The 109,336-nt window shown below is 42.6% G+C and overlaps 4 protein-coding genes across 7 annotated transcripts; all 4 read right to left on the reverse strand.

The window, feature by feature from the left end:
* Positions 1–27,875: 27,875 nt before the first annotated feature.
* Positions 27,876–31,723, reverse strand: ecrg4b (ECRG4 augurin precursor b). Its single transcript, XM_048234517.1, has 4 exons — positions 31,506–31,723; positions 30,856–30,906; positions 30,243–30,406; positions 27,876–28,326 (listed from the first exon to the last, which is right to left on the reverse strand). Exons 1-4 carry the CDS (start codon positions 31,573–31,575, stop codon positions 28,177–28,179), a joined length of 435 nt encoding a protein of 144 aa, XP_048090474.1. The 5' UTR covers positions 31,576–31,723; the 3' UTR covers positions 27,876–28,176.
* Positions 31,724–34,854: 3,131 nt separating this feature from the next.
* Positions 34,855–38,034, reverse strand: otos2 (otospiralin 2). 3 transcript variants are annotated; one of them, XM_048234519.1, is made up of 4 exons: positions 37,739–38,034; positions 37,469–37,548; positions 36,655–36,678; positions 34,855–35,630 (listed from the first exon to the last, which is right to left on the reverse strand). In XM_048234519.1, the coding sequence occupies exons 1-4, from the start codon at positions 37,846–37,848 to the stop codon at positions 35,182–35,184; spliced, it is 663 nt and encodes a 220-aa protein (XP_048090476.1). In that variant the 5' UTR covers positions 37,849–38,034; the 3' UTR covers positions 34,855–35,181. The 3 variants fall into 3 exon arrangements, with proteins under 3 accessions (XP_048090476.1, XP_048090477.1, XP_048090475.1); XM_048234520.1 differs by having other exon boundaries at positions 37,735–38,034; XM_048234518.1 differs by having other exon boundaries at positions 37,706–38,034.
* Positions 38,035–40,460: 2,426 nt separating this feature from the next.
* Positions 40,461–97,181, reverse strand: nck2b (NCK adaptor protein 2b). 2 transcript variants are annotated; one of them, XM_048234521.1, is made up of 5 exons: positions 96,977–97,181; positions 79,110–79,244; positions 63,117–63,358; positions 44,158–44,975; positions 40,461–42,050 (listed from the first exon to the last, which is right to left on the reverse strand). In XM_048234521.1, exons 3-5 carry the CDS (start codon positions 63,340–63,342, stop codon positions 41,772–41,774), a joined length of 1,323 nt encoding a protein of 440 aa, XP_048090478.1. In that variant the 5' UTR covers positions 63,343–63,358; positions 79,110–79,244; positions 96,977–97,181; the 3' UTR covers positions 40,461–41,771. The 2 variants fall into 2 exon arrangements, with proteins under 2 accessions (XP_048090478.1, XP_048090479.1); XM_048234522.1 differs by lacking the exon at positions 79,110–79,244.
* Positions 97,182–97,940: 759 nt separating this feature from the next.
* On the reverse strand, positions 97,941–101,316 carry dph3 (diphthamide biosynthesis 3). Its single transcript, XM_048234527.1, has 3 exons — positions 101,150–101,316; positions 100,796–100,870; positions 97,941–100,650 (listed from the first exon to the last, which is right to left on the reverse strand). The coding sequence occupies exons 1-3, from the start codon at positions 101,255–101,257 to the stop codon at positions 100,579–100,581; spliced, it is 255 nt and encodes an 84-aa protein (XP_048090484.1). The 5' UTR covers positions 101,258–101,316; the 3' UTR covers positions 97,941–100,578.
* Between the last annotated feature and the right edge of the window lie 8,020 nt (positions 101,317–109,336).

The raw sequence follows: 109,336 nt of genomic DNA on the forward strand, positions 1-109,336 counted from the left end.
GCGTCTGAAAAATTATGCAGTCTTTAATTATAATTTGCATCAAGTAACAGCTGCAGTTCATTTTCAGGAGGAATGCAAATCTGTTATGAAAGGAAATTAGCTGCAGGGAGAGCCCTCTCTACATGACAAATCAAGCCCTTCGTCCATGCAGGGCAGCATTTGGACTTGGAAGGAATTGTGGGTGATATGGCACAGCATGCAGATTTGTTTATCTCCTGCAAGATGTGAATGCAAACTGGGATCCACCATGTGTGTTCAGAGGGTAGCCTACTGTACACGTAGCTTTCCTGCTTACTGGAAAATAATATATTTTTTCAATCCACCAGGGAGAGGACATGTACAGACATCACACAGGGTGGCCATTTTTAAATGTCATCAGTTTTACGCTTATTTTCTTTGTACAGGTAGTTGTTGCCACTTCAATTCCATAGCTCTCATTTTTTTATCTGCCTCCAAACCATTAAAACCTTCATTTTATTTTCCCTTTTGTTGCAGATTTCTTCAAATCTGAAAACCCTTTGTCATCATTATTCATGTTTGCCTAAAGTAGTTGCTTGCTCGGTAAGGGCAATCGGCCATGACCATGACTCCGAGCTGATTTAAAATGGAGCTTATTTCCAAGTTTGTGCATCTCCCTGGTCTTTAAATTTATTGTGATTTTATTGTCTCTCACTCCCCCCCATGAGACAATGTGCCTGCAGTGATGTCAGGTATTAAGTCATCCTATTGAATTTCTCTTCTAGTGCTGCTGGCCCTACAGTATATTAAATAACAAATATTGAGTTTCCACTGTGATGCCCCTTGCATTACAAAAACAGCTTACACTTATTGCTTGCTCATGAAGGATTTGTGGAAACATTCTCAATATACTTGAGAGGGATGCTACTCGTAATTTCCTCTGCCTGGGTGCAGCCTTAGGTTTTTACACTATAGGACTGTACAGTGTGAAATAGTGATATTGTGACACAGTCCATGTTCTGTTTGTGTTTGTGTGACATTCTGACATCTAAAAAAGATGGAGGTGATGATGTAATTGATGTTCAAGACGTTTAGAACAAGCCTCTTGTATTTGTTTGTTTAAATTGCCATTACACCAGAAGTGATAGCGACGCGCACATTAGCTTCCACTATAACCAATGGAACTGGCTACACCAGAAGTGATAGCGACGCTGTGTATATTGCGGACCCGATGTAGCCTAACTGCAACACAGGGCCAAAATCGCACAGTGTCTGCCTGGCTTAACACTATCTGATTTGATCTGGGACAGTCTTGGGGGTTTACTCAGCCATGACTAGTCAGGTCACTGCTCGCCAGCAGATGGCTACCATAACCAGTTATGGAGTTTCTGTTGTTTTTATTGCTTGATCATCAGTCCCCGTGTGGCTGCTGTGCCTTTCCTTTACCCCAGATACCTTACGTGACCTACCGGTACATTTGAATTCATTAGCCCTCTTCATTAGCTCTCTTAGCCCCCTGCTGGAGTATATCTTGTTTGGCTGTGAGTGGCTTTGACTAGTTCTTTTTATTCTGCCCTGGGTGATATACTTCAAAGAGATAGTGGTATGTTGAGCCTAAGGCCAGAGATGCATCAAATTCAGCACACAAAGATGAATGTTTGTAGTTATTGCTGTTGTTCACAATTTTTGTTACTATGTACCTTGTAATTAGCAGATTCAGTACTATGAGAGAGAGAAGATGTTGCAATGTGCCTTCTACATAGCAGATTCAGTACTATGCAGAGAGAGAGAGAGAGAGAGAGAGAGAGAGAGAGATGTTGCTATGTGCCTTTCTACATAGCAGATTCAGTAATTATGCAGAGAGAGAGAGAGAGAGAGAGAGAGAGATGTTGCTATGTGCCTTCTACATAGCATATTCAGTACTATGCAGAGAGAGAGAGAGAGAGAGAGAGAGAGAGATGTTGCTATATGCCTTCTACATAGCAGATTCAGTACTATGCAGAGAGAGAGAGAGAGAGAGAGAGAGAGAGAGAGAGATGTTGCTATGTGCCTTCTACATAGCAGATTCAGTACTATGCAGAGAGAGAGAGAGAGAGATGATGTTGCTATGTGCCTTCTACATAGCAGATTCAGTACTATGCAGAGAGAGAGAGAGAGAGAGAGAGAGAGAGAGAGAGAGAGAGAAGATGTTGCTATGTGCCTTCTACATAGCAGATTCAGTACTATGCAGAGAGAGAGAGAGAGAGAGAGAGAGAGAGAGAGAGAAGATGTTGCTATGTGCCTTCTACATAGCAGATTCAGTACTATGCAGAGAGAGAGAGAGAGAGAGAAGATGTTGCTATGTGCCTTCTACATAGCAGATTCAGTACTATGCAGAGAGAGAGAGAGAGAGAGAGAGAGAGAGAGAGAGAGAAGATGTTGCTATGTGCCTTCTACATAGCAGATTCAGTACTATGCAGAGAGAGAGAGAGAGAGAGAAGATGTTGTTGTGCCTTACATAGCAGATTCAGTACTATGCAGAGAGAGAGAGAGAGAGAGAGAGAGAGAGAGATGTTGCTATGTGCCTTCTACATAGCAGATTCAGTACTATGCAGAGAGAGAGAGAGAGAGAGAGAGAGAAGATGTTGCTATGTGCCTTCTACATAGCAGATTCAGTACTATGCAGAGAGAGAGAGAGAGAGAGAGATGTTGCTATGTGCCTTCTACATAGCAGATTCAGTACTATGCAGAGAGAGAGAGAGAGAGAGAGAGAGAGAGAGAAGATGTTGCTATGTGCCTTCTACATAGCAGATTCAGTACTATGCAGAGAGAGAGAGAGAGAGATGTTGCTATGTGCCTTCTACATAGCAGATTCAGTACCATCTGGAGAGAGAGAGAGAGAGAGAGAGAGAGAGAGAGAGATGTTGCCCTAATGCCTCTCTACATAGCAGATCCAGTACTATGCTGGAGAGAGAGAGAGAGAGAGATGTTGCTATGTGCCTTCTACATAGCAGATTCAGTTACCTATCTGGAGAGAGAGAGAGAGAGAGATGTTACTATGTGTGCCTTCTACATAGCAGATTCAGTACTATGCAGAGAGAGAGAGAGAGAGAGAGAAGATGTTGCTATGTGCCTTCTACATAGCAGATTCAGTACTATGCAGAGAGAGAGAGAGAGAGAGAGAGAGAGAGTTGCTATGTGCCTTCTACAACAGATTCAGTACTGTGCAGAGAGGAGAGAGAGAGAGAGGAGAGAGATGTTGTATGTGCCCTTCTACATAGCAGATTCAGTACTATCTGGAGAGAGAGAGAAAGAGAAGATGTTGTACTATGTGCCTTACATAGCAGATTACACTATACAGAGAGAGAGAGAGAGAGAGAAGAGAGAGAGATTGTTACTATGTGCCTTCTACATAGCAGATCCAGTCTACTGGATGCAGAAGAGAGAGTTGCTATGTGCCTTCTATGTTGAGAGAGAGAGAGAGAGAGAGAGAGAGATCTGCTATGTGCCTTCTACACCAGCAGGTCCAGTACTATGCAGAGAGAGAGAGAGAGGAGAGAGAGAGATGTTGCTATGTGCCTCTACAGCAGATTCAGTACTATGCAGGGGAGAGAGAGGAGAGAGAGAGAGAGAGAGAGATCTTGCTATGTGCCTTCTACATAGCAGATTCAGTCTATGCAGAGAGAGAGAGAAAAATAGAGAGAAGAGAGAGAGATGTTGCTATGTGTTACTTCTAAATAGCAGATTCAGTGCTATGCAGAGAGAGAGAGAGAAAGATGTTGCTATGAGATATGGGTCAGTCTATCTGGAGATGTTACTTATGTGCCAACCTATGTGCAGTCTATCTACATAGCAGATTCAGTTGCTATGTGCAGAGAGAGAGATTCAGTCTATCTGTAATAGAGAGAGAGAAAGATGTTGCCTATGTGCCTTCCTACATAGCAGATTCAGTAATCTATCTGAGATGAGAGAGATCATTGCTATGTGAGAGAGAGAGAGAAGATGTTGTTATGTGATTCTCTACATAGCAGATCCAGTACCATGCAGGAGAGAGAGAGAGAGAGAGAGGAGAGAAGATGTTGCTATGTGCAGCCTCTACATAGCAGATTCAGTACTATGCAGAGAGAGAGAGAGAGAGAGAGAGAGAGAGAGAGAGATGTTGCTATGTGCCTTCTACATAGCAGATTCAGTACTATCAGAGAGAGAGAGAGAGAGAGAAGATGATGTTTTATGTGCCACATACATAGCAGATTCAGTACTATGCAGAGAGAGAGAGAGAAGAGATGTTGCTAATAAACATAGCTACATAACAGTTCATGCAGAGCTATGCAGAGAGAGAGAGAGAGAGAGAGAGAGAGAGAGAAGATGTTGCATGTGCAGCCTCTACATAGCAGATCCAGTACTATGCAGAGAGAGAGAGAGAGAGAGAGAGAGAAGATGTTGCTATGTGCAGGATCAGTACTATGCAGAGAGAGAGAGAGAGTTGCTATGTGCCTTCTAGATGGTCCAGTCTATCATAGCAGAGATCCAGAGAGAGCAGAGAGAGAGAGAGAGAGAAGATGTTGCTATGTGCCCATTCTACATAGCAGATTCAGTATATGCAGAGAGAGAGAGAGAGAGAGAGAGAGAGAGAGATGTTGCTATGTGCCTTCTATATGGTCAATTCTAGATCTGAGAGAGAGAGAGAGAGAGAGATGTTGCTATGTGCCTCTATACAGCAGATCCAGTCATATCTGAGAGAGAGAGAGAGAGAGAGATGTTTGCTATGTGCCTTCCTACATATGGGTCACAGCAGAGAGAGAGAGAGCAGAGAGAGAGAGAGAGAAGGAAGAGAGAGAGATGTTGCTATGTGCCTTCATAGCAGTTAGATCTAGCTGGAGAGAGAGAGAGAGAGAGAGAGAGAAGATGTTGCTATGTGCCCCTACATAGTGATTCAGTCTATCTATGAGAGAGAGAGAGAGAGAGAAATGTTGCTATGTTTGCCTTCTACATAACAGATTCAGTGTCACATAGCAGGATCTGCTATGTGCCTTCTACATAAGCAGTTCAGTCTATCAGAGAGAGAGAGAGAGAGAAGATGTTGCTAATGTGCCTTCACTACCGCAGATTCAGTGCTCTGGAGAGAGGAGAGAGAGAGAGAGAGAGATGTTGCTATGTGCCTTCTACATAGCAGATTCAGGTATGCAGAGAGAGAGGAGAGAGAGAGAGAGAGAGAGAGAGAGAAGAGGTGTTGCTATGTGCCTTCTACACCTTGGATTCAATTACTAATACAGAGAGAGAGAGAGAGAGAGAGAGAGATGTTGCTATGTGCCTTCTACATGTAGATCTCAGTCACTAATACAGAGAGAGAGAGAGAAAGAGAGGAGAGATGTTGCTATGTGCCTTCTACATGGATTCAGTGTCATGCAGAGGAGAGAGAGAGAGAGAGAGAGAGATGTTGCTATGTTACTTCTACATAGATCCAGTTCAGTGCAGAGAGAGAGAGAGAGAGAAGATGTTGCTAATATTTAGCATTCTACATAGCAGATTCAATTGCATGAGAGAGAGAGAGAGAAAATAGAGAGAGAGGAAGAGATGTTGCTATGTTATTCTACATAGCAGATTCAGTCTTATGCAGAGAGAGAGAGAGAGAGAGAGAGAAGATGTTGCTATGTGCCTTCTACATAGCAGATTCAGTGTCTATCTCATGTTAGATAATACTGTCTAGAGGTCAATTAGATCTAGAGAGAAGATGAGAGAACAGGTCAGTCTATCTGAGACATAGCAAGATCCATATGTTGTAACCTCTATAGAGATTAGTCTAGGAGAGAGGAGTACTATGAGACCTTCTTAACAGGTCAATTACATAGAGGAAAGATGTTGCTATGTGCCTTCTACGAGCAGATTCAGTCTGTCTGAGAGAGAGAGAGAGATGTTGCTATGTGCCTTCATAGCAGATTCAGTCACTATCTGAAGAGAGAGAGAGAGAGAGAGAGAGATGTTGCTATGTGCTCTACATAGCAGATTCAACCATGTCTAGAGAGAGAGAGAGAGAGAGAGGAGAGATCGATGTTGCTATGTGCCTTCTACATAGCAGATTCAGTCTATGCAGAGAGAGAGAGAGGAGAGAGAGAGAGAGAGAGAGAGAGAGATGTTACTATGTGCCTTCTACATAGCAGATTCAGTACTATCAAGGAGTCAAAGTCAAAGTCAAAGTCAACTTTATTGTCGAATTTCTTCCACATGTTCCAGACATACAAAGAGATCAAATTACGTTTCTCTATCCCACCGGTGAAGACAAGGAACATATTTGACCAATTTTAAGTCTGACAAACATAACATTCAAGTAAACAAAAAGAGTAAGTAAATAAGTAAATAAGAGGGGCACATATAATAATAATGAAAAAAAATAAGAGCAGCAAAATTTTGTTTGAAATTGTGCATAGACAGTCAATAAAATACTAGTGCAAATACTGTAAAAATACTATAAAATACTGTTTGACCTAAGTAATAAAGAAAGTGGCATAGTGGTGCAAGGATTATGTAAGAGCAGCAGAAGTGTTGTGTTTTTTCCAGGACAACAACACCAAGTTGTAAAGTTATACAAGTGTGCAAGTGTTCAAGTGTGCAGGTGGAAGTGGTGCAGGCGGCCATTGTGGGTCCCAATGTCCAGGGGATGTTATGTAGCTGAGGGTGGAGGGGGGAGGGAGGGAGAGTTCAGCATCCCAGCTTGGTGTATGAAGCTGTTAGTGAGTCTGGTAGTCGCGAGGGGCGCCAGGCTTCTAATACCTCTTCCCAGAGTGGCAGTAGATCAAACAGATTGTGAGCGGGGTGACTTGCATCACTCACAATTTTGGTCGCCTTGGTGTGAGGAGTGGGTGGTGTAAATGTCCTTCAGGGGAGGAGGAAAACCAATGATCCTTCCAACTGTGTTCACTTCACTATCACGTGCAGAGAGAGAGAGAGAGAGAGAGAGAGAGAGACGAGAGAGAGAGATGTTACTATGTGCCTTCTACATAGTAGATTCAGTCCATGCAGAGAGAGAGAGAGAGAGAGAGATTTGCTATGTGCCTCTACATAGCAGATTCAGTCTATGCAGAGAGAGAGAGAGAGAGAGAGAAGATGTTCTACATGCCTTCTACAGAGAGAGAGAGAGAGAGAGAGAGAGAGAGAGAGAGAGAGAGAGAGAGAGAGAGAGAGAGAGAGAGAGAGATGTTGCTATGTGCCTTCTACATAGCAGATTCAGTACTATGCCGTGCAAATCTCTAAACCAGACTCAGATTTGTTGAAGATGTTCAATGTGCTGAAGTGGAAAGAGAAAGACATTTCTTTCCATAATCAGAAATAAATGTCAGCTTGGAGATAGGCCTGTGGTTTTGCAGTCACTGATATCTAGTCCAGGTTTTTTTTTTTAGATGTTTGAACAATTGCAAGCTTACAACAGCAAAGGATGACATCATTAATTGTAGCCAGAATAAGGGGTCAGACTGACACAAAAACTAAGCTCATTATACTCTGAAACTGAAGTTGTGAAAGCCAGTGAAAGCGCTAAAAATAAATCAGGGTTGAATCCCAAGAAGCCCAATGTGAGCGCTGCAGTACAGGCGCAGGAGGAGGGGGAGAGAAGAGGGACAAAAAGGCTTGAGGGGAGCGTGCAGGATGGCATGTTGAATCCAACAGGAGCTGTGGGGGGTAAAGGTGCCCACGGGCAAAGTGTGGGCTACAGTACATACATGGGGTGCCACAAACATGAACAGGAGTGTGGGTTGGAGAAGGGAAAGGTCATTTCAGGGAAACGTTTATATATTTATTTAGCTGTTATGAATAGACTTTAAGGGCATGTTGACAACGCATACAATAATACAACACTGTTAATACATACAGTAGAAAAGATATGTAGACATGCTGTAAGCTATTTTAGACGATGGACAGTGTCTATGTTCTGTCCTGTTAAAACCATTGAACAGCATAGAATTTACAAGGAATTGCTTGTTTTTCTGCTAAAAGTCTCCCCCAATCTAAATCATGAAATTCAGCACATCATATTAGTATCATATTATTCAACTCTCCTCCAATGTAGTAGTTACTGCCCTTGCTCATGTCTGACCCTACCATACATGTTTTATTTGAAGTGGCTGCTGTTGGATTAAGTTGTGTTCTATAGAGATTGTTGTCTCCTCATGAGAACTTACTTTTCTCTCTTGACTTCTTCCCTCCTCTGTTGTGGCTCCTACCTGCTCTCTACAGCCAGACAGCCTCCTCTACCTGCTCTCTACAGCCAGACAGCCTCCTCTACCTGCTCTCTACAGCCAGACAGCCTCCTCTACCTGCTCTCTACAGCCAGACAGCCTCCTCTACCTGCTCTCTACAGCCAGGTGAGGACGGCCTCCTCTGCCTGCTCTTAATATCTCTACAGTAGACGGCCTCCCCTGTGCCAATATGGCAGCCAGACACAGCCTCCTCTACCTGCTCTCTACAGCCTGGTAGCCTCCCCTACCTGCTCTGTTCGGTCTGGTAGCCTCCTCTACCTGCTCTCTACAGCCTGGTAGCCTCTACCTGCTCCCTACAGCCTGGTAGCCTCCTCTACCTGCTCCCTACAGCCTGGTAGCCTCCTCTACCTGCTCTCTACAGCCTGGTAGCCTCCTCTGCTCTTTTAGTGTTCTTGAGCTCATATCAGTATATTGCGGTGCTTTATCTTCTTGTCGTGTCATTTGGCTTGTTTGTGTGTGTGTTTGTGTGTGTGTGTGTGTGTGTGTGTGTGTGTGTGTGTGTGTGTGTGTGTGTGTGTGTGTGCAGAGGTGTAGTGGTAAAAAAAGAGGTGGGATCAGGTGGACCACGACTCAGTCACCGGTAAGGCGTGTGTATCCTGTGTGTATCCTGACACGTTGCTATAGGCTCCCATTTGATGGTACCAAGGGTATCACTGGGTATTCCCTCATAGGCCAAACAATCACTTTTCAATTCCTATGTCAATCTTAGTTCTTTGTTAACTCCAGAAAGAATAAATATGGTTTATGGTTCTATATAAGTCTATAAAGTTTATTAAATCACAACAAAGAGAAAACAAAAATGTCAGAATAGAGTCATGTCAGAATGTAGTCATGTCAGAATAGAGTCATGTCAGAATGTAGTCATGTCAGAATAGAGTCATGTCAGAATAGAGTCATGTCAGAATAGAGTCATGTCAGAATGGCCTAATCACCATAAAAAGTAAGAAATATGAAATCTTATAGACAGATACCTATAATGAAATAATACAGCAATTTATTTAGCATGCATTAAGTGTCTAGGAGCCCAGTGTCCAGTCATGCAATAGCCTACCTATACACCTTTAAGTTAATTGAGCTAATACTGTACACGTCTCTGTGCCAGTAGCATTTCTAAAAGGGGGGGGGGGACTCCCCCTCTATCATTTCACATGGTAGTCTGTCAGAGTAAATTTGCCCAGTTATTTCTCTAGGGACTTAATTATGTCTGGGATGTTAAGGCCATGCAGTATCATACTCAATTAGTTGTTGTACCCATGATTGTTTTATTGGTGAGCTACTGTAATCATAAGAAATTAAACTTTACTTCAGGCTACATCGCAAACACGGTTTCCAATGGTTGGTTAATATTATTAGGCTGTAGCCTAACATTAACTAGCTGACTAGCAAAGGGAGCTTGTCACTGGCTTCTAGTGGCTTAAATGCCAGAGAATGCATGAAATAACATCCAGTTATTCTTCTTACGGAACCCTGGAGGGGTCAGTGGAGGTATATTTATTTTGTGTGCTTCCAGAAAACATGCCCTCATTTTACTAAATTGTGTTCTCATTTTCTAAATTGTGCACACATTTTACTAAATAGTGCGCTCATTTCAGTAAATCGTGCTCTCATTTTAAATTTTGTAAAACGTGTGCATGAGTAATCTAGTTACTGCCAGCTTTCATCAGACATCTGCCGGGTCAAGCCACTACAAGACCTGGATTGCTGACGGGGGCCACGCCAAAGACCTAGACATAGTACTCACCAAAACTGTACATCCTATCTTATACCTGTAAACCTTTGAGCCACGTTTTGGCTCTCTGAGTCTTTCTTGTTGATGTAGCCAAGTATGCATTTAAATGCACATAATGCAGGTACATGCGCCTAAGGCTTTTCAGCTGGTGTCTTCGTGTTGACTGTGTCAGATGTGTCTTGCTGGATCGTTTGACTCAATAACACCTGATCAATGATTGTATCTGACATAACAGCTAATGACTTCTGCTTTGAGCATGTGTTGTGTGTTGTGTGTATGTGTGTGTGTGTGTGTGTGTGTGTGTGTGTGTGTGTGTGTGTGTGATGGTGCAAGCTGTCATAGTGAGCTTAATGTGTGCTGATGGTGTGATGCACCCCAGGCTCTGAAGCGACGTGCATCAATGCTTACATATAGAAAAACTGATCTAACGGCAGGATGACCACAGATGGCCACCCATAGCTAGAGTTCTCTGAGAGCATTTGTGTTGAAGTAAGTTAATCAGTTTGAAATATTAGAAATTCTGTGTATAACTGTTGTGTTGATATTAGCCTACTATAGCCATTAGCATTGATTCTTGATCCTTTTTTTTCTGTAAAGTAAGGACTTCTATCTCTCTCTCCTCCTCTCACTCTCTCTTACACAGACATGCAACCCCCCCCCCCCCACACACACACACACTCTCCCCATTCACATGGCAACTTTGTGATTACATGTTTTAACAAGACATTATTACACGGCTCTTCATAATGCTACAGAATGCTCCATTCACTTAAATGGGCCTTCCCAACGTTCGGTGGTCTGCTAATTTTCGATAACAGACCGTTGCTAAGTATAACAAACCACTGTCAAGGAAAATGGTTTTGTGCTTCTAATTCATGTTTTTCATATCACTACGCAAGGATTGGAACTTCATTCAAAAGTGAAAGCAGACGGTTGATCAGCTGTGTTCTAAAGAATGTTTGATTCAAGTTCAGTGTGTGTTGCTATTTGTTGCTAACTATTTGTTTCTCAGCAAAAGCCACGATGAAACGGTAACAAATAGGCTATAGCCTAGGCCAGGGGTCGGCAACCTTTTTTGCCTGGAGAGCCACTTTTACCAAATTTATTATTTTTTTAATCTCAGAGGAGCCACAAGACGGTTACAAGAAAAAGTTTGGATATTTAACTTTCAGTTAAGTACAGTTACTTTCATTCAACAGAGGAATTTTAAATAGGCTAGCCTACATTTTCTACTAGTTTTAATGTGCAAGTAACTTGAAATGTAAAGTGGAATGACAGAAGTATAGGCCTTAGGCTTCCCATGTAGGCTAAACACCACCCCCTATTTTTCCAGTGTCCTTTGGTATGCAAAGTACCATCATAGTTAACAACACAACTCTCAATTTTCGTTGACATGTCATTGGCGAAATTGAACATTAGGCCTACCAGAGGTAAGATTTGGGGATGGCCTTGGAGTCTGGCTGGCTCATATTCAGTGACATGAAGTTTCATGCAAGAATTGAGTCTGACACCATTTAAGGGCAACTTCACGCAAAACTGTCATACCATGGCATTGTGTTGGCTTTATGGATGTGACAGTTTTGCGCGGAATTGCCCTTAAACATGAGCGCAGGTTTGTCTTTATATTTTTCATATGTGAGAAAGATTTCTCACATGCAAGTGGAACCAAACAGGGTTTAACACAGCAATACTAACTCCTTGCAGTGTGCGATATATAACGGGCAGTTCATTTTGCGCACACATCAACAATAACAATTAAAGTGTTCTCGTTGACTGAAATGGAGGGAAATCGGTGATTTTGTTTGATATTGACATACAGTATGGCAATGAACCGCGAATGTAACAATATTGTGCAGCTATACGGTTACGGAGTCTAGTGAGGTGGAAAGTTATATAGGCTAAATTACTCAGATAGACTTACAATATTACATTTTGAAAATGAACTAACTAAAATACATTTTAATTAAATACTCATTAATTAATTTCAAAAGCTGAGCTGCATCAGAGGGATCAAAGAGCCGCATGTGGCTCCGGAGCCGCGGGTTGCCGACCCCTGGCCTAAGCTATGTAGGCTATGAGTCATATCGTGGGGAGTTTATTGTGTCGGTTTGGCAAGTAGCCGTGTAATAAGCGGGATAATGTATAGAACGCCGGTTCGCCCTGTCCCTTACATATATAATTATGCCTTATCATGGTCCCATTGGTAAGCTTTCCTGCGTAAGCTAAGGAAGGAAGCTAAGAAAATGGATGTTCATGAAGATTGTAACCATCCTCCTCCCCTCACTTGTCAACCGTTCATGCACACACACAGTCACACACACACACACACACACACACACACACACACACACACACACACACACACACACACACACACACACACACATATACATACACAGAATCTCTCTCCCTCACACACACACAAACACATACACACAGAACCTCTTTCTCTCTCTCTCTTTCTCTCTCACACACACACACACACACACACACACATATACACAGAATCTCTCTCTCTCTCACACACAAACACACATACACAAACTCTCTCACACCACCACCACCACACACACTTGGCCACAAAGCTGCTGGCGAAAAATATGCTCACACGTTTGATGACCCATCGAAAAGCAGCTGGCACCCCCTGAGCGTAAATCAGAGTGAGGCAGACCTCTGCAGTCTGCATGGGGGGTGGACAGAACGTCCAGACGTTTTCATTTAGCAGATGAGTTCCGAGCTCAGGTGTCTGTGTGTGTGTGTGTGTGTGTGTGTGTGTGTGTGTGTGTGTGTGTGTGCATGTATGTGTGTGTGTGTGTGTGTGTGTGTGCATGTATGTGTGTGTGTGTGTGTGTGTGTGTGTGCATGTATGTGTGTGTGTGTGCGTGTGTATCTGTATGTGTGTGTATGTGTGTGTGTGTGTGAGAGAGAGAGAGAGAGACTGAGCATATATATGGGTGGAAAAGGGAAAAGATGTCTCAAGCGTCGACTAACATACTGTATCATTCCCCCATCCTTATCTCTGTCTCTCTCTTATATGAATATATTACACACACAAATATGATCAATTTTTATGTGTACAAATGTTAAATGAAATGAAATATGAAAGAAGAAATATCAGACATTTTAAATAATCACCTTACTCCTATCATCATTTACCAAATGTCAGATGCTCGTATCCTCAATGTCTCGAATGTTTCTCACTTTGTGCAAAACAAACCTCTGACATTTCCTTCATGCTTTCTTTGTACCGACTAACCAGAAATGTCATTTAAAAAAAAGAATTGACTTTGCTTTCCTGCCATTTCACTTTCTAAAATGCTTTATTATCGTGCCAAAATCAACATCACTTGACACGCAACGTGACAAAGACAGATAAGCACAACATTGGTGGCCAACACGGATGCTCTTGTAGTTTGCATAGCAGTGCTGTGTTGTCCAAGTGCATGCATGACCAGGTGGGATGCCAGAGGACATGCTGGCCTTTATTAAGCTGGGGCCAGGGTCTCTATTCAGTCAAAAGGCCAAGTTAACGAGAGACATGTCACCTAATAAGAACTCCCCAGGCTGGGCTTGGGTAAAGGTCAGTGTCACATTAGAGCACAGGCCAGCTCTATGCTGTGGTCACCAACCATGGCGGTCCCTGCAAAGGTGACAAAGTGGAGGTCCTTGTGACCTCAATGCCTGCCTTCCTTGTAGTGTGATTCGCTCAATGCACGAAAGGCTCTCAGTGCGGTCGTTTGTTTCCAGTGGAGCGTTATCTGTTGTAATGGCCTCTGCTGTTATATTCTGCTCCTTACATGTTCACTCCGACACTGAATACCTTGTTTGCCCAACAGCAATTTTAACACACACATAAATTCTCCCATATCGTAAGATGCTAGTGCAACACCCAACTATGGTCCTTGTAGACACGAATTACATTAGCAATAGCAGTGGCTACAACATAAAACAACAACAACAACAAACAACAACAGTAACAAACAAGCGCACTGAGAGTCGTTCGTGCTTTGAGCGAATTTGACAGTAACAGACGAGAGCGTGTGTGAAAACCTGAAAAAGGGGGCAGTCGTGGCCTACTGGTTAGGGCTTCGAGCTTGCAACCGGAGGGTTCGATCCCCGACCAGTAGGAATGGCTGAAGTGCCCTTGAGCAAGGCACCTAACCCCTCACTGCTCCCCGAGCGCCGCTGTAGCAAGGCAGCTCACTGCTCCGGGTTAGTGTGCTTCATCTCACTGTGTGTTCACTGTGTGCTCACTGTGTGTTCACTAATTCACAGATAGGATAAATGCAGAAACCAAATTCTTTGTATACGCAAGTATACTTGGCCGAGAAACCTGATTTACATTTACAAAAGAATATTTTAGAGACGTGATACTTTGGTGGCCCTCTCTGTCTGGGATTGTCTCTTTGTCGGCCTGAAAAGAACAGGTCTTGTTTTGTTTTGTTTTGTGTTGCCCTTCTTCAAGCCTCTCCACCTCCACCTCCAGCCTGCAAATTACACACAGCCATTTTGTCAACCAAATGTGCTATTGGGCCTCTCATGACAGGCGTCAGACTCTACAGGGCGAGGGTTGGAGGAAGAGATGCTTATTCATATTGACATTTCCTCACAACTATGGAGGCATTTTGCCATTTTCTTCCCATGTGTCTATCATGCGTCCTGGCCCCCGGCACCTTTGACTGAGATTAGCAGTCCGAGATTAAGCATGGTTGTTTGTGTATGACCACCCCAAAATAGCTGTGGTCCCTTCAGATAAGCTCCCCTCTGTGTTGTAAGGACTATCAGCTGCAGGAGGCTCCTCTGGCCTCCAGAGACAGACGAAGAGGAGGAGGAGAAGGTGGAGGAGGGGAGGGGGAGGAAGAGGAGGGGGAGGAAGAAGAGGTGGAGGAAGAGGAGAGGGAGGAGGAGGAGGGGGGTCATCAGTGCTTTTACGCATGTATTTGGCTTTCTGGGATGTCTTCACTGCAAAAACACAGAAATAGCTAAATCCGTCGTTTGTTTATGGGCTGCCTAAGTCTGGAAACGTGACTCAGTGAGGCGTTGCACAATGTGATGTCAAGTCTTGCAGCTTGTTGAATAACACCACCTCAGTCTTACCTATAGTGCCAATAAAAAGTATTCACCCCCTTTGGATATTTCCACTTTTACTGCTTTTATAAATGGAATCTTGATCAATTTAACTTTTTTGCAATAATTAACAGCAATCCCCTCTTTAATATCAAAGTGAAAGCAGATTTTTACAAAAGTAATGTTAATTAATTAAACATATATAATACAAAATAAGTGACTGCATAAATATTCACCCCCTTAAAGTCAGAATTGAGTAGATGCACCTTTGGCCACGATTAAAACATGGAGTCTGCGTACAGTAGATAGGTCTCAATTAGGCTTGCACATCTGGATACTGCAATTCTACATTCACCTTGTTGTCTTTAAACCATTTCTGTGTAGTTTTTGCTGTATGCTTCAGCTCATTGTCTTGCTGGGGAGTAAATCTTCTCCCAAGTCGTAGTTCTCTTGCAGACTAAATCAGATTGTCCTCCAGGATTTCCATATATTTTGCTGAATTTATTTTACTTTTAACTTTACAAGCCTTCTAGGGCCTGCTGTCAAGAAGTATCCCCACAACATGATGTTACCACCATGCTTCAAATTAGGAATGGTGAGTTTTTGGTGATGTGCAGTGTTTGGTATCCGCCAATAGCATCTAGTCTAATTGCCAAAAACTTCAGTTTTGGTCTCATTACACCAACAAACCTTCTTCTGTTTGACCTAGCAGTCTCTCACATGTCTTAGGGCGAACTGTAGTTGAGATTTCATAAGAGCTTTGCCTCTCACCCATAGAGCTTTGACTGGTGAAGAACACAAGCAAAAGTGTCTCATGCAAAGTTTCTCCCATGCCTTGGTGGCCTTCCACACCATTATTCTTCTTGAATGGTCATTCAATTTGTGGTGACGGCCTGCTCTAGGCTGATTTGCCCATTTGCCATATTTCTTACATTCCTCAATGATGGATTTCACTGAACTCCAGGGCATGTACAGTGACTTGAACATTTTTTTGTATCAATATTCAGTCAATAACCTTTTCTTTGAGTTGTTTGGAGTGTTCTTTTGTCTTCATGGTGGAATTATAGCCAGGAATACTGATTGACCAGTGACTGGACCTTCCAGACACAGGTATTTATTACTATACTGTACACATTCACTGCACTCAGGCAATCTTAATTTCATTAATTGTGAGACTATTAGCACCAATTGGCTGGACCATTGTTGATTTAGATCAGTTACCTTAAAGGGGGAATATTCACAACACAACGAATAGTCACAAGGCATTTGTAAACTAGATGTACCGCATAGCGGTACAAAATATGACCGACGCTCAGTCCTGTACATCCGTTCCACGAAAATAAATCACACTTCAATTTGTCTCCATATTTTACTCCATCCCCCACTCTTGAAACTTTTGTGTATGCTTGTTTGGCATGCCTGAGTGTGTGTGTGCGGCTGCACAGAAAGTACCCTACTGGTGCTGAAAAGGTGAATAGATTGTAGAATAGCCAAAGAAGATGTAGAATTGTTATAAAACCTTTAAAATCTCTAAACAATCACAAGTAGGGCAGTTCATCACAGTTCATCCATTGCAACTGGATTGATGAAAGGTCACTTACACCTGTAGGCTACATTGTATTTGGGAAAAGCAAAAGGTATCAGCATAATGTTATTTATTTATTTATTTTTATGTATTTATAAACAAAAACATCTCTGTCAGTTCCATGCCGTTTTCAACAGCTATCAAAACAAAGGTCATTTTTGGATGGATGGATTTTTTTGTGAATGTTTCTTCTTCTACATAAGATTTTAGTCATCTTTAGTTCATGTAATACTTTTATTGTCAATGCACAAATTAAGTAACAGTAGTCTGAAACGTTATTGTTAATGCACAAATTAAGTAACAGTAGCCTAGTCTGAAACGAAATGCTGTTTTACATCTAACCAGTGGTGCAAATAACTGACATGTCCAAATGGGCCTTGATGAAATGCGTCATTAGACTGTTCATACACATTTTAACGGGCCAAAGTTGAAAGAGCTTTTGTCCGTTATTGTTAGTGCAAATATAGGCTGATTCATGTTCCCTTGCATTGTTTAACTGAGGTCCATGGCTAGTCTGGCTTTCATCAGACTTTTAAGAAATCAAAAAATAAATAGCGGGCAGATCAGGCTGGGTTCACCCAGCCTAGTCCATAGGCACCCGATATTGTTTAATTTTCCGATTGAGATATACACGCTCTGGCTATTCTAAATGCAAAAATGCATCAGGGAGTTATGACAAAACGGTAACTAACAAACTAGATCCTAATAGAAAGTTGTTAGCTTCCCTAAGCTACAGGTAGGATTATAAGGTAGGCTATGCTGGCTATGCTACACAAATAAAATCTCCTTTGAAACCAATGGCTTAATACGCCTTACAGTATCAAGCGGACTTAAACTGTCATATCGTGGGCGAAAAGTTGTAATAACATTCACGCAGCTCCATGAGTCAAGGAAAGCGCGAATGAAGTAGCCACTTCTAAATGGGACCCACTACACAGTAGCTTAAGGTGTTTTGCTAAAGCAGCCATAATGAAATGAAGGTGTCATTGTTTGGATACTTCACACACACGTGCTTTTTAATTTCACAGACTACAACTACCAAGCTGTAATCAAAGCACATCGATTCCCCTCTCACACCATGCACGCACTTAAAACAAAATAAACAGGCGTCTCAGTCTCACGCATGTATAGGCAAAACTGTATCAGACCGTGTAACGTTGGTAAATCTTCCATTGCACAGAATGATTTTGTAGCACGTGCAATAAATGAGTCGAAATTTACAAACAGTGCTGCTATACATTTGCTTGGTATAACCGCATTTATAGTTTTCTACAAATGCAATAAATCAAATGCCTCCATCACTCAACCAACGCTAACGGTAACATTACCTAGGTCCTTATTGATATTACAAGATTAACGCATTACCTGCAGTAAAAACCAAGCATGTCCGATAAACATCCTCAGATTTATTTCGGCTTCAAGAAGAAATGGGAATTACACTTCATGTGAACATCGTCCTATCCTTGTTAGATGTTAAGCTGCGGTAAATTACAGTCCTTGTATGAAGCGTCCATTGTTTTTCCAACCCACTTTTAACTTCCAACAAAATTACGTCTCACTGCAACGATCATGCATCTAGTGGACAAACGACTACTTCTACGCCAATACTGAAAAATGCAGCCATGATGATGATGATGAATATTTATTTTGGCTTTCTTTTAATCCTACTGATTTTCATTTTTACCGGGGCAAATCACAAATGAGTGATTATGAGCCAGGTTGATGTGGGCCCTTGAGACCAACATACCATAAAAGATTCACAGAGAACTGTGTCTGCCCTACCCTCCTTTCGGGGTCCAGTCCAGCTGGGGGCTGCAGATGAAAACGAAAAAATGACGGTTCCATGCTATCCATGTGGGGGTACATGCTCACCAAGTTTTGTGTACCCCGGTCTTTCAGTGTCCCTGAATCCTTGTTGGTGTATGCGTCACTAAATGTACACATAAATTATTTTATTGTAAGGCCCCCCATGAACGAAAGTACACAAAACTTGGCATGCATTCAGAGGGTGTCATAATGATCCTACTCTTTTAATTTCGTGCAGTTTTGACCTTGTCAGCCAGAGATATTGAGATGAAAACACCTCATTTTTTTGCTTTTTAATTTTTAACTAGGTGGCGCTATACATGAAATAAGTGGTAATGGGATGGGTTGACATGCCCCCTTAAGACCAACATACAAAAAAAGGTGGACCTCCTAGGCCCTACGGTTCTCGAGATATTCACAGAAAACTGTCTCCGGCCACCTACAGGCCAGTTGGTGTATAGTAACATAAATTAATTTATTGTGTGGCCCCCCATGAACGGAATTCCACAAAACTTGGCGTGCATACATAGGGTGTCATAATGATCCTACACTTCCAATTTTGTGCAGTTTTGACTATGTTAGGTCACAGATACCTTCAATTACACCACCTCATTTTTACTTTTTGTGTTTAACTAGGTGGCGCTATACATGAAATGAGTGGTTATGGAATGGGTTGACATGGCCCCCTTGAGATCAACATACAAAAAAAATGGTCCTCCTAAACCCTACGGTTTTCGAGATATTCACAGAAAACTGTGTCTGCCCTACCCTCCTTTCGGGGTCCAATTCAGCTGGGGGCTACAGATCAAAACGAAAAAAACGATGGTTCCATGCTATCCATGTGGGTTACATGTCCAATTAAGTTTCGTGTACCCCGGTCTTTCAGTGTCCCGGGAATCATTGACGGAAATTTGGGCATCGCGAGAAAAGAAAAAAAAAAAAAAAAAAAAAAAAAAATTAAAAAAAGAAAAAAAAAAAAAAAAAATCTGACTAAACCTATATGACCGCCGCTTAAGCTCTGCGGTCATAATTACATTCTCCCATCCTCCATGACTACATCTAAATACATACAGCGTGGATTTGTTGGGACCAGTTTAACAGACGTCTTATGTACCGCTGTGAGGTACATCTAGTTTTCTGTCATGTCAACTCATGTCTTATATGTTTGTTCATTTCCCAGTGTATATCAATGTACAAGTACACAGACACCCTGCTTCAATGAGCCAAATCAGGATATTGCAGACTGTCCAATCTGACTTAACCACTGTAGCATATTTGATAGAAGATAATAGCCATCATACATTATAATTATGTGATGATCTTAACCCTGCTAAACAGGGTTAGGTAGGCTACACAAATATATGTTTGACATGACAATTATGTATTATTTATATATGCTAATTTGCATAAATTAGCATAAAATGTGTGTATTCCGGGCACATTTTTTGAGTTTGTGAAGCTCTACAGCTTCAACACAGCATGTTATAAAAAAGTGAAATAGCAGAAAGTTGCATTCACCTGTTGGCTAAATAAATACCAAGTTTGGTAGCAATTGGGTGAAAGGAACTCTAAATAACTAATTTTGAAATGATGTATACAGACGAGCCTAAATAACCATTATATAGTTTTATTATCAAAATTAGTTGCAATATCAATACAATCACATTTGTATCAAAAAAATAACTTACAATTTCATCTCATACATATAATTTTGGTTAATAATCATGTTTTTTTTTTTTGGTCAATGTGTAATAATCATGTTAACACAGTTTAGACTGTTAAAACAGATGAACAGTTAAAATAACCCAACAGAGTCAGTGTTGCTGAAAATGACCCAACAGATTCAGATACCTCCCACACGGAGTTACACTACAGATTTTGCCCCTACCCTCTCACACCACACAGTTTCATATCACTAGACAACATTGGCATATGTACTGTTAAAAACAGATTAACAGTATGTCATTACTACCACTGAACCTCGGTCGATTGTCATTACTCGCCATGTGGAAATATCGCGATCGGCGCTTAACAACCAATCACAAAATATAAAATCTAACCAATAGCAAAAATTCAACACATCCAAGGAAAACCCATTTATTTGATTAGCTTAGACACTCATTGACATACAAACACGTTTTCGCGGGGTTTCAGTGAAGAAAAATGATACTTTTATTCATTTTCATCATCAGTACGTACGTACTGATTTCTCTATGGGCTGTCGGGAAGTCAAGAGTTAAGGACACCAATTTTCTTAGTGAATGAATAATGTATCATAAATAAATAAATAAATAAGTATTGCCACCCCTATGTTAAATTCCAATAGAGACAGGCAGATTTTTATTTTTAAAGGCCAGTTATTTCATGGATCCAGAATACTGTGCATCCTGATAAAGTTACCTTGGTCTTTGGAATTAAAATAGGCCCACATCATCACATACCCTTCACCATACCTAGAGATTGGCATGGTGTTATTTCAGTTAGCCTATTAGCTGGTTTGATTTGCATTGAGCTCAATGAGCATCCGGGATCCGGAAAGGACCACAGGGCAGGAATCGAACCCTGGTCGCCGGCGTACGGTGCAGGTGCCCCAGCCAGTTGCGCCACTACTGGGGCCAAAGACAGTTAAACTCTATTTTTAACAGAATGGGCTAAACTTAAGATAACAACCTGGGAAAAATTGACAAAACAATCAGACTCAACAAAAGAATGACCTTACATAAAGGCTTTTTTCCTGAGACAATGACAGACAGCGACATTCTAGCTGAGTGTAGCGAGATTTAAATGATAAAATTACAGTTTCAATCTCGTTATGCTGTCTCAACATGACTGTCTATTTTGTGAAAGGTCGCCTTGGTTGTGACAAGAGAGGAAGAAGCTCTGTCAATAAAACAGAACCATTAAATGCAGGGGGGGACCAAAAATCGGCCCTGGCATATTTGGCCCAAGCGGCCCTCAAATTGGTCGGGCACACCTAATTAAATACAGAATCTTTGCGTTACCCTTGAATATGTATATTTTCAACTGTCATGGAGCACTGAAAGTGATGTAGGCCTCACTCTGACTGATCAGAGGTAGGCATGGAGCACATGATCTCCATATTCAAATAGGAGCAATTATAATACTATAATATAATTACTATAAGCAATAGTTAAAGAAGAGTTTCTGCTTGAATTCAAAGTATCATTTCAAATTATTCAATAGGCTACATTTAAACTATACAATGCTCAATTGATAGCAGCACCAAAAAATACTGAAGCCTATGTGTAAAGAGTTAACTTACCCAGATTGTCGTAGACATTAATGTAATTTATACCAGTTATCACTGTAGGACAACTGAAACAACATGAAATAAACAGGGCTGGAAATATTTTATTCCTGTAGGCTATACTACCTACCTACATACATATAACTCCTGTGTTGGCTAAGCTGCACTGGTTACCTGTGGAGCACAGAGTTAAGTTTAAAATTTTACTTTTTGTCTTCAAAGCCCTCAGTGGTTTGGCACCTAGTTACATAGGTGACCTACTAATTCCTTACAGCACTCCAAGATCACTTAGGTCTTCATCTCAGAATCTTCTCTATTTCCCCAAAACACGCCTTAAAACGAAGGGTGATAGAGCCTTCTCTGTTGTTGCAACTCTGGAATAGTCTACCTGTACATATTAAGTCCTCTCCAACCATTGACTGCTTTAAGTCTAACTTAAAGACTTTCATTTTCTCCCAAGCTTTTAATCTACCTTAATACCCCCACACACACACACACACACACTCTTTATACTTTATTTTATTTTTGACCAATTTGTTTATTATTTCAATTATGTATTTATTTTTCCCCCATGTTATGTTATTATTGTTGTTGTACCATTGTCATTGTTTTATGTTTGTTTGTAAGCACTTTGGTTCAACTCAGTTGTTTTTAAATGTGCTATAGAAATAAAGTTGACTTGACTTGACTTGACATTGCTGGTACATTTTGGAACAGTATACTGTAGCTACATGAACTAATTATCTGTTCCAGTAGCCTATGGTATGGTTATAGCTTAGTTGGCTTGTGCATGACTTTACGTTTTGTCTACAGTCTTTTAGCCCATGGCATGATAACCCTTCCAAGATAGAAACCTTCTCTATTTTGAGAGACCAACCACTCATGCCATCGATGTTGAATTTTGGGTGTCTGACGGAAACTGATCAATCTGACCAACAATTAACGTCGATTTGACACTCTTTTGCTGTCCGGGTTTGCAAATCATTAATTTAGAAAATTTAAGTTGCGCTATTTGTTATTGTAATCACAGCACGGCCTTACTATGTTATCATTACCATATCATTACATTATCGCAATTAATAAGTCATCATAATCATCATCGTCAGCATGGCATGTCACACATAGCCTACCTGATCCACCACTGAGTGAGTTCTTATCATGACGTGTCAATAGAAATGTAACCAATGGGCCGCTGATTGTCCTTCCTTTGGGCCGATCGTTGGCCAAAATAATAATTAGATAGCCTATTCTATCGGCCCAAAAGGTGCGTCGGCCCACCGGGAAAATGCCCGGTATGCCAGATGGCCAGTCCGCCCATGATTAAAAGCCCTTACTGTTATTACTCTTTAATTCATCATCACCAAGTTATTTTTCTGTTCTCCCACTCTGATTGAACCTGTGACTGTGTGCATGTGTTACAAAAAATCTTCTTAAAAACCACAAGGTCCCAGAAGTCTTGTTAATGTCTGATTACTGTAATACCGACATCTATGGGGGTGGGGGGTGGGGGCAGTGTTCACATCAGAGAACAGGCTTGTGCAAAATTCAGAATTGAATTGAGAATGACTCCTAAATTCCAATTAAATTCTTGAATTTGAATTTAATTTGAATTGAGGTCAAAAACAGAATTTAGAATTGCAATTCAAACTTGAATTAAAGGAAGTGGACTTGATATTAAATGAAATTCAAAGAAATTCTTATGCATGATTTAACAATGAAGCTTCAGAGTATATGTCAGATATGTTTTCATCAAACACACAACTTATAACTTATAACAGTAACCAATTACATTTCCAAAGTAACTTTCCCAACACTGAATGTATGTGAGATTCAACACATTCTTTCTATTATGTGACTGTGGAATTTCTTTGAATTGCCATGAATTTAATTCCACTTCCGGTCATTCCAATTCAAATTCAAATTCAACTTCCTGTGGGGCAGGGCCAATTCAATTCAAATTTCAGTTCATGAATTGAATGGAGGCCAATTTAAAAATTCTGAATTTTGCACAAGCCTTTTTTGGAGTTACCAGAGCAAACCACCACATTCAGCACCTACTCCATGGCAGGAACCTCACTAAGGCTCTGTGGCCCACATAGCTATACACAGGCCTATATGATTGTGTATGCTTGTCACAGCTGCCTGACACCATCTAAGGTTGTATCCTCAAATGGCTTTTTGGCCAAATTTAGCAAATGGTTCAGATTCAGAAGGATACAAGCTGCAAAGTGAAATAGGGAATACATCTTATATCTATACTGTACACCTCTGTGCATCTTCATAGCACAAGAGAAATGGTTGATGTGCTCCTTTGACAGGTAAGAGTCATGTAAAGCATGCGCATCCACAATATCAACCTGGGCGCTGGACCATGAAACAGGCCTAACACAATAAGTAAATAAAGTCCGCCACACCAGTATTTGCTCCCAGTCATCTTTTTTTACTTGTGACGTTTCAGGCGTGAGCCCTTCATAAGACGTCTGATGTCAAGATGTTACTGTAACATAAACATTATATCCATAACAGGGTCATAAGATCATACGCCCCAAAAAATGTCCGTTTGGTGTAAATTGAATATATTATAAGAGATTAGTATTATAAGAGATTTAGCTTGAATTAGATGTCTGAAAGCACTTGTGAAATCTGTTAATACCTAGACACAGTTAAGACCCATGACATGTGTAATCCTGTTAAAGGTCAGGATCTTCAGCAGGATTTCACAAATGTCCAAAATTTTTCAAGTTTCTTTTTTTTTCTCACTCTTTTTCCCCCTCTCTTGCTCTCTCTCTCTCTCTCTTGCTCTCACTCTCTCTATCTCTCTCTCTCTCTCTCACACACACACACACACAAAACTCAATCACTCCTCCACAGACACACACACACACACACACATAGAGAGAGGGATAGGGAAGGAGAGAAAGTTCACAGCACCTAGAGTATCAGTTTTGACATCTGTTTCACACCCTCTGATTTAATTCCACTAATTGGAGGCAAAGGTTATGAATCCCAAACCAAACTGAACTGATTTACAGCTATTAAAATAACTTTCTATAAGCGCATTTACAAACTGGGGACTTGAGAACAAAGAACAGTAAGTCGATTCTTAGAAAGATGTGTTACTAAAAATCATCTTACAGGCTCTTCACTGTAACTAACTGATGCTTGTTCTCATTTTTTCTTTGCAGAAAAGAAGATTTTGACACCCATGAAGACCTTGAGACCTCTGCTACACTACATTGAATCAGTTTTGGGTTCCGGATCAAATCCGATCTGCGTCCACAAACACTGTAGCCTATCAGTTTGGGAAGCCTTAAAAATCCTTGAAAATCATGACAAACGCATAGTCAATAAGTATGGATACAAGGGAATAAATAACCATCAGATCAAATCTGAATACTGGGGGGAAATGGGAGGTTTGCCAAGTTTAGGCTACTACCTGGGTGCAAAAGACAGCATGCTACTTCACATTATAATGGCAGGTATTTGTCGACGAACGACAAACAAACACTAATAATTAGGCTTACAGTAGCTTCTAGATGAGGATGTTGCGACTTGGCAGTAGTTTAATGTACCCCAGTCAGCCGGGCTATTGCATAATATTATAATCTGTAATTTAGGTTGATTGCGAATTTCATGTGACCGCGCTACACGAACATATTAGGCCTACTGTCAGAAGTTATTGCTCCCACTCCGTCGTAGGTGCTTGTTTGCATGTCAACAGCCACGGTTTCGAGCAGGCTACATGAGTTCATTGTTTAAAGAACAACAACAAAATCAGCCTGAGTCAGTACAAGTTGTTCTATCTGTTTGTCTATGCTCCATAATGAAAATCTAACACTTCTCTGAAAGGCTTGTGCAAAATTCTGAATTTTAGAATTGGCCTCCATTCAATTCATGAATGTAAATTTGAACTGAATTGTTTTTGATCTGTTTCTGACCTCAATTCAAATTCAAGAATTTAATTGGAATTTAGGAGTCATTCAATCAATCAATCAATTCAAGGAGTCAATTCAATTCTGAATTTTCCACAAGCCTGCCCCAAAAGTCCCTGTATAGTCCCAGTGTAAATTGATGCCCAGGGCAGGCCTTGTCAAACATTTGGTACCGACATCTTGTGAAATGTTGTGAAAACAACAGCAGGGTTTTACTGTGTGCAATGAAGGCCTACACATGTCTAATGCACTTCAACACTGTGAGTTCGGAATTGGAATACTCCACGTCTTAATACAATTATCCGTTTGTCTGAGGATGACCTTATTCTGGTTAACGTAATCAGGAAAGTATATTGCCATAATCAGAGTATTGCCTTAATCAGATTAATACTGAAATAAGGCTGTCATTAAAAAAAAAAAAAACTGTCATTGGGTTTTATAGTCATTGAGCTCAACACAGGTGCCACGCCCATGCGGTGTCCTGACAACATGAGAATAGGCTGCAGTGATTCCTCATGGTTGTCATGGTCACTGTCAAATGGCTCCGCAGACCGCGCAGAATTGACTTGCAAAGCATCCCTTACCCCGAGACAGGGCTTGGCTGTTGCATCACATGACAGATGTGTGTGCAGTTTACTGGAGATCAACAGAAGTCACAGCAGAAGAGTGTTATTTGTCACTTCTTTCATAATGCAAAGTTACAATTCAAGGCACTTGGAATTTCCTTTTGTAGAAAGGAGATTAAATTATACGTTTTTGGGCCGAGCCTTACATTTCTCCACTTGGATGTTTATGGATAATCACAGCAGTCATGTGAGCTCCTTCATGTATTTGGGGTAAAGGTTCCTCAACAAAGCCTCACATCCCAGATTAACTCTCAGTGGCCTAGCTAAACTGTACATGGAGACAGACATTCTTACCAATGTCAGTAATTCCTGGAATTAATCCTATGGTTTATCCATGTTTCACTGTAATGGCAGGGAGTGTGTTATGAAGCGAAGCCACAGAGGCCAGAGGGGAGAGGCAGGATGTCTGGGCTGTCTGGTTGTAGTCTAGAGAGGGATGAATGTCTCATTAGGTCTTATCCATGGCATGCTCATTACCTCCTGAAAAACTAAAAAACATACCAGAACAAGACATACAAGAGTTTGTCCCTTGTAGTATAGTATAGTTTCAGTCTTCCTAAAGTCAGACTTTCTTAGTGAAAAGAGGACGATACTGTTGTACTGTAATGTTTCTTTTAACATAGTTCTTACTCCTTACCTTGTTTCACTTACGCAAGGAACTCCAGAAGTGTCCTCCACTCCCAGTGAGACTTTCACAGATGTTGAGAGGTGTGTATATTGCTTGAATATTCAAGATCCTCCTAATAATTGTCTTATGAGTTTGGAAAAGCAATAATTCACTTTGGGGAAAGTCTAGTAATTACATGAACTAGGCCTTAAATGAAAACTTACAACAGTCCAAACTCGAGTCCTATATTCCTTTTGTATCTGTACTAATTTTCATTCATGACATTCCACTTTTGACCTTCTGCTGAAAAGGTCTGCCATTAATTGTCCATTCAATGCCTCCTCGAAGTTCTCTGCATAGCATTCCATTTCTATATGTCACATATATTTGTAATATTAATGTATTATAATATTAAAACATTATATAAATGTTATGTATTTATACATCATGTTTATCATTTATGAAAACAGCAAATTACACATGAAGACAGGCTGTGCAATAGTATAAGTATATATACTCTTTTGATCCCGTGAGGGAAATTTGGTCTCTGTGCAATAGTATAAGTATATATACTCTTTTGATCCCGTGAGGGAAATTTGGTCTCTGCATTTATCCCAATCCGTAAATTAGTGAAACACACACAGCACACAGTGAACACACAGTGAGGTGAAGCACACACTAATCCCGGCACAGTGAGCTGCCTGCAAAGCAGTGAGGGGTTAGGTGCCTTGCTCAAGGGCACTTCAGCCGCACCTACTGGTCGGGGTTCAAACCGGCAACCCTCCGGTTACAAGTCCGAAGCGCAAACCAGTAGGCCACAGCTGCCCCAAGGCAGTCCCCCCACCCTGGGGCCCCCATGTTACTCAACCCAAGTAAAATAAAATATATTCCAGACTTTTTCATGGCCCTCTCTGCCCTTGCACCCCTATAATCCGTAGGGGTTTTACCCCCAGTTTGGCGCCCCTATAATCCGTAGGGGTTTTACCCCCAGTTTGGCGCCCCTGGGACTGTACACTGGATTTAACTATTGCATGTTTTAACTGCTCAAAAAGACTTCTACAGATTACAGTTTAGTGAATACACCACTTTAATACATTCAATTGTGTGTGTAGAATATAGTACATGTTTCCCATCATATATTTGCTCATACATACAGTCCAGTTGAAGAGGCACCGGTAAGCCTCAAGGCAGACTGAAATCCTGAGGATTGGATTATCTAGTAAATTATATGAGTCTAGCACAGTAGCAACAGGCTGAATAGATTAACTTGGACATCAGCAGTACAGCATTGGTCATATCACTTTGGTTCCCACTACTGTAGGGCACTAACGAGGAGTGGACTTCCCCTCTGGGCTGAAACCGAAGGAAGATTAATAGTAGTCATAATTGACGTTGGCGCCGTATCGGTACGAGCGAGGGTCATGGTGTCCCGTTGGGGAGTTCTCGTCGTAATGGTGCTGCTGGGTGTGGTCCCTGGACCTGGACTGGTCCATCCAGTAAGAGAGGTCCGTCTCCAGCCTCTGAAGAGGAAAAAAAAGGCAACAACTGAATACACACAGAGTTCAATTTAATTGTCTTATAAAAGAGATAAACAAAAACAATATTTCAAGCAGTAACAATGCAAATAGGGAAGTGTTGATACATGTCAAATGTGTTTATGTTTTATGCAAATAGCGAAGGGTTGATGTATTGGTGATGAATTGACAGGAGGTCATAGTCTGTCATTTGTGACCTCATACATGAACAGCATATCACCTCAAGCATTTGGTGGGCACATCATTATGAATTATGATTTATTAAGCATGATCATGATTATTTCTTTTTCTGCCAAAAATGTGGTCATCACTGCTCAAATTCTGATTTGAACACAACGTTGCAGTTCTCTGAACACATTTCATTATTCACCACTTTAGTTGAGGGGCCACAGACATGATGAACGCATGCGCAATTAACCTTAAATTCATGTAATCATGATGATCATGCTTAAGAAATCATGAATCATAATGATGTACCCATAGTACATAATGCTTTAGTTGATGTGTTGTCCATGCATGAGGTCATGAATGAAAGACTATGAACTCATGTCAATTCTGATGTTTCATCAGACAGAAAGGAATGAAGTAATGCATAAATCAGGAATTAATTCATGCATGAATTCATGATAATTCATGTACCCTTACCATAAAGTGTTACCCAAAAGTGTTTATAATTTATGCTCTTCTCATAGTGCAGTGCAGGGACTTGATGTCAGGTTGATTTCTTAATTGCACATTTAATTATTTTTTTCTTAATTAATTAATTAATTTTTAATTATTTCTGTAACTTTAATATGTAGCTAATATACTCACTTATACAGTACATTAAATAGTTTATTTTATTCACAGGGATCCATTATGTTAGTCAGAAGACACATTTCTACAAATCATTCCAAAAGAATGACACCATTTACAGTTCATGAATTGACAGGGTTTATAAGACTTTCATAAAAGGTATGTGTAGGCTATACTTTGCAGTCAGACTCAGTCAGCTCATAAGGTCAGTTTAAAAACGACTGGACAAAGAAGGAATGTGACGTGGGGTCACCATCATAGACAGGAAGTGAGGTACAAATGAACGTCTACTGTGATGTGGGCACATCTGTGGACCCAGAAGGACCTCAGCTATCCGGCCATTAAAATGATCACACACTCTCACCTATCCAAGCTGTCAGCTCAGCCATAATCACATCACTGTGGCAAAGCTGTCAGTTTAAGAATAACCATGGCATTAACATGACACAGGATTCAACCTCATCAACAGGGCATCAACACCACCTGGCCCTCTCCTTAATAAAGCAGTCATTAGGAGTGACCATGAGAGTTCATTTATTTAATTATATGAATACTGACTTGTTAACGAAATAAGAGAGGAGAAGATCAAATATGCTGTTTTCCCCCACAACAATGCTGGTGGTAATTGTTGTTACACAGAGAGGTAGCTCAACCCAGCAAGGGAGAAAAGAAGCAAATACAATCATTTCAAACAATCATGAAGTCATTTCTACGTGTGTGCTACAGTACAGAGTGAAATCATTTCTACGTGTGTGCTACAGTACAGAGTGAAATCATTTCTACGTGTGTGCTACAGTACAGAGTGAAATCATTTCTCTGTGTGTGCTACGGAGTGAAATCATTTCTACGTGTGTGCTACAGTACAGAGTGAAATCATTTCTATGTGTGTGCTACGGAGTGAAATCAGTTCTACGTGTGTGCTACAGAGTAAAATCATTTCTATGTGTGTGCTATGGAGTGATTCAAGCCAAATGACACGAGTTACAAAAAAACTCCTGGATAACTCTTTTTGCACATTTTCAGACTTGATTGTGAGAGAATTTGCGTAAATTTGTCACTTATAAAGATTAAGGCACAGAATGTGGAAAAAAAAACAGTATACTTACTGCCTCATCATAGCCCATGTACATAAACTGCATGATCCACTGCTGCACGTCTGGCCTGCTGCGGTCCCAAATGTTCCTCTTGGCTCTCCGTAACGATGCCAGGAACTCCTTGGCCTTGGCTGGTGCCACGGCGACGGATGATGGGGACTTTGGCGGCTCAGCAACTGAAGGTGAGAGTGAGGTTAGGTACACACAATGCACAAGACCTGCCCTCAGGCAGACAGACAGACATGTGGCGGTCAGACACGCAACACACCTCCCGGGGTATAGCTCACTGCTGAATTATCCTGCGCTGACAGCAAGACAAAGTGTCTGTGACATGTAGCGAAAGCCCAGGGCCACTGCCACACTCCTTTATCAATGATAATTCTCATTAATAATAATGATGGTCTCTCTATGACACGGCCACTGATCAATCAAACTGTCTAGGCCAGCCATCATCAAGGTCAGAATCTAAAATTAATCTAATCACTCTTGCACATATGTGGACAGCACAAAGGTAAGGGGGACATCAGTGAGAGGCCTTATTTCAAAGATTGAGAGGAATGTTAAGTTTATGACCTCAGTTGTGGTTTGTTTACATAAACAACACAAATGTTAACACATTGCCTACCATCTCTCTTCTTCAGGAGCCTTTTTAACAGGTTCTCATCGCTGGTACTGTCTGTGAAAGAAATGTGAAAAAACAGCTCATTTAATGGTGAAAGTTTAAACATCCAAAAACACAAAATACACAAAATGAATACTAAATTGATAAAAATTGGTTTGGCTTGAGGAAGGTCCTCACAAAGCTCTGATGAGGATGCAAGCACACACCTGAATTTCTGAGGTGCTTTATCGACTGGATAAGCACTCTTGACATTTTAATAGGTGTCCTCGCACAACAAGCTTCACCACACCACCCATTTGGTTTTGTGGACTGCAGATCAACTCCTGACTTGTTTTCTACTCTGAGCCGTCTCTTTCAGGAACCACACCTTCATTCTATTTGTCAACCCACTACACTTTCTTTAACATATAAACAAAATTATTAACACCAAAAACCCTATCCCAAAAGGTCAAACTGAGTGCGAGATCAAACAAAGAAGTCAAATCAATGGCATTAGGCTCGTTTTCCTTCTATTTGACAGAGAGTGAGAGAGAAGAACAGCAAGCATTTAATGTTTATCTTTAACATGCCCAGTAGAGAGAGGGTGAGAGATAGCGATGGTGGTCAGCCCTGCACGGACTCACCTGAAGGTCAGCACACAGACAGGGACTCACCTGCAGGACTACACACGGAGAAGAGTGTGATGAGCAGCAGGAGCTGCATCAGGCGCTGCTGCAGAGCCATGGCTGGAGTAGAGTGAAGTGTGTGTGTGTGTGTGTGTGTGTGTGTGTGTGTGGGGATGTAGAGGGGAATGTGCTACCACCGTACCGGGGCTTCTCCCGAGACTGCGGAGGAAGGGGCAGACCTGGGGCCATCAGACAAACATTCCTCCCCACAAACCCGCCTAGTCCTGCGAAGGAATGCGCTAAACTTCACGGCCACTCTCACAGAGACACCTCTGTGCTGCTCCCAAGCCAAACCTTGGCCAGTGTGTGACTTGGGTGTTTGTTTGCCACCACAAACCGCCACAGTACTTTTCCTCCATCGTGACTTGCTTCATCCTCAGAAACTGAGGTGGAAAAGCAACACCGCTTCGATTTTTAAAAAAGGTGGGACACAAAACACAGAGCATGTACACACTAATGAGCTGTTTGAATTTATTCAGACCAGAAACATTATTTTACACGTGCAAAGAGTCTGCAAAATGGTGGGTATAGACCCTTTCAACAAGGTAAACAAAAACAATGCTTGAACATTCTATTTGGGCCCCAATCTACTTCCTCTGCATTAAGATAACATATGGAATGTTAAAAAGGAAGTCTTGTGGGGCCAACTATGATGCTGATAATGGAACTCTCTTGAAAGGGTCTATTCTTTTTCATTTTTTCTCTGTAAAGAATATTACTGCGACATTCTGCATCAGCGTGACTGGAATCTGGAATCATAAAAGCATAAATATTTAGACGCTGGAGAAAATCCTGGTTGAATGACCCAAGGATGAATTAAATGAAATTTAAATAATAAAAATGTAATACCCTGCCTGTCTCCCCAACTGAACAAATATATGAAAACATTGAAAATCTCATTTAGAATACAAACATGTCTTACTAAATGTATGGTATGATATTACATGATGACATATATGACCAAAGCAATGCATTATTTCATTTAAAACGCATCTGACAAGCATAAATTTGACATTCAACAACTACAACTACTGTTCAAAAGGTCCAACACATATCTATCTAAAACACATGAACAATGACAATAAATCCAATTTCCTCTCCATAGTCAAAATTTAAAAGAAAAAAAAAAAAACTTTTTGAAAATGACTGTAAATGTACTTGTATAGCCCTTGGTAGTATTTATGGAACAGATCTCGGGGTTATTTTGTCAAGTTGTTTTTCTAGCATAACAGCAAGCATATTTCTAGACAGAAGGAGCAAACAACTTGGGGGGAAACAGATGTTTCTCAATATGCAATAAACATGCAACCCATCCAACTGCTTTCTCCTCTTTTAACTCAATTTCCTCCCTGTACTTTAAAGTGATGCTGGGTTCCATAAGGCATGCCCCCAGTATCCAGTAGCATCCTGTAGAAGGATTGTAATCCAGGAAAGTTGCCTCCTTCCTGTACTCCATTTCCTAGAGAACAGTGGATTTAGTATGCTGTGTTGCACCGTTAGACATGATGCAGGATGCCTGTATTGTCAAAGGACTGAACTGCAACAAGGATGCGTCTTTCAAGAGCATGTTTACTTTACTAGTGAACTATTGTGGGAAGAAAGGGTGCTGCTCTTCTAGAAGAGTGAGATAAAATACACTTCTTGTCACAAAGGACACTTCACTGTACCACAAATTAGATGTTACATTTTATAGATTATGGTTTCAACCTGTCCAGAATAATACAGTAAAATGTATCAATGATGTATCATTGTTTTACCAAATAGATAATTATTTGGAAGTAATAATGTGGAATATTTGACAAAAACTAAAAAAAAAAAAATCTTACCAAAGTAATTTCCCTGCCATGCAACTATTTCATGAGCATGTTTACCGTCTGCCTAATTAAAGTTTCTGATACTAACAGCCTAGTCCTTAGTCAGCAAAGACTCAGTCCTATTGAGTATATTGTGGTTTCTTCAGGGCAAAATAATGCACACCAGTTCCTGATTTCAAAATATTTGTTGGTTTTAATTTTGTGCTGTCCATCAGTCTGCAAAACATGGCATCTCTAAACCCATGGGCCTTAAGGCAAGATATTAGCTTTCACTCTCAGAGAGAGCACGATTACATTTATAACTTCAAACCATGAAAACCTCAGTTCTCATCCAAGGCACCATCTGTTTGTTATTGTGTGTAACTGTCAAGTACAGCATGCATTAGGATATTCATACATATTTATGTCCACGTTTTTTTTGTGGAATTATCATTTCCCTTTACCTTGTTAGCACATTAGATCTACCCCTCCACAAACATTTTTGCTTTGCAAATGTGATTAGATTGCACAGAGTAGCTCAGTGTGGCTGTTCAGGCTTTCCTCCAGGAACACAAAGCAAGATGGATAAAACTTCAAAAATATTCAAATCACATAAACACACCGGGGTATCAGCAGTTGTCCCATGTGTATTAAATTACAAACAATCAACATGGAATTTACAATTCAAATTTACACATTTATCTATGCCCTTCAAAGACTGAAGACAATCGGATACCTGGTACTACTAGTTTATTCCTTGAAACCTTCACTATTTCATTGTAAGGCTCAACTGTTTGTTTGGGGTCTGTGTGGATACAGAAGGAAAGGCCCATTTCCATCTACAGTGTGATAGAATAAGCAGAAGCTATCATCAATCATCAATTCAATCAAGCAACATGGAGAAGTGAACTCCTTTAATTGATAAATGATTAGCGTTGGTTGTCAGGCCCACCAGCCACCCCCTCTGATACGACCCTCTCACAGAATTTATTAATTTATTTAAAGTCCCCATGTTCTCTTACCCTAATGGAGCAAGCAAGCCTTTGCGCTCTGCCCTGAGGGGCCTCTGCACTCTGCACTGAGGAGCTGGACTTGAGCATCAGAGAACAGAAAAGAATAATGCACCCTGCCCTGAGGAGCTGGACTTGAGCATCAGAGAACAGGAAAGAATAAGTCTCCAGGCAGCGCTCCTCGAGCCCTTAAGCTGCACATTCCTTTGGGAAGGTGGGCCACACCTGTGATCTGCCTTGCAAAGAGTCACAGAGAACCAGTCGGAACCAGTCAGAGGAGTCAGGCGCTCATACAGGACAGGAGTGATAGGCAGTTCACATAAGACACACAATTATATATTATCACATATTGTGCAGTTGTTTTAATCTGTGTTTGTGAGATTTTCACAGTTCAGTTTTTACAATGAGATGCTGTTATGAACTTTTAACTGAAAAAAAAAAGGTTTCATCAAGCCTCAGACAACGGCATTGTTGTTTTTCATTATTTGCTTACAAAAAGTAACACAGAACATTTTGTAATTTTTGAACGCCACATTTGTTGTTAAGATGTTTTTATTGTCAAACACAGCATTTGTTCTGGTCAAGAATCTTCGTTCAATTCCACTGACCAAATATTCCCAAATGGTCACGATATAGCCAACATTATGCACTACCTCCAGAAGAGGTAAGGCCTTATTCATAGTCTACGCAAGCTACATGAATGCACCCAGCTATGCAAGGAGGGTTTGGCAACTATTTAAGAGTTTGTTTCCAAAACGCTATATCTCAATTTTTTAAAACATTAATAACTCATGTTATTTAATTGCATATTTCAGGTACTATCAATAAAATTGCAGTTGTGTTGCTTTGATTTAATAAATATCAATCAAATAACAATAACCCAATTACAATTCTACTGAAATTACTTAGAAAACAATATTTAATGATAAAATGGAGGATATAGCGTTTTGGAACCAAATTCTTCCTTTGCATAATGTGTTGTCCAATGAGACACTTCAGCTTTGCATTGTCAACGGCATCTGCGTTGCTTGTGTAGAGTATGAACCAGCCCTGAACGTCCTTTTGGGGTCCTAGCTGGAGAGACCTGAGAGAGGCCGAGCCTGGGATGGGGGGGGGGGGGGGTGTTGTTGTCCTACTCCTCGGGGGGGGGTCGTAGCCCAGGCGGCTGGCAGAGGGGAAGTGGGCCCAGAAGGTCCTGGCGAGGTCCTCGATCTTGTCGTAACCGGCGTGGGAGCGCAGCTCCTCCACCCAGCCGAAGAAGTCGGAGGAGGTCAGGGCCCAGTTGGGCATGCGATGGGTCTCACGCACACCTGCTCACAGCCAATCAGAGAGGAGGGGGAGACATATGGTGACCAATCCCATGGATGTATTTTCTAAGCTGTCTATTAGTTTGGTTGTATTTCCTAGGAATTCTCTCCCTTTATTATGCATTTTAAGCACATTGATAATGCATTATATTGTGGTACTGAGTAGTAAGCACCATGTGTAATGCATCACAAAACAAACTGTGGCAGTTTCCTGTTTGCAATGATGTTTAAATTCAATGGAAACATTTAATACACTTGATAGGATACAGTGGGAATGTTCACTTTATTATAATTATGATGGCAATTATAAATATCACATCTGCACTGGACTGTATAATTATAATCATAAAGTACTTTATGCAGGCTTTGAGTAAAGCGATATTAGAGGTTACAGAAGTTCATGCAAAGATAAACCCTTAAATCAATTAAAGTCTGCAAAACACGTTATACACATTATATCTTATGAAGTTATAAATGCAATCATTATTCATGTTACAGGGTTCCCAAACATTCCTAAACATCCCAACACATAGTCTGAGACACACATCAAGGTTAATTGCCCTTTCCAATATATAAAACATATAAAAGTTCATGACTCAATCAAATAAACTTCCAAAGGCCTGGATTTATTTTCCTCCAATTCACACAACTTTCGAGGATTTCAAGGAACTGTGAGAACTCTGAAATGTCCACATCCACTGGGACTTTCATGCCCTTTGAAGTCTTTAAAGAATGTGAAGGTCTGTTTTGTTAGTGAAAATCTTTACATGGTTTTGAAAATTGGCACTTGTACTATATCCTGAGAGTCCATGAAGGACACAATGATGAATGTCCGAACTCCAAAGCTTTCGCGTGATGGTGAGAGGGGGAACATGGCAGAATGAAAACGGAAAGGTACATGCAGTTTTTATTTCCCTCTACTCATGTTATAGCCACCCCCCACCCACAGACACAGGCACCCTCCAGCAGACCCAGGCCGACCAATTCTACATGCTGTGAGTGAAAGTAAATGTCAAGAATCACTCACCTGAATCCTCGCTGCACTTTACTTCTGCAGAGACAATTGTAAGAGGGGGGTGGTGGTGGTTAAAGACTAATGATCCTTTGGACATTGTGGTCAACATGTTATCCATCATTTCAATTCAATGGAAGCACAAATGCAACAATCAGCATCATCACTTCTGCCCAGGCCACACATTACATGGGTTGACCTCTAAAATAAAATAAAAATGTTTTATTCACGTTTACTCTTTTCTCTGAGGTTTAATGAGCCTGTCAGATCCTAAACCTCACTTTTAGTCCACAGCTACCTTCTTACACAGAGACATACTGTAGGTATATCCATTGACAAAATGCATTTGTATAAAGGCAGAGGAAGAAGACTTCAGCGTGAGCTTGGCAGTTGACCTTTAGTGCAGGCATCTCCACCCAGAGCCAGTAGTGACAGTAATGCAGAAACTATAACAGCACATAAAACCTAAACCTCAGCAGCAGAGCACACAGCAGCAACAGTGAGGAACCGTGTACGGTTATATGGAGCTCGTGTTCCAACAGAACCGTGTCCGAATATGTGGATCTCGTGCTCCAACAGAACCGTGTACGGTTATGTGGAGCTTGTGTTCCAACAGAACACACAACATTTTGAACACTGACTTGACTTGACCACAAAAGGCTTGTTATTTATATACACTATACTGTTCAAAAGGACCAGTTTGGTCATGGTATTTGCGCTCATCTCCTGTTTCACCATAACAAGTGGCACAATAATTGTAGTATTCACAACAAGAATTTTCACAACAGGATTTTTTTTTTTTTTAATTCGTAACATCTGTCTGGCTTACCTGCCATCCAGAGGTATCCCAGCAGAAATGTGCAGAGCAGCAGGCCAAGACGAGGCATGATGATCTCTGACAAACTACAACTGTCCAGGAGAGACAACTCCATCACCAAAACACATCAACAACGTGTATGATGTCAAGCACACAAATAAAAACACCATTCCAGTAAAACCCACAGTAGACACAAAACGAAGCAAAAAAGCCTTAATATGTTAAAACATGCAGCGATGCATCAGTTACCCAGTGCAATAAACACACAGAGGTCTTACACACAGAGGCGTTTGGCTCTCCTGTTGGCAGTCGCTGAGCCGGAGTAGTGTTGTGCAGTCTGTGCTCCTCTCTGGGCTGAGAGCAGGTGTGTGTGTGTGTTTGTGTGCGCGCATGTATGTGTACAGTATGTATGGCTCAGGGCTGTGTTTGCCTTTCACATGGACGCTTCATGCGTTGGCTCCCATCTCTCTGGCTTTACGGCCTCATTCCAATGTCCACTCAACTTCTCACACCTCCTCAAGGGCATACCAGTGTTCTCAAAGAGCACCTTTGAGGAACAGAGACCTTAAGGGGTTTCAGGAGGAAATGTGAGGTCTGGCTGGGGCATGGGAACCTATAGCACATGTGGAACCTCCCATTCCCATCTTCTCCCTTCAGAGTAGACACAAACCATACAGAAAACTGTCTGGAAATGTTCAGGGTGCTATACAACACGAAGTGAATTAATAGACTACCAATACTGATACAGTATATATAATCTACACACTCACATAACTTTTAAACCTGTAAGTATTGTCATGGGAAGGTGACAGCCAGAGTGCATAGAGGTTTGGGTCAGAGGACTCAGCCTGTCAAAGGGATATTTGCATGGGACATCTTCAGTCAATAAACAAAACACACAATGCACCTTGCAGGACTTCAGAGCTGGGTTTGAGAAAGAGTGGGAATTATGGTGATGCCTGGGTGAATACATACCCAAGTTGACACGCTAATTTCTCCATTCCTGAGACATACACAAGTAGTGCGTGGCATTCTTACTGTAATAAAGGACAATCAGTGTGTCACATTAAATATAAAGAAAGTAACAAAAACAAAAAAACAAAACATTCTATTCAAGAATAGCAAACAAGTCTGTGAAGGCCTCTTGTAATATTGCACACATACCATTACACTCAAAAACAAAACCTTCACCATCAGCACACATCTTCCACCAACATTCCCCCCCAGATGAGAACACTGTGGCAGGACCTCCAGAGGCTCTCTTTCCCAGCACAGGAACCATAACGTCCCCCGTCCGCCTCATCTCCTGGGCAGACAGTGTGAGTACGCCTGGATTAAGCCTTCATCATCCGGGTGGGTTAATCCACCGAGAGCATCCCTTTGGAATGGTGGGAACCAGGCTTGGAATTTCACCATTCTGGGGGCAAGGCCACTTGGCCTTCAGTTGGGCATATTTGGTGGGGGGCACAAAGGCCACATGTCAGGGCACCAAGGCCAAAGTTAACTATACAGTAGTAGACTATAAAAATGATCAAAGTTGTATTTAGCCTATTCACTGCAGTATACCTGCATCACTGTATGAAACATTACAAAAACATGAAATGAAAACATGACATATTACATAGAACTGTAAATCATCTGACCATCTAATATTTACAGATATCTAGGCTATATATATAACATTTATTTTATATTTGGCCTGTTATGAAATCATGTATTGAACAATTTAAGCACAGCTCAGCTTTAAGAAACTCAAATAGCCTAGATGCATGCTTAGCATTTTGTGATCATTAAGGCTACTTTCACAAACTCTTAGTCAGCTGTCCTCTGATTTACCAATATCTAGGCGACATTTGTAACATTTATTTTGTATTTGGCCCGTTATGAAATCATGTGGAACAATTTAAACACATTGTAAAACTCAAAGCCCAAATTTGGAGACATCCATGTATGTCGAACTTTACTGCAAATTCAAAACTGGATTACTCTGGAACGGCTGACTGTACAGGGGACTGCTTTACACCTTGTGTTCGGTAAGGTCTCCTGTTTATTCTGATATATGGTTTGTCATGTGTTAAAGAAGGGTTCGTAAAGTATTCCACCGAGATGAATGGGTAGGGAGATCATGGGACGCAAAACCTTCAGTAGAATGTATGATTAAATTGAATTATATTATTAACTTTTTTCGCGAACCGTTCAAAACAGCAATTATCGGCTAACATCGTTTAAAAGCTGAGAAAAAGCTCTTTCATGTGATACTTGTGATGTCTGTGTGATGAATAGGCTACTTCGCGAGTGGTTCAACTGAGAATGGGTGAATTTGGACGCACTTGCGCTTTAAAAATAAATCTGACTTGACTTGACTTGACTTGAAAAACAATTACTCATTATTAATGGAAAATTAATTAATGTTCTAAAGACAACACAAGGCATCACAATAGGAAATTCAATCAAGCATGGTATCACGAGGCATTATCATGATGGTGACCGTAAGAGACGTTCCGTGGCCCAGTGTTTGTCAGTGATGTGGCGGTTCAACTGGATGGATGCGAGGCGACATTGTTATCCCAGTAGTGCGGTGTAACTACTGGGGCATTATCATGGTGGCTGTATGGGATAGAGGTCTGTGTTTATGTCAGTGATGCAGCGAGGGGACTGAATGTTGTATGGGTGGTGATAGAGCTCTGTGTTTATGTCAGTGATGTGATGATGGGACAAAAATGGCATTGTTATCCCAGTAGCGCCATCTGCTGGGGCATAACTGAATCTCTAAACCCACTACAGTCACACCGATGTGGTCAATCTCTGCACTCTGTATAGTTCCACTATGATGTGTCAACTTCATTATCGAGATCAATAAGGACTATATTCCCTCTCAGAAGACCAGGCCATGCTTTGCCTGATTTAAATGATCAAAAGCTGTGTTTTCAAGGATATGGAATACAAACAGAATTCAGTCATTTTTGCAAAAAAAAAAATCTTTTATTGAACAAATGTATCTCAATTCTACCCACACTGTATTTGCACAGTACTATACGTCTGGAACTAAATTATATACGCACCATCTTTCCTCTTTTTTAAATAGACAAACAGATGAAAACATTTTAAATAACGACGCTCAATAACATTCTGACATAAGACAAAGGAGAGGTGGGCTCTCATCTGTAGAGTCATACTGGTAAACATAATGTTTGTGTCTGTGTATATATGGATACTTTAATGCTTTAATCTGTGACCATGGATAAATACATTATACACTATAACTCTGATCTGAGGATTTCCAACAGTAAATATGAAACGTGTGTGGCGGGGGAGGGGGGAGGGGAGGGCTTCACATGAGCGACTACAAGGGTGGCACATTTGGTTGTACATCCACAAAACATTCCACTGAAAACAGAAACACACTTCCCTTGTCACTTCCATGTTTGGCCACCGTATGGCACTCTTGTCCTTTCCCTCAGATGGACGAGACGGACGGTGAGGGACGGGTCCATTTCCTGAGACGGCTCTCTCAGACTCGTGCGCTCAGCTGCTCTGCACCATCGCAGCTGCCACAGCTAGTTTAGCCTGTAAAAAATACCTGTGTGGATTTGGTTGAAAATTGTTCATACTCAAATAGTTCTTGTCATTCGACGTCACAGAGTGTTGGTGAAACTCCTCAAGAGCTTTTAGTGGGTCTGACACCTCTGAGCAGAGGGAACAGAGTAAACCTGCCCAGCGTATATGGAAAGAAACGTTTGGCTTTCCTCTCTTCGTCTCCCCTCTCTGGTCTTGAACAGCTGTACTCACAACAGTTTTTGACACACGTGGAAGTTTCCAGAACGGGAGTGCTGTTAGACTGAGAGATTCTCAGAATGTTCCACTGAGACGAGGAGACCACAGAGAGGTGAAGCCAGCAGCCAAGGCCATGAGCGTGTGCTTTAATACGGTCACTTAGTGAAGGCAAGGTCCTCTTCTCTTACACCTTCTCCATAAACCCACCCTGGGAAGGGTACACTTCTTTAAGACAAAAACAAAACAAAATAAAACAAAACAAAAAAACAAAACAATGCATATACAGGCCCCGGGACACTTTAAATAAAGATGTGAAACAGCTCGTACCGACAGTACTGCTTGTACCGTGACAATCTTTAACATCTCCAGGTCTTCACATTTGGCTCGGAGTCGTTGGTTCGTGTTTGGCTCATGGTTCTTACTGAATGTCCTCGGTTTGCTACTATGTGGTAAAAGTTCTCGGAACTGTTGCGTTTCGCCACAAGGGGGGACGTGAAAACGAGACATTGCTCTGCACAGAGTCCAATCCTAAGGCTTGCTTTCAGGCAGGGTTGGTGCGTATTTGTATGGGTATGTGTACATATGTATGTGTGTGTGTGTGTGTGTGTGTGTGTGTGTGTGTGTGTGTCAGCAGAGGTTTGACAAGGTAGAGCTTGTCCCCTTGCTCGCTGGTGAAGATGGGCGCTTTCTTGTAGTGTTCCACCAGCTCGTCCATGGTGTTGAAGCGCCGCTGGCCGATGCAGTAGACCCCCTCACACAGCTGCACCTTAAAGTGCTTGTTCTTCCCCACCGCTTTCAGGGACACTGAGAAATCACTCGGCTGGACGAGAGACAGAGAGGAGAGAGGAAAGGAGAAGAGAGGAGAAGAGAAGAGAAGAGATGAGAAGAGAGGAGAAGAGAAGAGAGGAGAGGAGGAAGAGGGGCAGGAAACGATGACAACATCCAAGAAATGGAGAGAGAGAGAGAGAGAGAGAGAGAGAATAATCCAAGAGAAGAGGGGTGACAGAGTTGACATGGTAACAGGATGGGAAAAGGGCAGAGAAAGCAAGGGGGCAAAGATGAAATTAAATTCAAATTGGATTTTAAACCAACAGCCTCCAAGAGAACCCTGTACATCTCAGAGGCGCAAACAAATCAATCTCCAGAGGAAAAGAATGCAACGAGCCATCCCAGTGGCATTACCAAACAATAAGGAAAAACCATTTTAATTTGACGCATTCATCAACCATCCCCAATTATAGAGTACTGTAATATTAAAATCATCTCATGGGTTTGTGCAATACCAACATGAAGGCCCTAAATATATTGTAATGTTATTTATTCAATTATCATTCTTTGACTGTGAGGAGAGAGCATTCCCAGATAGCCACAGCAGCCACTTCTTAATAATTTAATAACAGAGTCTGACGGAGTGTGTACATTCTTTTCCTGGGATGTGTCTGCATGATGCGCTTGCAAATACATGATCTACCATGTAATACAAAATAATCCCGACTCCTATAGGGATCCGAACTTCACATTGTAATGTGAATAAACGATTATATGAGAACATACGAGAAACAGGCATGGACACATGAGTGTAAGTGTGGGTGAAAATGATGATGGAGTCTTGAGTGAAGTGATGAGTTAGACTGCGTTACACTAGAGAGTGCCATGCTGTCTGGGGGCTCTTGAGAAGTTGTCGGCAGGATTTACAAGAGGCAGTTTTGTGAAGTTCTGCAAAAATATTTACTCATTTTTCTTAAAGCTACAATTTTGCATATGTATATTCAGTACAGCAGCATCCTTCCACCCATAGAGATGCTTAGGGTAACTGAGGGCTATTTTGTAAAAACATGTCTCATATTACAACATCCTCATGTGATGGCTTTTTAAGTCTGTGGCTGAACTACAGTAAAAGATTAGAAAGAATAAAACCATATTGTGGTGGTGTGGACTGTTGGTACTGATTTTCAACCCATATTTACGATTACATACCTGAAGTGTCGACTGCAATAGAAAATCAGTAAAGGGTTTTTCACACCAGGAAAGGCAACTATAAAGATAATTATAACAATAAAAGCTTCAACACTGACCAACGATAACGAAAGTAAGTCTCTCCATCTGTTAATGGATGAGATGGCAAAACATTTAATGGATTCTGATTGGCTCTCAGCTTTTTATCGTTCTCAAAATCATTCTGAAAGTGATCTTCAACGATGTCATTCTTCATATCGTTATTGTTGTAGTTATAGTGTATGTGTGGATGTCATCATTCATATTTAGGTAGAACGATACCCTTTTCTTGTTATTGTTATAGTTATCGTTGTTAGTGTGAATGGCCCTTAAAGGAGCGATTTGTAGGATTGTTACCGAACGTTCTGTAGGCCAAAATCCAAACACTGGTGAATGTTCTCAACACTACCAGACGCGAGCCTCTTTTGGATTGCCAGATGCAATGAAGACTTAGCTAACGTTAGTTGACCTGCAGCTGCTTTAACGTTTCTCCAACCATGACCCAGCTACACATTACGGAAACAGTGAAAACAAAAATACCTCTCTAACCAACGTAACATATTTAGCTCTCCACTTCATTTGTTTCTTGTTTTACTTTTGGAAATGTGCCTGCCTCTCGTAGGCGTTCATGACTACAACAGACAGCAAGTTGACAGTTGGCCTTTGCTAATTTGGCAACACAAATAGGAGGACACGCCAGCCAATTACTAATACGCTATTCTAGAATTAATCGTGCAAAACATAAACGAAAATTCCAAGAGATTCAGCCCCATAACTCATTATTTTCATGGGTTTTAGGGGGTTTTACGTGTTATAGTAATGTTGTCAAATAAGCCATTACTTCAATTATTTTCCATAATTTCCTACATACTGGTCCTTTAAGTCCACAGTATTTAAAAAGAGACAACTGGGCTGATACAAAAAGCACTCACCGATGACTCGCTATCTCGGACCAGGAAGTCGCCCTCTACTCCCCTCTCGTTGAGCGCACACTCCGCTTGATGCCGAGTCACTTTGCCGTAGTACCAGTCCTTCCCGGCGAACTTGCCCGTGCGCGCGGGGCCCGTCTGACTACCCGCTCCGCCCGGGGCCGGGTGGGTCAGGGTGCCCCCGGGTGCTGCCCCATCGCTCAGCACCAGCACGTAGTTCTTTGGCACCAGGCCCAGCTGGCCGCGGGCGTTGCGGCACTTCCACCACTCGGGGTCGTTCTCGGGCTTCTCCACCACCTCCATGACCTCGCCCTTCTCAAAGTTCAGCTCCTCGTCCGTCACCGAGCTGAACGGGTAGAGCGTCTGGACCGTGTGCAGCACCCCGATCTGCGACGGCTGCGGTGGCGGCTGCTGATGCTGCTGACCACCGCCGTTGCTGAGCCCGCCGCCCCTCGGTTGCTGCTGCCGCTGCGCGGTCAGGTAGCCCATTCCGGCCTCGCCGGACGCCTCCTCGCCACCCTCTTCCATCACGTAGTTGGACGGGAACCAGCCCACCTGGCCGCCGTAGCTGCCGCGCCACCAGCCGTCGCTGCACTTCTCCATGACCAGCACGCGCGTGCCCTTGACCAGCGTCAGCTCGTCGTCGCGCTCTGCCGCGTAGGCAAACTTGACCAGTGCCGGGACGTTGAGGTCGTAGATGCGCTCGGCGCCACTGCCGCCGCCACCACCGCCGCTGCTGCCGTTGGACGGGTACTCGGCATCCGTGCTCGGCGTGGGGGACGTGTCGCGCGCACTCGTCTTCCTCTTCGTCTTCCCCAGGCCTAAAGAGAGAGAGAGAGAGAGAGAGAGAGAGAGAGAGAGAGAGAGAGATGAATGCTTTCAGACAAGTTGTGGGTTGAAGTCCGGGCTGCGTCCATTGTACCCATGAGCAAGGCACTTAACCCGAGAGGCTCTCGGGAGACTGGCTCTTGGCAATAATTGCCATTTGTAAGTGGCTTTCGATGAGTGTCAGACAAACTGAATACGTTTTAGCAGTTTCTGTAGTAGACTGTTTGTTTGTTCTGGGTCTACTTCAATCTATTTTCAAAGCACAACATTACCGTGCATATTTTTAGTAAAATCACATCTGTAAGCGAGCAGATTTTCTAAGTAATCTCTGTGCTGTGTTGCTGGTGTTTACAAAGCTACTGCCTTTTAGCCAGTTTGGTCCCTAGTTTTACAACAACATCAACACCACCACCACATTGCATTTATATAATGTAACCTTGCATCAGGTACTGTCCAGGTGTCTCTACAGCAGTGAGCCAACAACAACAACAACAACAACAACAACAACAACAACAACAACAACAACAACAACAACAACAACAACAACAACAACAAATTGCATTTAAATAGCACTTTTCAAGGCACCCTAAGCGCTTCACAGTGAAGGGGGAACCTCACTGACTGCTGCTTCTTTAAGATAGTGAAAAACTGCTTATCTAACAAAATCTAACCAAGTGTTATTAATCTTATATCAAGATAAAAAAACTAGTTGGTATTGTTTTCAGTATAAAGAGACTTACCTAGAACTTTCTTGTGAAATCATTAACAAGAATTAACTTATTTTAAGACATCTCATCTTGAAAACAAGCAAATTTGTCTGCCAGTGCGTTAAGCAAATTTGTCCTAAAAACAAGCAAATTTGTCTGCCAGTGCGTTGAGCAAATTTGTCTTGATAAGACTCCTTAAAATAAGTTAAAGTCTTCTTAAATTAAGTCAAAATGATCTTTTGAGAGGGCGCTAGGTAAGTCTTTTCATACTAAAAACAATACCAAATAGATTTTTTAATCTTAATAGAAGATCAATAACACTTGGTTAGAATTCATTTTTTGAAGTGTGGTGTTTACGGTTCAGGTGTCTACAGGGCTGCCCACACAACACTACACACACCAGAGGCCTGCACAAGCTGGGTCTGGGTCATTTGCTCCATAAACCAATCGTACAAAATGGCTACATTCAGAACTCGTGAAGTAACAGTATAACACAGTGTAAGTGTATAAGGCACACAGTGTTTCTGCTGTTGCGCTGGAGAACCGTCCAACCTGGAGGAGAGGAAGAGCGACCAAGACAGGAAGAAGGAAAGAGGAGAAGAGTCGCTGTGCAGGGGGTGGGAGTGTGTGTGTGTGTGTGTGTGTGTGTGTGTGTGTGTGTGTGGGGTGCAGCACAGTAGCAATGCAGTCGTACATTCCTCATAGAGAGAAGAGAAATAACTTTCCACTGACAAAGACAATCATTTGGGTTACCATAGCAGCAAGCACCAGTCAACACAGCACTGCTGTTTCACACTACTCTCCCAGGTCCTATCTCAGTTCTCACTCTAAACAGATAATGACCAACTAGACGGCAACATTGCATTCTGGATACAAAAACTCAAATACAAAAAAGTAAAAATATCAGTAGTGATAGTGGAATTTTTGCAGGCAAGAAGCTGTGGACTTGTTACATATATGCAGTTCCATTTGAATTCAACACCAGTCATTCCTCATCAAGCTGTGGGCTTGTTACATGTGAGTTGCGTGTGCGCGCGCGCGTGTGTGTGTGTGTGTATTGCGTGCATGTGTGTGCATCTGTGTTGTTACATGTACACTACCAGTCAAAAGTTTGGAGAAAAGTTTGCAAAAGGGTTCTCAACTGTTATAGAAAGAAATGGCTGATCTTAAATGCAATATCTAGATTGCCCATTATCAGCAACCATTCATCCAATGTTGCAAAGGCACATTCTGTTTACTAATCTGATATCATTTTAAAAGGCTAACTGAGCAAACATTGAAGAACCCTTTTGCAATGATGTAAGCACATAATGTAATCTGAAAACTGCTGCCCTGAGTAAAAAACAATGCAACTGATCTCATGGAATGGAAATTTGTGTCTACAAACTTGACTGGTAGTGTATGCAGTAATATTTGCATTCAACACCAGTCATTCCTCATCAAGCTGTGGACTTGTTACATGTGTGTTGCATGCACGTTGCATGCACATGTGTGTGTGTGTGTGTATTGCGTGCATGTGTGTTGCGAGTGCATGTGTGTGCATCTGTGTTGTTACATGTACTGTATGCAGTAACATTTTGTATTCAACACCAGTCATTCCTCATCAAGCTGTGGACTTGTTACATGTGTGTTGCATGCACATGTGTGTGTGTATTGCGTGCATGTGTGTTGCGAGTGCATGTGTGTGCATCTGTGTTGTTACATGTACTGTATGCAGTAACATTTGCATTCATCATTACAAATGTAGGAGAGGGATGAGTAATGTCAGTCATTCCACATCCCTCTCCTGTAACCCTACTTCCTGTCCTATATCCTCTCCAAGTGCCGAACACAGATGCCAAGTATTTATTACCTTTAGGCGGGGATCACATCAGCCAGCGGCAAGCGGCAAACGTAACACAACGCTCAGACCATAATAAGTTTAGTCTCGTTCTTAAGCAACACAAACGGTTTGTCAAATGAATACGCTTGCGTTGCGCTTTGAAAGTTGAACCAAGTTCAACGCTCAGCTTGTTCAACGCTAGCGTTACGCCAGCGTTGCCACTGTTCCGCTGCCGAACCATAGAGAACTATAGGAAACCTGCCGCTTGCCGCTGGCTAATGTGCTCCCCGAGCGCCACTGTTGTAGCAGGCAGCTCACTGCACCGGGATTGTGCTTCACCTCACTGTGTGCTGAGTGTGTTTCACTAATTCACGGATTGGGATAAATGCATGAGACCAAATTTCCCTCACGGGATCAAAAGAGTACCTATACCTATAGACCCTTTCAACAATAAAAACAAAAACAATGCTTGAACGTTCTATTTGGTTCCTCTGCATTAAGATAACATATGGAATGTTAAAACGGAAGTCTTGTGGGGTCAACTATGATGCTGATAATGGAACTCTTGAAAGGGTCTATAGACCCTTTCAACAATAAAAACAAAAACAATGCTTGAACGTTCTATTTGGTTCCCAATCTACTTCCTCTGCATTAAGATAACATATGGAATGTTAAAACGGAAGTCTTATGGGGTCAACTATGATGCTGATAATGGAACTCTTGAAAGGGTCTATAGACCCTTTCAACAATAAAAACAAAAACAATGCTTGAATGTTCTATTTGGGCCCCAATCTACTTCCTCTGCATTAAGATAACATATGGAATGTTGAAAAGGAAGTCTTGTGGGGTCAACTATGATGCTGATAATGGAACTCTTGAAAGGGTCTATATCTTAACCCTTAAAGGTGTAGGTTTTTGAACATTCTAAGTTCCGCAACAATTGAAGGTTCTAAAATTCTATGTTGAATTCAATGAACCCAGATATTATTTAGAATGTTAATTTCCCAACATTCCCTCCTTTAAGGGTTAAGGGCTACAAGTCACTGCCTGGCTCATCTACACACAGCAGAGGACTGTCCTCCGGTCAGCAGAAATCCCACCATCCTGTCTCTGACCTCCTCTGTTCTTCATGCCTGGCTGCTCCTCTACCTCAGTGGAGTTCTGTGTGTGTGTGTGTGTGTGTGTGTGTGTGTGTGTGTGTGTGTGTGTGTGTGTGTGTGTGTGTGTGTGCATACGTGTGTAGCTCTCTGTGTGTGTGCGTGCATGTGAATGTGTGTGCGTGCATGTATATATGTATGTGCGTGTGTGTTGTGTGTGCATGTGTGTTGCGCGTGCATGACGTGTGTGTGTGTGTGTGTGTGTGTGTGTGTGTGTGTGCATGTGTGTTGCGTGTGCATATGTGTGTGTGTGTGTGTGTGTGTGTGTGTGCGTGCTAAGTCGCGCGCGTCGCGCGTCGCGTCGCTGTAGCGATGTGTGTGTGTGTGTGTGTGAATGTGTGTGCGTGCATGTGTGTTGCGTGTGCATATGTCTATGTGTGTGTGTGTGTGTGTGTGTGAGAATGTGTACATGTGTGTTGCGTGTGCATACTGTATGTGTGTTGCGTGTGCATATGTCTATGTGTGTGTGTGTGTGTGTGTATGTGTGTATGTACATGTGTGTTGTGTGTGCATATGTGTGTGTGCGTGTGCATATGTGTGTGTGTGTGTGTGTATGTGTGTGTGTGTGTGTACATGTGTGTTGCGTGTGATTGTGTGTGTGTGTGTGTGTGTGTGTGTGTGTGAATGTGTGTGTGCATGTGTGTTGCGTGTGTGTGAATGTGTGTGTGTGCATGTGTGTTGCGTGTATGTGTGTGTGTGAACATGTGTGCATGCGCGTGCCAGGGGGCCCCGTGGAGCAGTGGATCGTGCCAATCTTAGTCTCCCAGTCTCAGGAACAGCACCTCACATCATGACTTATTAACCCGCCGCCGAGTCTGCACACCGGCTCACTCACTCGTATCAATATTTACACACACACACACACACACACACACACACACACACACACACACACACACACACACACACACACACACACACACACCCCGCACACACACACACTCCCGCTCACACACACATCCCGTGGCCCAGGTGCCTTTACGCAAACTCCCCCAGACCTGCCCGTCACACCGTGGTCAGTTCATATCACTCAACCACATGACCGCACTCTCCGGCTCATATTCCCCCGCGGAGGAATCTCAGGCATTCAAAGAGTTAAATAGGATGCACACAAACACACATACACACACACACACACACACGTCCGGTGCGCTGTAGAACAACACGATCCTCACACACACAAAACCCTCTGCCACCGTGCACCCTGTGAAAGGTTAGGCCGAGTTTTTTGCCCAGAATAAGAACCTTGCTAAGTGGCGAGTGAAAACGGTGACCAATATAGAACTGCAGTGACCTGGAGAAGCAGAGAGAGAGAGGTGGCCATTTCTCAAATCTATCTCCACACTTAGGCTTTTTAACGCCTCAGCCAATCACCTCCTCTCCATCCTGTTCCACTAACCAACAGGGACCTCTCTGTGTTATATGTGTGTGTGTGTGTGTGTGTGTGTGTGTGTGTTTGTGTGTGTGTGTGCGTGTGTGTTTGTGTGTGTGTGGGGGGTGTTCTTTATTTATAGCTTCCCACAAAAAGGAAAACAAGTGAACATCTCCTGCTGACAGCCTCTAAAGCCTTTATGGCATCAGCATGTAGATTGAAAAGGGAGAGGAGGAGAGGAGGAGAAGTGGAAGAGAAGGAATAACAGCAAACTGAAGTGGAGAGGAAGAGAGAGTGACTGTAGTGACAAAGAGGAGAGGAGGAGGGGAGAAGAGAGAGTGACTGTAGTGACAAAGAGGAGAGGAGGAGAGAAGAGAGAAGTGGAGGAGGAAGAGAGAGTGACTGTAGTGACAAAGAGGAGAGGAGGAGAGGAGAAGAGAGAAGTGGAGAGGAAGAGAGAGTGACTGTAGTGACAAAGAGGAGAGGAGGAGAGGAGAAGAGAGAAGTGGAGAGGAAGAGAAGGAATAACAGCAAACTCAAGTGGAGAGGAAGAGAGAGTGACTGTAGTGACAAAGAGGAGAGGAGGAGAGGAGAAGAGAGAAGTGGAGAGGAAGAGAGAGTCACTGTAGTGGCAGACAAATCAGTCCTCCTCGAGAGGCCTTCAAAACAGAAGCAAGTGCTCTTCAGGGTACATATAACACTCCACATAACACACTCGCGCAACGTTTACATTTTCCAACACACACGAGAAGGAAAACAAAAAAACAAGCAAACAAAGACACCGTAATCATTTGGTTCTGAAAACACAAGACAGCAGGCTAGGATGTGCACCACAGAGCATGGAAGCAGCTGCCCTACTTTTGGAGAACTTCATAGCACACTTTCTCCAGCAGTCCGTTTTTGATGGCTGGGTCTGTAGAGCGAGGAGAGGACAGGAGAGGGAGTGGGCAGATGGAGATTGGCAAACCTAGGGTGTCATTTCCACTGCGTGGGTGGACGCTAGCTCTTACGCGTGTGGGCGTCCTGTTTGCAGACTCCAAACCTCAAACGATTAACAGACAGAAACCCTCGTCTTCTAATACCTACCTATTTTCATACACAGATCTAGCCTGGGTTTCCACATGCTGCCATACACATGCAATTTTATTCACACTGCTAGGCAGCCTGGAATCCAAGTACCAAATTTTCACCTCAACGAAGGAAACAAATCACAGAATGGAGGGGGGACAGCAACGCGATGACGACACACTGAAGCGGTTATGAGCTACATACAGACGCATTTGATAGCGCCCTACAAACGGCTCTAGGCATTCGTAAACCACGTCTCAAATACGAGAAAATGAATGTGTAGTTCCCAGACCACATCTCAGTGGTCACGTTAGCCAGGCTAACACAGATCTGTATCCCTTTAGGACGTACCAGTGGAACAGATATAAAACAGTCGGGTCCAAAGGTAGAACACAGGAAGGAGATACAACGCTACCGTAAAGAGGCTTTCTGTTCTGATGCCACCTGCCACTGAAGTGGCGCGAAGTGACCAATTAACACAGAGAAAAAGAGCGCCATAAACTCTAATCTCTGACTCAATTAACACAGAGAAAAAGAGAGCCGTGAACTCTAATCTCTGACTCAGTGCCACAGAGAAACAGAGCCGAACTCTAATCTCTGACTCCAATTAACACAGAGAAACAGAGCCATTAACTCTAATCTCTGACTCAATTAACACAGAGAAACAGAGCCGTAAACTCTAATCTCTGACTCAGTTAACACAGAGAAACAGAGAGCTGTAAACTCTAATCTCTGACTCAATTAACACAGAGAAAAAGAGAGCCGTAAACTCTAATCTCTGATTTAATTAGCACAGAGAAACAGGGAGCCATAAACTCTTAATCTGACTCAGTTAACACAGAGAAACAGAGCCAGAACTCTAATCTCTGACTCAGTTAACACAGAGAAACAGAGTCAGAACTCTAATCTCTGACTCAGTTAACACAGAGAAACAGAGTCAGAACTCTAATCTCTGACTCAATTAACACAGAGAAACAGAGTCAGAACTCTAATCTCTGACTCAGTTAACACAGAGAAACAGAGCCAGAACTCTAATCTCTGACTCAGTTAACACAGAGAAACAGAGTCAGAACTCTAATCTCTGACCCAATTAACACAGAGAAACAGAGCCAGAACTCTAATCTCTGACTCAATTAACACAGAGAAACAGAGTCAGAACTCTAATCTCTGACTCAGTTAACACAGAGAAACAGAGCCAGAACTCTAATCTCTGACTCAATTAACACAGAGAAAAAGAGAGCCGTGAACTAATCTCTGACTCAATTAACACAGAGAAACAGAGCTGTAAACTCTAATCTCACCCACTAACACAGAGAAACAGAGCCGTAAACTCTAATCTCTGACTCCAATTAACACAGAGAAACAGAGTCAGAACTCTAATCTCTTACTCAGTTAACACAGAGAAACAGAGTCAGAACTCTAATCTCTGACTCAATTAACACAGAGAAACAGAGCCGTAAACTCTAATCTCTGACTCAATTAACACAGAGAAAAGAGAGCCGTGAACTCTTAGCCCTGACTCAATAACACAGAGAAACAGAGCTGCAAACTCTAATCTCTGACTCAATTAACACAGAGAAATACTGTGAACTCTAATCTCTGACTCAATTAACACAGAGAAACAGAGTCAGAACTCTAATCTCTGACTCAGTTAACACAGAGAAACAGAGCCAGAACTCTAATCTCTGATTTAATTAGCACAGAGAAACAGGGAGCCATAAACTCTAATCTCTGACTCAATTAACACAGAGAAACAGAGCCGTAAACTCTAATCTCTGACTCAATTAACACAGAGAAACAGAGCCGTAAACTCTAATCTCTGACTCAATTAACACAGAGAAACAGAGCCAGAACTCTAATCTCTGACTCAGTTAACACAGTGGAACAGATATAAAACAGTCGGGTCCAAAGGTAGAACACAGGAAGGAGATACAACTACCCGGAAGAGGTTTCTGTTCTGATGCCACCTGCCACTGAAGTGGCTGGCAAGAAAAGACCAATTAACACAGAGAAAAAAGAGCGCCATAAACACAGAGAAACAGAGCCAGAACTCTAATCTCTGACTCAGTTAACACAGAGAAACAGAGAGCTGTAAACTCTAATCTCTGACTCAATTAACACAGAGAAAAAGAGAGCCGTAAACTCTAATCTCTGATTTAATTAGCACAGAGAAACAGGGAGCCATAAACTCTAATCTGACTCAATTTTGTTTTTACTTAAAAAAACACTAGAATTACTGTCTAAAAAGGACCTGCTTCACAAATCAGTTTTTTTCCAAGAACATATCTCTAATGTCTAAAATGGACAACACACACACACACACACACACACACTATATGTATTATACACAGTATAAAACAACTCAAATCTTGTTCTTGATGGCTGCAGGCTTAGTTTAATTTTCTGCATTAATACAACCCCAAAACAGAAAAAGTTGGGATGTTGTGTAAAATGTAAATAAAAACAGAATGTCATAATATAGAAGTCTTGTAAACCCATATTTAGCAGCAAAAAGGACATAGACAACATATCAAATGTTGAAAATGAAAATTTGGACTATTTCATGGAAAGTATATGTTCATATTGAATTTGATGCCAGCAACATGTTCCAAAAAAAGTTGGGACGGGAGCATGTTTACCACTGTGCTGCTTCACCTCTTCATTTAACACAATTTTGTAAATGTTTAAGAACTGAGGAGACCTTTTGCTACAGTTTTGAGTATGAAATGTTGTCCCATTACTCCCTGATATAGGATTTCAGTTGCTAAACAGTATGAGGTATTCTTAGTCATGCTTTTCATTCCATTATGCACCTAATTTGACAAATCTGCACTGCAGACATGCCATCTTAGCACCTGGACTCTTCCTCTATGGAGAAATACTATTTAAGTACAGGTATGTGCAGAATTTATTTTGGCATTGTTTTTCTGAAATATTCAAGGTTGTCCCTGGAAAAGACATTGCCTAGATGGCAGTATATGTTGATCAAAACCTGTATACATCATTCAGAATTGATTGTGCTTTGCCAAATGTGCAAGATGCCCATGCTGTTGGCACTAATGCTCCTCCACACCGTCATAGATGTTGGATTTTGAACTGAGCACTAAAACAAGTTGGATAGGTTGGATACATGGATAGGCCCCCTCCTCTTTAGCCCAGATGAGTCCATGATTTCAAAAACGAAAGGCAAACTTTGATTGGTCTAACCACAGGACCTTTTTACACGTTACCTCAGTCCATTTTAAACAAGCTCAGGCCCAGATAAGAGGGTGGAATTTTCTGTATCATGTCTCAATACAATTTTAGCTATTACAATTGTGGCTGTAGTTTTGGAATTAAGTATCAAACTGGGCACATAGATAATGGTCATCAGAGATTGTCTTGAGCTAATACAATGACAGGTCTGGAAACAGGTCTGGTGTTGATGCAGTGCCATCTGAGGTCCAAAAGACCACGGCCATCCAATTTGTTTTTCAGATATTTCCCTTGTTTGCAAAGATTTCTCTGGATTCTCTGAATGTTTTAATAATATTATGTCCTGTAGATGATGAACTCCCTAAATATGTCACAATTTCATGTTAAGAAGCATTAAAATGACATTGTTTCATCATTTGTGCACACAGGTTTACACAGAGTGATAAATACCCCTACATCTTTATTTCTAAGAGACCATGTCTCTCTTGGATGGTCTTTTTCATACCCAATCGTGTTGCCAGTTACCCTAATTAGTTATGAAACATTCTTCCTTTTGTTTTCTTTATCATTACACAACTTTTCCAGCATTTTGTTACCCCCGTCCCAACTTTTTTTGAAACATGTTGCTGGCATCAAATTCAAAATTAACATATATTTTCCATGAAATAGTCAAATTTCTCATTTTCAACATTTGATAATATTGTCTGTGTCCTTTTTGCAACTAAATATGAGTTTAAGAGATTTGCAGATTATTACATTGTTTTTATTTACATTTTACACAATGTCCCAACTTTTTCTATTTTGGGGTTGTAGTATGCTAGGATTCCTCCTGCCACACATGCTGGGGAGATGCTTATTTTGTGCAAACATACGTCACCCTTTATGGAAAATAAATCCAGATAATCATCTGCAAATACAGAGAGGTCAAGATGTCAATCAGCTCGACGGAACTGGTAGTTTTCCTTTCAGAGTTCAACATCAACAGTGAAATCTGAGAACCAGCACAAACTAGGTTTCACAAAGCTGTGTCCCTCTGCTTCCTCTATATGAGTGTAAATTGACGGAAAGAGTCAACCATCACCTCCATGTAAAGGGTGGCATCATTTCCTTACAGGCACATCAACCTGTCTAATTAGCCTGATCTGTCAAGCACTAAGCAGGCCAAATCATGCCATGATTGCAGGATATGACAAACCGCAAACAGATTGGAACAGCCTTAAATGCAGCTTGGAGGATCTTTATTCTTCCAAAATCGCTCATTCAAAGGCTGTAAACAGGCTAGTTACCGCCACTTTATTATAGCCTGGTTTGCTGTACTATTTAACTTGAGTAAAATGAGTTAAAGTCGTTGCCTTTGTTTAGGGCTTGTCCATGACTTTGAACGTGGATTACTGTAGCCCATGAACACTTGTGTGACAACATATTGGGCAAATACAGTAAAGAGCAACCATTCATAAAGAAACAGCTAGTCTCTACATTGCAGGTCTCTCTTTGTCCCCCTCCTCCCTCTCCACCTCCTCCTTCCCCTCCACCTCCTCCTCCTCCCCCTCCACCTCCATCTCATCCACCACTCAGCGAAGGCCAAATGTGAAAACTGACTCCAGATCAGCCAGCCACCACAGCTATTAGGCGCCCGCTTTGTCCCCCTCCTCCCTCTCCTCCTCCTCCTCCTCTCTCTCCACCTCCTCCTCCTCCCCCTCCTCTCTCTCCACCTCCCCCTCCTCCCTCTCCCCTTCCTCCTCCTCCCTCCCCCCCTCCTCCTCATCCTCCTCTCTCTCCACCTCCCCCTCTCCACCTCCTCCTCTCTCTCCACCTCCTCCTCCCCCTCCTCCTCCTCTCTCTCCACCTCCCCCTCCTCCCTCTCCCCCTCCTCCTCTCTCTCCACCTCCTCCTCCTCCCTCTCCACCTCCTCCTCCACCTCCTCCTCCCACCTCCACCACTCAGCGGAGGCCAAATGTGAAAACTGACTCCAGATCAGCCAGCCACCGTGGCTATTAGGCGCCCACTCCTGAAATATCGGCCTGCTGATGTCAGCATGCTACAGTGACAGCGTCCAGCCCCTGTGGGGAGGTTTGGGGGCCGGTTCTGCACAAGCGCACGCACACGCACACACACACACACACCTCCAGTATGTTTCCTCCAGGAGGCTAGTGGCCGGGCCCACGGGCCAACAGGCCCACGGTCACTGAAACACACACACACACACACACACACACACACACACACACACACACACACACACACACACACACACACACTCTGCACACTCTTGGTTGCAGACGCCGATGACTCCGAAAACCAACTCTGCACAGAAGTCATGACGAAAATAATTTGGTTTAGCGAAGCAGGCAGTAGAAGTGCAGAGCTGGATGATTAATCTCTTTTCCCCTCTCTTCATGAGTTCTGCTTTTCCCCCTCCTGCTCCCATCCCATCATTCCCTCACTTTCAATGTCCTGTCTGACCACCAAGTGGTGCACACTTATTACGGAAAAATGTACGGTCTCCCATTTCAAAAATAGATTTTTTTTTTTTTTTAGAAATGGGACCCATCCTTTGCAAACTATATTTTTTGATGGAAAGCTACAGGTTCATCAGGCCTACATGTACATGCTAATCTGCAACTGAGCATGGATAAATACATGATAATCCCAAACACAATGAATCATGCCTTTCTGAAGTCATGCCATAACATGAACCAACAGAAAAACAATTTACTTGCCTCATCATTTCACCCAAAAAGCATAAAGCACATTCAATAGTAAATTAACCCAAAGCAACCATTTTTAAAGTCTTACATGGTCTTGGTCTGTGCGATCAAAAACATCTAGGCCACAAGCATTCATTTCTTCATCCTTCAAAACCATGAGAAGTCTTTCAAGCTTTTTTTCACGAGTCAGACTTAACATGGACAAACCAGGAGAGGCATAGTTGAGGGACACGTGGTTAGGTTCAATTTAGCTGAGTGTACTGCTGTTGAAAGTGAAGATAAATGGACTCCATTGACTGTGCATCTACCAAATTCACAGTCGTCATGAGATTCCATTTGCACGGCATAAGGCCTCCCCCCCGCCCACACTGCCTGCCCACACTGCCTGACCACACTGCCTGACCACACTGCCAAACAAAATGGCAGCACACACACATTGCTATCAGGGTGCCGCAGGAAAAGAACAATGGCTACTGCCAAAATCTGGATTATCTTAATGGCCAGAGAAAAACAAAAAAACACAAATGCATGCACACACACATGGTCATGTATCGTGGCTTTTAGACATCCGAATCAATGCAACGATCAATGGCCACTAGGAAGCCTCTGGACATCTTTGGTAACTAAAAAGTATACTCAGAAATCACGGGTGTATAGTAAGGCACTGGCCGTTTTTTTTTTTTTTTTTTTTTCCCCACACTGTAGGTCTAAACTGAAACAGATGAAACCAAACAGAAAGAAAACATTTAAACTCTAAAAACCATAGACTGTATATACAGTCTATGGTTTTTAGAGTTTAAATGTTTACATATATATACAGTCTATGCTAAAAACAGCTGGTTTTGTCAAAAGACATTTATCACCATTCTTAAATATCTCTAAGAGTTATGTTAAGTGAAAATGCCACCATAGCAATCCCAGAACATACAATTCTGATGTGTAGCTTTGTATACACCATACACAGTCAGGATTCTATCAACATTCTAGCATTCCATCAAAACCATTAGCCATCACATTATCTCATTGGTGGGTCAAAACACAAGCACTCCGACACGGCGTAACACAAGCATGATAAATGCACTCCGCTAGCATGATGGCATGAACAGCGCAGAGCGCTCTGTGTGACCCTTGACGGCTCAATTCACTCAGTTAGATGCCTTTCATCTGCTTGCGCAAGCCTCATCTTAAAGGAACACGCTAACCTTTGGGGAAATTAGCTAATTTGCCATCTACTCCCAAGTTAGATCAGGAGACATTCCATACCCATCTCTTCTGCTGTGAGCTCTTCTCATGACCCAGTTTAACACTGTTAGCCTAGCTTAGCATAATTCACTGGAAATGGGTTGTTCCAGTTAGCCTATAACCCACTTCCAGTAAATTATGCTAAGCTAGGCTAACAGTGTTAAACTGGGTCATTGCATTATTGCACCCACAGAGAAGAGAAGGGCATGTACGCATCCTCTTATCTAAGTTGGCGTGTTCCTCTAACCCTTAAAGGTGTAGGCATTTGTAACATTGTAAGTTCCGCAACAATTGAAGGCTCTAAAATTCCATGTTGAATTCAATGAACCCAGATATTCTTTAGAACGTTCATTTCCCAACATTCCCGTCGTTTGCAGCGCCAGCGCGACAGAGGGGGACTGTGGCGGCAGCGTGTGTGGTGTCGGGGCGACAGAAGAGGGCATGCGTCAAGCAGCTGACAGACTCACGGCCCCCCAGGCAGCAAAACATCAATTACTCTCCACTTACAGATTATGTGTCGGCTGGAAAGAGGGCCTTAGCGCTCTACTGGACCGCAAGTCAGATGAGCCTGCCCACTGCTAGATAAACAGCACCGCTGGCCCAACGCCAGGCTTGCACTAAATACATTTTCTCAAACGGGGTGACTGACTGCATGTGTGAATGTGTGTGTGTGTAAATGTGTGTGCTGCGTCAGTGTGTACTGTATGTATGTGAGTGAGTGTGTGTGTGTGTGTGTGTGTGTGTGTGTGTGTGTTTGTGTGAGTGTGTATGTAAGTGTGAATGTGTGTGGTGTGTGTGTGTGTGTGTGTGTGTGTGAGTGTGTGTGTGAGTGTGAGTGTGTATGTAAGTGTGAGTGTGTGTGTGTGTGTGTGGTGTGTGTGTGAGTGTGTATGTGAATACGAGTGTGTGTGAATTTGTGCGTGTCTCTGTGTGTGTGTACATTTCATTTCGGCTCTTCAAAAAAGACCTTATGAATGAATGCACACTGAACCAGAGCAGGGCAGAGGCCAACAGCCGGACTAGGGGAAGCTTATTCTGGGTAGTTATCTCTTCCTAAAGCACCATGGTCCACTGGGTCATTAGGCACCAGCACAAAGAAGCCCAGGCTATTAACTGCCCTGCCTGGTTGACAACCCCGCAATTAAGTGGCATCTTATCTGCCACGTGGTAAGGGAAATAGAGACTGTTTGAACAGTACTCAATTGTGTCTGTATATGAATACGTTTAATTGTGTCTATAGAAGAAAACTCAATATGCTGCAATGACTTCGCCAAATACACTAAAGAGCACTCTTAGCCTTGAAGGCACATGGGTGGTGAGGCATTTAAAGTTTTAATTTGCAAATTAAAGGTCATTTATTTAGTGCAAACTCTCACCTATTCATTCTCCTTTAAAGAATGCAGCCATAAATGAGGCGTCTATAATATAAGGCATATCAAGTGTGCTCAAGTGTGCAAAATTATTTCTACTATTCTGGGGTACGTTTCTAAAAAGGGTAGTTGGCTATCTTCTGTCACAATCTTGGTAGTTAGAACGACCGTTCATGGATTTAGTTTTTTAGAAAGGATAGTTCCAAAAAAAAATCGCAAACATGATCCAAAGGTTTGGTGGTTGGAACAATAGCTCAACAGCAGCAGTTAGAAGCATCATACCAAGGTAGTTCAGTAATGAGTAAGGATTCAATTCATTCAAGAGATCTCACCCTTTCCATCGTAATCCTTTTTTATCCTGCTTTATCCTGCCTATTTTCACTGTTCAAATAATTGCCATAATAATCTATGATATGACCTAATATGCTGAGGAAATAAATTCAAAAGTGCTTCGGGAAGAAGTTTTTTTTTCCACATACAAGGCATTTCAGGCCACAGATATAACCTAGGGGACACAATGAAAATAAATTAACACTCCCCTCAATGTCAACACTTATTTCTTTGCATTGATGTGCGACTATAGAGTTGATGAATATGCAAATTCCTTGCTGCAGACATTGCAGAGGACTTTATTTTCAACACTTTATTTTTTATCAACACCATCAGGCCGTTTTGTAAAAGTAAATGTTCCAATCAATGATCCAGGCAGCATGTTTTCTTCTCTCTCCTTCATTTTACAGTCTAATTTTTACTGACTAGAACGGCTCGGGGTCATACGGAATCGATTAATCTGCACTAATTTTATTTTTGAAATAAAGTTATTTTTTCTCAAATTAATTAATCAAAATTAATCAGTTATTTTGACAGCCCTAATTACCATATATTTCACATATCATGTAAGACGGGTATATTTAGCCTGGCTACACCTCACTGGCCTTTAACCAAGCGGACACATATTTATCCAACATATTACCATATATTTCATATATCATGTAAGACGGGTATATTTAGCCTGGCTACACCAGACATATCATGTAAGACGGGTATATTTATATATCTGGCTACACCGGACAAAAGAAAATAGACCTCTGAAGTTCGGCAACAGAAAAGCTACCATCTTTGCCCACATAAGGAGATCCGGTATCTTGAGATTTGTCCTATGGGAAAATAACATGGGGATTTCACACCTGTTAAACTCTCGCGGGGACGAAGAAATCAAAAGTGCAAATGTTTTGCTCGACACACTTTTGTCCTCTGCCTTCGACTGGATACTGTGATATCCAGTATGTTAAGACGGCACACTTTGATTTTTGCTACCCCAGAGCTAACTTGCAATGCACCTTGCCATAGGTACCGTAGTTAGCTTCAATTAACACCTAGATCTCCTTACATGTTCACTTTGTTCACTTCCGATTTCCAAGGGACGTTACCAGTGATGAAAATGGACTTATTGGTATATTGATCTCTTATTGAATCTTTATAGCAAACACATCTCTCTTGTTAACAAAGGTTTTAAATGCAGTTATTCCAAAAGAGACACAATTCTGTGTTGTTTAATAGTGACACTTTCAGTACAGCCATTGGCTGTGTTAAACATCACTCCTGTTATCCCGCCCTCACCCTATCTTGGTTTAATTAAAAGCCTTTTTTACCTCTTTATGGGTAAAAGACTGCCAATAGCCCGGTTTGTGGACAATAGATCCTAGTAGGGGAGACCGGGGCTGGTTGTCTCACGGGTTGGTTGTCACATTGCTTATTCCAGGCACACTAGGTGATGCTGTGGCAAAATTTTGATATCAAACTGTTACCCTTTGATAGCTTACTCATTTGCACTAGGAATTTTGCTGAAAAGACACACAGCATTGAGGTGAGTTTTAAATTTTGAAATTTTAATGGGTCAGAGTAAATTTTCATGTTGGTGTTGTTTTTGTATTGAGAGCTTGTAGGATATTAGTAGTTCAAAAACAAAACACTCATTAAAAAGCCAAAGATAGTAGCTTTATTTTGAGTCATATTTCAGCTATCAAGTTAAAGCCATGTGGCAGCTAGGTTAACATCTTTGTCAAGAGGTCAGTTGGGGATGGTTGTCACATAGCTCGTGGGGTTGGTTGTCACATGTGTTTGTTGTCACTGTGACACAGTTGTCACTGTGTTTGCAACTTTGTTTGCAACTTACATGATAATAAAGAGGTTTTAACACTGAAAATGATTTCATTTTATTTCTTAACACAGTAGACAATTCAAGTAACTGATCACCTCCTTTAATCCCATTGTTTAAACATAAGGGGCATTGATGACAACTATTCATATTAAAACTTATTTGCAGTTTCTAGCTTAAAAAACTAAAAAGTTACACATCATTTTTTAAAGCAACACCAAAGAGTTTTTTGTACCTTAAAATAATGTTTCCAAAATCGTTTCAGTGGTTCATCAACTCGTAACAGAGTGAACGGCACTTCTGCATTCGCTTCGCGGCCCTCTATCGGCTATAACCACAATGTGTAAGTTTGCCGGAACGGGTAGCGGTTCTGTAGTTCGATGGAATGAGACATAAGAAACTACAAATTTGACTTGCATCTGATGTCGCAATACATCGTACTTTCATAAAATCATGCAACATATTCTACCTTGTCTGTGGACATTGTTATTTGCAAAGCTGGTGATGGATAAACAAATAGTGCATGCGACAGAGGAAAAGTTCTTTGGTGTTGCTTTAAGATCCCATTTTATCACTGAAATCCCATTGAAACTCTATAGGGACAACCAACCCCATACCCTGTGACAACCAACCCCGTGATGGGATTGATTGTCACATTGTGTCAGAGTGTCTTTGATGGTTAATTGCTCCCTGTTACAATACATTCTAAAAGTAAAAACTATACACATTTAAAGCCAAGACCCCAAGCTTTCATTTCATGTAGGAATTACTGCTGAAAGAGTTTTTGAATATAAGCAATTCATGCATGAGTAAAAATTGTGACAACCAACCCCGGTCTCCCCTACCATACAAAAACATCTAAAGCCAAATATCTAGAAAAAGTCTATTTAAGCGAATCTTTGACAAAAATAGTCAAGTGTAGGGTAAAACAGAAATTTGTTCCTAAATTAGGGTAAAACAGAAATTTGTTCCTAAATTAGTGATGCTATTTCCATCTACTTATTTCATTTCACAGATCTGTATGATAAATTCTACACAGGACAAAAATACATCTCATAATATGAGCAGAACAATCACTTTTCCTTGCCTGAACCACTGATAAATAGCTGCAATTCTCTGCTCTAACGTTTTGACATATTAATCTCCATTCACAAATCATTTAAAAGGAGCACATGTAAAATGATGTTTAATAAACCATGCATAACATAAAACCAACATTAACACCTCTTATTAGTAATGTGTGCCAAGTCTGGGCCTTGTTCTCCTGCTGCTTGTGTACTTGGACAAGTCAGTATTTAGACCTAAAACACGTGACAGCAGACAGAAGCATCTTACCAAGTGTATCTTTGAGGTTCTTGACTAGAGAGCCCTTCTTGAGGCTGTTCTTGCGCTCCACGTAGTTGGAGGGGACGTAGCCCGTCTTATTCGAGGTGTTGCGCACCCGCCACCACGTCTTGGAGTCATCGATGAGCCAAAGGCGCTCGTTTTTCCGGATGTCAAGTTCCTGGTCCTGCTGGGCAGTGTAGTCCCACTTGGCAATAACAATCACCTCCTCTGTCATCTTTCATGGAGTCTCACTAAATGCAGACAGGAAGAGAAAAGAGAGAGGGAGAGCAAGGGAGGGCGGGAGGGAGAGAGAGAGGAAGGAAGGGTAAAAGAAAAAAAGAGGATAATCAGGCAACCAGCCTTGTCAACTCTCCTCAAGCTGTTGTGTGGCTGGCCCCCCTCGGGGGAGTTAAAGGCAGCAGTCTGAATCTGACTAAGAAGCACTTTCCCACCTCTAGGCTTCCATGTTGCCCCACTAGTGCCTTAATCAAGTCCTCTCTGGCACCATTTCTCCAGCTGGAGGGTTAGACATCCACCACTCTCTCTTTCTCTCTCTTTGTTTCTCTATCTGTTTCTCTCTCTCTCTCTTTCCTCTCGCGTGTTGGAGGAGTCGGAGGAGTTGGAGGAGTCGGAGCGCTTCCTCAGCGCTCTACCCTAGAGGGACTCCCAGAGCCCTCCCATCCCCTTTTTTTAGCCCCTCTATCATCTCATTCATTTAAAATACGGTAAATACTGCACTATGATCTCTCTCTCTCTCTCTTTCTCTCTCCATTTAACATACTGTAAATGATTTATAAGCACCCAGCAGGCAACGCTGCCGTGTGTTAAATGGGCTCTGCATCTATAAACACGAGTTACGGAGGAACACTGACAGAGACTGAGGCAGGGAGAGAGGGAGAGAGAGGGAGATAGAGAGATAGAGAGATGGAGAGAGAGAGAGGGAGGGAGAGAGGGAGAGAAAGGGATGGAGGAAAGGAATGAAAAGAGTGAGAAAGCAGAGGAATGAATGGATAGAACCCAAAGTTGGATGAGTGGAGGGAGGGGGGGGGGCAAAACATGGGAAACTGGAGGGGGAAAGACAAGAAGTAAACAGGGAAAGTGAGAGTTCAGGAGAGTCAGCAGAGCAGAGTAGAGCAGGGGAGGAGCCCCAGGGAGGATTCCCAGGCAGTGCTCGTGCTCTCGCTCTCGCTCGCTCTTTGGCAGGCAGGCAGGCAGGCGGCTCCACACGGCCCAGCGGCCTGACTGGGGATGAATAAGTGAAACACATCCAGAGAAAATATGCGCTGCAAGGACACAGCCTGGCAGCACTCTCCACTCTCTCCCTGTAACTGCCTTAGCCTCCACTCTCTCCCTGTAACTGCCTTAGCCTAGTGAGAGGATTTCAGACAAATACAAAGGGGGGCTCTCAGGCGTGTCGAGCTATTGAAGCTGGTCAACGTAGGTGGTCTTGACCTGTGTCCTTCAGTTCTTATGACACCCCGTGAGTTGGAGCCACCACACACACACACACACACACACACACACACACACACACACACACACACACACACACAGGTTTAGTTACCAACACAGCATTTCACTTCTGACACACGCTGAATGTGTCCACTTAGGTTTGGGGCAACAGGAAGCAAAATTCAGTGGCCCGGACCAAACCTTTTAACGTATGTGTCCCTTATGTGCCCTTCACACATATAAATGTATGCTAAAAGTGTAAGAACCTATAGAAGTTTCACTATAGGCCCCTTGAATAACAGTCATGCAGCTTCTCTGTTTTGATGTTGTTGGCTGAGACCAATTTGGATCCGTGAGAGCAACTGCCCTACATTCAGGGAGGGTGATTCACAACAAAAGCAGTGAACCACTCCTTTTATTAATACAGACATGTACAGACAGTGAACTTGAAAAAATACATTTCTTTATTTTCATTTGTGTTTGGCTACAGCCCAAGAACTAGAATTCAGGAATGCGTGGTGGGCCATTCCAGAAAGAGGTCAATTGTGTGTGCAGGCCACACCGGGCACGTACCTGGGGGCAGTCGTGGCCTACTGGTTAGCGCTTCGGACTTGTAACCGGAAGGTTGCCGGTTCGAACCCTGACCAGTAGGCACGGCTGAAGTGCCCTTGAGCAAGGCACCTAACCCCTCACTGCTCCCCGAGCGCCGCTGTTGTTGCAGGCAGCTCACTGCGCCGGGATTAGTGAGTGCTTCACCTCACTGTGTGTTCACTGTGTGCTGGTATGACAGGTGCTGAGTATGTTTCACTAATTCATGGATTGGGATAAAGGCAGAGACCAAATTTCCCCTCACGGGATCAAAAGAGTATATATACTTATCCTTAACCGGAGGGTTGCCGGTTCGAACCCCGACCAGTAGGAACGGCTGAAGTGCCCTTGAGCAAGGCACCTAACCCCTCACTGCTCCCCGAGCGGTTGCTGCTGTTGCAGGCAGCTCACTGCGCCGGGATTAGTGAGTGCTTCACCTCGCTGTGTGTTCACTGTGTGCTGAGTGTGTTTCACTAATTCACGGATTGGGATAAATGCAGAGACCAAATTTCCCTCACAGGATCAAAGGAGTATATACAGCACTTACCGGTATAATCCTAAGAACGGGCTACACCAGATGTGACAGTGTCACGTACATTAGAAATAATCAGACCAGTCTTCTAAAACTATTTTTAAACTCTGTGAATGGAATGCTTCAGTTACGTGCCTGGTGTAACCCGTTTGTTACATGTCAAAGGCGCTGACAAATCTCTTCCGTCATAATCATAGTCCTGTACTCTTTTTCCAGCAATTGCACATGAGCTCTGCTTACTGCTTGAAGGATGATTACAACTCATGTTAAATCATTAACTAATATCCCATAAATAAATATCCTTGCTATGACTCATTAACTCTGGCTTAGATTGAGCATGAATGTCAGAGTGGTTTATCTGAGACATCTGAGATGGCGATCACAGGAGTATGATAATTCTTCATGAATTTGTCAGATTTTTTTTTTGTAAGTTGAACCAATGCACAAACTATTTTATGCATCTGCACAACTTAAAATATTGCACATGCTGTTAAACAGTGGAAAAATCCTTTGAGAATAAACATTTTGCAGAACAACGGTCTGTTGGTGTGTGAGTGAGTGTGCATGTACGTGTGCAACCTATGTACTAAGGGAGGATTAGCTAAATCCGTCATGTTCAGCATTAAGCTAGAAAGAATGCATGGCATGAACACACTGCAGAGGTAGGCCTTCAAACATTTCATTGGCTACACCTCATCATTTAGGACAAAATCAGGGAGTCATATCACCTGCACATCATCATTTAGGACAAAATCAGGGAGTCATATCACCTACACATCATCATTTATGACCAAATCAGGGTGTCATATCACCTACACATCATCATTTATGACCAAATCAGGGTGTCATATCACCTACACATCATCATTTATGACCAAATCAGGGTGTCATATCACCTACACATCATCATTTATGACCAAATCAGGGTGTCACATCACCTACACATCATCATTTAGGACCAAATCAGGGCGTCACATCACCTACACATCATCATTTAGGACCAAATCAGGGCGTCACATCACCTACACCTCATCATTTAGGACCAAATCAGGGCGTCACATCACCTACACATCATCATTTAGGACCAAATCAGGGCGTCACATCACCTACACATCATCATTTAGGACCAAATCAGGGCGTCACATCACCTACACCTCATCATTTAGGACCAAATCAGGGCGTCACATCCCCTTTTCAGATTGGCTTTCCACATTACCCAGCTGACAGAATTTCTACAGGTATCTTTTTTTCCACCTCCAACAGCCCAGCATCTCTATCAGCAGCAGCTGTCTGCGCACACACACACACACACACACACACACACACACACACACACACACACACACACACACACACACACACACACACACACAGCTAGAAGATGCCACATGCTGCCAACTCAGAGCTGCAGGCACCAGTGCCACCAGTCAAAGTCATCATGAGCTGCAGCGATAAGATGAGCGCACAGCCAGCAGCTGGCAAAATCCATACTGGCTTTTCCCAAAAGGCAGTGGAGATCAGAGTCAGAGTCTTTAAATGGACACTCTGTCTACTGCTGTATGGAGTCAACGAACTGCAGAAATACCAAAGAGGGATTCCAGAGCAGCTTAAATCGGACCACTCACAGAGCTCAACAGCTCTAAGATCCAGCATGTGTGTGACATGTCTGACCACTCTCATACCTCCACCTAGCTTTATAAATATATATATAAAAATATATTAAAACACCAGTTTGATGCCTTGTTTGTGTGTATACTTCAGACATGTTTCTGCTTTTAAAAAGAAAGGTGAACAAATACACTAAAGAGTGTGAACGAGTACACTAAAGAGAGTGAACGAGTACACTTAAGAGAGTGCTTTAATGCTTTTAAAAAGAAAGGTGAACGAGTACACTAAAGAGAGTGAACGAGTACACTAAAGAGAGTGTTTTAATGCTTTTAAAAAGAAAGGTGAATGAGTACACTAAAGAGAGTGAACGAGTACACTAAAGAGAGTGTTTTAATGCTTTTAAAAAGAAAGGTGAACGAGTACACTAAAGAGAGTGCTTTAATGCTTTTAAAAAGAAAGGTGAACGAGTAACCTAAAGAGAGTGAACGAGTACACTAAAGTGAGTGAACGAGTACACTAAAGATAGTGTTTTAATGCTTTTAAAAAGAAAGGTGAACGAGTACACTAAAGAGAGTGAACGAGTACATTAAAGAGAGTGAACAAGTACACTAAAGAGAGTGTTTTAATGCTTTTAAAAAGAAAAGGTGAACGAGTACACTAAAGAGAGTGAACGAGTACACTAAAGAGAGTGAACGAGTACACTAAAGAGAGTGAACGAGTACACTAAAGAGAGTGTTTTAATGCTTTTAAAAAGAAAGGTGAACGAGTACACTAAAGAGAGTGAACGAGTACATTAAAGAGAGTGAACGAGTACACTAAAGAGAGTGTTTTAATGCTTTTAAAAAGAAAGGTGAACGAGTACACTAAAGAGAGTGAACGAAAATAATTAAAGAGAGGTTTTAATGCTTTTAAAAAGAAAGGTGAACGAGTACACTAAACAGAGTGCTTTAATGCTTTTAAAAAGAAAGGTGAACGAGTAACCTAAAGAGAGTGAACGAGTACACTAAAGTGAGTGAACGAGTACATTAAAGAGAGTGAACGAGTACACTAAAGATAGTGTTTTAATGCTTTTAAAAAGAAAGGTGAACGAGTACACTAAAGAGAGTGAACGAGTACATTAAAGAGAGTGAACAAGTACACTAAAGAGAGTGTTTTAATGCTTTTAAAAAGAAAGGTGAACGAGTACACTAAACAGAGTGCTTTAATGCTTTTAAAAAGAAAGGTGAACGAATACACTAAAGAGAGTGAACGAGTACACTAAAGAGAGTGAACGAGTACACTAAAGAGAGTGTTTTAATGCTATTAAAAAGAAAGGTGAACGAGTACACTAAAGAGAGTGAACGAGTACACTAAAGAGAGTGCTTTAATGCTTTTAAAAAGAAAGGTGAACGAGTACACTAAAGAGAGTGTTTTAATGCTATTAAAAAGAAAGGTGAATGAGTACACTAAAGAGAGTGAACGAGTACACTAAAGAGAGTGAACGAGTACACTAAACAGAGTGCTTTAATGCTTTTAAAAAGAAAGGTGAACGAGTACACTAAAGAGAGTGAACGAGTAGACTAAAGAGAGTGTTTTAATGCTTTTAAAAAGAAAGGTGAACGAGTACACTAAAGAGAGTGAACGAGTACACTAAAGAGAACGAGTACACTAAAGAGAGTGAACGAGTACACTAAAGAGAGTGTTTTAATGCTTTTAAAAAGAAAGGTGAACGAGTACACTAAAAAGAGTGAACGAGTACACTAAAGAGAGTGTTTTAATGCAAGTGAAATGAATGTGAGGAATACAATTCTGATTGGCTGTCAGCTTTTTTATTGTTCTAAAAAATGCTCTGAAAGAGATCCCAAATGATATCATTCTTCATGTCGTTATCGTTACAGTTTATGTGTGGACGTTGTCATTCATATCAGCTAGAGCGATACTCTTTTGCTGTTATCGTTACAGTTATCGCTCTAGGTGTGAGCAGCCCTTAAGAGTCCAAGTCCTTTTCCTCTGAGAGAGACGTCTATGTTTGGGCTTCTTTATGCTGGAGCATGTGGCTCCCCAGCCCCTCTGTGGAACGCAACAAACACGGACAACTGCACAACTCTATCAGCTCGTGACAGAGAACCTGACACCACAGTACATTACGCCACACACACACACACACACACACACAAATGTGCATTTCTCAAATGGATAATACAACCGCTTTTCACTGCACACATTTTCCAGCTGCTCAGAGCCAGGGGCACCTCATCAATTCAAGCGCAAACACACACGCTCACACGTACGAAACACCAACATCACCAGCAAAGTATTAAAAGGACCAACTGAAGTATGAAATTCAACAGCTGTTCAAAACCAGTGATGCCAAAACCAACCTGTGATCACTGAGGTATCTGATAAGGTCCTGTACATGTTTAGGGAACCTACAAGTGAGTAATAGTCTTCAAGACTAATCTGGAGGAGTGTGTGTTCTGCATACTTTGTGTGTCACACTACTACATGCTACCTTAAAGCTTTAAAGCAAAGAAGGGCACAGTTGAGTCTGTCAAACACACACACACACACACACACACACACACACACATTCTGTCTCTCAAGACCTTTCAAAAGGCTTGCACACATACTATGTTTTCCATCTGCTAGTGGGAAAGCCCTGAGGAAGTGGAGAAATGTACAGGCAGGACCTCCTTATTAGCAATTATGCTAACATCTTGATGTGTGTGTGTGTGTGTGAAAAAGAATTCGACATGCTCTAGTTACTCAGCAGAAACATAAACATGCATTTGGCAGTGCAGCTGCATCTTTACAACTTTCTGTGTGTGTGTGTGTGTGTGTGTGTGTGTGTGTGTGTGTGTGTGTGTGTTGTGTTGTGTGTATGGTGTGTGTGGTGTGTGTGTGTGTAAGTCTACATGTATAGAGTATGCATTACTCCAGTATTTATTCTACAGGAGAATGTGGCAAGAATGAGTGTGTGTGAGTGATTCTAAAAGATGATTTAAGACGGGGGGAGTTGTAGAGTTATAGACAGGAAGACATGAGACATTGTGGACATGGCTCCCAGATACAAAAGATAAATATCATCATTGTGTGTTGTTGTTGTTGTTATGTGTGTGCACCTGTGTGTGTGTGTGTGTGTATGTGTGTGTTCCCAAAGCAACATCTGCGCATCTGCTTATGCTTATTCTCTGTGGTGTCAGTTCGCTGGCCTCTTGACCAGGCCGGTCATGTGACCACGGTCTCTTGCAAGCTAATCGCTGGGAACGCCATGACCCCTGACCCCTGACAGACACAAGGAAGAGGAGGAGGACAGAGAGCAGAGGGAGAGGAAGAGGGGGAGGACAGAGAGGAGGAGAGGAAAAGGGGGAGGACAGAGAGGAAGAGGAAGAGGGGGAAGAAGAGGAGGACAGAGAGGAAGATGAGGATGACAGAGAGGAGGGAGAGGAAGAGGGGAAGAGGAGGACAAGGGGGATCACCAGAGAGAAAGGAGGAAGCCATGGAGACAGAAGAATACCCACACAGAGACAGTCAGTCAGATTCTCTAGAGAGACGATTAGCTTAAGACACAAGGTGGATAGAAGACCACGAGTGTGAAAAAAAAAAAAAAAAAACAGAAGTCATTGGAGGGACCAGAAGATAGAGATGAAGGAGAAAAAGGTTTTAATCTTCAAACAGCGAGAATATCTACATGAACAAGTTGGTTGTAACTGACTTAAGTTTCACTTTGAGGTGAGGTGAACAGCCCACAGCTCACGTCACATCATAAACACTTGGCACAAACACTTTTAGTTCAAGGTCAATTTAAATGTTCTACTTCCTGCAGTTCCAATTGATAGGCCATTTCTGAATCAGCATCATGGAACAGTAACTATAACCTAAAAACAACAATTATTAACGGTTATCAAGGTGATCTAAAAAGGGTTATTATCACAGAATTAAGTAATTCAAACAAATGTCCAATAGCTCGACACCTACAGCATGACAACATTATCTGACGCACTACTGATCATATGCTGGATGTGTGTGTCTGTGTGCAGGCTGGATTGAGGCAAGGCAGTATATCAGGAAGGAACATTCAGACAACCAGTTTTTGGAGCTGGATGAGTCTTAAGGTCAATTTATAATTGACGCAAAAGACGTAAAAAGAGACCAAACTTGTCTTTGGCACTAGACTATGAAAGCCTTCAGCTCCACGACATCAGTCGGCAACAATTTGTTTTTGACGAGCAACGCTTGTCGTCTGAAAGTTTAATTGACCTTTATAGCTGCAGTCTGTGGTAATACAACAGTAAGCTAGCCCAGGGCAAGACGCGCTCCAGCGGGGGCAAGCTCTGGTGAGTTTGTGTCCACTCTGTGTGTTGCTTACGTACGTCACCATCCATTCAACTTCGTCAGCCTCGCCAGAAATGCCTCTCCATGGCTCTCCGTACTTGAAAGGAAAGGAATGCTGGTTTGTGAAAAAGCCGCACTTCCAGAGACCAAATAGGAATTTTGCTGGGCAACCATGCACAAATCCACGGTGATTTAGCCAAGCCAGCATATAGAGAGAGGGAAGGAGGGCTGTTACCACACCTCTCCGCCTCCCTCCCACCTCACATGGAACTGCAATCCCACGCTTTCTATTCACAGGGGACGGCACATCGCAGCCGAGTCCCGTTTAACGTATCAGGCCAAGTTAGCGCTGCTCATTCTCCCACAGAGCCCTGTGTCTGGGAAGCAGCAGCAGGCCTAATCATCTCAGCTGACCCAGGACCCTAGTAAGTATAAGTATAAGTATATATACTCTTTTGATCACATGAGGGAAATTTGGTCTCTGCATTTATCCCAATCCGTGAATTAGTGAAACACACTCAGCACACAGTGAATCCACAGTGAGGTGAAGCACACACTAATCCCGACGCAGTGAGCTGCCTGCTACAGCGGCGCTCGGGGAGCAGTGAGGGGTTAGGTGCCTTGCTCAAGGGCACTTCAGCCGTTCCTACTAGTCAGGGTTCAAACCGGCAACCCTCCGGTTACAAGTCCGAAGCGCTAACCAGTAGGCCACGGCTGCCCCAACCTGATCTGAAGGCCAGCATCAGCTCCAGCACAGGAAATACAACCATCTAGTCATGTTACCGTTCATCACCTTGCAACAGTGAATTGATACATCATGCAAATAAGATTTTTCTTAGCTTATTGAAGTCTGGAGGATCAACATGAAGTGGCTTTTTCACAACTTTTTTGAACCAGACGTTAAATTCTCCTGTTGTCCAGGCCCCTCACTACATCTAGAATCCAAAGCAATTTACAAAAATGTGGAATAACATTCAAGCTAAAATGCAGAATCAGAACCATATCTGAATGCAGTTTCAGAACCATACCGGAACACACTTAACACGAAATGGCCATTGGACTACGGACCACCATACAACCTCTGTTGTCCAGACCACCACAACGACCACTGTATCAGAGTATGACTGACCACTGTACAAGAGTGCGAGTGACCGCACATAATGAGCTTCGCATTCGGTTATTTAGGATCCTTCTGCGGTCCAAATATCAGCACCAACCTCTCACTCTCAGGGAGATCCTGGCTGTCAACACCATCTCACCCACATCATTTACACACAAAAATAACTGCACAAGTCAGGAAAATAAAATGCACAAACAATGCATTTACAGAACTTTATTATGGGTAAAACTTTGTCTACCAACTTATTCAAGTCTATCATTTCACAATGTCCAAATGGTTCAGAACACACTACAGCACATTTTATTTTATATATATATATATATATATATATATATATATATATATATATATATATATATATATATATATATATATATATATATATATATATATATAAATATACACACACACAGTTTTTAAAAAGAACAAACATTTTTACTAATTTTATTGACATATACCGTAGCATAAAACATAAAATGTTCAGAACTTGGTGCACAAAAGATGTGAAGATGTTCACATTTCTGTTCTCTGTTCTGTTCCAAACTACGCCCATGTTCATTTCAGAGAAACATGAACTCTCATCTCGGACTGCAGCACTGCCTTGTGTAGTTTGTATAAAAATAATTACACAAACTACGACCGTGTTAATTTCAGAGAAGCGTGAACTCTGAACTCTGCCTGCAGCACTGCCTCATGTAATTTGTATAAAACTAATTACTAATTTAAACCTAAAATGATTATTCAGTTGTCAGCTATGAAAGATTTGATTTGATACACTGGTTTAATGACTCGACTTTCATCAAGAGACATGTTGGTGCCGGACTTGAATCTGATCTAGCTGACTGTGAGACAAGTGTAGTTAGCCTGTTGGTGGTTCGGATTTAGCTTTTCAACACAATAAGCAAAACTTGCTGTCAAATTCTGCTTATTGTTCCCTGCAGCCCTCTTGCTGTCCATTCTGTGTGATGAAGGAAAGTGAGTAACCTCATCAACTGTTCAGAGAGTTCTGGACTGCACCTTTAAAGCATTCAAGGCAACACAATAGACTGACGATGACTAGGTCTATATACCCTGGCATGTGAATCTGTACCTCAAAGCCATGATGTCGTACGTAATCCCACTCTGATCTGCCTCTACAAAAAGGCAAAGTTTTCAGGGTACTTTTAGTTCTGCGTGTAAGCAAGGATGCTTGTGTGCAGAGTGGGTAGAAAACATGTAAGGACAGAAGAGGCTTTGGCTCTTGGGCATGTTTGGGAGTGGTCAACTCTGGAGGGGTCAGGGCAAGGGCGTTCATACGGACGAGCAGCATACGGACATTTACCGGCTGGATCAGTGTTTGCTGACACCGTCCTGCCCAATGGGCACTGAGTGCTTCTCACACACCGCAGCCGATCCTGAAATAGCCTTTCTTCATCAGAAAGTGAAAACAGAGAAACTGAAACACAGTGGGAACGCTCTAAATGTCTCCTACTATAAGGGCCGAGAAGGAAAGGTAGGAGCCTGGATGAAGAAGCCCACAAGAGAGAGAGAGAGAGAGAGAGAGAGAGAGAGGAGAATCTCACAGCATGGCACAGCAAGTGGAACACAAGAACAGAGCAGTAATGAGCCGTCAGGCCCTCACACTCTCACACAGATCTGCGTTTGTTTCCCGTCTCATCTCTACGCCTTTCATCTGACACGCTTCAGATTAGTATTAGTAGTCCCAACACAAACACAACAGCCACGGCCAATGAGAAGAGCCAACACAAGAGCACTAGCAGCCAAACCCCTCTTCTCAAGATCTTCATCATCATCATACAGTGACATCCAAACCACCCTTGATGTTGAAGGTTCACCTTTCCACCTGCACTATTCCCCCAATACTGTCCATCAAGCAATGTGTAGATAAAACTGAACGCAGGTGCCACTTTAAAGTCGTCTCTTATAACGTTAGCGAAGGCAAAACAAAAGTCGCGCAGGTGCCCTGTGAGTCAGATCGGTTTCAAATGTTACTTCCTTGGCCCCAACTACACATTTCTACCAGGCCTAATGAAAATCAGGCCAGTCTTTTTTTGCATAATCCTGCTCACAAACCAATTTACCCAAGAAACAAACAGACACAGATGAAAACATACCCTCCTTCACGGGAGTGCAGGACATGAACACGTGCCAGGGACCAGCCATGCGAGCCATTCAGTGAGCTTTTTTACGTATTTTTTGGGGGGGCTTTTTGCCTTTATTCAGATAGGAAAGTAAAGACTGACAGTAAGTGAGTGGGAGAGAGAGATGGGGTGGGATCAGGAAATGACCACAGGTTGGATTTGAACCTGGGTCCCCGTTGGCACTTGGACCCGTACATGGTATGGGTGCTGTAGCCTTTTAAGCCACAGTGCCCCCCTGACAGACAGGTGATGTGCTCAATTATTCAGTCATTTTTACGTTAACCATAGGCAATAACATGACTTCTAGGGCCTGTACTACGAAGCGGGGTTACTGGCTTATCTGGGTAACTTCGAGAGTAACTTGATTACGTGTGGCGTAACTTCCCGATTAACCCGTACTACGAAAGGTGGATAGGTCTTAACCAAGGTATGCTGCCATGGCAATTTACGCTGCATCTCAAACCTGCTCCGAGCAGGTTATGTTCTTGGTTAACCCGAGGTTTCCGTTAACCAAACCCTTCATAAGTACAACCCCTCTACTAACAATTTCTCCCGAGAATGTCGGCGTATACCTGGATGATCCATACGACATTGGAGCGCAAATCGTGAGGGCCTCTATTCGCAGGGTAAGGGGTTTTAGAGACCGCCAGATATATATATATATATATATATATATATATATATATATATATACACACACACACACACACACACACACACCGGACAATATTCTCTATGAAGATATAGATTGTCAGCTGAGGGAATTTGTTATCTTTGTCAGATGAGACACAATGCCCTTACATGGACAATTTATGTATTCCATTGGTGATGCTGAACATCTGAGCAAGAATACTGTATGTCCGAAAATAAATCGGACATAGGCCTACATATGCTGAACATCTGAGCAAGAATAGCCTAGGCCTACTGTCCGAAAATAAATCAGACATAGCCTACAGTAGGCCTAATAAATTAAAATCACCATTTTAACAAACTTGTTGAATTGAATGTCATATTACTGTACCCTGCACATAAAGGCTACACATTTCCACAGCACCAGAATCCGACCGAATGCCTCCCTCAACCCCCTCCATAATCGGCCTTCCACTATTATTTGCGATGGCCAACTCCTCTGCTACTGTTAAAACACTCTGGTGCCTTACAGTAGTGTTCAAAGACACCTTTTTCTTGTTAACTGTAAAACAGAGGCCAAGTGAAGGCTATAAGCATACTAGGCCTAGCCTACATGTTTTCATAATTAAGAATTATTAATAAGCTATAACTATATAAACCTATATTCTGAATAATGTTTTTGTGTTTCATTTTCACCTGCTGTGTGTTTGGAAATGGTGTTGCATCTGAAATGAGGATTAGGCATACACTAAATCAGTCAATGGGGGCTACTTAAACATTCAATTATCCTTATTACTGTAATCTATATGCCCACTTCTGAATTGTGTTGCATCTGTAGGCCTTTTTATGAACTCAAAATAGGCAATTTAATTATTTCAACTCATTTCAGACATTCCGCAAGCTATTAATCCTCCGTAACACATATTTGAAGAGCATGTGGAAATAAAACGTTACTTTTAGGCATTTAGGCTACCCAATCTGCAATACGTTGCCAACAGCCTTGCCTTGCTTTGTTTGCTGCCGACGTATTTGATTTTTGTCGTAGAGTGAGTTTTAATTCCTCGTAACTTGTCACAATAATTCCTCGTCCTTAAAATAAGGAGATCGCGTCATCATTGAAAGTGGTGACTTGCGCTGCAACCCGCCCCTTTTATGTGAATGCGCACAAACTCCAATTAGGTTAACCCTGGCTCAACAAATCAACTTCATAATCAGCGTCATAGTACCGATTAACACCACTTAAGATAACCAGGTTTTGTCAACCCCGGTTTAACAAAGTAACCCTGGGTTACATCTGGGTAGGTTAAGCTCCCTTCGTAGTACAGGCCCCTGTTACAAACAACAACAACAGGACAGCATAAAGTAGAGAAGCTTGTAGAGAAGTGCATGCTTGGTCAGTGCAGCAGTCATGTGATCATGACCCCTGCAGTGGACATAGCCAAGTGTCTAATGAGGTGAACTCGGACTCAACACACTGTTGCACGACACTAGTTCTCACACACACTGATTGCACACTGCCCACAGCACACAGTCACCATTAATTAGGTCTTTGAGCAGGGAACACACACACAGACACACACTCAAAGAGCTGATGATGTAGCCATGTAACAGGACAACAGCTTTGTGAGCGGTCATGACTCATGACCAAGATGGATTCATGTTTTTTAAATCCCAAACTGAACTGAAGATAAGTCTGTGTCAGTATTAGAGTTGGGGAAAAGCTGATCAATGACACACAAAATTCAGAAAACAAATTTATATCAGAAGAAAAATATCATCATATCTGTGGTGGTATTTAAACTCCACATCCTAATCCTGTAGGGCTTGTAGTGACAGGCAAATCAACTGACAAAACGGAAGCTATTTGCTACTTATCATTGGTGACAAAAGAAAAAAATCTCTTCTACTCTGACAGTGACACAATCACAAACACAATGGCAAACTTAAACTGGCATTACGTGATTTGCATTTCAGTTGCCCAGGCAAGGCTCCCATCAACACGAACCGTATTGAATACAAAGAGCTCTAACAGAAATCTTTACATGCAAAACTGCTGACCCGTGTCACAATACACTATTTATGGAAAAAAAAAGATCTTCATATTCATATTCAAATGCATGCATTTACCAGGTGCTGTAAAAGAACTACACGTTAACCTGTGACTAAAGCTCCGCTTTAACCCTCTCTGCTGTGACCTTGGCATTATGATGCTTTGCTCAGCTCTACCAAAAGAACTACAGGAAAGAACACACGGCTCCACCACATGCAAGCAGTAGCCTAGAAGACTAGAACTTAAGTCTAGGGAAGACTGAAGGGACCCATTTCCCAATAATGACCGGCGTTCTATAGATTATCCCGCTTATTACACGGCTACTTGCCAAAACGAAACAATAAACTCCCCACAATATGACTCTTTAGCCTACATAGCCTAGGCTGTAGCCTATTTGTTACCGTTTCATTGTGGCTTTTTCTGAGAAACAAATAGTTCGCTGAACTTGAATCAAACATTCTTTATTTATTTTAAACATTCACTTTTGAATGAAGTTCCAGTCCTTGCGTAGTGATATGAAAGATGAGAATTACAGTAGAAGCACAAAACCCATTTTCCTCGACAGTGGTCTGTTATACTTAGCAACGGTCTGTTAGCAGACCACCGAACGTTGGGAAGGCCCATTCAAGTGAATGGAGCATTCTGCAGCATTATGAAGAGTAATAAAATGTCGTGTAATAAAATGCCGTGTTATAAAATGCCGTGTTATAAAATGCCGTGTTATAAAATGCCGTGTTATAAAATGCCGTTAAAAGCATTTGTTAGTATTGCCCTTTTTAACAACTGACAACAGTATGACCACCATTGTCTGGCAGCTCCCATTCTGCCTCTGCCGGAGTCTGTGTGCTGGTGGCGGGAGATGAGAGATGGCGACGGGCCTGGCTGCTGTGCTGCATTTGCATTATCAAGATCAGTTGAGCTGCAGGCGTGGCCGCCTTTCTCTAACACACACACATGCATACACAAACACACACACCACACACACACACACACACACACACACTCAAGCATCTAGTAACAGATGCCCGTTTGGCCATTCAATAGCTTGAGTGAGAATGTGTGTGTGTGTGTGTGTGTGTGTGTGTGTGTAATACCAGTCAGAACAGTGACAGTGAGTCAGATTGCCCTGTCCCATCTTTAATTTTGTGGTGACCATCCCAAAAAAGATAGACACTGTTAAGTGACTAACAACATCTGTTTCTGTTATCCTACTGTCAATCATGAGGAACTGCAAAGGCATGTATGACACATTTATTCATTAGCTATTCCTAACTTAACATTTAGGCCTCTAACTCAACAAACAAGCGTAGGAACAGCATGGGGAGCAAGAGGCTTAGAATGAGAGCGAGAATGTGTGCTTCAAAACCTTGTCAACGCGGTAGTGTAAGCACAGTTGTTGCAGGCTTGTTCCAGGCTTGTTCCTGATAGCTGCTTATTCCTCATAAGGCCTCCTGACTAACTTACTTAACTAGCTGCTGAGCAAATGAGTCACATTAACGTTGACGCTTTTCAGGGTCAATGAAACATAGAAAAAGACTAACCAAAAGAAAAAAAAAACAATTCCTACCGACTGAAATCGCGCTGAACCCTGTTACTTCTCGGATGACTTCTGGGATGGTGACTGGAGATGCGTTAGCCGAAGCAGGACGCGCGGCGCGTTCTCATCGGCTCGGCTCGGTGTTGCGGGCCCAGGGGACAAGACCTGGAGGAGGAAGAGGGAGGACGAGAGGGCAAAGGTCAACACAACAGCTGGAGGGACGTATCCATGTAGCCAAGCAAGCCCTATTCCATCAGTCCATCAAACACACACACACACACACACAGGCATGGTGGAGGATGCCCCCCCCCCAAAGGCCTCTCAGGCAAGTGTATGCCCCAGTCCAGTGTGCCATTGCTTATGCTGAACCCTCACTAGGGGAGCATCCCAGTGATGGTAAGCATCGCAGACTATGACAATCCTTCTGCCAAAATACAGAGGGCATCACCTAATTGCCAGGGTTCCATCAAAAGTATTATGGTTCAGTTTAAAGAAACAACTGTCTAAGGCCTTATCCACTGCCGAACATGATCATATGTACGGTCAGATAAGATTGAACATGATCTAGTCATCACCCGTAGTAGTCTTATTCAGAAAGTCATCGCACAGGACAAAATAGAGGCAAATGAACTGTGTTTTCCAGCGATGTCCACAACGAACGTTTACAATCGTTATCGTTCAAAAATAGTCCTTAGGTTGTATCTACACCAGAGGTTTCCTTCTATGAGTTGAGGATTTTATTCAGGCTAATATTCTGAGTAGTTGGTCCTTTTGCAACCAAAAACAGAAAAGAAAAAAAGTCTGAGAATTGCTAGTTAGGTAGACAGGTACAGCAGTCATTCCAAATCCACTGCCCTTGTCCACTGAATATGTGCTGCCTCTACCACAGAAGAACTCATTTGATAGAACATCCATGGGAAAAGACCAACGACAGATACACAAACCTGTACAGACAGATAAATTAGCTGCCTATCTGCCTGTTCAGGCAGCAGCAGCAGCATCCACTAGAGAGCTTTATGGTTTAGATGAAATTTAAACAAACAAACAAACAAACAAACAGATTAACTCTATGGCCTGTTTGTGGCCCTTGTTCAGCAGCAGTTTGCTCCACATCGCTGCCTGCCAGCCAGCCACGGGGATATAAATAGCTCTGCAACACGCTTCGGGGGGAAACTAGCAAGTTGGAATGCAGGGGAGCGGAATTCTAGAAAGTTCTGTGGAGAGAGAGCGCCTTTAAGAGCTTTCCTCTTTTCCATCTCCGAACACGGAATGCGTGCTGTCACTGCTAAAAGTTGGACTAGAACATGTAGGCAATTTGTTCTGTGCTTTAATTGCTACTAAAAATTTTAATGTGATTCACTGGACACCATGTCCATTTTAAAGCACATCATCACTACGGCTTGTTGATTTGATAATAAATATTAACATGACAATTAGGACTGCAACTATTGAATTATTCGGTAACTAATCGGTTAATCAGTTTGTGTTTTTTGTTTTTTATTGTGTGTGTAACTTGAATATTTTGAGCCTTATACTTAGGCTACTCCTCAGTGAGTTAAGCTCATATTTTTGGCATGTGGACAAAACAAGGCATTTGAGGACATATCTTGGGCTTTGGGAGATGCAGGTTTTTCTAAATTTTTTCTACATTTTCTGACGTTTTATCAACTAATCGATAAATTGAAAAAATAATTTACAGATTAATCGGCACCAATAATAAAAGTTAGTTTCCAGCACTGATGACAATAACAATAACATATTTTTCAACCAAGCAGAACATTAATAATTACATGGATAACAAACTGATATCATGACATTATAATGGAGAGTCACTATATGTGTCGAACGGAGGTGCTGGTGTCTGTGGTTCAAAACTAGTCGGGCTAAATAATAATCAATTTAAACCACAGGCATTCTACTTCCCAGAAGAGCTGTTGTGCTACTCAGCAACTAAAATAATGTGTGATAGAAGGGTATTTTTTTGCATGTGCTTCAATGATTGTAGGGGGCTGATGGCAACTTGATTTAGTACAGCAAATGACAGAGTCTGTAAATAATTTTAAGTGGTACCATTTGTAGACATTTGAGTATTAACGTACTGCCTAATGTTGTCTAATGTTCTATTTAAAAGCACTGAGCTCATCAATGTTTGTTGTTTTTCTGAATTCTCAATTGGATTCTAACTCGGAATACTCATCTAGGTTCAAATGGAGCAGTAGTACTAATATCAAACACTAACACACATTTGTGACCAATTAGTAGTACGACAAACTCATCATCATCCTAACCCTTTTGGCCACGTTTGCCAGGCATGCTGCGGTCAAGCTAACTCCCGTATGCATGGCTCCAAAACCTGGTTCTTCCTCTCCCTTATCCCCCCTCAACCAGTCACATGGCATCTGATATGAAACATCTGCTTCCTGCTACAGAGCAAGACTCCACGTCCACTGTGATAGCTCACGCGTTTGTGTCGGGTCAGCAGCACTCGCTGTGGCTGCCTCTGCAGTCGGAAAAAGTGTTCAGCAGGATTCCCCCATTGTGCCCGACTGACTGAGCCATCAGTCCAGTGATGACATGATCCAGCAGAAACCAGAATCAAGCGTTTCACTGTTCAGATGGACAGAACAGGCCGCTGGAAACACTCCTCTCTGTGAGGGAGAATCTCTCTGGGCCTGAAGGAGCTGGAGAGACTGACAACAAAGATGGCTGCTGCTGGCGCCATGACAACCCAAGGAAACAGTGGGGATGAACCATAGGGATGAACGCAGTCAGAAGGGGGTGTAGTAGCTGCTGTCACTGTGCTTTTTCCACATCTGACTTTCACACAAGGCAGTGGTCAGTGGTGGGTGCTAATTGTTCATTGCTGCTAGCCTGCTGTGTCAGACCTCAGCTATAGAAAGTAATTTCCCTTTATATAAACACAACAGGGAAGATTTGGGCTAAGGATTAGGCTAAAAACAATTGAGTCAGAAGCTATTAAAGCCAAGGATTTCTTCAGGGGGGAGAAAAAAAAATAAAATCACTCTCTCAAGAGCCAGAGTAAAAGACTTAAATCATGTTGACTCAAGAAGATTAGGGCCAAAGGATGGGTTGTTTGAAACAGACATCTTCAAATGTAATGAAATGATGGACAGCAATGAAAGAAGTGGGCCATTGTTAGAATGTAAAGTTAGATTTGTTTTATGTAGGCTATGATCTGTTCATTTAAAATAATAATAATAATAATAATAATAATAAAATAGTATTTACTGCTATTACTGCATGTCACTTTGGATAAAACCATCTGCTCAAACCATAAACATAAACACAGAAACTTGCCAGCCGGGGTCTTCATTCCATCATGTGTCACATGGCTATTCTTGGGGCAATTCAAGGGGACATATAAGCCCAACCCTAACAGACACTTCCCATAGCTTGTTGAATCATTAATAAGCTTTAACAGACTAGAGAAGAGCACGGCAACACTTAAGCAGAGTGACCAGCGACAGACACTCCACTCCAGAGAGAGGACAGAGTAGCACATTATCCCAGAGTGACGAGCGACAGACACTCCACTTCAGAGAGAGAGAGAGGACAGAGTAGCACAATACCACAGAGTGACAAAAAGGCAAAAGGCACACACACACCGAATGCTTTCCGAATTGAATTTCACACATCAAATCAAATTTTATCTCCAGACACAGAAGGTACATTACATAGCCTTAGACTCCCGTAATAAGAACAACAACACTACATGAGCGTGTGAACATGGCCAAAGCCTATTTTCGATGGCAGCATACCCACCACACTGTGGTCACAGCTGGAAGAAGGGAAGCAGACAGGTGGCTGGGTCACAGGCAGGCTACACCAGCCACGTAACTGAAGTGTTGCAATCGCGGAGCGAAGACTGGTCTGATTTTTTTGAATGTACAGTACGCGCCACTATCACATCTGGTGTAGCCAGTTCCATTGATTAGAGTGGAAGCTAATTGTTACAGCATATGTTCCATGAATGGAATGCTTCAGTTACATGCCCGGTGTAGCCCGCGTGTTAGGCATAGATCTGGTGGTAGTGATTACAGGGAAAACACTGGACAAGGAAAACATGCTTATGGACAGTCTGGATGAGGAAAGCATGCTTACTGCTATCATAGAGATAGATCTCCATCTTATAAAACCACACAAACTCCACCTCAGTTTGACAGCTAATCCGCTGTGTCCACACACCACCATTGCACCGGGGAATTTACATCCTTTAACTCATGCAAGCAGACAAACATTACATTAAACAATTGAGGTAAAGTACAAACAGGAGACAGAAGTGTAACAATCAGTACTATCTTGTATAAGGAATAGAATAACAGTTCAGGGTCAAGTCAAGGGATGTTGAAAAGTGGCGACTGGATGACCAAAAACCTGCAAGTTAAGTGTGTTGGGTTGTTAGTGGTGTTAGGAGAGGAGGTACTCGGAGATGGGTCTTCCGAGAAGTTTTTGAAGATAGAGAGGAACGTCCCTGCTGTGGTAGCAACCGATCGAGGAACTACATATGAGAATAGTTTGGATTGCTAGCCGGGCAGCGCCAGCCGGCACTCTTTGGAGGAGCGCAGTGGCCGGGGGTAGCATACAGTATGTCTTTATGAGAGCATTCAAATAAGTGGGTGCAGAACCGGAGTTTTCTCTGTAGGCCAACATTAGTGATTTGAATTTGATGCAGGCTGTTTCAGGTAGCCAGTGGTTGAATGAAGGGTTGAATGAAGACCTGATGCTCCGCCACAACTGTAAGGCTTTCACCATGCAGGCCAGGAGCATTGTTAGAAGGACATTACAGTAGTAGAGATGCAAGATAACCATGGGCCATACAAACAAAATACTCCAGCATACTCCAGCTCACCTTGCCTTTGCTAACATCCAACAGGCCTGTTAAGGTGTCCATGACCACCCCCATCCCACCCATAGTGTTCTTTACATTTACATGTTGTTCATACTACATACTCTGCCCTTAGAAGGTTACTGCTAATAAACACTGCACATATTTAGATTTCATTTATATTCCTGTAAACCACCTTCAGTAACTGTATACTACTGTCTACACTGCACTATATATCCTGTCCTGTCTATGCACCACCTGTCTATCCTTTGTATATCACATTGCACTTTTCTGCTTTTTTGCACTTCTGGTTAGACGCAAATTGCATTTCGTTGTCTTTGTAGTTTGTACTCTGCACAATGACAATAAAGTTGATTCTAATCTAAAAATCTAATCTAATCTCAGCGTTTGTTTTGAGGACAGTCTTAGCGCTAGCTTGGGGGAGAATCTAAATGAGGGTAAAACTGATTAGAGATGTTTAACATGTTCTCAACAAATCCAGAGTTAAGAAGAGATCAATCAGAGCAACAAACAGAAGAGTGTCCAGTTGTGGGTGACCAAGAGACAAAGCTAGCCCTGTTTTTTAGCAGTATTGTGGCTCAACTAAGCACACTTGACCCTTAAACTGTGACATTGGCTACATTATGCTACATTAGTATCATATCAAAGCTTGTATGTCTTTTTGTCATGTGTTTTCGTAGTAAGGGAGCACATACACCAAAGACCCTGACTTTTTTGACAGGGAATAAATGTAAGTTCAGTTAGTTCAAATATAGTTGCTGAAAAGCATTGAACATGGAAAAAAATACTTTATGATCAGTCTCACAATAATTACAGACCTCAGATCTTTTTAGCCTGACATTTCTAATCAGCTTTTTGGTTATAGGACAAAGAACGGGATCTGTTTCGACCTCACTCTGACCGTCACTACGGTCTAAAAAAGGAATGATCACCTTCGTTCTGCCTATCACCGAGACCATATGTCAACAAAGTCATGCCCATGACCTCCGGAAGCAGAACGACTCAAGCTTGTAAATAGCGGAGATTGCTCCCGGTTCAGTCTCTCACCTTGATCGCCTCATCTGAGACCTGTGAGATGTGAGTACGTACTTTCACTGCTTTCTTGCTTTGACTGTGTTCGTTAGTCTGCATGTGGCAGTAACCTGTGTTTTTTTTCGCGAAACTTCGTTTAACTTTGTTTAACTTGTTGACGCCTTTCCTGAGTTCACCCCATACCGCACGGCGGCGGGGCTAGTGTGAGCCTGCTGCCTGCGTTCGCACACTGCTGCGGGCCGCAGTTTCAGTGTTATTTTGCCTTTTGTGTGTGCCAGGTTTCCGGGTTGTTTTTTGTTAACTACTGTGTACCTTATCTGGCTGTTCGCGGCTAGTGGGGCTTGGTGTGAGCCTGCTGGGTGCGTTCGCGCACCGGCGTGGGCCAGCGTTATTATTTCTGTTTACTGCTCTGGCAGCCGGAACCTGTATGGGCCTGATCAGCGCATATGTGCTCGGCCGCTTAGGCGCTACTGTTAATGTGTGCTTCTTGATAAGTTTTGTTGTTGTGTGCTAGGCTACTTGAAAAGGTAAATTTAGCTGTTTGTGCCTGCTAGGTGCAGTCTTGCACAAGGTGCGGGCTGCTGTGTGTCTCTTTGCCAGTTGTCCACTAGTGTACGTCGGCGCGTGCGTTCACGCACTGGTGGCCGCCTTCTTTGTACATCTGTTTATACCCCGTCGCCGCTGTCCGCAGCTAGCTGGACCAGTGTGAGCCTGCTAAGCGTGTCCGCACGCTGCTTCAGGCCACCCGTGTACTGGTATTACACCACTGGTGTATCTCTCTTTACGGGCTGCTGCTTGCAGACCCAGTGCGTTGAACGGCCAAGGTAAGTGCCTTATTGTATTGTATTGTATTGCATTGTGTTTTCTGTGATAGGCTATGGCGGCACACTACTGCAGAGTCTGCAGGGCCACGATGGCCCCCAATGACGGGCATATAGAGTGTCCCGCTTGCCTTGGGGCCGCCCACCTCCTGGAGGATGTTGACAGCCCCTGCAGCGCAGCCTGTGACCTTCCTAGGGAGGAACGGCTCCGCCGGGCTGACCAGGCATGTGGACACGTGCGTGAGGGCAGACGGGACAGGCGGCGCTCACCCGACCGACCGTCCCACTCTCATAGGCATGGCCGTAAGCATACGCACAAGCGTAAATGGGACCAGCAACATGAGTCCCCTTCCAGGCATGGTAAGGTGGAGGTCCCTGGACCTGCTAAACGCCCGGCTCCAGCTGCCGTGACCGAGAGTGGTGGCACGGAGTCGCTTCTCTCAGCTCTCCAGGCTCTGGCTAGGAGGATGGACTGGCTGGAGGGTCTCCAGGGCACGTCATCCTCTTCTCTGCCCCCTGGCCAGGACGGTCTCTCCTCATCCAGGCCTGAGAGCCATGGTGCGGATGTTGATCTGGGTGATGTGGATGTGCTGTCACTCTATGCCCCTCGCTCACGATTGATGGCGTGGCGGGGGCGGCCTCCCTGGATGAGCTACATTCAGACATGGTGGAGCCAACTGATGAATCCACGGTGCCGGGGGAGGTCCCTTGATGTCACGGGTGTTGAGTGCCTCCAAGATCCTGGGTCTTTAGGCCCTTATGCCGGGCATGGCTTCCCTTGGGGGCGTCTGGGAAGGCGTCTCGCACAATAGCCCACCACCCTGTATACCTGTGGCAGAGGATTACACGAAGGTGCTGCGGACGGCATGGGGTAAGAATGTCGCTGGACTTCCCCCAATTCAATCCAGGTTGCCGTCAGCTGGCAAAGTCTGCCTATCCGGCCGACTCAGGGCTGGGGGATATGCCACCGGTCGAGCAGTCCATCGCCGACTGGACTTCCCTGGGGCCAGCCAATGCATATCCCAATCCACGCTGCCCGCGTAAGGAGTGTGCCAAGACAGACCGTCTCATCACTCACTGCTTTGGCCTGCCATCAGCACGGGCAGCCCATCACTCACTGCTATGGGCAATGCCCTGGCTATCACTCTGGCGGCTCTGCGAAAAACGATGAGCCCGGAGGACCATGATGCAAGGGCCCTGGTGGATGCCGCACTGTCAGCCCACTCCCAGCTGACGCGTGATGTGGGGAATGCTATGGCCTCTGCGGTGCTGTGCTGTAGACAGGTGTGGCTTGCCAAAACCTCTCTCCCTGATGCCATCAGGACAGACCTGTTAGGTCTCCCCGTGGTGCCTGGGCATGTGTTCCATCCAGACTCCCAGGGGGTGCTGGACAGAGTGGAACAGGCTGGCGCTTCTAGAGAAACTGGTCAGCGTGTGTGCCACAGGCGGGCTCCGGTTCCCCACAGGGCAGCATCAGGTAAGTATGGGCGGTGGCAGCCCGCCCGAACACCACAGGTGAGCATCAACTATGCTGCCCCGCGGGACCGGCGCTTTCGTGCACCAGACCAGAGCTCAGCCCCAACTCCCTGGCCCTGAGGACAGCGAAGACCTCGACGGGGCGCAGGTAGAGGTGCAGGCCGCGGTGGCGGTTGTGCCTAGGGATCCGGGGCTGCCCGTCGATTGCCCGACCCAGCTGTCCAGGACCTCCTGGGAAGGGATTGTGCCAGACTCTTGGGTTGTGGCTATGGTGACTCACGGTTACCGCCTACAGTTTCGACGGCGGCCCCCTACGTTTTCAGGGGTCAAGATGACGTCTGTGAAAGACCCCCTTTTAAATTCCGTGCTTGTCAAGGAGGTCAGGAGTTGCTTCTGAAAGGGCCATCTCAGAAGTACCGCCCATACGCCAGCACACTGGGTTTTTTATGCCAAATATTTTATTGTGCCCAAAAAAGACGGAGGTTACCGGCCGGTCCTCGACCTCAGGCCCTTGAACCAATACCTCAAGGTGCTGTCATTCAGAATGGTCCACACTGGAATAGTGATTCGGTCCATCCAGGAAGGGGAGTGGTTTACGTCTCTGGATCTAAAGGCGGCGTTTCCCGTCCCTATCTGCCCAGCACAAGGTCCTTCCTCCGCTTAGCCTTCCAAGGCAGGGTGTTCCAGTTTCAGGTCCTCCCATTTGGCCTTTCACTGGCCCCAAATTTTTTACTCGTGGTGGCAGCCGCGCTAGCCCCCCTCAGGCCCGGGGCCTAAAGATCCTACCGTACCTGGACGACTGGCTAATTTGTGCCCCATCTCAGGTGCAGGTGGTGCACGACACCGAAGCAGTTCTGACCCATATCCAGGCCCTGGGTTTCACGGTCAACTGGAAAAAAAGCAATTTGCAGCCCCACCAGCAGGCGGATTTCCTTGGTGTCCTCCTCAACTCGGTCAGCATGACGGCGTCTCTCACTCCACGGAGGGCAGACAGCTTGACCGAGGCTCTGACAGGCTTTCGGCTGGGCAGACTGGTCACCGCCCACAAAGTCTGGAGGCTGTTGGGCTTAATGGCCACGGCAGTTGCAGTACTGCCACTGGGCCTGCTGAAGTGTTGGTTCAATGCCTTTCAGCTACACCCGAGAGACAACAGGCATGTGAAGTTGCGGGTGTCTCCTGCTTGCATCCGAGCCCTGCGTCCTTGGAGGGACAGGAGGTTCTTACTCCAGGGGGTTCCGCTGGGGGCCTTCCTCACAAGAGGCAAGTCATCTCGACAGACGCTTTTCTGACAGGCTGGGGAGCTGTCTGGGAAGGGCTGTCAGCGAGGGGTGTTCTGGTGAGGTCAGACAGCACCTCGGCGGTGTATCATGTCAATCACCAAGGCGGCACGAGGTCCCGGCGGTGCCTCCAGGTGGCGGAGGAGTTGCTGTCATGGGCATGGCGCGTCTGGCTTCAGTGAGGGGGCAGTGCACATTCCAAGCGTGGAGAACAGGGCGGCCCGACATTCTCTCCCAGGACGGGCCACTCCGGGGGGAATGGAGATTGAACCCAGAGGTGGTCAGGCAGGTCTGGGCTCAGTATGGGACTGCACAAGTGGACCTGTTTGCGTCAGCGGAAATGACTCACTGCCCAGAGTGGTACTCTCTCGTGGGACAGGGAGGCAGTTTGGGCCTGGATGCTCTGTCACAAGACTGGCCGACAGGCTTGTTGTACGCTTTTCCTCCATCCCCTCTTGTACCTCAGGTCCTGCGGAGGATCAGGGAGGGCCGACACACAGTTCTGCTGGTTGCTCCACGGTGGCCGGCGAGGCCTTGGTTCCCAGACCTTCTCCGGCTCCTGCAGGGTCAGCCATGGCAGTTACCCTGCCGGGCGGATCTTCTGTCCCAAGCAGACGGGCAGATCTGGCATCCGAACCCAGGTGCCCTGCGCCTGTGGGTTTGGCCCCTGCAGAGTCCGTCATTGAACAGCTAGCTGAGTCTGTGCAGGAGACTCTGAACAACGGCAGGGCTCCTTCTACTAGAGCTTGCTATGCACTCAGGTGGAGGATCTTTTCGGATCGGTGTGCCAGCTTGGGTCTTGAGTCAGCGGTTTGCCCTGTGCCACAAGTTTTGCGCTTCTTGCAGTCCTATTTGGATCAAGGCAAGGCGGTCAGTACTGTGAATGTTTATGCCTCGGCCATTTCAGCCTTTCACCAGGGCGCGGATAACAGACCCTTGAGTAGGCATCCACTGATTGGTCAGTTTTTAATAGGGGCCCGCCGGTTGCATCCAGTTCGCACTTTGCTGTGGGATTTGCCCACTGTTTTAATGTCACTTATGACATATGACCCGTATGAGCCCATTTTAGATGCAGATCTGCGATCTTTGTCTCTTAAAACTTGCTTTCTCCTGGCTCTTTGTTCGGCCAAGCGCGTCGGGGAGCTGTGCACCCTCTCCGTCAGCGAAGACTGCCTAAGGTGGCAGGCAGGGGGCACTGGCGTGTCACTTTGGCCTAATCCAGCCTTCCTGCCTAAGGTTCTAAATCAGCAGTCTATCAACCAGGTTCTGGAGCTGACCCAATTCCAGCCGTCTGCTGCCTCACAGGCAGAGCACGACAAGTTGCTCACTCTGTGCCCAGTCAGGGCTTTGAGAGCTTATCTGGCCCGTACGCAGTCGTTGAGGGATGACCGTCACTATCCTTGTCACTCGGACCATCCTGAGGCGCTCAAGGTAGGAGACTGAACCGGGAGCAATCTTCGCTATTTACAAGCTCGAGTCGTTCTGCTTCCGGAGGTCATGGACATGACTTTGTTGACATATGGTCTCGGTGATAGGCAGAACGAAGGTGATCATTCCTTTTTTAGACCGTAGTGACGGTCATCCCTCGGTCTCACAGATCCATAGTTACATGCGTAACTTGCGTTTTCCATCAGGTCATGTGACAATTTTGTACACATGGACATTCCTGCGTATACCTAAGTTGCTGTGTAAGGTTTTACTTGTGAAACCTATATATATGCTTTGCCTACCTGACAGAACTTGACATGGGTACTCTTGACATGAGTACATAATGTGTTGGCCGAAGGGCAGTTCAAACACGCTGAATTCAATCAGACGTGCGAAGGCAGAGCATATGCAGGGTAGAGGGCTCCAGGTCAGAACAGAGAAAACCTGGTCTGGGTGTAGCAAAAACTCCACTTTTAGCTTCTTTAATAGCAGCCAATGTTTAGCTAGTTTATTGCCAAGGCAAGGCAAGTTTATTTACATAGCACATTTTATACACAGAGGCAATTCAATGTGCTTTATATGAATAGAAGAATAGTCAATATGCCAAATCTTTCCAAGCAATAAGCAGTACTCCTGTGTGGGATGGCCTCTACGTAGTGTGTCTGAATGTCTGCTCCACAAGCACTAAAGTGTATGAGACATGAACTCCCTAACATGCAACATGTTTCAGTTTCCCTCACTGAAAATAAACACTTACTCAGTGTACCCACTGAATTAGGCTGGAAAGGACAACAATTGTCCAATCCAGCACCCTGCTCATAAGCAAAGTTGGAGTGAGCAGTTGGGCTAGTTGGTTGGTTGGTTGGTTTAGGGGGTTGCATAAAGGGAAATTCAGCTGGAAAAAAACAAACAGGATGCAACTTATTTTCCAAACAACTCCATGATTAAAAAATAAACATAAATAAGAAAGTATTGTGAGCAGGAAGCGGAGAGGGAGATATTAGGCCATGACCATGACCATGGAAATGAAAACAGACGTTTGTCCACATCCAATGGTCAATCAAATGAGTACTTGATTACACTCCATAAAAATACAAAATCTGTAGTCAACATGGAAAAGCATGGATCACAATTAAAGCTGTAATATACTTTGGAGTGTTGACAAGCTCTTGGCCTGTTTTTATTGGATACAGATTAATAAATGATATTCTAGCACCACAAGCATTGCCATGGTAGGAATGAGTCATCAGCTTTAATTAAGAGCCAATATCTAACCTAACCGTACACAAACAAAACAAACTGGCTCACAAACACCCTCTCTCCTAAGACAACAAAGACGGCCAACAGAATAAAACATTGTTAATCCAAGTTGTATGAGTGAGTTTGCCAGGCTAAGACTGCAGCAAGAGCAGTCCTCCCTCCTCCTTAATCTGACTCTCTCCCCCATGTCTCCCCTGCTCTCTCTCTCTCTGAAGACAATGCACAGACTGTCAGCACTCCAGTCTGCCTCTCTGATACAATTCCCTCGCTTTGCTGGTGGGGTGCTGAGGAAAAACTGCTGTGCCATAAAATGCACGTTGCCACAGCCAAGCCCTCCCAAATGTTTGTGTTTGTGTGTGTGTGTGTGTGTGTGTGTGTGTGCGTGTGTGTGTGTGCATGTGTGTGCATGTGCGTGTGTGGGTGTGTGTGCACGCCTTCTGTTCCCTCTAATCCATCGGCAGGCGGCTCAGCGTCCACTCGTTTGGACAGTCTCAGTAGGATATAACGCTTACATATCACTGTTTGCCTGCTGGACGTCCCATGCAAAACCCAAATGTCACCAAACCCTCTGACGCAGGTTTGGGGCCGGGCCGTGACCCCAGCTAACGCTGCTGCTGGCTGCCCGGAGTTCGGACCCACGTGGCGCTTAACTCGGACGGCAATTTCTAACAAGTTAATAATGCTGAGGAAGTGGCAAGAAACAGCACGTACACACACACACATTCAGCATCCAAATCAAGGGATGCAATGCAAACACAACGAGAACAATGTCCTGCGTGAGCCGTCACTGGGCTCATATCTTCAGAGGGCCACACTACTGTCCAGATATGGATCAATAACTGACCGGAGAGGGGTGTGACTGTGTGTACTGCTGCTTGCTGCATCCCGGAGCATATTATGTCCTCCACCACTTGCAAGCGAGTGATGAGTTAAGTAGTAGAGCACCTCCAAATACTGGGCGGAGCCTTCTGTTATACTATGTCTACTAGATAACATTGTGATGCTAGCTACTGCAGCTGACAGAGAGATGCAAATTATTCTGAACTATGATGTTCAACTCTGCTTGTCTCCCACAACATGCAGGGTTCAACATAAACAATGGCCCACAGCCCCAGGGCAAGTAAAACAGCAAGTTGGTTGGCCTACAACGTCATAAATTAACAGTTTTGTGTGAAAGTGACTTTTCTGGGCCAGTCAATCTACAAGGGGCCAGTACAAATATGATGTAACAAACGTGTAAAACCATATGACATGATAAAGGGTAGATGTATGTATGCTACTTTAATAGCTATGTAGCTGGACCATGCCACCAATAGACATAACCTAAACAATACATTGCGTGGCCCCTGCAGTGGCGCGACTGGCTGGGGCACCTGCACCGTACGCCGGCGACCCGGGTTCGATTCCCGCCCCGTGGTCCTTTCCGGATCCCACCCTGACTCTCTCTCACACTCACTTCCTGTCAATCTCCTCTATCCTATCTAATTAAAGGCATAAAAAGCCCAAAAAGATATACTTTAAAAAAAACAATACATTGCCCTTTGACCCCTGCCAATAAACACTGACAAATTGAAAGTGTACTGTAGATAAACAACCTGACAATCTTAAGTTATTCTTTTGTACCAAAGGTAAGTTACTGTAGAAACAAACGGCTATATAACATTCCAAACATCTGTGATTTCTGCAGTATAGGCTGAGCTTTGTATGCCCCAGTGTTTAATAACTAAATCAGCCAAGCTTTTTTGGCAAAAACACAAATGTAGTAGTGTTCAGATTCAAATCCCCCCGTACCTTATATTAAAGGTATGAAACAGCCATGTTAAGATCACACAAACTCTATGAGAAACATCCATGGGTCACATTCATGAAACACAACTCGAGATTTAACAGCAGTGGCACATAAGACCTTTGCTCCTTCACAAATACCGGTATGTGTTACAGACCAACATGGTAGTAAGTCCTTATTATATATCATAATATATCTATTAAATTATTCAGAATTGATTTTAGAACCAGCACACTGAATGTACACTATTGCAGTGATGACTCATTCATTATCAGACGCAAAAAAACTTTGAAGAGAGGGACAAGCAGGCCATAACAAAGTGGGATGAGATAGCGTGAAGAACAGAGAACTCATTCTGAGGAGTCTAATATTAGAACATCTTATTTTTAACTCCTGGCCAAAATGATTCACAGTACTCTCATAAAATATTCAACAAGGCCCACAGTAGGAAAAAAGAGTGACTATGGCTTCCCAGACTATAATTGAAGAATAACTCCAATACCAGCAAAAAAAAATCCACCATGACTTAATGCACAAAATATCTACATGATGTTCAGTTGAGAGGGTTACAGCCATTAACAGTTAACACCCGCACCGTGTCGTAGACATGGAAAGACAAATGGGATAGGAATCACAAATTAGCAGCACAAATTACATTTATCATTATCACTTGCATCGTATAATTGGCAAACAATTAAAACATGTAATGTGCTTATCAATATGCTTATCAATATATTGATATGCTTATCAACTTTAACAGTTATTTGCCTGTTAAAGCAAGTATATTTTTAATCATATTTTCAAATCATACATTCGGAACAGGGCAGATATCTTCATGTCTAAAACACTTTTCTCTCCAGATGATTGGTTATATACATGTGGAACATTTCTAAATCATATCCACTATATTCATTTGACAGATATGAAAATTCCAGCATCCAGTGTAAGACATTCTGCTTCCCAAGCCTTGGTGTGTACATGGTGCAGAGGAGTCGTGCATGGTTCGGTTCATATGTTTGGACATGATGGACCTGTATGGTTCTGCAAGCATCCCTCCCACCGGACCTGGCCATGAGTATAGTATACTCTTTTGATTCCGTGAGGGAAATTTGGTCTCTGCATTTATCCCAATCTGTGAATTAGTGACACACTCAGTGAATACACAGTGAGGTGAAGCACACACTAATCCCGGCGCAGTGAGCTGCCTGCAACAACAGCGGCGCTCGGGGAGCAGTGAGGGGTTGGGTGCCTTGCTCAAGGGCACTTCAGCCGTGCCTACTGGTCAGGGTTCGAACTGGCAACCCTCCGGTTAATAGTCCGTAGCGCTAACCGGTAGGCCACGGCTAATTATATGGCGCTTTTCTACTCATCCGAGCACTCGAAGCACTTTAGAGAGGAATGCTTCACATGCACCCACCACCCACCCAGGCATAAGTCACGCATTCATACACCAATCAGGAGGAGGCGCCAACCAGCACATCGGGAGCAGTTTGGGGTTCAGCACGTGTTCAGGGGAAGACAGGCTCGAACCAGCAACCCTCCGATTATTCAAAAACTCCTATACCTCCTAAGCCCCCTCAGCCCCAGATACAGACACCCCAGTGGTCTCTACCCACTACTCTAAAATAGTGTGCTCCCTCTATCAGGGTAAGAATGAGAGTGAGCATTACGTTTGTCCATGTACCGTTGTGTTCTCTGTGCGCCTGGTGTATTGAACCTTGAGGTCTTGAGCAGTGTGAACCTAGCGACACTAGCTGAAAAGCAAAAAGATGGCCGCCACACATACATTTTTCAACATAAAAGTCCTAAGCAAACCAATATTTTTGGTTACATATTCTGGTTTGGGTAAGGACTTTTATGTTGAAAAATCTACATGTGGCAGCCATATTGGATTTTTTCATTAGTGTTGCTAGCTTTACACTGCTGTGGTTCAGTGGTTCAACAAAGCTTAATTTGCCCATCACTAGTGCGTATCATGTCCATAACATTGTGACAGCCCTAGTTCAGAAGATGGGGATGAATTGGCATGAGTGTCAGTGTTGTTGCCTCCTGCACTAATTTCAGATGGACAGATATGTGAAATTCCTAGTGCTGTAGGTTGGGGATTTCCCACAGTGACCAGTCAACAACCAAGCATATGTACCATCAAAAACAAAATCACCAACAAAGCAACCTTTGTGGGCAAAATATCACCAACAGAAAAGCCTTCAAGAGCATGTCACTGGGGTTATCAAGCCGGCAGCTTTCCTCATCGGTGCTTTGTTGAATTAGTAGTAAATTAGTGAGAAGATTGACTCTGGACTAACCAATAGTGTCGTGTCAAGTATGGCAAAATCGTGCAAGAGGGCAGGATTTGAAGAGAATTACTCAAATAAGAAAAAACATAACAACAGCAAGCGTCTAAAGATCTTACCTCCAGTGATCTCTGATAAACTGCTAATATATCTGTATACTGTAATATTTACTCCATCTTAAAGCAGTGGTCTCAGTGCTTGCATTAAATAATGGAGATGTATGAGATGTAATGTGACAGACTGTGAACCCACATGAACCTATGCTAATGATTATTCAAAGGTAACTGGCACCGTTTGTGCCACTCTATGTGGTCCATAATTAATGCATGACTTTCTGGATCTCAATTATCCATTAGTCATTGGCTGACGAAAATACGTCAGTGTTCGTGTGTGTGTGTGTGTGTGTGTGTGTGTGTGTGTGTGTGTGTGTGTGTGTGTAAGGAAACAGTTTACAACATTTGACCACAGCAGGTTGAATGAGGGAATCATAAGAGGGTTTGAAACACCGAGAACCCAATGGCCTTAATCTCCTACAGGGCTGGAAAGGGCATGCCGTGTCTCCAAACAGGGTGATTCAGCTCACATTGATAGGCCAAAAATGAGTGACGGTGACATAGTGCAGATGGTTGCAGTGGTTTATGCTACACAGTGCACCTGTGTGATTAAATATGCATGACAAGCAAAAATAAATAAATAAATATAAAGGCAGCTGTCATAGCCTACATGACAGTGATATATTTGAATACTGTCATGGGTGAAGTGTTTTGTTAAATGACAATATGTATTTTAGATCACGTAGTGTAATGAAGTTCAACGTTAAAATGACTTGTTGTGTAGGCTACTATGTCTGGTCTTTGTTTGCGTTATTATGATTCCTACTACCTTCAACAGCATAGCCCACTATCCCTCTGTGTATGGACTTACAATCTAGCACTGAAACCTGAGAGAGAGAGAGAGAGAGAGAGAGAGAGAGAGAGAGAGAGAGAGAGAGAGAGAGAGTTCTACTGGAGTGCTGATATGGCAATCCCATTTCAAAGGAAATTCTGAAATTGTCACTGAACATCCAGTCTGGTATTCAATTACTTATTTGCTCTGACAGAGGTTTTTATTTAGTGTTGTTCTTGCCGATCGGTTTCAAAATTCACCAAATTGATGAGTGGACCCCCACGGCAAGCGGCTCCCTACATCTGATGTGGTCAGAGAGCACAAATGATTTAGCCAGATAAAGAAAACTGAGTTGTCAAAATTATAGTATGTAGGCCTATGTTGTGTTAAACGCTAAAGCTATTCAGTTACATGAAACATATCCTAAACCGCAATGTTTAAACACAACAACCGCCACCACCACAGGCTAACGTACCATCCCACTGCCTATTGTATTGCCGAACACCACACACAAAGCCACATTGCACGACGAGGATCAACAAATTACAAATACAAATCAGTGGCATTCCATTCGACTTCCCTGTCACTTTGTGTTCGTTTCAAACTTCCCTTGGGCAATTCAACAGCCTCAATAGCGCTTCAGCCAACAACATTTTGCGAATGAAGTAAAGGCAGAGCCGCTAGCTATCATCACCAACTCTACCTCCCGTCAAGCTACCACCATCACATCAACTTTACGCTCAGTTCTGCTCATTCGCATGTCCGTCTTACCTTGCTTGTAATGCCGGATGGCTCCTGCAAAGCGGCGTTCAATGAAAAACGGAGACCTTTTCGTTAAATTTGTCCTGTGTTCGCTTTTCAAACTTTCGGTGTAAAAAAAAATCCGTCCTAGCTTCCTTCTCGCAGGCCCTGAAAGTCTGCTAGACAGTCGGCTCCAGTCTCACTACCTTCGGCTCAACCCACACTGCCTAGCACAGTGACGTCATCGCCGCCCAGGCTGGATCAGCAGTCGCGTTGTCTCAAAGGCCACACGCGCTTGACAGAGGTGGGAGAAACTGATGCTGATGAGAGTGAGAGTGCTAATTTGATGAACTTCCTAATACACACAGTTAGCAAGAAGTTATGAAGTGACACATTCTGGGCCATCTTCACCTTGGGCTTAATGCTGACATCTGAAAACCAGTCTTGATCACAACTCCAGGAGTTTAAACTCTGCCACATGCAAACAGACATATTGTCAGTGGTTTTTTTCAGCTTCTGTGAGCAGAAAGTAATAGGTTTGCAGTTAGATAAACTGACTTCTCTCTACATGATTCCTGAACATCAGATTGTTGACTGAAGACAACAGTAGGCCTCTACAGGGCAAAGGGTATTCCTTATAAAGCAACACCCGGTAGGCTAAGCTATTTCACAACCTCTACTTGAAGGTGCCCCTTTTTACAAGTTGACACAATTTCCCGATATCTGTGACATGTTTTGGGCAAAATACCATAAGGACCTGTCTGAAGAATCTTGTGCATATTCTGTACATGCCTAGACTATAGCACTATGGGCCTTTACGTTGAAGGGGAATAGAGGTGAAATTACTCTAATACAAATGTGACCCAGGGTAAAAATACATCAGGAAGTACGCATACAGGATTTAGAAATGTTTTAGAATTCAAATGCACCAAATTCAAGTTGTCATCATTAAACATTATATATAAGAATCCCATAATGCAAAAAAAAAATCAGATTCAGATCTTCTTTGTTTAATGGTGTTGCTTAAAACGGCTGAACAGAACCGCCTTCATGTTTTATAAAAATGCTTAATGAGAATGTGAGTCTGCAGAGCAGCCTACTGATTTAAGAGCTCTTCAGAACATTTTGGGTTAAGTTCTTAGCTATGTCCACCACATGAATTAAATGTTTATGGAAATGAATTAGGGAAGTGTTCATTAATTTATCATAGCCATTTGCTACTGCAGAAAGAGTGTTAAATATGTATGTTTTGTAAGATGGCTGTTAGAAGACCAGGCAAAAGCAGAGACGTCGTGTAGTGAAGGATTGGAGGAGGGTTATTGAGACTACAGGAACTAAAAACTAAGTAAATAAAAATAATGTAAAGACACATACATCATGTTAACTTATCATTTTGCTTTGAAGAAAACCAATGCTACTGTAAGCAATCCACTTCATGGTTTGAAAAACAGAATTCATTAAAGTAATTTAGCTTATGGAATTATGATTTAACATGAGTCAGATCAGATAAGATTGTTGCACTATACGTCTCAGATATTTTCAAATCTTCTGAATGAGCCTCAAAACCAAGGCCTGTAAAATATTTTTGTTCAAATATTTCCAGCCCCTGATATTATTTCATTTTTACACATTATTTGGGAAGGCATCTTTGGACATTAATATCTGTAAAACTATTATTCCTAGTCGGTCCAAGCTCTGTATGACTGTATGATTTTCTTTAACACCCTATAGATATGGGAAAAAGTGCAAAAAATGTCACATGATTTGAGGGCTGACTCCCTAAAGTATATGTGAAAATAGCTCAATGGCAATTTAGTGCAGTGTTAATGATGTACCACCTAGATAAAAGTAATCATTGTTTAACATCAAGGGAAATAACACCCATAATGGAGCAGAGCTAAAACAGTACTAAATGTATTTCTGAGTGGTGCATGATGTATGGCATTGACACTTTACACTAAACGACATAAAGAATATGCAGCTTTTTCCACATAGATTTCATGTTAAAAACAACACCCATTAGTTGTGGAGATTGAATGCATTAATTGATGCCATATTGGTACTTTTCATAGTTTTTGCCCTCAACATCAAACTTTTTTACTCTCATTCTCTCTGATTGTAGGACTTAAAATCAATGGTAGGCAATCATTTAATTTGCTATCATACTGAAAACATGTATTTCATCCTACAAAGTCTGGGAAGACTATATCCATGCCCAAACATGTATTCCCAGATCATGTGTTTCATGTAAGACTGCACAATTATCGCGTCACAATTGGCAATCACGATATGAACAACACAATTATCTAATTCAGATAATCTAGTCACATTTATGACTTTTATATTAATGTCATCCTCCTTGACTGTGCCACTTCTGTTTGGTGAGTGCACAGCATGCAAGAAGCACAAAACTTCACTGGTGAGCTTCACAGCCAATCAGGAGTGCTTTGGCTCGCACGCACCCGGCACGCTAGCCAATCAGAAGCGCCACAACTTCTGGACATCTGGAATATTGAACCAATTCATTAACATTTAAAAACCATATCGGTCAGAAAAATCGCAGATATTTTCCCCAAATCGTGCTGCCCTAATGTCATATGTAATGTGATTCACATTAGCTTCCCGGATGACGCATTAAAATTTTTTGAAAAAAAGTCAACACACGAACAAATGTAAATTTGTTGGAATTAAATAAAAGCCCCCTTTTGGGACCAAAACATCATATAGACAAACTTTAGCAAAGCTGACACTGCTTTCCTGGATTATGCCTGATTTTACAGAGTGATCAATATTTTGTTTCTGGACGTAATCAGAGAGAGAGAGAGAGAAAGAGAAAGAGAGACAGTGTGAGTGTGTGTGTGTAAGTCCATCTTTGTCATACTGATGGTGAACCTTTCATTGACTTAATGCATTCAATGCATTGATTCAAGAACTATCCTTGATTTGCTTAACTTTCTTAATCACAAGCTGTGTATCCCTGTGAGCTGTGATTATGCTTACTAGCTCTGCAAAAACATTTTGTATTAGCTGGAATCTTCTGGTATTTTTAAGGTCACAATCAAACAGAGTTGACTAGCTTTTCCAACAATCATACAATGTTAGTTAAAATGCTGCTAAAAAGGCTGCTAGAAAAAAAAAAAGAATGGCATTATTGGTTCATTTCTTTCAAAAAAACTCCCATGTGTAGTTTTAAATGCACTCTGTGCATACAAACAGGTGTATGCATTCAAGAACTTCATTGCTACCCAATCACTAGAACGGAGTATCTGCTTGCATCTGGTCATCGAACAATTTTCGTGCACCGCTAAAATTATGAGACAGGCATGGATGTTTCAACCGTGTTTAACCACTTGGTGGTGTCCAAGCAAACAAAACACTCGGCTCAGGCACATCTTCTCGTCCTGCTTCGGCCTTTATACAATAAAAAAATAAATAGCTTCCAAAAAACTAATTTACAATATGTGCAAAAATGGCAGTGCTATCTATGTCTTCTCAATCAAGTCCATCATATATGTGAGCTATATGTCTCTGTGTGCATTCTTCCATAAACAAGCCCATGTTGTCCTATGGAGTCAGGTGGAGGCCCATAGACTTTGTATTTGTGGAGGCCTAACTGATGACAGTCATGACGATCAACTCTGGGAGACTTCCAGCCTCCTGTCTGCAGTCGGTGCTTCTATAACTTCTCCACTCATGAAGTCCTCCTGTGAATGAGATAGAGAACCCACTTGAGCCATGGTGCTATTTTAGTAAATATACAGCAATTACACTTTTATTAAACTCTGTTTTGGAAGATCTCGTTTGTATTGCACACCATAGTATCTGAAATATTTAAACAGCCTCACAAACCTTGTCATAGATGACTTTAACTATAAGGGAGCAGCTTGGGCACGTCGCTACTTCTTCACCATTCTCCAAATCTTCCTAAAAGCATACGAAACACGTCATATAAAACCCAACCTAAAACAGTTCACTGTGTAAGATTAACATACACTGTTATGTAGGCTAACGTGCAGGAATGCTGTCCAATCTTTCCACCCTGGTAACCGTTACAGCTGTATTTTGTTCAGCTGTGTTCTATATACGGTATCAACAATAGGGAATGAGATACAATATGACTAGAGCAAAAGTAAAGTTAACAGGCTTGACGTTACTCTGCTATGACTCCCATCAATCAGCATGCTAGCGATTTCGTAAACTTACTTTGGTAATTGCAAATCTATCTCCACACGGACAAGGGTAATAGTATGTGTCTGTGTCTTCGTCATATTCAAAATCCTCTATTTCGATTTCGTCGTGAAAAACAGCCATTTCTGTGGATTTGTATGCTCTCCTTCAGGAATGACTGACACGCGAAACTCCTCTGGAAAGATCTGATGACGACTACGTCGCTTGCAACTGACGTCATGCTGAACTTGCGCATACTGCCAGTAGAGGGCAGCGATGCCAGTGAAAATAGTTGGGAAAACATTCCCTAGAGAGGTCAAGAGATGCAAGTTTAAACAAGGCAGAATCCTTCCAAGACACAGAAATGTAACATGTGGCAAATGTATTTAAATATGTTTGGACAATTCATACAAGTAATTAGTAAGTGTGTTAAAATGACAAAAATACATAAAAATATGCACAGGATATAGGCCTACTTCATGCTACCCATAACCAACAGTATCCAGTATTGTGGTTAGTTAATTTTTCAGAATCTCATTATTTGATGATATCAAATTGGTGATGATAGCAGGTGAAATCAGGTAAATTGGGCCAGAGAAAGTTGGAGATGCGTTGGAGACCTTTGTGGCCAGGGATGTAGTGGTAAAATAAGAGGTGGGTAAACTATGAATTCTGTGATCACGGTGAGGTGAACTGCGCCATGCGGTATCAGATTTTTAAAAAAGGCATTCAGAGTTTTTTGATGGTGGAGATTATTGTCCAATGTTTATTACAATACCAGTGGTATTAAATGGTTCCTAGAGTGTTCGTGAGTGCACATTGTGAATGTGCAATACAGTGTGATTTTTGAATGTTAAAAGTTGCATTAGGTAAACTATTTTGAGAGGTGGATAAACTCTATTAAGAGGTGGATAAACTGTTCTGAAATTTCAGAGGTGGATGAACTATGTTTACTTGCGTTTAGCCTCCACTACTGTACATCACTGTTTGTCGCATAATAGCTTACACAACATGTTTGCCAAATAGTGGCACAATGTACCTGACTTCCCCCTAGATGTATTTAAAGCTGCTATGAATCAAGTTTCACATGACAGTTTTTGCAAATAAGCAGCTCAGACATAATTAGGCAATTACTCTTATTGTCAACACTGTAGGTCCCTTGCTGGGTGAAGTGACCCAGTCTGTCAGATAAGATTACAGTTGTCCTTCTAAATCTCTCTCTTTGCATTCCACTGGAGGACCTATGTCAGCGTAGAAGCAAACCAGTAGCCTATGAGCTTCTGGTCCATACAGACGGTATGCAATTACGTAATGAGGGAGCTCTGCACTTGGAGTAACAGTGGGATTGGATTCTGTTATGAAGAAAAAGTAACAGAGACATTCTGCAAATCTGCAAAAATGCTTTTCTCTTTTATTTTCATTTGAAAATAAAAGTCCAGTTTATAAAGGGAGCTGGTACAACTGCACATCTGTGGAGTCTGTGCACTTGTCCGCAACCAAGTAGCTAGCCTACACTGGCCGTGTGTTATTAAAGGTGCACTTACGCCAATGTTTTTGCATCAAATAAACAAAACAAAAACGCAATACCTGTTGCAACTGTCTCCCGTGTGTTTTTTAAAAGGTGCTATAGGTAATGCAGGGTAACTTTCAAACAAAACAGAGAGCTAGCTCGCTACCCCCTCCCCCTCCCTGCTGTGCAATTGAAACTCTCCCAAACGCGCATGATTTGCTGGAACAGTTTGTTATGTTTTTATGGGCAAGGTTTGCCCAAGTTATTTTGGAACCTAGGCTGTCCACGGAGACCACGTTTTTTTACAGTGTATTTGGGGCTCGGGCAGCTAGCGGATGGTGAGGTGATGTTAGCTGTATGTGACAAAAAATGTTTTAGCTTAGAAACCGCGTTACATTGCTTATAATATATATATATATATATATATATATATATATATATATATATATATATATATATATATATATATATATATATATATATATATATATATAATAGGCTACATTGCTTATTCCGTAATGGGAGTTTATGGCAGCCCATAGAATTGGGTTGCCACCTGTCCAGGATTTTCCTGATTGTCCAGGATTTTCATGGTCTGTCCAGGAAAATAAAAATAAAAATCCTGGACACTGAATGTCCCGGATTTTTGTACATGATGCGCAAAATGTGTATTTCAGTTTAATTGAGGCGTGCCTACGTCCATAAACATATGCACAGCCTTATTGGCTCTACAAAAATGACGTAGCATAACATGGGTGGTGGTGGTGGGGGCACGCACCGTGGAGGTTCATTAGAAATGGTAAGGTGGAGACGGAGAGTGTGTGGGACAAGGAGAGACAGAGAAAGGAAAAAGCAAAAAAGCAGAACCTAATTATGTATTCCCCCTTTTTTCTCAATACTGCCCCCAGGTGTCCACAACTAAAAACTGTTGAAAATATAACAAAATAATAAAGGTCTGCTATTAAATAAAGCAATTATCTAAACAAATAACTAAAAATTGTCATTCTTACTAATTTTAGCTATACAATTGTCGCTTAGAATGACTTGGGTTAGATGTGCGAAAGGCGCCATTGCTTACAAACAAAAAGGTCGATTGGATGGTCAAAATGTCCAGGATTTTTGTCAGACACAGGTGGCAATCCTACCATAGAACCGTCTGGTAAAAAGTTCTGAAGTGATTTGGCACACTTATTGGGGGCAGTCCCATGATTCATTTCACCAAGTTTCATGTCGGCACTTAGAGCGCTCTAGCGCCACCAACAGGCCAAAGTTGGACGTGCGTTCACGCATGCAACTTTTGACCCTTTGACCCGATTGTTTCTGTAATGGGAGTCTATGGCAGCCCGTCTGGTAAAAAGTTGTAAAATTTGGCACACTGATTGTGGACAGTCCTATGATTAATTTCGTCATTTTTTAATTAAAGTCAGCAGCTTGAGCGCTCTAGCGCCACCAACAGGCCAAAGTTGGACGTGCGTTTACGCACGTAACCTTTGACCTGTATTCCCGATTTTCAAAAATGAGGTATCGTTGGAATCCTTGGACCAAGCCGAGAACGGATTTTCCGCTTTATTGGATTTTTTCGAAAGTGAAATTGTTGAGTCACATCATTGCAAATTTCATACGATGATGCATCATTCCACAAAATGGTTTGTCTTCTCTATATTAGGAAGTTATTCAGTAAGCTTAACAATAAACATATAGCCTTAACTCAGGCTATGCCATTTTGATCTTTAAAAATGTCACATGCAGCCATGCCTAAATTCTGCTTACTGCACATTAATTATAGGCTAATATATAATAATATAATATTCAGTATTCATTATTGAATGCTTAGCTGGAATTATGTTTTTCCTTATCATCCTATTTTTAAAGCAGACATACCTGTGGACATGTACTTGGGCTATTGGATTTCTACAGGAATGGCATGTTTTAACGGGCACTGCACTAGTATACTAAAAGACAGAAAATGGTCTTAAATGTCATCAAATAACCATTCACAGCTGTGGAATTCCGTGAGAGACTGAATTTGGACTACATGGGAAATGAGTTTAGTGCAGTTCAGTCAGGAGGCTTTCTACTAAGACTTTCAGCAAGAATTTCAGTGAAATGCTCATTTACAACAAATTAAGATAAATTAAGTTTGCTTTGGAATTGCATTGGAATCATTGCCTCTACATATATGTTTAGAAGACATTTTTAGTACCAGTTGAGAACATGTTCAAATATTACAGGAAAAATAGATCCTAGAATTATGCTAGGATGATGATGCAGGCGGTGTTTATCTGAATTTGTAAGCAATGTATTTTTAAAAACTGTAATCAAATATCAGGCCAATAACACTGACTCCAACACAGCCATGACAGTTAAAGACCTGACTGGTGGTCAAACAGCACTCTTAAAACAGCACTCTTAAATTACCAGACTCCTTCCTCAGTATTCAGTACCATAATTTAGATTTCATGAAGCGTGATAAACATTGGTAAATGTGAGAAAAATAGCTGTATTGATGCTTTGCATCCTTTAGTCTTTACTATGAGCTCTGTCACAAATTCACGGGATATGAAGAAAGAAAGTTATACTTTAGAAAATAGAATATTTGTATGTGATTGATGTTCGAAATACACTTTTGAAACACAAGGCATTTAAACATCGGCCATCATATAGTAAACTAGATGTACCGCATAGCGGTACAAAATATGACCGCCGCTCAGTCCTGTACATCCATTCCGCGAAAATAAATCACACTTCAATTTGTCTCCATATTTTACTCCATCCCCCACTCTTGAAACTTTTGTGTATGCTTGTTTGGCATGCCTGAGTGTGTGTGCGGCTGCACAGAAAGTAGCCTACTGGTGCTGAAAAGGTGAATAGATTGTAGAATAGCCAAAGAAGATGTAGCATTGTTATAAAACCTTTAAAATCTCTAAACAATCACAAGTAGGGCAGTTCATCACAGTTCATCCATTGCAACTGGATTGATGAAAGGTCACTTACACCTGTAGGCTACATTGTATTTGGGAAAAGCAAAAGGTATCAGCATAATGTTATTTATTTATTTATTTATTTATTTATTTGTTATGTATTTATAAACAAAAACATCTCTGTCAGTTCCATGCCGTTTTCAACAGCTATCAAAAACAAAGGTCATTTTGGATGGATGGATGGATTTTTTGTGAATGTTTCTTCTTCTACATAAGATTTTAGTCATCTTTAGTTCATGTAATACTTTTATTGTCAATGCACAAATTAAGTAACAGTAGTCTGAAACGTTATTGTTAATGCACAAATTAAGTAACAGTAGTCTGAAACGAAATGCTGTTTTACATCTAACCAGTGGTGCAAATCACTGTCATGTCCAAATGGGCCTTGATGAAATGCGTCGCTAGACTGTTCATACACATTTTAACGGGCCAAAGTTGAAGAGCTTTTGTCCGTTATTGTTCGTGCAAATATAGGCTGATTCATGTTCCCTTGCATTGTGTAACTGAGGTCCATGGCTAGTCTGGCTTTCATCAGACCAAGCTCAATCTTTTAAGAAATCAAAAAATAAATAGCGGGCAGATCAGGCTGGGTTCACCCAGCCTAGTCCATAGGCACCCGATATTGTTTAATTTTCAGATTGAGATATACACGCTCTGGCTATTCTAAATGCAAAAATGCATTAGGGAGTTATGACAAAACTGTAACTAACAAACTAGATCCTAATAGAAAGCTGTTAGCTTCCCTAAGCTACAGGTAGGGTTATAAGGTAGGCCTATTTACAACATAAATTGTCAATAGGCTATGCTGGCTTACACAAATAAAATCTCCTTTGAAACCAATGGCTTACGACTTACAGTATCAAGCCGGACTTAAACTGCCATATCGTGGGCGAAAAGTTGTAAAAACATTCACGCAGCTCCATGAGTCAAGGAAAGCGCGAATGAAGTAGCCACTTCTAAATGGGACCCACTACACACTAGCTTAAGGTGTTTTGCTAAAGCAGCCATAATGAAATGAAGGTGTCATTGTTTGATACTTCACACACGTGCTTTTTTATTTCACAGACTACAACTACCAAGCTGGAATCAAAGCACATCGATTCCCCTCTCACACCCTGCACGCACTTAAAACAAAATAAACAGGCGCCTCAGTCTCACGATGTATAGGCAAAACTGTATCAGACTGGTGTAACGCTGGTAAATCTTCCATTGCACAGAATGATTTTGTAGCACGTGCAATAAATGACAGTCGAAGATACAAACAGTGCTGCTATCAATTTGCTTGGTATAACCGCATTTATAGTTTTCTACAAATGCAATCAATCAAATGGGCCTCCATCACTCAACCAACGCTAAAAGGTAACATTACCTAGTTCCTTATTGATATTACAAGATTAACGCACCTGCAGTAAAACCAAGCATGTCCGATAAACATCCTCAGATTTATTTCGCTTCAAGAAGAAATGGGAATTACACTTCATGTGAACATCGCCCTGTCCTTATTAGATGTTCGCTGGCGTAAATTACAGTCCTTGTAGGAAGTGTCCATTGTTTTTCCCCAACCCACTTTTAACTTCCAACAAAATTACGTCTCACTGCAACGATGCGCCATCTAGTGGACAAACGACTACTTATCGCCAACACTGAAAATGCAGCCATGATGATGATGATGAATATTTATTTTGGCTTTCTTTTGATCCTACTGAATTTGTAATTATGTATCGGCCGTTCTAATACCGATAGTATGTGGGTGCCTGTGTGTGTGCATGTTTATATGTGTGCACCGCCATTTACAGGCCAATGAGTGTACAGTCACTAAATGTACACATAACCTAATTTTTTTAGACCCCCCCATGGATGAAATTCTACGAAACTTGGCATACCCCCAGACCCCCAGAGAATGCCAGGTCATACACATGCCAGGTCATACACATACAATTTGGTGCAGTTCTGAACATCTTAACTGAAGATAGGGGCGATTAAAGCAGAATAATATTGCATTTTCATTTTTTACTGGGGGGGGGGGGTGTGTGCAAATCACAAATGAGTGATTATGAGCCAGGTTGATGTGGGCCCTTGAGACCAACATACCATAAAAGAGAACTGTGTCTGCCCACAGAGAACTGTGTCTGCCCTACCCTCCTTTCGGGGGGTCCAGTCCAGCGGGGGGGCTGCAGATCAAAACGAAAAATAACGGTTCCATGCTATCCATGTGGGGGTACATGCCCACCAAGTTTTGTGTACCCCGGTCTTTCAGTGTCCTGGGAATCCTTGTTGGTGTACGTCACTAAATGTACACATAAGTTATTTTATTGTAGGGCCCCCATTGACCGAAAGTACACAAAACTTGGCATGCATTCGGAGGGTGTCATAATGATCCTACACTTAATTTCGTGCAGTTTTGACCTTGTCAGCCAGAGATATTGTGATGAAAACACCTAATTTTTGCTTTTAATTTTTAACTAGGTGGCGCTATACATGAAATAAGTGGTAATGGGATGGGTTGACATGCCCCCTTAAGACCAACATACAAAAAAAAAAGGTGGACCTCCTAGGCCCCACGGTTCTCGAGATATTCACAGAAAACTGTCTCCGCCACCTACAGGCCAGTTGGTGTATAGTAACATAAATTAATTTATTGTGTGGCCCCCCCATGAACGGAATTCCACAAAACTTGGCGTGCATACAGAGGGTGTCATAATGATCCTACAATTCCAATTTCGTGCAGTTTTGACTATGTTAGGTCACAGATACCTTCAATTACACCACCTCATTTTTACTTTTTTGTGTTTAACTAGGTGGCGCTATACATGAAATGAGTGGTTATGGAATGAGTTGACATGGCCCCTTGAGATCAACATACAAAAAAAAAATGGTCCTAGATATTCACAGAAAACTGTGTCTGCCCTACCCTCCTTTCGGGGGGTCCAATTCAGCGGGGGGGCTACAGATCAAAACGAAAAACGATGGTTCCATGCTATCCATGTGGGGTTACATGTCCACCAAGTTTCGCGGTACCCCATCTTTCAGTGTCCCGGGAATCATTGACGGAAATTTGGGCATGCGAAAAAGAAAAAAAAAAAAAAATAAATAAATAAAAAAAAATCTGACTAAACCTATATGACCGCCGCTTCGCTGCGCGGCGGTCATATAGGTTCCCCCTCACTCGGTCTGAAGCTCTTTATATGTAGTGATAGGTTCCCCCTCACTCGGTCTGAAGCTCTTTTCCTTTTCTTTGCGTCTTCCGTCAAGGGTTTTCGCTGCTTCTTCACTGGCTCTGCCATTATACACACGCTTGCAACAATCTCTAGCGTTTCATTAGCCTGCCTCTGTGCTGTAAACTGATCCTGCTTCGTGGGCGGTAGGATACAATCAACTTGCAAGTGGGAAATTCTTCCTACAGGCAGTAGGGGCGGGCGAGAGAGCCTTCATTCGCCCCGTAATGACTCATTTAACCATATACCGACTTACGAAGATGATTAATTAACACGAAAACGTTGCCTAGTGTCCCTTTAAAAATCTCTTCTGGTGCAGACTTACAGTAGGTTGTTTGTGAAGGGCATAAAACACACAACAAAATCTAGTAATATCTCTGTCAGTATGCAGGCAAAATGTTAACATGATCAAAGCGTGGTTCATTAGTATCCATTTTGTTTTGTGTGTCTGACTGAATAATTGGAAGAACATGGTCATTGGATTAAAGTGACCTTTTTATATTCTTTCTGTAATCGG

The sequence above is a fragment of the Alosa alosa genome, chromosome 23 (genome assembly GCF_017589495.1).
Source record: "Alosa alosa isolate M-15738 ecotype Scorff River chromosome 23, AALO_Geno_1.1, whole genome shotgun sequence".
Classification (NCBI taxonomy): domain Eukaryota; kingdom Metazoa; phylum Chordata; class Actinopteri; order Clupeiformes; family Clupeidae; genus Alosa; species Alosa alosa.

Bases quoted from the DNA above. Each gene is read 5' to 3' on its own strand.
- ecrg4b (XM_048234517.1), bottom strand. From the start codon at position 31,575: ATGGCTCTGCAGCAGCGCCTGATGCAGCTCCTGCTGCTCATCACACTC. The intron at 30,907-31,505 runs GTGAGTCCCTGT...TTTCTTTCACAG, and splicing joins CTCCGTGTGTAGTCCTGCAG to ACAGTACCAGCGATGAGAAC. The intron at 30,407-30,855 runs GTAGGCAATGTG...TCTCACCTTCAG, and splicing joins GCTCCTGAAGAAGAGAGATG to TTGCTGAGCCGCCAAAGTCC.
- otos2 (XM_048234518.1), bottom strand. From the start codon at position 37,848: ATGCGCGCACACAAACACACACACACACCTGCTCTCAGCCCAGAGAGG. The intron at 36,679-37,468 runs GTAAGCCAGACA...TTGTCTCTGCAG, and splicing joins GGGATACCTCTGGATGGCAG to AAGTAAAGTGCAGCGAGGAT. The intron at 35,631-36,654 runs GTGAGTGATTCT...GGCTGTGAGCAG, and splicing joins AAAGTGCAGCGAGGATTCAG to GTGTGCGTGAGACCCATCGC.
- nck2b (XM_048234522.1), bottom strand. From the start codon at position 63,342: ATGACAGAGGAGGTGATTGTTATTGCCAAGTGGGACTACACTGCCCAG. The intron at 44,976-63,116 runs GTAAGATGCTTC...CTCTCTCTTTAG, and splicing joins GAACCTCAAAGATACACTTG to GCCTGGGGAAGACGAAGAGG. The intron at 42,051-44,157 runs GTGAGTGCTTTT...TCTCTCGTCCAG, and splicing joins TCCGAGATAGCGAGTCATCG to CCGAGTGATTTCTCAGTGTC.
- dph3 (XM_048234527.1), bottom strand. From the start codon at position 101,257: ATGGCTGTTTTTCACGACGAAATCGAAATAGAGGATTTTGAATATGAC. The intron at 100,871-101,149 runs GTAAGTTTACGA...GTATGCTTTTAG, and splicing joins ATAGATTTGCAATTACCAAA to GAAGATTTGGAGAATGGTGA. The intron at 100,651-100,795 runs GTTTGTGAGGCT...TCTCATTCACAG, and splicing joins TTAAAGTCATCTATGACAAG to GAGGACTTCATGAGTGGAGA.